Below are 144,179 nucleotides of genomic sequence, written 5' to 3' on the forward strand. Positions count from 1 at the left end.
AAGAGATAGATTAATGTGAGATTCAAAACAAAGGGATATATGCTTTTTAAATGTTGAGTTGTTGAGTACATTTCCATTTCATCGGTAAGATCTAATCAGAAGAGATGGCATTCAAAGGATGGATGAAGGGATTGACTTTAGGATGAGAGACATCATTTAATGTAATGGAGGGAAAGAAGAAATAGAGTGAATCTAGTAAAAGTAATTTTGCACATTTGTAAACCAGGGTGTGGAAGTTAGAGATTAACCTTTCTCCTAAGGGAAGTAGAGGAAACAAAGGGAATGAGGGCTTTGTGATTTAGAGAATGTGATAAATGCTTGGTGTATTTAAAAATTGTGATAGAGTTCATTGCACACAGATAAATAATATGTTTCCCAGGGGATCTTGAAGTTTCAATTAGTACAGAATTATATTTTTAGAGCTACTTTCCCCTTCCCTTTTGTATGATTTTTTCCAGAAGAACTCTACTGCCCAAGTTCAAGTGAAGGGAAAAAAGGGGGGGCTCTTCTGGAGTATAAGGGTTTGTACACACATGCAACAGAAGACAGAGGGATAAGATGGCTTAATGAATACACGAGCAGGAGGTGGCAATCCTGGCTACAGAATATAAACTGGGTGAGCAGAGAAGTGAGCAAAATGTTAGGGCTACCTGACAGATAATCCTAATTCCATGAATTGGAGTCTAGATCTATAAATTATAAAAACATTTGAAGTCATTGAAAAATAAAACCTGAAAGTCAGAAAGTTGTGTTTAAGAAGTAATAAGCTTTGGTTAAGTAATTAAGTGATTTTGCGTTTAGGACTCCTACTGTTGATGTCAAGTTTCCATGTGTTCCTGAGAGTTGATGGCTAGACAGTACAGTGGGAAAGAATTGAAGATGTGGCAGTCATTTTATAGACAGTTCAGGGTAATGAGTGAGTTGTCAACTAAATGGTAAAATCACAGGGTATTGGATTAAAGACAGTGAATAAAATTGCTTAAACCTTAGATGAAAAGAGCATATGGTCTGGAGGTTTCCAGATAATAAACCAAGAACAGTCAATAGAACAGTTGAATGATAGAGTCTCCTTTCTACAGTAATTTTTTTATAGTAATCAATTAATTTTTAAAAAAGTAAACCAACAGTTTGGAAGCAGCCGTGTGAAGCAAGGTGTAACCAGAGCCAATCTCGATTTAGAGGTATAGGTCAAATGGGATAACATAGCACCTTCATTTGAAAGGAATGTTAAAAGGGTACCCTTGGGAGAGCCAGGTTGTAGGTACTACAAAGCAGAGTTTAATAATTTGGGATAATTTTCTGGTAATTTACCAGGAGGAGAAAGTGGAAAAATTTGAGAAGTAAGAGAGAAGTAACAGATGGAATAAAATGCAAGTCAATACTTATCACTGTGAAGTTGATGATAATGTAGAGTAGAGTTTGGCAAACTACAGCCCTCAGAACAAGTGCAGTCTGGAATCTGATTTGTAAATATAGTTTTACTGGGAGACTATGATGCTCATTCATTTGTAAGTTATCTATGGCTGCTTTCCCATTATAATATCAGAGCTGAGTAGTTATGACTTGCACTGTATGACCTATAAGGCCTAAAGTAGTTCCCATATGACCCTTTTTGTTTTGTTTTGTTTTGTTTTAAGACTTTATTTATTTATGAGAGACAGAGGGGGTGGGGCAGAGATACAGGCAGAGGGAGAAGCAGGCTCCATGCAGGGAAACTGATGTGGGACTCGATCCCCAGTCTCCAGGATCACACCCTGGGCTGAAGGGGGCGCTAAACCACTGAGCAATCTAGGCTGCCCCTATATGACCCTTTGTAGTAAAGTTTGCAAAACTCTGATGATTAATAAACTATGGAGTTAAATTTGAGAGGATTTTTTAACTGATAAAGCAGTTATGAGTTAACAATATCTTTAAATGGAGTGTACTATTGGTATGAGGTGATTTTCTTCCTCAGCTGTAATCACTGCCCACTTGATGGGTGTGCCTACCTGTGTCTACCCTGGCCATGTAACAAAAGTGATGATGATTTTAAGGCCTACAAATACTACATTTGAAGGAACTGGAGGAAAGTTTATTTCTGAGACTGTATATGTTACCTAAGAGCCTAGGGAAGAGGTGATACTAAAAGTGTCAAGCTTAATATAATTGCCCTATGATAGTGGTGAATTTTCTTGCTGAACACTATTATTTGTTCAATATGTTATGCTGATGATGTATTCATATTAAATAGCAGAGAGATCTAGATGGGAATATTCTGTATCTTCCATTCCATCATATCTTTTCTCTGTGTTCCTTTTCAGTTCTTTTGCTTTTATTGGACATTTTGAGAAAACAAATTGTTGTACATTAAGACTTGAGAAACTAGAATAACGTGAACCTGTATTTCTCATTTTATTCATTTATTCATCTAACTTTTATTAAGCATATGCCATATGTAAGGCACTGTTTTAAGCAACAAGGATTCAGTAAGAAGTTACACAAACTTTCAACCTTCTGAAGTCAATAGTCTCATGAAACAGACAATACAGTGTTAACAAATAATATATATTTATATTATATAAATATGCTTAATGAAGATAAAAGCAATAAGAGATATAGACATGGTAATGAACTGCTGAGCTCTTTTATATAGTCCTAGAAGTCTACTTTGACAGGGTAGTATTTTATCCAGGACATGGATGAAGAAAGCAAGAAAACTATGTAAGGAGATGGGAAAATATTGTTCTGAGCAGAAGGGTGTAAAGACATTTAGATGGATGTGAGTTTGGTATGTCTGTGGAACACACTGAAGGCCACCATCACTAGAGTGGGGTGATGAAATCTGAGAGCTAAGCAAGGACCTTACAGAACCTATATGTTAGAAGGTGTTTGGATTATGACATAATCACATTTACAATATCTCTCTGGCTGCTTTTGGGAAAATGCATTGTAGAGGTAAAGAGTGTAAACAAGGTCAGTTAGCAGGCTGAAAAGTCTGGCTTCAGGTGACAACTCTACATGTGATCTTTTAGGCTTGACCATAGGCAGTTTCAAAGCTTTGCATGCCATGCTTCACTGGTGGAAACTGCTTTCCCCTCAGCAAACCTGCTGCATAAGTAGTACATTGTAGTTTTCTGGAGGGATTTTCACTGAAGGCCTCTGGTTCCCTCTCTTCTAACAGGGTCAATCGTGCTCATGTGTATATCTGCATTCTTAGCCCATGTACTTCCTTTCAGAGGCCTCCTAATCATGGACCCTCCCTAAAGCACTTCCCAAGTTCTTCTGCCAAAAGCTCCTTATCAGAACCTTGACTGATGTACTTTTTTTTTTTAATTTAATTTAACTCAGTGTTTTTTCACTTATAGCCTTTCCAACCATTCACTCCATATTTTACAAAATTGCCTTAAAAATATATGGAAATTATGACATTCTCAGATAAACAAAGTTGAGAAAATAAGCAGATCTACTTCCATGGAATACTAAAGACTCTTGCAAGCTAAAATAAAAGGATACTAGAGAGAAACTCAGATACACATTGAAGAAATGAAGAACTCTGAATGTAACAGCACAGGTAAGTATAAAAGAATAAATATATTTTTGTTTGTAACTCTTCCTTATTTTACTTGAATAAAAAGATTGAGTAAAGCAATAATTAAAAGTTGTACAGAAAGGATAATATCGTGTTAGGATATGAAATGTATGACAAAAATGGCACAATGAAGGGGAAAGTAATGGGCCTATATTGGCGAAAATCTTAGTAACTATTGAAATTATGTAGTATTAATCTGATCTAGTATTTTCCAAGCTAAAATGTTTCCTTTAATACCAATCAAGATCAACCACTAAGAATATAGGTCCAAAAATAGAGTAAAATAATCAGTAATAAATAAAATGGTGCAACAGATAATATGTATTTAACACAAAAGAAGTTGGTAATATATGAGTCTTAGCTATGCTTGCAAGTAAAAAAAAGACTCATATTTCTAAAATCAGGTATAAAAGAGGAGCATTACAACTGACCATGAAAAAGTAAAATACTATGAACATCTCTATGCCAAAAATTAGATAACAGAAGAAATGAAAATTCCCAGGAAAACACAAACTATGGAAACTGACCCATGAAGAAATACCTTATTAGAACCATAACAAATAAAGAAATTAAGTAATTTTAAAACTTCCCATAAAGTAAAAACAAGGTCTAATGTCTTGAACCTCAGAATTCTATCAAATATTTAAAGAATTATTATCCAATCTTTCACAAATTCTTTCAAAAAAATAGAGGACAGAAAAACCACAATTCCCCACTCATTCTAGAAGACTATTACCTTATTGCCAAACCAGAAGAAAATATCAGAGAAAAAAAACACAACTAGACAAGCATATCACTTATAAATGTTATAAATGTAGAAACAAATATTGTCAATAAAGTACAATAAACTGAATCAAGTAACACATAGCAAGAATTACACACATGACCAGGAATGCAAAGTTGCTTGAACATTGCAAAATCTATTAACGTAAACAAATAAAGAACAAAAAACATGTGAACATCACAACAGAAAAAGTATTTGATACAATCCAACATAATTTCATTATAAAAAAAAACTAAGAATAAAAGATAATATACCAAATACTAGGAATAAATAGTAGGAATAAAAGACCATATAACAAAAAATCCAGTTAGCTTCATACTTACTGTTATGTGACTGAATGCTTTACCACTAAGATCAGGAGCAAGGCAGTGTTTTTGCCTATCCAACACTGTACTGGAGGTTTTATCTAGTAAGATAAATTAGGCCAGTAATAGTAACATAAAATCATTAAAAATATACTATTTGGCAATAAAATGGAATGATAGTAAAGAACATGCAGCAGTCTGGCTTCGCCCTCCACCGCCGCTGCTGCCGCCTTTGGGGCTTGTTAGTTCTTCATACAAGGAACCTCTGGTTACATCAGGCCTACCTGGATAATCCAGGATAATCTTCCCATATCAAGATCCTTAACTTGGTCAGGTCTGCAAAGTCCCTTTTGTCAGAGGTGTCAGCACACTGGGCTGGAGCTGCTGGTAACCCCTCGCCACTACTGGTGAGAGCCAAGTGGCAAGGAAAGATCCAACTCTGAGGAAGGCAGAGCTGCATGTTGGATGCTATTTTTTTGAGACAACCCACTGCCACATATTTTTAAGCCCCTAGATCCAGGAGTTCTTGAAGCTAACATATCTGTGTACTTTTCAGTTACAGGAATGTATGTATGTATGATAAAATGTAGGTAAAATTTAATTCAGATGATTGATTCCAATACTGTTCTTACTCTTTTGACAATTGTGTAACTATAATTATTGAAAGCTATAAATAATTTTGGCTCTTAAATTATCACTCTTTAATACTTAAGTAAACTCTTCAGTTTCAATTTCTCACCAACATTTAAGCAGGATTAACTATTATCTAGAATATTAACATCATATAGTAAAGGTGTTCTTAATGCAACAATTTTAAATATATATTGTAAAATACAAGGCCCTCTTGTTTTAAAGCATATTTTATGAAAAATAATTTATTGTTTGAACAAGATTTATATCAATTACAAATCTTAATGGTCTCTAAGTTTGAGTTCTTTTTGTAAAAAACCGTATACAGTTCTAAACTCTAAAATTTGGTAACACAGTCCAAGTAATTATTAATTATGGTTTTATTATAATTATAAGCCATTTTCACAGGAAAAATTATGGCAATTTGTACAGTTAATTTCAGGGGAAAAACACGTTTTACTATATTTTTATTATTTTTGTTAAAGTATTCAACCTGATAAATTGAAGTACATATGACATCCTATTAGCATCAAGATAATCTGTTTATACTTTTTGTTTCCATAAAATAAGACTTTTTATTTTTTTATTTTGATTTTTTAAGATTTTATTTATTCATTCATGAGAGAGAGAGAGAGAGAGAGGCAGAACAGAGGCAGAGAGAGAAGCAGGCTCCATGCAGGGAGCCTGACATGGGACTGGATCCCAGGTCTCCAGGACCATATCCTGGGCTGAAGGTGGCGCTAAATCACTGAGCCACCTGGGCTGCCCAAGACTGACTTTTTAAATTGAATTGTGAGTAACTGAAAACTTAGTGATATTAATGATATTTCAGAAGTAATCAGTAGATGAGTATGCAAGGAGTCATGCCTCTGCCAAACTGTCAGTTTATTTAACTGCCTTGTGGCAAAACCAATATTAATAGTTGAGAGTTTTTAATGCCCTAGGGCTCTCTTCATTTGCTAAGACATAATAATCAGTTATGCCAGGCTATCTGGCTGTACCTCTGCCAACTCATGAATACATCATTCAAATGAGTACCATAAACAGATAGAAGTGTAAGTTGCTTCTGTCTCAGAGTCTTTTGTCAAGAATTAGATGCTGGCTTGTAGGGACACTGGAAGTTAAATAGAAGACTTACTGAAAATGCAATGAATTAATGATTATGTTTATTGTAAAAATAACTAGTAGACCACTAATCAACTCCATGTAGTCCTAACATATTTTTTTTTAAATCACAAACTTTAATCCAAAATATCTTAAGACCTAAACCACTTCTAAGTGAGGCACATTCTTTTAAGCTCACTGAATTCCAAGAGAAAGTAATATCTATTGTTCTGGTATTATGAAATGATAGCATAAATAGATTATTTCCTAATTATTTTACTTTATGCTCTTTCACATTGTAACCCATATTTCTTATAATTAATACTTAAGTTTTATATATAAAAATACATTTATGTTTCAGTACCATAGGCAGAAAGACATTTTATTTTTGCTACAGCAAAATCATTACCAATATTAGAATATAGATATACAGATTCATGAAACATTAACTTCCAGACTTAAAGTCATGAAATAATTTTACATGTGTTTTAACTGGTGCACCTGGATGGCTCAGTTGGTTAAGCTTCTGATTCTTGATTTTGGTTCAGGTCATGATCTCAGGATTGTGAGATCAAAGCCCTGAATGGGGCCCTGCACTGGGAGTAAGGCCTCCTTAAGATTCTCTCTCCTTCTCCTTCTTTCCCCTCCTTCCTTCTTCATCCCCCCCAAAAAGGAAGAACTAAACCTTAAATGTATTTTAACTAATTAAGGCAGTCTACACCCTATACTGTTAAACATACTTTGGGTTTACTTACATTTCAGAATTTCATCCCTTTTCTAGCAAGGTTTAACTCACCACACATTACAAAAATGACAAGCATATCACTGCAGGAAATACTAGGTTGCGCTCACATGTTTTGTAAAAATATATAATGTTAATGTAATTCTTAGTTTATGCTAATCACACTGTATTTTGCTTGTTTTTTAGTTCATGGGCAAAAGAGTCATTCATTTTTAAGAATTTTTCACCAATTAAAATATAGATTTTTTAATAATAAGCAAGGAAAATATAAGACTACCTGATATCTTCAATTTGGAAATAGCATGCTCGCTTTATAACCTTCAGTTAGTGACATTCAACCATAAACAATTGCATTTAGATAGCCAAATCTATATAGTTATTAAAAGAAAGTCTCAATATGCCAACAAGTACTAACTTTGCTTCATTCTCTTAGAGAATCTTCAATAGGAAGCTGAAACTATTGCTTAATTTTCAGCCTCTCTACCTGCCAGCAACAGCTGGGCAATCATTCATAACTATCTTCAGTGAGTAGCAAGTTTGTGGCCAAGTCAATAATTATAGAATCAAATGGAACATCAATTTCTATCCAAGATTTAATTTGGCAGTATAGTGCTGTGAAAAATAAGACTCTCATATATTATTGCTGCAACCTCTGAATTTACTATCTTACTAATATTTCTACCCAAGTTATTTGAAATGATCATGTTTCCATTAGCATAGTAATATAATCATTTAAAAATTGAATTTTAATAGCAACCCCCTCACTTAAAAAGAACTATGTATTGCTCAGTTGCTTATGGTAATCTTCAAAAGGTAATATTTAAATCTAACCACCTAAATAATTCTGTATAATTGTGTTATAAATTTCTACTAATTTATTTGTTTATTTAAAATTTATTTTTAGGGGATCCCTGGGTGGCGCAGTGGTTTAGCGCCTGCCTTTGGCCCACGGCGCAATCCTGGAGCCCCGGGATCGAATCCCACGTCGGGCTCCCGGTGCATGGAGCCTGCTTCTCCCTCTGCCTGTGTCTCTGCCTCTCTCTCTCTCTCTGTGAGACTATCATAAATAAATAAAAATTTAAAAAAAATAAAATTTATTTTTCTTTTTGGAGTTGGGTCTGTTTCTTTATGCTTTCTACATTTAAAAGTTTTTTTTTCCTCAGTTCTGGATTAATACAAAAACAGTTTTCTGGGGGGCCCAATATCTGCACATGTTAAAAATGCTGGACTTGTCTCATTTTATGAATCTGTAAAACAAAAGAACTGATGTTCACATGGCTTAATTTCAAGAATTTCGTGCTTTCTTTTGCCTCTGCTATGATTGTTGGTAATTCTCCCAAAATGTGGATTTCTGAAGGATATCTGAAGGACAGATAACTTTTGATATATCTGAATTATGTTGGTGACGATAGCCTCCTCCAATCTGAATAGGCTTTTCAATTAATGCAGGTTTCTCATGCTAATATTTGCATCTTACTGTTTGGTACTCTAAATTCTTGGTCAAAGATAAAAAAATTTTAACCAGATCATAAGAGTAATGACTTACAGATACATATATATAATATATACATATATATACAATATATATATTTTAAAAGATATTAAAATATTGTAAGGTATCATGCTGTCCATTATGTAATATATTTTTAAAAACATGCAAATGATATGCCATTTTCAGAGAAAAAGATTGTAATATTTTTCTATGTCTTAAAAATGGGTAATAGTTTCTTTGGAGGAGATAACCCTCTGGTAAATATTTTTTTTGAAAGCCTACAATATTATTATGAAATAACAGATGCTGAGTAACATTTTTAATACTGTTTTTAAGAGAAATGATGAAAATTCAGGGAAAAGTGAATAACTGATTATATCAAGCTATAATAGATTGTAAAGTAGCTGAAGTCATTATTCCGTTAAGGAATGGAAAAGATGGGGGCAGATTTCTTATAATCTTTCCCAATTTTAAGTATCATGAATTGGTTCATTATCTTTCCTAGTCCCCTCATCAATTTTGTCTTCATACTACCAAAAATATCTTACAGTATCTTTTGTTGAGTATGTGAGGGTGAAGAGGCAGTCTCTCACAAGGCATTTTCAGATTTGATTATTAATAGCACCTTTCCAATATACAAAACGACACTGAAGTTTGAAAGAGTTGATTTTTAAATTAACTATATGTGAAAAAACTTCTTATAATAGACTTTTTCTATTTTAAGTTGAATTAATTTAGTTTGGCTAACTTGTTATTCATATAAAATTTGAGAATTTTACTCAAAATACTTCCCTAATATAATTTAAAGCCAAGCATAGCCAAATTATTTATTTGACATTATTAAATAATTTTTCAAATTACATTAATTCATTCTGAGGAAGTTTAACAATTTACATATATTTAATATATTAATCTTTTAAATATGTTTTAACAATATTATCAGCATATTTCCTGAAGAGTTTGAAAAAATATAGTGGATTATCCCAATGAATATATATAGGTAAGATTAGTGTAGCCTCAAAGGGCTTCCTTTTAGAATTTTGTTGAGTTAAAAGAGTATTAATACAGGAAATTAAAATGAAATGAAAGAAATATGTTGTTGTGGATGTGTCTCTAATATATTCTAGAAAAAAAAATTATTTTGATTTTTATAAGCAAAATTTATAGTTCACAAGTTGGACCACTTATGAAACAAATTGTTTTATATGCAATTAGTTAGTATATATATATCTTTGTTAAAATATTTAGTTTAGTTTATATTTTAGGATAAAATTTGTTAGATAACTAAAACAGGAAAAATAAACCTACACAGTAATCATCCATTTCTTCATATTCTTGTTTTCCTGAATTTTAACTTTGTATCTGAATTATTTTTCTGAATCTATAAATTTCCCAAGTGTGCCAGTTATTGCACATTTAAAAATAGTGGTTGGCTTGGTGATATTTCAATAATTCCACCCACAAAGCAATTACAAAATAAATATATTTAATAAAAAATGTTCATCTCTAAAAAAATGAAAAATTTAGAATGTGTTAATTAAACATCCCAAAGATAAAGTTACTTAAAATTTAATTATGAATCTTTTTCATTATTTTGGTAAAGGCATTGTATTTGTAAAGTGGTGACTCAATTAGTTCTAAGGTTTTTATGACACTGAATATATTGTGAGATAGGTATATTTTAATCATAATTGTGTATATTAAGAAGCTAATTCCCATATGAAATGTTTCTCTACATAACCATAAGTTCTCATCCTTCTACTACTTCTGTTTTAATTTCTATATTTATATCTTCTCCTTTTCCTTCCCTTGTTCTTCCTTTATCTTCTCGTTTCTCTTCTTCTCCCCTTTTCCTTCTGTTTCTTTTGTTCCTCCTTCTTTTATTCTTCTTTATTCTCCTTTGTCCTATTTCTCCTCAAGAGAAATATGTATATTTTTTAGAAGATTGCTACCTTGTCGATAGGAAGGAAGTTAACAATACACTGAGAGCAAGCTAAATGTTTTGCACAAATCAAATAAGAATAGGTGAATAAAGATGATATTCTGATAAAAAACATAAATGAAATAAATAAAAGCCAACTAAAGATGGACATTTAAAAAAATAAAAAGATATCTCAGTGATGGCTAGTAGATTGAATCAGAAGTTTCAATGACAGCCAAGATACAGGCCACAAAACATTGAGCTATTTTGTAGTTTTTTTTTTTTTTTTTTTTTTAATTTTTATTTATTTATGATAGTCACACACAGAGAGAGAGAGAGAGGCAGAGACATAGGCAGAGGGAGAAGCAGGCTCCATGCACCGGGAGCCTGACGTGGGATTCGATCCCGGGTCCCCAGGATCGCGCCCTGGGCCAAAGGCAGGCGCTAAACCGCTGCGCCACCCAGGGATCCCCTATTTTGTAGTTTTTGATTAAAGTTATCAAACATTTTTAAAAAAAGCTATCAAAAATTTCTTTTTGAGACATAGGCAATATATAGCATTTCAAATAAACATTTCATATCATTTCAAAAGTAATAGACAATTGTTTATTTGAACAAAGCATCAATCAAATATGAAAAGCTAATATATAGTTGAAGTAAGCAGAAAGAAAGATGATATATAGGGAAGAATAAAAGTGACACTCAAGGGACACGTGGGTGGCTCAATGATTGAGCATCTGCCTAGGCTCAGGTCATGATCCTGGGGTCCTGGGATTGAGTCCCACACCAAGCTCCCTGCTGGGAGCCTGCTTTTCCCTATGTCTCTGCCTCTCTCTGTGTGTCTCTCATGAATTAATAAATAAAATCTTTGCAAAAAAAAGTGACACTAAAATAATAATTAATACTTATAGAATAAAAAGATATTGCATTTGCACAGAGGTGATGTATATATGAAGATAATAGATGCTTTGAGATAGATAAAACACATATTTTACCAAATAAATAAAAAGAGTGAAGATTATAAACATAGCAAATAATTCTAGAAGTTACAATAATAGACTAATAGAAGTTCCATTATTCCAGAAATATAAAGCAGGTAAAAATAAATGAGGAAATAATTTTAACGTGTGAAGGAAAATACATGAAGTTTCCATAATTGATGAAATTCAGCTTTCAGAATCTAAAGGAGACTTAAAAAAAGGAATATAAAATATCCTCTATCAGGTACAATAATGCAGAATTTTGAAAGACTTAGAATAACAGAATATTAAAATCATGTTCATCGAAAAAAGTAAAAAGGTAACCACAGATCTGGGGAAAATATTTGCTGAACACATATATTTTTATGTACTTGTAACTGAAATACATAAAGAACACTTAAAATTCAATAATAAGAACTCAAACAATTCAATTAAAAGTGGGCAAAAAGGGCAGCCCGGGTGGCTCAGCGGTTTAGCGCTATCTTCCCCAGGGCGTGATTCTGGAGACTCCGGATCGAGTCCCACATCGGGCTCCCTGCAGGGAGCCTGTTTCTCCCTCTGCCTGTGTCTCAGCCTCTTTCTCTCTCTATATATATATATCTCTCATGAATAAATAAATAAAACCTTTAAAAAAAATCTTTTAAAAAGTGGGCAAAAAATCTGGACACTTCAAAAAGAAGATACAGAAATGGTAAATAAACATATGAAAATATAATTAAAAAGGAGATTACAAATTAAAACAACAATGAGATACCCTCTACACACCTATTAAAATGGCTAACCAACAACAAAAATAATGGATAAACAAACAAAACCAAAAAACTGTACTACCAATTGCTGGCAAGGATGTGGAGCAGCAGGAGCTCTCATTCATTGTCAAGGGAATGCAAAACGGTACAGCCATTTTGGAAGACCATTTGATAGTTTCTTGCAAAACTAAACATAGTCCCACCATTAATTATACCTCTAGGTATTATGTAACTGAATTGAAAACTTACATCAACACAAATAATTGCATGTAGATGTTTATGTTAATTTTATATATATAATCACCCCAAACTGGAAGAAATCAAGATATCCTTGAATAAATGAATATATAAAGACAAAAACTATTACATTCATACATGGGGATACTACTCAGTGATAAAAAATATGAGCTATCAAATTTTGCAGAAACATAGATGTATCTTTAATGAGTATTGCTAAATTAAACAAAATAATCCTAAAAAGACTTGTATTATATTATCCTATTTATATAACATTCTAGAAAAAGCCCACCTATAGAAATAGTAAAAAGATGAATGGTTGCCATCCCACCAGTGGGAAGAGAAAAGGGAGGTTGAATAGATTAAGCACAGGATATTTTTAGTTGAAACTATTCTGGGTAATATAGTAATTATGGATACATGACATTAAGCATATGTCAATACCCATGGAAACTTACATCACACTGAGTGAACTTTAATGTATGTAAATGAAAAGAAATCATTTTGTAGGTTAGGAAATTACAGGATGGAATACACAATAAGAAAAAATAATTTAACTTTATTATGCATGTATGAAACCACCTCACTGAAGATGATGGAAGAAAAAATGCTGACCTAAGTAACCTTGGAAAAAAACAGAATCTGTAAAGGTAGAGGCAAACTAAACTGCACATAATCACTGTACAGTTGATATACTTATGTGCAAAGGAGGTACTTGCTAACAATTTTGACAATGCTGTCTATACATGTATGCTGCAATTGAAAAATAAAGTGAATAGATGATAGATAATGAGAGCTAAATCTCTCACTTTTGGAGGGGGAGTTTATATGAGTTCGAGAAAGAGTAAAGTAGTTGATGATTACTAATATAAAAATTACTGTTACCTTTCATATGATTTTGACTGAGATGGTGCATAAAGGAAGTTTCTGAGGGTTACATATGCTAAATATCTTTATTAGGTGGTGGCTGCACAGATTCTTACATATGTAAAAATGTGTCATGCTCTATATATTTAAAAGTATTTCATTTGGTGTTATACTTCAAAGTATAAGATATGCCAAAAGAAAAGAAAAGATATGCCAAAAAAAAAAAAAAAAAAAGGTGGAGGGGGAAGAGCTAGTCAAGGAAATAATTAACTGGAAGATATAGCTGAAAATAAATAAAACCTATATGTTTTAAAGATTTTATTTATTTATTCATGAGAGACACACACAGAGAGAGAGAGAGAGAGAGGCAGAGACACAGACAGAGGGAGAAGCAGGCTCCATCCAGGAAGCCTGACATATGGGACTCGATCCTGAGTCTCCAGGATCACACCCTGGGCTGAAGGCGGCGCTAAACTGCTGGGCCACCAGGGCGGCCCAATAAAACCTAATCTAAATTATGAAAATATAAAAGGGTATAAAATGCATAGTTACAGTTTCAAAAAGCCTTAAAATACTAAGCAGCAAATACTCATTTATTAGGAAAAACTTATGAAAATCAAGACAATGTGGAAATTTAAATATTAGTACCAGGAAGTTTGATTCCTTTCAAATAACCATTGCCTTGAAATTGGATTTCTTAGGAACAATGGGAGCCAGAGTCAATATAATGATATTTTTCTTAGCAAAATAAAAATACCAGCTAGTTTAGATTCTCTACCAAAGAAAATATTTTTCAAACAGAATAAAAAGAAGCTTTTCAGACAAAGTGAGATAATTCATCAATAGTATATCTTTGGTTATGGAAATACAAATATCTTTGCAGAGAGAAAATTCTTCCAGGTGGTCATGAGAAACTTTAAATGAAAAGAGAAACACCTGGGGATCCCTGGGTGGCTCAGCGGTTTAAGGGCCTGCCTTCTGCCCAGGGCGTGATGCTGGAGACCTGGGATTGAGTCCCACGTCGGGCTCTCGGCTTGGAGCTTGCTGCGCGCTCTCTCTCTCTCTCTCTCTCATGAATAAACAAATAAAGCCTTTTAAAAATAAACAAAATATTTTAAAAATAAATAAAGATTTTATTTATTTATTCATGAGAGACACAGAGAGAGAGAGAGAGAGAGGCAGAGACATCGGCAGAGGGAGAAGCAGGCTCCATGCAGGGAGCTCGATGTGGGACTCGATCCCGGGTCTCCAGGATCACGCCCTGGGGAAGACGGCGCTAAACCGCTGAGCCACACAAGGATCCCCCTAAATAAAATCTTAAAAATAAAAGAGAGAGAAACACTTAAAATAGAAACTATACTGATATAGTATATCAGTAAATATACATGATTATGACTACATAAATAGCAATCAAGTCTTGTGTTCTATATCTAATAATATAGATGATTATTTTATCATATTAATAGGAAGAAAAAAGTACAGTATTCCAGTCTACTTTCATTATCTGAGAAAGGTCTAAAAATGCCAGTAATGTTGTATTTTCTTATGTCAAGAACATAAGCATATACACTTTTGCTCCAGGTCATGATAGTTTAAAACAGACTAACTCTCCCACTACCAGGAAGCTAAGGATAATTCATAAAGTGATGACAATGTTTTGCTTTTGTTTTTATTTTTAAAAGTCAAGGAGTAGCAGAGATATTAAAGAGGAAGAGGAAGACACTTTTTTTCCTCAATTTGCCAATCCTCACACAGGGTAACAGACTGAAAAGAAAGCAGTAGTTTGGGGATTGTAGAAGACTCACTTGGCTGGGGTGACAAAGATAGGAATTCTGGGCTATAAAGGAGACTAGAAAAAGAGAGGAGAGACAACTCTTAGAATAAAATCTCACTGCACGTGCACTTTCCCTTATGTATATTTTCCCAACTGCACATTTTTAGGGTGAAACACCAAAAATACAAATAGAAAGCAGTAGCTGAAAGGCTACCCATGCCTGCCTATGATCTTCCACCTCCTGAAAATGACAGTCTGATTTAATAGTACCTGGAAAACCTCTAGCCTGGTAGCCACCGTAGAAAGCCTGGGCCTTTGGGGAACTTCTGCAATGTTTTAGGATGGTGTCAACTGGCCATGATTCTTGTCTATCCACTATTGCCAGTGGATTTCAAAGTGCCTTTCCTCCTTTGCACCCTCTCATTTTTGCTCTCCTGACCAAACTTCTGTCCATCTAGTCCTCAACTAGTCACTTTGAGTCGTGCAATAATCTTTATAAAACTAATTCTCAAAAAGAAAAAAAAAAAGTGGTTCTCTAGCCAGATTGCACTTTCAAATCACCTGGGGACCTACTGTTAGCTAGATCTCATATTCCATGGGCAGTTTACTCAAAGTAGTGACCCCAAAAGATATTCACATTATAACTCTCAGGATTGTATATGTCAACTTACATCTCAAAAGTGACTTTGCAGATATGATTGATCTTAAATACCAATACCTAAAGATAGGATATTCTCATGGACATTCCACATGAGCTTGGTTTATCACAAGTTTTTAAAAAGTAAGAAAACTTTTCTGTTTGCAAAGAAACAGAGATATGATAACATGAGAAAGACTCCACCTGCCATTGCTGATTTTGAAGATAGATGAAAGATAGACAAGGAGTTCAGGTAACCTCTAGAAGCTGGAAATAGTCTCTAAGGTTGTGGTAATTCATTACATGCATGCATGCTTGCAAGTACATGTATGTATAAATATTCATATAATTAACCATATTTTTACATAGATTGTGTTATACTTACTCAAAGATCATATCATAGTGCCCCTAATTTCTCTACACCTTTTGAGTAAGGAATTATGAATTCTGATTACAGAATCGGTTTTAATATTTTCCAAAAATTTGATGTGTAATATTTGCAGAATAAAAATGGTGGTTGTGACTGGGTTTTTTTGTGTGTGATGTTTCATTGAACCCCACATGATTTTAGATAGTATGCATCCTGGAATAATAAGCTAAAACATGAACATTGTAAAATGTTCTGAAAAGTATTCAAAGTAATTTAGGATGCTGTGGTAATGGCAAGTGAGAACAGATGGCTGATAGAGGATCATCATCAATCTCAGTTACTTAGACTGAAATAAACTTCCAAAATAAAGAAGAGTAATTCATCAGGATGGAGAAATATTCGTTAAAGCACTGTGATTGTCCAGTCAGAAGCGTACTGCTGACCTACAGTTGTGCCTATTGTGTGAAACTGCTCCCAAACTAGAGAATATCATATTGGTCCTGATTTTTCAGACAAATATAAAATTTAGTTCAACTATTTCAGTCTATGCTATGCTGTTATTAAAATATATGCATAGTCCAAGAACTCAAATTTGTAAATTTATGCAGCTCTACTTCTTATAAAATGTCATGCAATTATATTAAAAAGCTATTGGTTTATAAAAATAATTTGAAACAAAACTTCAAAAATATTTAGATTAACAGAGATTTATATGTATTATGTGGATTTAGCAAAACTAGACAGTCAACTAACATACTGATATTTATTAAATTTATATTACAGATCATGGAACACACACATGCACACACACCCTTTCATATGTTAGTGTAAATATATATACAAATTTATATGCTGAAGAATACCACAAATGGAATTCTGATATCAATTATCATGTCTCTATTCTCTTAGCATCTCTTAAACATTCAGCATTATCTGAAGACCAAAAGAAGTGCCACAGCTTTGACTGACCTGATTCCAACTTGTCTCACATGACATATATTCTTAGTAATATAATATATCTCATTATCTTGCCCCACACTATTTGACTAAGATGGTCTTTCTTTGTTAGGGACTATTCCCTGAAAACTCATTAGTCTGTGCATTTCCAATTAAATTAGTTAAATGTTCATTTCAGTTCAACTCTAACTATTGTTTTTATGGAAGATTTATTTTTCCTCCATTTAATTCTGCAAATGCTTTAAAACTACCTTACCACAGTGTTACATTTCCTTTCTTGCCAATTGAGTTGGAAGAATTTATAAAATCTCCATAGTTTTTTTTTTTTCTTCACTCCTGGTTACAATCATTGGGAAACAGTATATTGTAACTGTATTATAATAACTTACAATGGTTTTAAAAATACCTTAGTCCTCTTTTTTCATTTTAAAACTTATATTATCAAAGTTGTGCAATTGTGTGACCACACATTAAATATGTTAAGATTTTTAGACAAAGGAATTATAATCTATAATTTTAAAATAAAAATGTATTAAATATTTAACACATATTAAATAAAAAAAAACAGGAACTTAATGAATTATTATTAAAAATCTATAAAAATATATACCAGATTAATAAACTGAGCATTAACAGCAATGCTAAAACCCTGTTGTGCCCATGTGTATGATCTATCCAGATAAATGCAATATTTCTAGAGTTAACTCGTATAAACAATAAATAGCCATGAGTCCAAATAAGTGGTCCTGAGTGCAAATTTCTGTCACTTCTTTTTTAAAAAAATATTTTATTTATCTATTTGGCAGATAGAGAGCAAGAGAGCAGAAGCAGGGGGAGGGATGGAGGAAGAAGGAGATGCAGTCCCCCCACTGAGCAGGGAGCTGATGCAGGCTGCAGGGCTCCATCCCAGGATTCTGGGATCATGACCTGAGCTGAAGGCAGCCACTTAACCGACTGAGTCACCCAAGAGCCCCCCTAATTCTTATTTCTACATTAATTTTATTTTGAACATTTTATTTTATTTTATAAACACTATAATTTTCTTTCTGCAATTAAGACGCGTGGATATCTTCAGAGACTATTGTTATGAAGGAAAAAAATTAGAAAAATATGCAAAAGGCTCTACTGATTTGTTATTGTGTCTGTAGATACACAGCTGATAAAATAAAAATTATGGAAAGAAATAAAAATTCAGACTTATGAAAATGCTTAAGCAAAATCAAATGTAGTGATTTGAAGAAAAAAAAATGTTGACATTATGAAGCTTTATGAAGCTAATTTTACAATTACAGAAAGCATCAAGTAAATCCATCTGGCCCTTAAGTACAATAGTTCCTAGAAGCAAGGGCCTCTTAGGTTACATGTCCCAGTCCCAAACTTCTGGCAATTAGTAACCATAGTATACTCTTAAATTTTCATCACCCAATGTGTTTAAACCACTTAGAATCATATGACTCCTCATTTATTTATTTATTTATTTATTTATGATTTATTTATTTACTTAAGATAGAGAGAGAGGTAGAGACACAGGCAGAGGGAGGAGCAGGCTCCATGCCAGGAGCCCGATAAGGGACTCGATTCCGGGTCTTCAGGATTGCGCCCTGTGCCAAGGCAGGCGCTAAACTGCTGAGCCACCCAGGGATCCCCTCGCCTTTATTTAAGTGGAGTTATTTTTCCCCAAATTTTTGAAACTGCATATGCTAATGAAAAAAAAATTCTACATTACCAATATTCTTGATTCATTATGTTTCAAATATAAATTATTTGTAATAGATATTAATTCTGAGGAGGTAAAAATTACAACAGATATGAATAAATTTAACCAATTATTTTCATATATATAATTTACTACTTCATAAGGGAATTTTAAGTTATTTAGACAGTTTTTGTTCTTAGGGGTACACATTTGCCCTGTCAGATGTATGGGAGGATAGTACAAATCATGGGAGAGGGAGATCATACTGTGGTAAGTTTATTACGTTTTATGTAACATGGTATAATATTACTTAAAGTAATATTACTTAATAAATCAATATTAGATATTGAATAAAAAATTGTCAATGAATCAAAACATAGATGGAAAACTTGGAGGAGAAAACATAGTGTATTAACTTCAAACAAAATGTTATAATTTAATATAATCATGAGGAATTGCATTTAATATATTTTATCTCAACATGCCAATTAAATGATTGCATAGATTGCAGACTCAATTATGTGCCATCTCATAGGAACACAGCTTAAATAGAAACACATTGATAGGGAACCCTGGGTGGCGCAGCAGTTTAGCGCCTGCCTTTGGCCCAGGGTGCGATCCTGGAGACCCCGGATTGAATCCCACGTCGGGCTCCCGGTGCATGGAGCCTGCTTCTCCCTCTGCCTGTGTCTCTGCCTCTCTCTCTCTCTCTCTCTTTCTCTCTCTCTCTGTGACTATCATAAATAAATAAAAAATTTAAAAATTTTTTAAAAAAAGAAACACATTGATATATAAAATTTAAGATGAAAAAGGTAGACTTTTCAAAAAAACAACTTCAAAAACTATTCAAAAGAACACATGAGCAGCTCTATTCATATTAGTAATAATAGACAATACAAGGAACTATTATCAGAGATAAAAGAGACATTACATCATGGAATGAATAAGTCATAGGGATAAAAAGCACAGCATAGAAAATATAGTCAGTGGTATTGTCATAGCATTATTTGGTGACAGATGGCAGCTACACTTGTAGTGAGCACTGCATAATATATAGACTTGTCAAATCACTATGTTGTACACTTGTAACTAATGTAACATTGTGTGTCAACTATATGTCAATCAAAAAGAAATATAATGACAAAGTAATCATTTCACCAAAAATACATAATAAAGCTTAATATTTATACATTTAGCAAAATAGCTTCAAAGTACATGAAGCAAAAAAGAAATAACTGAGCCACAATATAGATAAATTCAAACTTATAGTTGGGAATTTTAACACTTATATCTGCAGTTGATGGAATGAGTAGGCAAGATCATCGGTAAGGATAAAAAAAACTCTGAAAAAGGCTCTCAACCAATTTTATATAATGACATTTGCAGAAAGCTACAAATGACAGCAGAATGTGTTTTCATTCACAGAGACCACATACTGGTCCGTTAAATAAACCAACAACCATGTTGAGGTGGAATTAGAGATTGAGCTTTTTGAGAATAGAAGTAACCATAAAGAAAGTCTAAAGATCTGTTCACAAAGAGGTAAAATTTAGCAGTAGGAGAGAAAGATGGAGAAAGGCCATTGAGACAATATCACATAATCACTTGTAAGACAGATATTTAATTTGGATATTTATGTGAGACGTGAGTAAAGAGAATAGAAACCTCATGTGAGTGATGATTTAAATTAGTAATTTGGCTATGTTTGTTATTTTGAAAGATTATGGGGGCCAGTTAAACAGTTTTGAGATCTGCAACTATGATAGGCAGAATAATGGCCCCCAAATCTCCACACTCTTTTATAGGCTCCTGTATGTAAAATAATATGTAAAATATTATGTAATATATGTAATATATATGTAATATAATGTATGTAATGTAATGTATGTAATATATGTAATATAATATGTAAAATAATATGGTAAAAGAGAATTAAGGTTGTGAACATAATTAAGTTTGCTAATCAGTTGACTTTAAAATGGGCAGATTAGGATGATCCAGGTGGTCTGATTGTAATTACAAATGTCCTCAAAGTAGAAAAGGGAAGTAGAAGAGTCAGAATCAGAAGATATATGATGATGGAAGCAAGAGCAGAGTGACACAGTGTGAAAAGATTTGATCCACTCTTGCTGGCTTTGAAAATGGAGGGAGGGGGCAGTCCTGGTGGCCCAGCAGTTTAGCGCCGCCGTCAGCCCAGGGCCTGATCCTGGAGACCTGGGATCGAGTCCCACATCGGTCTCCCTGCATGGAGCCTGCTTCCCCCTCTGCCTGTGTCTCTGCCTCTCTTTCTCTCTCTGTGTCTCTCATGAATCAATAAATAAAATCTTAAAAAAAAAAAAAAATGGAGGGAGGGAGTCTGGGAATGCAAGTGGTCTCCAGAGGCTTGAAAGACAAACAGATTATCTCCAAATCTTTTCAAAAGGAACACAAGTCAGCTGAATTTTTGATCTTAGGACAGTAAAATCAACTTTGTACTTCAGATGTACAGAAACATAACTGAAGAGTCTGGCACTTGACTAAAAGTCTACGTATAATTTTTCAGGACTGATTATAGGCAGTTACAAAAGTTTTACTGGGCAGGTTTCATGAAGAAAGTGGCCTTCCTACAACAAACACTGGGCACAGCCAGTGCATTTCAGTGTCTGAAGGGAAATGCAGTTAAGGACTCAAGTAATCTTGGCTGGTTATGCTCTTCTACATATATGTTCCTAGTTTAAATGCCTTCATTCTCAGGTGTCTTTAATTGAGACCTTCAGTAAAGATCCTCTTCAGGAACTTCTTATGTGGGGGGAGGAGGGAGAAATCTTGAAGATCTTTTCTCTCACTGTAACGCAGTACTCGGTACTTTTGCATTCCTAGTCCTCTCTCTCAAGGGACAGATTCCAGGGTCCATAAAACTGCTGAACCCTTTTCTAGAGAGTTCCTCAATAGTGAGATGACACCCACATCTGCATCAATTCTTCTGACTCTAGACAGGTGCAAAACTCCACAGGGAAAAAGACAGGGGATCCATATTTTCCCAAGTTGCAGCCTCTTACATCATCATAATAAGAGATTAAAGACTTATCTCTTTCCTTCTTGGCTTGTTGCTTGAATCAGCTACTCCAACACCTGGCAGCTCAGCTCTCTTCCAATTTAGCTGAGATCCTGATAATAAGGTAATACATTTGTGTTATTTTAAGCCACAAAGTTTGTGGTAATTTGTTACAGTGGCAATAGAATTCTAATACAGCAATAAAATACAACTTTATCATTATTCAATTAGAAATTATACCATTTAAAATATTTGACTTGTTTTTAAGAGACTATATATATATTTAAGATTTTATTTATTTATTCATGACACACACACAGAGGCAGAGACATAGGCAGAGGGAGAAGCGGGCTCCATGCAGGGAGCCTGACGTGGGACTTGATCCCAGGTTCCTAGGATCAAGCCCAGGGCTGAAGGCAGTGCTAAACCACTGAGCCACCCGGGCTGCTCCTTAAGGAAATATATTAAATAATCTCTATTGCTTAAACACATTTGGATATATTCTTGATCAGGTATCATGTTTTTTTCCAGTATCAGAAGTCTTTCAAGATAACTAAAATAAGAAATTTTAGGACAAATTCCTTACCAGCAGTATGAGTAACTATGTGGAGTGTCTCTCAAGTAACATAATCATAATTATTAAAAAGTATGTAAGACGAGCTATTTAAAGTATCTGGGAGTAAGGATGAAATCTTACTACTTAACAATGGCATAGATGGAGTTAAAGAGTATTAGGTTAAACAAATCAAAATAAGTCAGAGAAAGACAAACACCATAGGATTTCACTCATATGTGGAATTTAAGAAACAAAAAAAAAATGAGCAAAGGAGAAAAAGAGGAAAAAGACTCTCAACTATAGAGAACAAATTGATGGTTACCAGAAGGGAGGTGGGTGGGGTGATGGGTGGAATAGGTGATGGGGATTAGGAGTACACTTGCTCTGATGAGCACCAAGTGTTGTAAGAAAGTATTAAATCACATATTGTACACTTAAAACTAATATTACACTATATTTTAACTAACAAATTGAAATAAAAACTTGTAAAAAAGAAGAAAGTATCTGGAAACTATCTGAAGGTGATATAGCAAAGGAAGAAATATTTAATCAAGAAAATGTATTAAATCTTATTAAGAACAGTGATGGTCTATGCATTTGAGTCGTGGTGGGCTTTTCACTCCACCATTTCAGCATAACCAACTCTGGGCAGTGGTGTCCAAGAAGACAGGACTTTCTTTTCTTCCAGCTACTAGTCCAAAGCTGATGACTCTCCTGTAGAGGCAGGCCACCAGCATTTCTCATTGCCATCAGCCTCATGTTTCAAAAACTCTAATCCAGGCAAGAGTAGCTGAAAGTTTGCCTCCTCCACAGAGCACCTGATCATAAGACAAAAGCTCTGCCTTGGGCAGAGAATAGTGAATCTTCGCTGCCTTTGTTTTAGACTGTTTACAAGGTAGAGGGTGCATGTTGGGTAAGACTACCTAAGAAAACCAGAGGCTGATGTTCCAGCATAATTCTCTACTTTTAAAGCTAGAGTGTCAGTCAGAGAGAGAACCAGGGAAAGAGACAACTAAAAAAAAAGCTCCCCTAGGGTCTAAATAACATTTTTTAAATGTTAAAAGACAAAGACAAAAGGAAATCTTAAAGCAGAAAGAGAAATACCTTCATTACATATAAGAAAACTTTGATGAAAGTAATACCTGATTTATCACTAGAAATGATAGAGGCCAAAGATTGTAGCATAACATTCATAGTGCACAGAGAAGGAAAACTATTGGTACAGAGTACAATATTCAGCAAAATTATCTTTCAAAACAGAAGGCAAAACTCTGGGAAACAATATGGAGTTCCCTCCAAAAGTTAAAATAGAACTACCCTACATTCTAGAAATCACACTAGTGGGTACTTACCCAAAGAATACAAAAATACAGATTCAAAGGGATATAAGCACCCCAATGTTTATAGCAGCATTATCAACAATAGCCAAACTATGGAAAGAGTCCAAATGTCCATAGACTGATGAATGGATAAAGAAGAGGTGGTATTAGGGGCACCTATGTGTCTCAGGCAGTTAAGCCTCTGACTATTGGTTTCCATTCAGTTCATGATCTCAGGATCCTGGGAGCAAGCCCTGCATCAGGATCTGGGCTTGGCAGGGAGTCTGCTTCTCTGCTTCTCTCTCCCTCTGCTCCTCCCCCCACTCACTCTTTCCCTCAATCTCTCTCTCTCTTTCTCTCTCACTCTCAAATAAATAAATACATTGTTTTTAAAAAGAAGAATATATGTATATACTACTATATGTATATATATGTATATGTATATATGTATATATATATAGGGATATTTTTCAGCCATCACAAAGAATGAAATCTTGCCATTTGCAACTATGTGGATGGAGCTAAAGTATATTATGCTAAGCAAATAAGTCAGAGAAAGACAAATACCATGTGATTTCCCTTGTATGTGGAATTTAAGAAACAAAACAGATGAATATAGGGGAAAGGGAAAAAAATGAAATAGGGAGGAAAATCATAAGAGACTTTTAATTATAGAGGAAAACTGGGTTACTGAAGGGAGGTGGGCAGGAGAATGAGCTAAATGGGTGATGGTTATTAAGGAGGGCACTTGTGATGAGTACTGGATGTTGTACAGTTGTGCAGAAGAGATGAAACAGTAAATTCTACTCCTGAAACTAACATTACACTACATGTTAACTGATAAATATTTAAATAAAAACTTGAAAAAATGGAAAATAAAAAATAAATACTTAAATGTCAAAAAAATGGCAAGGCAACCCATCAGGAAGATTAACAATTATAAAAATATATGCACATAAAACCAAAGCCTCTAAATATATGAAGATTGAGGGATATACAAAATACATGGCAAAATTGAGGGAGATGGATGACCCAATAATAGTTGATTTCATCATCCAATTTTAAATTGGTAATTGGACAATAGACAAGATCAACAAAGAAATAGAAGACCTAACAAGCCTTTAAATTATAACTATAAACTACAAAGTAGAAGAGACATCAATAAAAAATATTGAATAGAGATTGGTCTCAAGTATACATGGAGCATAGTACAGAATAGACCAAATCCTAGTCCATGAAACAAGTTTCAATTAATTTAAAATTTCAATTAATTTAAAGGACAATACGATGTATATTCTCACACCACAAGACTATGGAGTTAAAAATGCACAGCAAATAAAAACAAAAATTCAAAACTATGTGATTATTACATAACACATTTCTAAATAACCAATGGTTGATGAGGAAATCATAAGAAAAAATTAGAATATACTTTGAGATGAAAAGGGATACATACATACCAAAACTTGAGTTGCAACTAAATGAACGCTCATAGATAAAATTATAGCTGTATGTCCATATATTAAAAAGATCTAACCCCCCCACACACATTATAGCAGGATATCGCAAATTGAACTATTGAAATGATTTAGAAAATATGTAAGCATTTGAATTAGATATGAAAATGCAGGACACCATTATTATCAACAATACGCAAAGTTATCTATTTGATGTGATTTTAAAGATTGTTTAAGGTAATCACTCTTTTCCCCCCAATATATTTTACCCAATGTAACAATAAGAATTGCTAAAGTGAAACTCAACATATAATTTAATTCTTGTAAATACCTAATAAGAAAAACTTATCTGAAACACCAAAGTGTAGCCAAAGATATTTTCCACTTGTTATTATAAGCATGTGAAATAAGTTGCATTTTATAAATATATATTTCTGAAATCTCACAACTCCTTTTATAAATAAGCTAAGAACAGAAACATCTCAAAAATTATTTTGATTTTTGGAGGGGACAGATCTGTTGGTTCACAGCCTGGGGAGTTTGGATGAAATTCAAAAGTAGCCCCTTTATGCTGAGGGCAAGAAGAAACTGACGAAAGAATCCATTCCAGAATGTGACATGGCAGTTTTAATAAGAAAGGGAATTTACTTAAGAGATGTGTTCTCTGTGGCCACAAGACAAGAAGATCTCTGAGCCTTCCTGATAGAATCTTGAGATCTTATGTAGAGACCTTAATGGGGTTCAGTCACATATCCAGACCAGGCGGTTTCAATTACACATTTTGCTCTCTCAAAGCTGCATTCATGAAACGGCTCACTTATGGAATGAAGGGTGGATTTCATGTTCCTAGGAAGGGGGAGAACAGTAAGTAGACTTTGATTGACCATGTCCAATGCATGAGTCAACTGGACGGAAGTCATGTCCTCTTGATAATTTCTTCCAACAAGATTTGCGTGACTATATACTGTTCTACTTTCATCATTCTATGTTTATAAGAAACATGTTTATTTTGAAACTGAGCTAAAAAAACCACTCTGTGGTTTCCATGTTTCCTTCGGGGAGAAATAGAATGTCTTTGCTGGATTCTTCTAATATTTTAATAGACCACTGAATAATGAAAACATATTTTCAAACTTGAAAATTGTATTATGCTCAAGAACATGTGGGTAGCTCCTTAATTAATACTTTATCAGTAAAAACATTTTGCAAATACATATTCAGATTTAATAATCATTATAGACATGGCTTTCTTTAATGATATAGAAACAAAAGGTTTATTTTATTTTTCCCTAAGGTTATTGGATCACTCCATCATCATATTTTTTTAAATGACTGTTTTTTTTCCTTGTCTGTTAAAAAAAACAAAATTGATATATATATACATGTAAATCTATTTCTGAACAACCTCTTTGGTTCCAGTGATCTATTTTGTATTGATGACAAAATGACACCACTTTAATAGAGTGTAATAGTAAGTTTTGAAATCTGGTAGAATAAATCTTCCAACTTGAATTTTCCTCCAGATTGTCTAGGCTCTTCTAGATCAATTTTATTTATATATAAATTTAGAATCATTTTATAAATTTTCACAAAAATGAAGCCGTTTTAAGCTGAGATTGTGTTGACTCAGTATAACAATGCGAGGAGAACTGACATCTAGCAATAGTCATTAATAAATATACATGATATACAACTGCATTTGTCTATTAATTTGTCAGCAACATAATCTGAATATATTTGACTCTTCTTTGATAATTAATAGTGCACATTTGACTTCTTCCTTGCCAATCTTGATGCCTTATATTTCTTCTTGACTGGTTGCTGAAGATAGGACTTCTTCCTGACCTTAGGGGTCTTTACTAATATATTCACTTACTTTTACTTTTGAGAGCTATTTAGATAGGTACAGAATACTAGGTTGGTAATATGCAGACATGGTTGTTGTTGTTGTTGTTGTCATTTTCAGTACTTTAAATACATCATTCCAGTGTCTACACTCCTAAGATTTTCTGTAAAGAAAAACTATCAATATTTCTTTTTTTTCCCATCAATATTTCTATTGTCACTTTGAAATTACTGTGTCTTATAACTCTGGCTGCTTATAAGTTTGCTTGTGTATTTGATTTTCAGTATTCTGCTTTGATATGTCTAGATGTGAATTACTTTGTGTTTACCTTTTTTGATATTCAAGATTCTTGAATTTGTTGGCCATGATATTTATCATTCCTTAAACAGTTCCATACTTAATCGTTCAAATATGGCTTCTGTCTCATTCTTTTCATCATCTCCTTTTTATTTATTTGTTTGTTTTTTAAACAGCTGGTGGTTTGCTTGTTTACTGTGAGGTTCCTTTACTTCCTGCCCTTGCTTATGCCCGTGGCTTTCTTTTTTTTATATATATAAATTTATTTTTTATTGGTGTTCAATTTGCCAACATATAGAATAACACCCAGTGCTCATCCCCTCAAGTGCCCCCCTCAGTGCCCGTCACCCAGTCACCCCCACCCACTGCCCACCTCCCTTTCCACCACCCCTAGTTTGTTTCCCAGAGTTAGGAGTCTCTCAAGTTCTGTCTCCCTTTCTGATATTTCCCACTCATTTTTTCTCCTTTCCCCTTTATTCCCTTTCACTATTTTTTATATTCCCCAAATGAATGAGACCATATAATGTTTGTCCTTCTCTGATTGACTCATTTCACTCAGCATAATACCCTCTAGTTCCATCCACATCGAAGCAAATGGTGGGAATTTGTCGTTCCTAATGGCTGAGGAATATTCCATTGTATACATAAACCACATCTTCTTTATCCATTCATCTTTCGATGGACACCGAGGCTCCTTCCACAGTTTGGCTATTGTGGACATAGCTGCTAGAAACATCGGGGTGCAGGTATCCCGGCGTTTCATTGCATCTGTATCTTTGGGGTAAATCCCCAGCAGTGCAATTGCTGGGTCGTAGGGCAGGTCTATTTTTAACTCTTTGAGGAACCTCCACACAGTTTTTCAGAGTGGCTGCACCAGTTCACATTTCCACCGACAGTGTAAGAGGGTTCCCTTTTCTCCGCATCCTCTCCAACATTTGTGGTTTCCTGCCTTGTTAATTTGCCCCATTCTCACTGGTGTGAGGTGGGATCTCATTGTGGTTTTGATTTGTATTTCCCTGATGGCAAGTGATGCAGAGCACTTCCTCATGTGCATGTTGGCCATGTCTATGTCTTCATCGGTGAGATTTCTCTTCATGTCTTTTGCCCATTTCATGATTGGATTGTTTGTTTCTTTGCTGTTGAGTTTAATAAGTTCTTTATAGATCTTGGATACTAGCCCTTTATCTGATATGTCATTTGCAAATATCTTCTCCCATTCTGTAGGTTGTCTTTGAGTTTTGTTGACGGTATCTTTTGCTGTGCAAAAGCTTCTTATCTTGATGAAGTCCCAATAGTTCATTTTTGCTTTTGTTTCCCTTGCCTTCGTGGATGTATCTTGCAAGAAGTTACTGGCTGTCCACAGAGGGGTTTCATTTGGGGCTGCACAACATTGAAAATAGCTTTTTAATTAGTTGCCACATTTAAGCTTCGGGTGATTTTCATGTTAAAAAAAACTCAACAACAACAACAACAACAACAACAACAACAACAAAAAACTCAACAACAAACCAAACCACTTAACCTCAGTGGAAAAATCAGAACATCTTGTGACCACTAGGTATTTTTGCATAGCGTTCAGCTGTAGCCAGTGGTGGCTACTGGTTGCCTAATAGCAGTCCCTCCTAGTCCCACCTGCCAGCTTTGCTCAAGTGTGCTTCCTGCCTGGCCCCCTGGCAGGTGCAAGTCCGATTCCTTAACAGAAGCAGGTTTCTCTCTCAACAGGGGGCCTTATCCAAATTTGGGAGGCCAGCTACTCACCCTTCCAGCCTTTGTGCGAGCATTTCCCTCTAAGGAAGCACTTAATGGCCCTCCCACCCAACAGACTTGGCATACACATTTTACATCATTTAATTTTACAGTTACGTACATCTTAACAAGATATGCCAGAAACAAAAATAAACTCTTAACGAACAGGCACGAACCAGGGGACTGGCTGCAGTGGAGAAAACCTTTAGAAAATGTGTACAAAATATTCCAGAGTAATAGTAAGATTACATTCATGAAACTGAGCTGCAAAAGAATGTCTAGGAGAAACACTGGACAAAAAGTAACAGGAAATGTAAAAACAGAGAAGCAAAGAACATTTTATATTTAAGTATTTAAAATCTAGGTTGCCAGACATATGGGAATCTCAAAGTTACAGTGCTGCTACACTATTAGTTTTAAATTATAAAAGTTAAAAAAAATCAGGAGATTGGAATAAATATTTAATATAAGAGAACAGAGTCAAAGCATCTCATATAAGCATACAAAAATGACCACATTTTAGATATGGTCAATATGGTCTTGAAAATTTCCCATTGGGTCAGATAAAGTGGCTATGATTTTTCAGTGTAGCAAACCAATGTGGGAGCAGGACAATGGGTTTGCATATCATAGAGTTATGAGAAGAAAATAACTGCAGATTGTGATAACTCAAGTACCCTTTTAACAATTTATCACAGTGCTAATGATATGGAAGAGGGAAAGTTTAGGTAAGTAGAGGAATTAAAATTGAGAATATTCCCCCTTTTTAGTGATACATTGGATACTTTTGATATAATACAGGTTTTTGTTTTGTTTTGTTTTTTAAGTGGGTTCCATGTTGACCTGAGCTGAGATCAAGAGGCAGATGCTTAGCCAACTTAGCCACCCAGGCACACCGATATAATCTAGTTTTTTAAAAGAAAAAATTCTTAATAGCTTAGAAACTATTTTTTACTTTTTGTGTATATTCAATTAAATGGTTCATACTACACAGTTTAAAAACAGCTTTAAGGAATACATAATATATTTAATGATTATTAAGCCTTTGAACAAAAGGCGACATTTTAAGTCAATTCATGCATTATTTCAAGATCAATTACCTTATTGTGTCATTATTTAATGCACTTTTCCATGTATGTTTGTTATTCTGTTACTGACACCAAAGACATTAACCAAAGTGTCTTAGTCACTTTGAGAAATTACTTTGTCCTAATTTTTATCTAGTTCATATAGTGTTAGATGAGGCATATGGTAGGCTACTAACAGAGGAGAGTTTCTTACTCTGACTTATCCATAATTGTTGCTTGTCAACACTAGCATCTGTAGCTTTCACTGATTGAACATATTTTTTCCAAAGAAAAGTGAAGTAACAAATCCCACAAGATCAACCATGTCTAATGAGAATATCACCCTTTTACATTAAGATTTACCTCCAATACAATTATCTTATGTGATTGTGGCTTACTGCAATATGTTATAAATATCTTGTTATTGAAAAGACATAGCATTTTTCTAATTATATTTTAAATGAATTAATAGTGTCTATAAAATCACGTCTTCTTTTTTTTTATTGGTGTTCAATTTGCCAACATATAGCATAACACCCAGTGCTCATCCCATCAAGTGCCCCCCTCAGTGCCCATCACCCAGTCACCCCCACCCCCTGCCCACCTCCCTTTCCACCACCCCTTGTTCGTTTCCCAGATTTAGGAGTCTCTCATGTTCTGTCTCCCTTTCTGATATTTCCCACTCATTTTTTCTCCTTTCCCCTTTATTCCCTTCCACTAAAAATTATGTCTTCTTTTATTAAGTTAGCATTCAGATTCATTACAACCTGTATTGTGTCCTCATACAACCTATTTTATTACCAAACAGATTTTCAACAGGGAATAGAATACAGTGTTGCAGTTTAATATCTGTGTAAACTTGTGCATGAGATTTAATTTCTCAAGTCTATTTCATCAAACTTAAAAAGAGGATAATATCAGTCTTGTAAGACTATCCATCTTTATGTATTAAATAAACCCTTCATTGCTTATAGAAATCTATATTTTTGCCTCTAAAATGCCTTTTCTTGTACCAGTTTGTGTACCTGTAATAACTTTTACCTCTAGTATTTCTGCATATTTTTCTAAATCAAGACCAACAACAACCAAAAATGCTTTTTTTTTTCTTTTTTGAGGGGGATTCACAGGAATAAGTCCCCTTTCACTCATATTACTTTACACTGATGTCATTAAGCAATATAGAGTTCCCAGTTTGCTTGGGTCAGCAATGATAGGGTAACGACAGGGTTTCCCATTTTGTATGACTCCAAATCTGCCTGCTAAGCTGTACTTTGGATAAGAGTTATCATGCATTAATTTTGACTTCTCTAATTAAATTGAGTTCTGATACTATGTCTTCCTATTGGTACATTATCCTCCATAAGTCTCTACGTATTTCCTAGAATGTTAATGTGACAAATAGATATTTCTTGAACTAATTTTTTTTTAAGCTTGTATTTCTGTATTCATGAGACACACAGAGAGAAGCAGAGACATTGGCACAGGGAGAAGCAGGCTCCCTCGGGGCAGGGCAGGGCAGGAGGGGAGCCTGATGCAGGACTCAATCCCAAAACCCTGGGATTACGACCTGAACCAAAGGCAGACACTCAACCACTGAGTAACCCTGGTGCCCCTGAATATTTTTTATTTTGGTATCATAATTGACTTTATTTGGCATCATTAAACATGTTAAAAACCTTTTTGTCATTCTTCCAAAATATGGGGTTGGAATCTCCATATCAGAAAGCCCTCTTCCCATACTTAAATTAAGTTTAAGTAGTTTGTATGAATGAGTGCTATAATAAAAAAGATTGTAAATTAAGAGATAAAATAATATCTAATTCCATATCAAAAGAACTCTTCTAAATTCAGCAGATACAGAAGTTAGCTAACTAACCAGGCAAGCAAGTGAGCTTGTTTCCTTGATCTTATAGTAAAGTGAAGTAGTTTGGTATTTAAGAAGTTAAATACCAACACAGAAAAATGGTAAATTTAATTAAATTGAGAGGAGGGGCAGGATGGCGGAAGAGTAGGGTCCCCAAATCACTTGTCCCCACCAAATTACCTAGATAACCTTCAAATCATCCTGAAAATCTACGAATTCGGCCTGAGATTTAAAGAGACCAGCTGGAATGCTAGAGTGAGAAGAGTTCGCGCTTCTATCCAGGTAGGAAGACGGGGAAAAAGAAATAAAGAAACAAAGGCCTCCAAGGGGGAGGGGCCCCGCGAGGAGCCGGGCTGAGGCCGGGGCGAGTGTCCCCAGGACAGGAGAGCCCCGTCCCGGAGGAGCAGGAGCTGCACCGACCTTCCCGGGGGAAAGGGGCTCGCGGGGAGGTGGAGCAGGACCCAGGAGGGCGGGGATGCCCTCGGGCTCCCGGGGACACTAACAGGCACCTGCGCCCCGGGAGAGTGCGCCGAGCTCCCTAAGGGCTGCAGCGCGCACGGCGGGACCCGGAGCAGCTCGGGGGGCTCGGGGGCGGCTCCACGGAGGGGGCTGCGGGGCGGGAGCAGCTCGGGGAGCTCGGGGGCAGCTCCGAGGAGGGGGCTGCGGGGCGGGAGCAGCTCGGGGGCTCGGGGGCGGCTCCGCGGAGGGGGCTGCGGGGCGGGAGCAGCTCGGGGGGCTCGGGCGGCGGCTCCACGGAGGCGGCTGCGGGGCGGGAGCAGCTCGGGGGGGCTCGGGGGCGGCTCCGCGGAGGGGGCTGCGGGGCGGGAGCAGCTCGGGGGGGCTCGGGGGGGGCTCGGGGGCGGCTCCGCGGTGGGGGCTGCGCGGCCCGGGAGCGCGAATCCAGCAGCGCAGGCTCCGGAGCACAGGGCGCGGGGACACAGCCCAGGATCCCGCCTCCCCCGGGACAGACAGAGGCCGGGAGGGCCCAGGACAGCGAGGACGCTCCTGCCCCAGCTGAGCAGAGCAGCGGCCCCGCCCCGGAGCCTCCAGGCCCTGCAGACGGAGAGCTCTGTAGCTACTGCGGGGGCTGACTCCAGGGCTCCAGAGCTGGCCCCGCCACTGCGGTTGTTCCTCCTGGGGCCTCACGGGGTAAACACCCCCCACTGAGCCCTGCACCAGGAGGGGGCAGAGCAGCTCCCCCAAGTGCTAACACCTGAAAATCAGCACGACAGGCCCCTCCCCCAGAAGACCAGCTGGACGGACAAGTTCCAGGAGAAGTCAAAGGACTTAAAGTATACAGAGTCAGAAGATACTCCCCCTTGGTTTTTTTTTTTTTTTTTTTCTTTTTGATTTGTTTGCTTCCCCCACGCCCTTTTTTCCTTTCTTTCCTTTTCTTTCTCTTTTTCTTCTCTTTTTTCCTTTTTTCCTTCCTTTGTTCTTTTTTCTTTTTCTCTTTTCTTTCCTTTTTTCTCTCTCTCTTTTTCTCCTTTTCCCAATACAACTTATTTTTGGCCACTCTGCACTGAGCAAAATGACTAGAAGGAAAACCTCACCTCAAAAGAAAGAATCAGAAACAGTCCTCTCTCCCACAGAGTTACAAAATCTGGATTACAATTCAATGTCAGAAAGCCAATTAGAAGCTCTATTATACAGCTACTGGTGGCTCTAGAAAAAAGCATAAAAGACTCAAGAGACTTCATGACTGCAGAATTTAGATCCATTTAGGCAGAAATTAAAAAGCACTTGAATGAGATGCAATCTAAACTAGAAGTCCTAACGATGAGGGTTAACGAGGTGGAAGAAGGAGTGAGTGACATAGAAGACAAGTTGATGGCAAAGAGGGAAACTGAGGAAAAAAGAGACAAACAATTAAAAGACCATGAAGATAGAATAAGGGAAATAAGCGACAGCCTGAGGAAGAAAAACTTATATTTAATTGGTGTTCCCGAGGGCGCCGAAAGGGCCAGAGGGCCAGAATATGTATTTGAACAAATCCTAGCTGAAAACTTTCCTAATCTGGGAAGGGAAACAGGCATTCAGATCGAGGAAATAGAGAGATCCCCCCCTAAAATCAATAAAAACCGTTCAACACCTCGACATTTAATAGTGAAGCTTGCAAATTCCAAAGATAAAGAGAAGATCCTTAAAGCAGCAAGAGACAAGAAATCCCTGACTTTTATGGGGAGGAGTATTAGGATAACAGCAGACCTCTCCACAGAGACCTGGCAGGCCAGAAAGGGCTGGCAGGATATATTCAGGGTCCTAAAGGAGAAGAACATGCAAGCCAAGAATACTTTATCCAGCAAGGCTCTCATTCAAAATGGAAGGAGAGATAAAGAGCTTCCAAGACAGGCAGCAACTGAAAGAATACGTGACCTCCAAACCAGCTCTGCAAGAAATTTTAAGGGGGACTCTTAAAATTCCCCTTTAAGAAGAAGTTCAGTGGAACAATCCACAAAAACAAGGACTGAATAGATATCATGATGACACTAAACTCATATCTCTCAAGAGTAACTCTGAACGTGAACGGGCTTAATGACCCCATCAAAAGGCGCAGGGTTTCAGACTGGATAAAAAAGCAAGACCCATCTATTTGCTGTCTACAAGAGACTCATTTTAGAGAGAGGGACACCTACAGCCTGAAAATAAAAGGTTGGAGAACCATGTACCATTCAAATGGTCCTCAAAAGAGAGCATGGGTAGCCATCCTTATGTCAGATAAACTAAAATTTACTCCGAAGACTGTATTGAGAGATGAAGAGGGACACTATATCATACTTAAAGGATCTATCCAACAAGAGGACTTAACAATCCTCAATATATATGCCCCGAATGTGGAAGCTGCCAAATATATAAATCAATTAATAACCAAAGTGAAGAAATACTTAGATAATAATACACTTATACTTGGTGACTTCAATCTAGCTCTTTCTACCCTCGATAGGTCTTCTAAGCACAACATCTCCAAAGAAACGAGAGCTTTAAATGATACACTGGACCAGATGGATTTCACAGATATCTAAAGAACGTTACATCCAAACTCAACTGAATACACATTCTTCTCAAGTGCACATGGAACTTTCTCCAGAATAGACCACATATTGGGTCACAAATCAGGTCTGAACTTATACCAAAATATTGGGATCGTCCCCTGCATATTCTCAGACCATAATGCCTTGAAATCAGAACTAAATCACAACAAGAAGTTTGGAAGGACCTCAAACACGTAGAGGTTAAGGACCATCGTGCTAAAAGATGAAAGGGTCAACCAGGAAATTAAGGAAGAATTAAAAAGATTCATGGAAACTAATGAGAATGAAGATACAACCATCCAAAATCTTTGGGATGCAGCAAAAGCAGTCCTGAGGGGGAAATACATCGCAATACAAGCATCCATTCAAAAACTGGAAAGAACTCAAATACAAAAGCTAACCTTACACCTAAAGGAGCTAGAGAAAAAACAGCAGATGGATCCTACACCCAGCAGAAGAAGAGAGTTAATAAAGATTCGAGCAGAACTCAACGAAATCGAGACCAGAAGAACTGTGGAACAGATCAAAGGAACCAGGAGTTGGTTCTTTGAAAGAATTAATAAGATAGATAAACCATTAGCCAGCCTTATTAAAAAGAAGAGAGAGAAGACTCAAATTAATAAAATCATGAATGAGAAAGGAGAGATCACTACCAACACCAAGGAAATACAAATGATTTTAAAAACATATGATGAACAGCTATACGCCAATAAATTAGGCAATCTAGAAGAAATGGACGCATTCCTGGAAAGCCACTAACTACCAAAACTGGAACAGGAAGAAATAGAAAACCTGAACAGGCCAATAACCAGGGAAGAAATTGAAGTAGTCATCAAAAACCTCCCAAGACACAAGAGTCCAGGGCCAGATGGCTTCCCAGGGGAATTCTATCAAACGTTTAAAGAAGAAACCATACCTATTCTCCTAAAGCTGTTTGGAAAGATAGAAAGAGATGGAGTCCTTCCAAATTCGTTCTGTGAGGCCAGCATCACCTTAATTCCAAAACCAGACAAAGACCCCACCAAAAAGGAGAATTACAGACCAATATCCCTGATGAACATGGATGCAAAAATTCTCAACAAGATACTAGCCAATAAGATCCACAGTACATTAAGAAAATTATTCACCATGACCAAGTAGCATTTATCCCCGGGACACAAGGCTGGTTCAACACTCGTAAAACAATCAATGTGATTCATCATATCAGCAAGAGAAAAACCAAGAACCATATGATCCTCTCATTAGATGCAGAGAAAGCATTTGACAAAATACAGCATCCATTCCTGATCAAAACTCTTCAGAGTGTAGGGATAGAGGCAACATTCCTCGACATCCTAAAAGCCATCTACATGAAGCCCACAGCAAATGTAATTCTCAATGGGGAAGCACTGGGAGCCTTTCCCCTAAGATCAGGAACAAGACAGGGATGTCCACTCTCACCACTGCTATTCAACATAGTACTGGAAGTCCTAGCCTCAGCAATCAGATAACAAAAAGACACTAAAGGCATTCAAATTGGCAAAGAAGAAGTCAAATTCTCCCTCTTCGCCGATGACATGATACTCTACATAGAAAACCCAAAAGCCTCCACCCCAAGATTGCTAGAACTCGTACAGCAATTTGGTAGCGTGGCAGGATACAAAATCAATGCCCACAAATCAGTGGCATTTCTATACACTAACAGTAAGACCTAAGAAAGAGAAATTAAAGAGTCAATCCCATTTACAATTGCCCCCAAAAGCATAAGATACCTAGGAATAAACCTAACCAAAGAGGTAAAGGATCTATACCCTAAAGACTATAGAACACTTCTGAAAGAAATTGAGGAAGACACAAAGAGATGGAAAAATATTCCATGCTCATGGATTGGCAGAATTAATATTGTGAAAATATCAATGTTACCCAGGGCAATTTACACGGTTAATGCAATCCCTATCAAAATACCATGGACTTTCTCAGAGAGTTAGAACAAATTATTTTAAGATTTGTGTGGAATCAGAAAAGACCCCGAATAGCCAGGGGAATTCTAAAAAAGAAAACCATAGCTGGGGGCATCACAATGCCAGATTTCAGGTTGTACTACAAAGCTATGGTCATCAAGACAGTGTGGTACTGGCACAAAAACAGACACATAGATCAATGGAACAGAATAGAGAACCCAGAAGTGGACCCTCAACTTTATGGTCAACTAATATTCGATAAAGGAGGAAAGACTATCCATTGGAAAAAGACAGTCTCTTCAATAAATGGTGCTGGGAACATTGGACATCCACATGCAGAAGAATGAAACTAGACCACTCTCTTTCACCATACACAAAGATAAACTCAAAATGGATGAAAGATCTAAATGTGAGACAAGATTCCATCAAAATCCTAGAGGAGAACACAGGCAACACCCTTTTTGAACTCGGCCACAGTAACTTCTTGCAAGATACATCCACGATGGCAAAAGAAAGAAAAGCAAAAATGAACTATTGGGACTTCATCAAGATAAGAAGCTTTTGCACAGCAAAGGATACAGTCAACAAAACTCAAAGACAACCTACAGAATGGGAGAAGATATTTGCAAATGACATATCAGATAAAGGGCTAGTTTCCAAGATCTATAAAGAACTTATTAAACTCAACAGCAAAGAAACAAACAATCCAATCATGAAATGGGCAAAAGACATGAAGAGAAATCTCACAGAGGAAGACATAGACATGGCCAACATACACATGAGAAAATGCTCTGCATCACTTGCCATCAGGGAAATACAAATTAAAACCACAATGAGATACCACCTCACACCAGTGAGAATGGGGCAAATTAACAAGGCAGGAAACAACAAATGTTGGAGGGGATGCGGAGAAAAGGGAACCCTCATACACTGTTGGTGGGAATGTGAACTGGTGCAGCCACTCTGGAAAACTGTGTGGCGGTTCCTCAACGAGTTAAAAATAGACCTGCCCTACGACCCAGCAATTGCACTGCTCAGGATTTACCCCAAAGATACAGATGCAATGAAACGCCGGGACACCTGCACCCCGATGTTTCTAGCAGCAATGGCCACAATAGCCGAACTGTGGAAGGAGCCTCGGTGTCCATCGAAAGATGAATGGATAAAGAAGATGTGGTCTATGTATGCAATGGAATATTCCTCAGCCATTAGAAATGACAAATACCCACCATTTGCTTCGAAGTGGATGGAACTGGAGGGTATTATGCTGAGTGAAGTAAGTCAATCGGAGAAGGAAAAACATTATATGGTCTCATTCATTTGGTGAATATAAATAATAGTGAAAGGGAATATAAGGGAAGGGAGAATAAATGTGTGGGAAATATCAGAAAGGGAGACAGAACATAAAGATTCCTAACTCTGGGAAACCAACTAGGGGTGGTGGAAGGGGAGGAGGGAGGGGGGTGGGGGTGAATGTGTGACGGGTATTGAGAGGGGTGCTTGATGGGGTGAGCACTGGGTGTTATTCTGTATGTTGGTAAATTGAACACCAATAAAAATAAATTTATTAAAAAAATAAAACAGGAGAATAAAAATTAACATTAAAAATTTTTTTGATTAAATTTAAATGATAGTAACTGCAAGTTATTTAGTTAAATTTAAATAATTAGTACACTGGAATAGAATATCAGGTAGTAAAACTTGGGAAGGTTTCCCTGAATTAGGAATTATTTGCTAAAATCTGAAGGAATGGACTTCTACTTCCATTAACATGGAAGTTAATGATGATTAACATGATTTGCTATGTTAACAAAGTTAATGATAAGTTAACATAATTTATATGTGTTGGAAAATTCTGCCAGTAAAAAAGCCAATGTCTGTTTAAAATACAAATATAAGAGCTTATTGAAAATATATCGCTTCTTGGCAAGATAATAAGGACTAATCAGAAGCTAAATAAATAGAGTATGGGAATAAAAGGGCTTAGTATGTTAGAATCAGCTAACTGCTTTACCAAACCCCAAATCTCAAAGACAATACATTAGAAAATTTTTATTTTTGTTTTTTTCCCCTCCATAAAACTTTTCAGTGCGAGAGTTTGGTGATTATTCCATGTTATGATTCTTAAAAGGCATGTTTCTTACACATTGTGGACACTCACTAAAAACTTGGAGTCCACGACTTACAATTTTGGTTTATAATCAATTAGTTTTTGCAGCTCTGCTGGCACAAGATTATTGAACTTTATTCCATTTCATTTTAGCTTATAAAATGACCAAATCCTCTGGATCTCAACAATTTTTATCTAATATGTTGCTAAATCCAGCTATTTGCAACCAATATCCTTCTAACCCACTATTTTCAAGTTTCTCCAGAGTTTTAGATTGGTAGGTATTTGGTTTACTTTCCAACTTCTAAGTTTCCACAGATAACAGGTGTTTTCTCACACATGTGTTTTACCATTGTTTAGCATGAATACACTGCAGATAACTGTGTAGAACCAAAATATAAAAAAAAAAAGAACCAAAATATACAGTTAATTCTGTAGAACCAAACAACTTCATACCACAATGGAAGACCAAAAAAATTTCTATTTTACTGATAGCATATGTGAAATGACTGTGTGGTTTTTAAGTCCTGCTCTGCTTTTCCATCTAGTCTGGGATCAAAGCTGATAATATTACTATTACCAGAAATATTGCCAGTCATTGTGGCAGAAATAGAAAGAGCATTTTGAATGATCCAAAACCAGCTCATTAATGGTCTGGTCTCAAAGTGTTATGTCACTTTCACTTGTAACTCATTTGAAAGGATTAATTCCATGACATCATCCAACCACAAAAGGATCAGAAAGTGTAACATATTTATGTAGAAGGGGGTGAACCAGAAATACTGGGAAACAACAATAATGACTAATACATAGATGTCTATGTGTGTGTTCTAATTTTATAATCTGCACGTTCTATGAAGTCTCACCCAACATGTTCTGTGATTCTTAGCAGTTGTCACCTGCCATTAAGGAATTGCCACATTTACTATTTTAAAAATGCAAATTATAATTTTATGGATTAGATAAAGTAATATTAAGATTCTAAGAGTTAAATATAAAATATCAGTGACTTAACACAAGAAAGTTTACTTCTTGTTCATGAAGAGTTACATCAGTAGTATGGGGGCTCCATTTCAGGTGATGATCAGGGAACAAGGATCCTAAAATCTTCTGGCGCTCCCATTGTCAATTCATGAACATTGATCCAGGAGACAGAAGAGAATGGTTAAATGTCTGTGTGGGAGACTTTCAAGCTCTAGGTCTAAAATTCTCACATGTCACTTTTGCACATGTTCCTTTGTCCTGAACTGAGTCACACAGCCACACCTACATAAACATACAAGATCCAAGATAATATGACTCCTGGTTGATCAATGGTATCTCCATAACATTTTTATGCTATATGAAGTAAACAGAATATTTGGTATAGTATTATCTATCTCTATTCTAGCCAGCTTTTAACCTTAGGATATCAGCTAAACCAAGGTAGATTTACATATTTTTTTTAAAGTCTGTGCTGGAAAATAACCCAGAAGATAATCCCTGTTCATGGATCTAATAGGCGAAGCCTGTAAAAAGGCAAGATCACAAAAAGAAACATCTTCATTGTAAAGCTGAAGAGAAAAATAAACCCATTGTGAAAAAAGTGTCTTAAAAAATCTTTCCGGGTGGCCCAGCGGTTTGTTTGTTTATTTATTTATTTATTTATTTATTTATTATTTTTTTTTAATGTTTTACTTATTTATTCGAGAGAGAGAGAGGCAGAGACACAGGCAGAGGGAGAAGCAGGCTCCATGCACCGGGAGCCCGACGTGGAATTCGATCCTGGGTCTCCAGGATCGCGCCCTGGGCCAAAGGCAGGCGCCAAACCGCTGCGCCACCCAGGGATCCCTGGCTCAGCGGTTTAGCGCTGCCTTCAGCGCAGGCCCTGATCCTGGAGACCCGGGCTCGAGTCCTACCTCAGGCTCCCTGCATGCAGCCTGCTTCTCCTTCTGCCTGTGTCTCTGCCTCTCTCTCTTTGTGTCTCTCATGAATAAATAAAATCTTTAAAAAAATTTTTTCCTCTCCTAATTTTTGTATCAAATAGAAGGAGAGACAACCTGTATTTAATCTGTGGAGAAGCCAACTCATAAAATATGATGGCTCAAATTAACTTTTATTAGCTATTAAAAAAAATTCCTAGAGACATTTTTATTTAAAATTGTCTGATTCTCAGGTACACTTAGCCAACTTGAGGAAGCACTTTCAATCCTCTCTGGAAAAGCATACATTCAAACCAGACTCAAAGTTAATTCAGGTTAATTTCCTGAGCATTTGAGTTTATGTCAAAAATACACATTATGCATTTTTAAAAAAACATGAATGAAGGACAATAGGAAAACTAAACAGAACTTGTTTGCTTTTGGAAGTTTTACAGAGAATACAATAGGGGTGAATCTGTATAATTTAAATAAAAATTAAAAATTCTTGAGATTAACTAAAAACAAGCATTATAAAAAAGTCTAAGACTATTTTAAAAATAAATAATTATAGAAGTAAAAAAATATAATACAAGCTATTAAAGAGATTATTTTAAAAAAGACTTAGCCTCTTTCACAATTGCCAAGACATGTACAACTTAAATACAAAATTTGCAATGAAACAAAGAAAAACATAAAAACACCAACATAAAGGATAAAATAGCAGTCAGAAAAACAAAAGATCACCTAAAAGTAAAAAAAAAAAAAAATTAAAAAGACTGCTCTTTTCAATTATATCCATAGGAATAATGAAAACACACACACACACACACACACACACACACACACACACACATTTGAAAGGAAATACCACCAGATTAAAAGTTTAAGATCCAAAGGGTGGCTCAGCGATTGAGTGTCGGCCTTTGGCTCAGGGTGTGATCCTGCAGTCCTGGGTGGGATCCAGTCCTGCATCAGGCTTCCTGCGGGGAGCCTGCTTCTCCCTCTGCCTATGTCTCTGCCTCTCTCTCTCTCTGTGTCTCTCATGAATAAATAAATAAAAGTTTTTAAAAAAGAAAAAGTTTAGCCCAAAGAGTGAGTTTTTAAAGAGCAAGGGCAAAATTATTTCTGGTTAACAAAATATGAGGGCATTTATCAGTATTATACTTTCATTTCATAAGAGAAAAGTATTTCAGAAGAGGTATGATATTCAATAAGAAATTTGATGGTAATAAGGTTAAAACTAAATACACATTGACTAAGTAATAATAATAATACCTAATTTGTTGGTTTAAAAATTAATTTAAAAATTAAAACAATAGTTTGAGTGGCAGGTGATCACATTTAAAGCATACAGATTTTTGCATCATTTAGCACAGTATAAGGATATTAATAACATTACAAATGGCAAAATGTTATTTTAATTTATATACCATTAAAATAATAGACATATACCATTTACTTTTTAGACAAGTACAGGGAACAAATTGAATAAGTATTAAAAAAGTATAACTTACTGGATGAGGTGGTAGGAAGAACTCAAATGGGAGGAGACTATTTCATGGAAACAGAAGAGTTTATATAATGGTCAAATGGTAAAAGATAGGTTATCCTTTATGAATAACCAAAAAATGTGTCAATCTTTCAGAAAGCCTTGTGATTATTAATTTTATGTGTCAATTTAACTGGGCTAAGGAATGAACAGAGGAAAAAAAAAGGAATGAACAGAGAGCTGGTAAAACATTATTTCTGGGTTCATGCTATCAGTGATAGTGTAACTGATGGAAATTAGCATTTGAATCAATAGATTAAGTATAGCTCATCTTCCCAATGCAAGTGGGCATCATCTAATCCAGTTAAGAAAAGCTGGAGAAAACATACTTATACTCATGTGCCAGCACTTGCATGCACAGGCGCATGCGCGCGCGCACACACACACAATGTGAATGTGTTAGAGAATAGGATTCTGGAGAAAAGAGACATACATTGACATAAACATTGCCAGTTTTGGAGATCTATCCCTTCACATATTTGTTGATTCTTAATCACTCTGAGTCCCAAAAGATAAAAAGCAATAGAAATCTAAAGCTAGTGGAATTTGAGGGGTTCACATGTGGTTTGGGGGGTTTTTTACACTGTGGCCATAAAACTTGGGGTTGAGGAATATCAAAGTAGCTAGGATATGAGGGGGTTAGTTTCTGGTAATAAGGACACTGAAGGAAACCCAGTGTTCTACATCAGTATTTAGTAACCAGGGCCAAAGGATTAAAAACCATGCAGAAAAGGCTAGCTAAGACCAGTAAACAGCTAGAATTCAAGGTTTGCCAAGTAGTAGAAATACTGGTAAACACCACACCTCAGACTTCCTTTTAAGGTGGAACAAGCTATAAGTCAATCGTCACAAAATCTGAAATGGAGCTTCAAATGAACCCAAATTAGGGCAGCCCAGTCTGCTCAGCGGTTTAGTGCCGCCTTCAGCCCAGGGCATGATCCTGGAGACCCCGGATTGAGTCCCGTGTAGGGCTCCCTGCATGGAGCCTGCTTTTCTCTCTGCCTCTCATGAATAAATAGATGAATGAATGAATGAATGAATGAATGAACGAACAAATGAATAAATAAATAAATAAATAAATAGATTCAAATGGACCCAAATTATAACAGATGTGCATATACTTTAATGTCATGCTACAGAGCAAAATTAAATCTTTGGAAGAAAATAATATTGGAAACACTAAATTACCTCTACACAATTTACCATGCGAAGTATCTAGCTTTTAATAAACAAAAACAAAACCAAAAATTCTTAAGAAAATAGATGTTAAAGGATGGAGAATTTTGTCAAATATCAAATATTTGGGATCAGAAAATGGGAATACAGAGGGTTGGTGGATGTTTTAACCTCTATCACCAAAAAAGAAAAGAAAAAGGGAAAAAATAATGAAAAGTTAATTCAGGAAAGTAAAATAATTGAAATAAAAAATTCAATAGATGGTGGAATTATTGAGATGATTTGTGACCAGCAAGATATATCAACAAAAAACATGAAAGTCACCATGTGAAGAGAGAAAAAATAAATGGAAAAGAGCACATGAGACATGATGACTCCAGAATAACCTTAATTCTAAAACCTGCTGAAAATACTACCCCCCCAAAAAAATGTTTCAGGCCAATTGCTCTCATAAACATAAATGTAGAAATCATAAGCAAAATATTGGCATATTGAATCCAAACTTGTATTAAGAAACTCTGAATGGCTTTGACTTCTGAAAGTCAAATATAATTCATCACATCAATAAAACAAAGAAGAAGCACCACACAATCACTCCTAATAGATGCTGGAAAAGCACTTTATAAGCTTCCTACCCATCATGACCAAAACTCTTAGCAAATCAGAAATAAAAGTTAACTTCCCTAACTGCATTAGCCATTTATAAAAGAAAATATGCAAATTATCAATAATCATATAACTGCCAATATACATATTAATCAAGGGAGTGTAAATTAAAACTACACTAAGATATATTCATGCACTCATCAGGATGGCTAAAATTAAATAGACTAAAAATACTAAAAATTGGAAAGATTATAGAACAGAAGCTATCATATACTTAAAATAGGAAGGAAAATTAGTAAAATCACTTTGGAAACAGCTTGTCAACATGAGTGAAGGTGACTGTATAAATATACTACATCCTCAAAAGTTCACTCCTATTTGTATAAATAAAGCAAACTAATGGATATGTGCATTAAAGGACATGTACAAGAATGTTAGTTTTAATATTTGTGATAATATCAAAGGAACCCTAATAAACCATCAATAATTTACAAAGAAAATAAACTTTTGTTTCATGTGACATACATGAATCTCATCTTGAGTGAAATGTGCCAGAGACAAAATATGGTATAATATGTCATTTACATGTATTTGAAACATGTAGGGATGACTGGCTGGCTCACCCGTTTAGCACCTGCCTTTAGCTCAGGGCACGATCCTGGAGTCCTGGGATTGAGTCCCATGTTGGGCTCCCTGCATGGAGCCTGCTTCTCCCTCTGCCTGTGTCTCTCATGAATAAAAAAATAAAAAGTTTTAAAAAATGCAGAAAACTAACCGTTTATCACGTTTTTAATAAGATAGTTACTCTGAAGGACAGGGTCAGATGGTGACTGGAGAAAGCATGAGAAAGTTTTTAGATTGGGGCGCCTGGGTGGCTCAGTGGTTGAGCATCTGCCTTTGGCTCAGGTCATGATCCTGGGGTCCTGGGATCGAGTCCTACATCAAGCTCCCATAGGGAGCCTGTTTCTCCCTCTGCCTTTGTCTTTCTCTGTGTGTCTCTCATGAATAAATAAATAAATCTTTAAAAAAAAGGACAGTTTTTGATTGCACTTAATGTTTGGCTTCTCAAAATTATTTTGGCTGTTGTATAATTACATTGTGACAAATTATATAAATATACATTTATGAATTATCCATTTTTCTAAATGTATTCAATACATGATCAAATAAATTTAAAGTGTGTGTTGATCATGGTATCAAATCATGAGAGGATTCTGGAGGCAAATAGAGGTCTGGCTACACAGTACCTCAAGACAAATATTAACAATTTTTTTGTCAGGTTAAGCATCTGCGTTTGGATTGGGTCATGATCCCAGGATCCTGGGATTAAGCTATACCTTGGGCTCCCTGCTCAGTGGACAGACTGACTCTCCTTCTCCCATTGCCCCTCCCCCTAGCTTGTGCTCTCACTTTCTCTCTCTCTCTCAAATAAATAAAATCTTTAAAAAAATTTTAGAGTGTCTAAGAGCATTAAAGAGTCAATGAAGGGCTTAGTCTCATGGTCACACTTGCACTTTAGAATTCTGAATGCAGAAATAACTTGGAAGAAGGAAAATTGGATTATAACTAATATTCCAGAAGATGCATGAGGACGACTTGGACTGCTGTGTATGTGTATGTGTTTGCGAGAGACTGCTGTGTGTGTGTGTGTGTGTGTGTGTGTGTGTGAGAGAGAGAGAGAGAGAGAGAACTGTCAAGAGAAACGGGTAGATTTAATAGATGTATGTTGATCATGATGTCATTAGGGTTTGATGTTGGGTTGGATTTTGGCAGGAGTTGGGAGGAAGAGAAAGTTTCTGATATAACTCCTAAGACTCCTGTGTAATAGAATAGTTGGAGATATCTTTTATTAATAGGTAACACTGGAAGATGTTTATATAAGGAAATGTAAATTTTTTTCATGCTTTAGAATGTCGAGTATGAAGTGTTTTTAAGATATCCAAACAGAGATGCCAAACAAGCATGTTCCATCATGGTTCTGAGAAGAGATCAGAACTGATGATATACATCTGTAAGTTTCCTGTCTGTAGTGCATTTTAAAACCAAGGATATGAGTAAAATTGTTATGGCAGAAAACAGATTGAGAAGAGAAATCTTCCTAGTGCTAAACCTGCAGTTGCTTAATTCACAATAGCATTTAGAATTAAAAATAAGTCTGCAAAAGAGAATGTGACTGAGTGTTCAGTGAAGTAGAAAGAAAAATCGTAAAAAATTTGTCAAAGAGAAGACAAATGAGAATTCAAGGAGCTACAGGTCAGGGTAGAATGAAGATTAGATTTAGTGACACTGTGGCTATGGTTTGATTTAATAATGAGAATCGTTTTGGTCATTGAAACAGAAAACACTTGTAGTCATTGCAAGATATGTATATGACAGAATAAAACCAGTAAAAACAGGTAAATGCTTTGAGAACATTGGTTCTAAAGGAAGACGTAGGCTGGTAATGGGAGGGAGTGGTATTCAGAACGTTTTGTTGTCATTGCTGCTGCTGCTGTTGCGACTGATTTTTGGATGACATAATTTGAGGACATGTTTGTAAAAATGAGAAAAATCCCAATGTGAGATCTGATTGCATATTGAAGAGAAAGAATAGATACTAAGCAGTGGGAGAGAAGACAGCTGAAAAGAGATCCAAAGCAGATTGAGGCATTCTCCTTTCAAAGAGAAAGAGGTGCTCATCTGGTATAGCAGGTGGTTGGATTCCAAATCAATGGGTTTCACAACTGAAAAAAAAAATGCTGCTATCGAACCTGTGATTTTGCGAATGAATTTTAAATATACCATTTTTAATAAAAAATTTATTTCCAAAGTTTATATTCTAGAAAAGCCCTGAGAAGAAAGCATATAAATTCAAAAATATTCAAACAGTATTAAATGAATAAATTATTTAAAAAGCATGTTTTGCCATATTTAGTTAGTACAAGTTATATTACTTATATATATAGGTTTTCATATGTACTCTTTCATTTAAAGATGTTCTCAATATTCACATTTACATACAACTTAGTCATTTCATTTTTTAAGGGTGAAATTCCTGGTAATTAAACAGTTACAATCTCTAGATTTATAATTCTTATTGGAAATATATGATGTAAATATTTTGTTTTTCATAAATGTAATAACACAAAGTGTATCCTTTAACTAAAAGAATATTAGGATTATATTTTATGATAATAGGTATTAATTCACATAAAAGTAAATGTAATTAAACAAACAGTTCTGTTTGTATATACATAACTCAACTTGTTTCTAATATTCCTTTAGCTAATTTCATGTTTTGGAAATAACAAAACATTTTAATTGTCTGAATTCTATATTGGGAAGGCATGACACCAAGCTAGGAGTTATGCAATCTTGCTTCTGCAAAGTTCAAGTTGTTAAAACAATGTAAGCACTACATTCTGATTTTATTTATTTTATTTTTAAAAAAATATTTTATTTACTTATTCATGAGAGACAGTGAGAGAGGGGCAGATACACAGGCAGAGGGAGATGCAGGCTCCATGCAGGGAGCCCGACGTGGGACTCGATCCCAAGTCTCCAGGATCATGCCCTGGGCTGAAGGCGGTGCTAAATCCCTGACCCACCTGGGCTGCCCTACATTCTGACTTTAAAATACATCCCTTTGTCTTTATTAAATTGAGATATTTTAATATTTCAACAATCAGGATGCATCTTGAAGTCAATATCATCAGAAGCTTTACAGCTACCAGTTTGAAAACAAAAAATATTATTTTAGCCCAGTTTTTCTTAATAACTGATATGTTTTTGAAGTCTAGAACAAACAAGTGTGATGTATTTATTCTTCCAAACGATCACCAGAATCTTGCAAGAGTATGTGATAAAATATGTAAATACAAAGGAAGAGAAAAGACTCTACGAGTTTATACAAATTTAAAGAGAAAAGACTCTACAAGTTTATACAAATTTAAAGAGCAATACACATGGATCTAATACATCCTTAATATCCATGACAATTTCAGTATCAATCTCAAAGTTATACTAAATTCAAAGATTGCAAATACAGGCTTTGGAAGGCAACATGTTACTATGATACTATGATGTAAAGCTGCTAATGGACCAATGCCATACAAAAGAATCACTTTCTCAGTTAAGAAAGTTGTGAATTATTTTTCATTGTAATCTGAAAAAATAAATTGTAAATAAATGCTATCATCAATTAACTTTAACCTTCTAAAACTCCTATTAAATTTAACAGATAATATCTAGAATATGAAATTTAATATTTGATTTTCTTCTTTCAAAATATGTGATTTATTAGCACTTTCAAGGAATTTATGGACTAACCAAGAGAATTAAATTTTTTAAAAGATTTTTATATGTATAAACTTAACCACTATAAAAAACAGTGAGTGGAAAATTTTTAGATTTTCACCTCCACCTGTGGTAAGCCTCCTAAATTACAGAGTTTGTTGGGGAGATGTTATCACTTTCCATTATACGATAATGTAAAAAAGTTGGCTTTTAGCTACAAATGACAAATTTTTTCTATGTAAATTAAAAAAATGTAAATAGACTAGAAAAATTGTGTATTGACTCAATAACTTAATAGTCTATGTACTGGGTCAACTTTTTATTGATCTAGATTAGAAAACATCAAAAAAGGACTCTTCTGTAACTTAATCATCTTGTAATATATGTTCTATATTCTAAGGTTAACTTTCCTTATAGTGGCTAAATGAGTGATAGCAGCCTCTTGTGCTATGCCTTGCCATCTAGCTTCTATAGAATATCAACAAATATTCATCCCCAGGGGCCACAGTAAATTTCCCTTCATGTCTCATTCAAAAAACCCAAAAAACAAAAAATGAAACAAAATAGGCGATTGCCTCTGGGTAAGGATACTTAATCAGATGAAGAAAATGATGATTCTCAAGTAATTTTCAGGGACTGAGGTTTCCAAGTCACTAAAAAACACCTAGGGTGGTGGTTCTTCTTCTCCTTCTTCTCCTTCTTCTCCTCCTTCTCCTCCTTCTTTCTCCTTCTTTCTCCTTCTTTCTCCTTCTTTCTCCTTCTTCTCCTTCTCCTTCTCCTTCTCCTTCTCCTTCTTCTTCTTTTAAAGATTGTATTTATTTATTTGAGAGAGTGAGTGTGAGCATGAACAGATGGGTGGAGGAGAGCAGAGGCAGAGGGAGAAGCAGGTTCCCAGCTGTGCAGGAAGTCTGACATGGGGCTTGCCCCCAGGATCCCAAGACCATGAACTGAGCCCAAGGCAGATCCTTAACTGACTGAGCCATCAGGTGCCCCCAAAACAGATAGCTTTCTTGGAGGAAGGATGGCTATCCAATCTAAAATTGTGGAACTGTTTTGTTACAAATGGAATAGAAGAATATAACTGAATCCTAACTGGCAAGTATGGTATATTTATACATGCGGGCAATCACATTTTAATGTTTGTCTGTATTGCAGATGAAAATAGAAAATACAAATGAAACTAAGAAATATTTTTTCTTTTTTCCCAACTTTAAAAGAGATCTCAAAAAAGATCATGGTTTATCTACATACACACACAAATTTCTTATTGACAGTAACTAAGTGGTGGAAAGACTATGAAAATAATATATGTTAAAAAACTTTTCAAGTGTTGGGACAATATAGCTGAACTCTGTTCAACACGCATCATTTTTATCAAAATTACATGAAAACTAAAATTTCAGTCTCTTTAAATCAGTTAAGTTTGTTTTTATAGGATTAAATATGAAGGGAAAATGTTCTAAATGGAAAAAAAAGGATCAAATTTTAATTAGCATCATACATTAGTGTAAACTGTCAGTTTTCCTTTTCCTACTGTGGTATTGGCTTTCATGTATATTGTGTATCTTACAAAAATAAAAGTCTAAACATAGTAAATCTTTCAATGGTTTGCTTAACTTCTTCAGCATAGTTTTGCATGTGTATAGCAGGAAATTCTACATTTCTAAATATAAACTCATCTTTCTGTGATAGGAAAAAATATGCTTGGTATTTAAAATAATTTAGTCAGTTACACTCACATATTTAAGTATTTATTTTAAATGTCACCATGAAATGTTAATTTTGATATTTCCCTTATTATATTTAATCTCTTGGGATGTATATATTTTTTAGTACTGGAAGATGAACACTTTACAAATAAGATCAATGTATTTCAATTTTAAAGTTATCATCAGTGGTAACTACCAAGTAGGGATTCTTTACAACCCAAAATAAAGATATTCGACACTACGTAGTAATCTGAGGATAGTGCTTGTAATGATATTCCTGCCCTTCTAATTTATACAAATTTTACTTGCAAAACATTATGACCTAGTTTTCCAGCAAATTAAAGTACAATAAGGAAGGGTTCAGTGTTTTACACTAAGCCTTACATCCAATGACAAATGTTTATCTGAAACTCGAAGGAAAGCTTTTCTCAAATTTTACAGCAGTTTTTTTTTGAAAGCAATTTTTTAAACACTAATTCAAGCAAAAATCACATTCCATATACCTGCTCTTTCCATGTACACTTCATAGTCTTAATGTGTCTTTCTCCAATATTATACATAAACTCTTTATTGAAATCCCAGTTTTTTATACAACCATTTTAGGGACACAATATTTTTAACTTTAATTTCCCTTTCCTCAGTGAAGGTTTCTTGGTTCATATCTTGGATTCTAAAATCAGAGAAGTTAATTCAGTTGTGTTATGAAGTAAGACTTGCAGAATACTATATCTCTCTTTTTCATTAAGTTAATATTTCAGGAATATATTCAAGATAATTTTCTTACTCTTGTTTTCTGATCTAACAGAATGAATTTAATGAATGGGGTTTGGGGACAAAGAAAGAATGACAACATTTCCACAGAATAGTGAAAGCTAACTTTGACAAAGTCTAATTTGATGATATTCCATTAAAATATTCCCAGTGGTTGTATATTTCGTGTCCATCCATATAAATCTTGATCTGACTAAACACTAGGATTATGTAGGCATTAATATGATTTAGAATGCTTCTATAAATTGTTAGAATTATTGATTAAAAGTTAATTTTAGTGGGAGAAAACTAGCTCTCATTTGACTCTAAGTTCATATTCACTGGAATCTACAAATTAAATTCTATATTTTCTACCTTAGTTACTTACCTATAAAACATCTCACTCTCAAAAAAAAAAAATCTCACTCTCATTATGAGGTCTTCTGGAATATTTCAATTTCCTCAGCAACAAAATTATAACTCCCAAATGGGTCGCATCTGCAAATGGCTCATTACTTTATTTTGAGGTATCTCTATCCTCCTGAAAAAATGCATTGGATCCAGCACCAGATTGCCAGGACCTAAACCCTGTTCTTGCAGCTTGCTAGCTCTATAATTTAGGGCAAAAGAATTAATATTTTTGTGGCTCAGTGTCCTCATAGTAAAAGTGAAAATTGTATAGCATACTAACTCCATAGAGTTGTTGCTTAGGATTAAATTATTATATAAAGCACTTGGAATAATGCCATAATTGTTAATACTATTGCTTCTATGTCAGAGTACATTTTCCTTCTTTTCCCCTGCTCTATCTTCAGAAAGTATATTCTAGAAGATCTTGGTCTCTTGTGGTTGAGATTCATTTAGTTTGTCACCTTGTGAAAAGTAGAAATTGAGTTAAATTTTGACTAGGCTTATCCTCTTTGTAATTTACTATATTTCAATGAGATTTGATTCATGTGTGGAAATAAAAGAGAACACATGTCATTACACGGAGTGTCTTTACATGTTTAGTTTTACAAACTAAAGCTAAGTACTTTAACCATTCATGGATTTTTAATCGATGAAATTAATAGACATTTGAGAAAAAAGCTTACAAGATAGTTATCATGTGAACAAATATTCTTATTTGAATAACGATACCTTAAGTCCCTCTTATTGAGAATTATTATGCTACTTCCTAACTCAGAGAAGGTTATTCTGGTAGTAATACTAATTCTAGCATAGCTTTTATTTATTTATTTTTAATAATAAATTTATTTTTTATTGGTGTTCAATTTGCCAACATACAGAATAACACCCAGTGCTCATCCTGTCAAGTGCCCCCCTCAGTGCCCATCACCCATTCACCCCCACCCCCGCCCTCCTCCCCTTCCACCACCCCTAGTTCGTTTCCCAGAGTTAGGAGTCTTCATGTTCTCTCTCCCTTTCTGATATTTCCTACCCATTTCTTCTCCCTTCCCCTCTATTCCCTTTCACTATTATTTATATTCCCCAAATGAATGAGACCATATAATGTTTTTCCTTCTCCGATTGACTTATTTCACTCAGCATAATACCCTCCAGTTCCATCCACATCGAAGCAAATGGTGGGTATTTGTCGTTTCTAATGGCTCAGGAATATTCCATTGTATACATAGACCACATCTTCTTTATCCACTCATCTTTCGATGAACACCGAGGCTCCTTCCACAGTGTGGCTATTGTGGCCATTGCTGCTAGAAACATCGGGGTGCAGGTGTCCCGGCGTTTCATTGCATCTGTATCTTTGGGGTAAATCTCCAACAGTGCAATTGCTGGGTCATAGGGCAGGTCTATTTTTAACCCTTTGAGGAACCTCCACACAGTTTTCCAGAGTGGCTGCACCAGTTCACATTCCCACCAACAGTGCAGGAGGGTTCCCTTTTCTCCGCATCCTCTCCAACATTTGTTGTCTCCTGCCTTGTTAATTTTCCCCCATTCTCACTGGTGTGAGGTGGGATCTCATTGTGGTTTTGATTTGTATTTCCCTGATGGCAAGTGATGCAGAGCATTTTCTCATGTGCATGTTGGCCATGTCTATGTCTTCCTCTGTGAGATTTCTGTTCATGTCTTTTGCCCATTTCATGATTGGATTGTTTGTTTCTTTGGTGTTGAGTTTAATAAGTTCTTTATAGATCTTGGAAACTAACCCTTTATCTGATATGTCATTTGCAAATATCTTCTCCCATTCTGTAGGTTGTCTTTGAGTTTTGTTGACTGTATCCTTTGCTGTGTAAAAGCTTCTTATCTTGATGAAGTCCCAATAGTTCATTTTTGCTTTTGTTTCTTTTGCCATCGTGGATGTATCTTGCAAGAAGTTGCTGTGGCCGAGTTCAAAAAGGGTGTTGCCTGTGTTCTGCTCTAGGATTTTGATGGAATCTTGTCTCACATTTAGATCTTTCATCCATTTTGAGTTTATCTTTGTGTATGGTGCTAGAGAGTGGTCTAGTTTCATTCTTCTGCATGTGGATGTCCAATTTTCCCAGCACCATTTATTGAAGAGACTGTCTTCCAGTGGATAGTCTTTCCTCCTTTATTGAATATTAGTTGACCATAAAGTTGAGGGTCCACTTCTGGGTTCTTTATTCTGTTCCATTGATCTATGTGTCTGTTTTTGTGCCAGTACCACACTGTCTTGATGACCATAGCTTTGTAGTACAACCTGAAATCTGGCATTGTGATGCCCCCAGCTATGGTTTTCTTTTTTAGAATTCCCCTGGCTATTCGGGGTCTTTTCTGATTCCACACAAATCTTAAAATAATTTGTTCTAACTCTCTGAAGAAAGTCTATGGTATTTTGATAGGGATTGCATTAGAAGTGTAAATTGCCCTGGGTAACATTGACATTTTCACAATATTAATTCTGCCAATCCATGAGTACTAGCATAGCTCTTAAACATTATGACTATTTATACTGTGATTAGAACTATAATAATTAATCACATTTTATTGTTTATTTTGAAGATCACAATGAATTTTATCAACATACAAATTAGTAACATAATTGATATTTAATGGATCAAATATTTATGCTAAGCATACAATAAATAAAAACTTTCATTTGTCCTTTTATTTCCTCTGCTGGAGAACAAACTACAATTTGTAACCATCAAAGAAGAATGAAATTCAACACCTTATCTTTCAATACTATTTATTCATAGATTCTACTCTCCCCTCAATAATATAGACTCCAGAGATTTAAGGATGTGCCATAATCTCTCTTAAGCTGACATATGTTCAAGGTGTGTATTAAGATACTAGAATGCCAAGTAGATTCAATAAAATACAGGCATTACATTCATATTTTGTTTATTCTTTGTTTTGCCAATTTCAAAGAAAGAGGGAAGAAAAATGAAAACACATTTTTAAACAAACATGGCTTTGTTCCAGCACAGCACAAGTACAGCCTTACCTATAAAATGGTTTTAAAATGCACTTGAAGAGAAGGTTTATTATGTCATTAATGTGCTGCCAGATTGGATTTATTTTTGCAGTTGGCAATTGCCATAGCAACTTTGGAGGATAAGAACTTCTTGGGGCTTCCTTTCTGTACAGAGGTAAATATAATTTGTCTTCAAATTTATACATGAGTCAAGAGTAAATCTAAAAATATATGATAGATCCAGAGTAGAAGAGCACTTGTTTCAAGGGATTAATTTAGGTAAAGTGAAGAAGTATTAAATGGACGGTCCCTTTCTTCTTTTTTTTTTTTAATTAATTCAGGAAAATATCTGAAAATCTAAGTGAGAATTATGCTGAGCTTGGGGAAAGAGAAAGTTGAGTTTAAAGTGATCAATAGATGGAGGTGGTAAAAATAATTGTTCAAGTTTCTACATCACTTAATTCTGTTCATCAGGATGGGTGATATGGATGAAATTTTAATTTAGGCAGAATCATTTGTACTTTGTTCAGTTGTTTACAGAGTTCTTTCTTCTATGTTGTATGTAATGAATGACAAAGTGAAGGAAGGAAGAAATTAATACAGAAAGGAATGAAGGAAAGACAGAAACAGCAATATTCACCTTATCACGTTTTTTCTGCTGGCCCTAGTAAACTACTCATAATGTTCTAACGCTTGGTTTCCTAAAGAAAAACTCTATAAAAGCTATCAATCAGCAGGTGGTATAAATAAATTTTGGAATGATTCAAGGTTTTTCAGAAACTTTTCCAGAAACCTTTTGCAGGTGTTTTTAATAGAGAAAATGTGCCCATCTGTGAATGTTTACACACAAAGATTGTATCAACACATCCATAGATTCATAACAGCCTAACATTCAGCAGGCTCCTATTATGTGCATAAGCATATGTGATTAATTTTATTTACAGTAGTTTATTACTGTGTGTATTTATTCATGAATGAAACAATGAGGAAGATATGGACACAGCTGTCTGTGATTTAGCATTCAAGTTATTTGGACAGAGCGACTAAGCTATTACATATTTCTTCAAAAAGCATTTATGAAAGTTATCGACCACCTAAAGCTCTCAATGCTGTTACTGATTGCCTTTTGTACAGAGTTTCCCATTCATGAGAAGCCTTACAGCATGCTGTGCTGCATGCAGCCATCTACTTACTAAAGTACTCTAGAGATCAATCTGTTCATATACAATGTGTAGAGGAGGAGGGAGTACACAGTGAACTTTCATAAGATATGACATTTGCATGGTCCTCATCTCAAATTTCATATTAAAACCATTGAAGGAGATTTTTATATTTTCCCAGTACTGAGTCAATCAATTAAAATACTGTCTGGGATGGGAACAGAGCATCAGTGCTTTCAGTTACTTATTTTCACATTTCTTCAAATAATTCTAATGTGCAATCAGCGTTGAGAGGTCCTGCTCTATGTAGAAAGTGTACAGGCTATTTTGAAAGAAATATAAAGTACATTAAATACTAAACATAAGAATTTTAAGAAGAGTAAATGATAAGAATTCAGATTTGGTATAAAACATAGGAAAATCAATAATATTATAGGAAGGTAAGATATGTTTTAACTAAAATATAGGTTATGACAAGAAGAAAATCTTTGCCTAAGGAGTATAAAATAAATATGTTTGAATCGCATAGCAGTTCAAGATCAATGGACAAGTTATTTTAAAGAAGACAGAAAGGGCCGCCTGGGTGGCTCAGCAGTTAAGCATCTGCCATTGGCTCAGGTAGTTATCCTGGAGCGCTGGGATCGAGTCCCACAACCCGCTCCCTATGGGAGCCTGCTTCTCCCTCTGCCTGTCTCTGCCTTTCTTTCTGCATGCCTCTCATAAATAAATAAATAAAATCTTTAAAAAAATAAAAAGAAGACAGAAAAAAATGAAAAAATATCGTATTTTTAAGTTATATTGCAAACCTGGTTGATCACGATTAGGAAAATCAAAGAGTCAGTACTGTTGACAGCTCTTTTAGGGTACTTAACCTACCTATAAAATATAATCCATAGCTCCATTCAAAATACCCTTTCTTATCTTCTTATTTATTTTATTTTATTTATTTATTTTTTATTTTATTTTATTTTATTTTTAAATTTTTATTTATTTATGATAGGCACACAGTGAGAGAGAGAGAGGCAGAGACACAGGCAGAGGGAGAAGCAGGCTCCATGCACCGGGAGCCCGACGTGGGATTCGATCCCGGGTCTCCAGGATCGCGCCCTGGGCCAAAGGCAGGCGCCAAACCGCTGCACCACCCACGGATCCCCTCTTCTTATTTTTTTATAAATTTTTAAAAAGTTTTTTTATTTTTTTATTTTTTTATTTTTTTATTATTCATGAGAAACACACTGAGAGAAAGAGGCACAGACAGAGGCAGAGGGAGAAACAGGCTCCATCATGCCCTGGGCCCAAGGCGGCGCTAAACTGCTGAGCCATCCAGAATGCCCCATTTCTTATCTTCTAATCAAGCCTATTCGCTCTCCTCTGAGCCATTAATGGAAATGTTCAGCAGTGTAATCCCCTCAACATCCACATGGTGGTACTATTTTCCTCCTTTTCTACTTAACTCCCTGTAGTAATCTGACAGTGAGACTCCCCAAATTAATGAAAGTATTCTCAAATTTTGTTATCTGTGTTCTCTAGAAATCCCACCGGTTCCTCACAAGGATATAGACTTTTGTTACTCAAAGTGTGGTCCAGGGGCCAGAAGCATTGGCATCACTTAGAACCTTGTTGGACCTTTAGTATCATGAGTTGTATTCTTGATCTACTGAATGGGGATCATTAAATAAGGTTTAAGGTTCTTTGTAGGCAAATTTGAATTAGTAGGCATTTATATAGAGCATTTGTGCTGAGTCTTGTAAAACCAAATTCACTTTTATATTAAATCATCAAACATTAAATCACTAAACAATTAGGGTCTATGTACTCTTCTCAAAAACAAAAACAAAAGAAGGTTTTTTTTTGTTTTTTTTGTTTTTTTGTTTTTTTTTTTAATGAATGGCTCTTCTGCCATTCATTCATGTTTCTGACATGACTGCTCCTACTTGTTTGTCCTCCAAACCCAAAGATTTATGTTCACATCTCAGAGATCTTAGTTCCAATCTCTCACATCCACCTGTCATCATCAGTGCCTGCCACAGTGGAGAGAGTGGAAAGGAACACCTAATCCGACAAAACAAGATCACCCTTATAGGCCTTATTTTTATATAAAGCATAAATATTCACCAGTCTAAGAGAAAAAGTGACTCTAAGTCTACCATGCTTCAGTATCCTATTTTATTTTGTTCTTTTTTTTATTTTTTTATTTTTATTTATGATAGTCACACACAGAGAGAGAGAGAGAGAGAGAGGCAGAGACATAGGCAGAGGGAGAAGCAGGCTCCATGCACCGGGAGCCCGACGTGGGATTCGATCCCAGGTCTCCAGGATCGCGCCCTGGGCCAAAGGCAGGCGCTAAACCTCTGCGCCACCCAGGGATCCCTTGTTCTTATTTTTAAAATATTTTTATTTATTTATTCATGAGACACACAAAGAGAGAGGCAGAGACATAGGCAGAGAGAGAAGCAGGCTCCTTCTGGGGAGGCTGAAGCGGAACTCAATTCCAGGACCCTAGGATCAGATGTGAGCCAAAGGCAGACACTCAACCACTGAGCCACCCAGGTGTCCCCAGTTTGCTATTTTAATCTATTACTTACCACTCTGCTAAATCGTCTTTGGTACTTTTATCTCCATTCTGCTTTGTGCTTCTTCTTTTATCTAACACTCTTCCTTTCTCTCTCCAAATCATGGACTTCCCTCCTTTTACTATGCTACATAATTATAAGACTTTTCTTTACCCTCAATTCCTCTATGAGTGTTCTTTCTGAGTGGATACTTTTACTGAAATAAGACCCATCACTCTGGACTTTCTTTCCCTTGCAGTATTCTCAATATGAGAAGGGTTATTTCCCAGTATCTCACATGCATCAGGGTCAGGAGACATATTCCTTTTCCTCTTCACTGAAAATGTCAGACCACTATTACTCTATCTTCTTGAAATGAACACTGCTTCCTTGAGATAGGCGCAATTTTGTTTGCATCACTAGGTGTCCTTACTATTACTGACCCATTTCTTTAGAATTTACCTGTCTTCAGTGAAATGTTTAGAACTTGACCTAATCTTTCTTTCCAATCCTATGACCTATTGTCATGTAGAGCGACTTAACAGAATAGACAATCTATCTGATATCAAAGCCACTTAATTTTTTGTGTTCCTGAAATCCAAGAACCTTCTCCAATGGCAGTCCCTACAGACTTCTTTGTTCATATACAAATTTGGATACCCGCTCTGGAACTTGATATCTGCACTCTCCACCTTAGTGTTTTTTATCTTTTTTTAGATTTCTAACCCACTAGCAAAAAAAACTATTCTTTGCCTTCAGCAAAACTTTAATCCAAGTCATAATCCAACTTGTGTATGTTCATCCTTTTTCCTCTCCTTACTCCCTTTTTTCCAGCTATTTTGCATGTGCCATCTTTAAACACCCTCTCTCACTGATATTTGGTGTTTCTAGGTTCAGAAGAAATTTAGGCATTATTTGTATATAGATCATAGGTGACATTGTAGAAGTGGGTGAAAAGAGAAACGGATTGAGACTCTCTTGGGTTACCTTCTAGTTATCTCACTCAGCATGACTTACAAGAGTACTACATGCTTGCCGCTGTTCAAGTGAATATAAAAAGTTTTGTATACAGGTCTATCCAGGTTTTAAAATAGTCTGAACAAGTTTATGCAAATTTTATTTTTCTGGCTATGGTATATACAAATCTAGTCTTTAGAATCAGGTACATCAAGAAAAAAAATAGATTAAGTTCTGAGACAGAAGAAATTGATACCTATTACTATCATCCAATCATTGTCTTCCTACCCTGGTCCCAGGGCAGCTTATTTTCACATGCTTCTGTAGGGTAAAAGTAATTGTAAACTCTTGACTAGATTGTTACAATGAGCTGTTACTAAATATCATTTTATTATAAAGTCAAGGGGAAGAGTTACTCTCAGTTCATCACTGAACTTGGAAAGATATGCCAATCACAGCAGCGAACTACCATAGCTAGAGAGGGCTTAGAATTTTAGTAAGTACTTTCATTCCACAGGGAATGTACTCCCAATAAAGAAAACCTTCAGTAATTCTCTGAAAAAAAGCATATTTGAAGTAGGAATTTATCCAACTGATACATTCTACTTAGACAAAGCTAATTCCTATCATTGATATATTGAAATGCCCAAAACTCCATGAAGAGTAAAACATTATCTCTGACTTATTTAACTCAAAGCAATCTATGTAAAAAAAAAAAAAATGTATTACATATAAATTTCAGCTTACCATTTGTTAATGAACTGGAAGACATTTTTCAGTTCAAGAATGGTAGTTTTCAATTATATGAAAAATATGACATATAAGAGTGCATGTTCTCTCATTTAAATTATACTATTGGCATTTATTCACATAAACATGAACATCTAGAAAACATACACAAAAAAGGGCTAAGTCATTTAATCCAAAAGAAACAAAAGGGATAATCTTTTATTTAAAAAAATCCAATAGAAATAAATACAGATTAAAATTGACACAATAGCTTCCCACTGACGAAAACTATAGGTAGCACTGTAGTTCCGAGAGAGGTTTGGATATTTTCCTTAAGCCCGAACTCAGTTATAGACTGGTGTATTGAATAAATATTACCTAGCTTTATAAAACTTATGGAATAAAGGACTAAGAAAGATGATTTACACATAATGCTTACCATTCCCTAGAGTCTTATTTATGGTCTCTTTTTCATGAGAATTAATTCAGAAAAAATGTACCTGTCATTACCAATTTATCTACATCATCATGCCTCTCATCATTTTGCTTTGGCTAACAAAATCTCCCTAAAGGAATATATACTGGAATATGTATTTTATGCAATTAGGAATACAGTGAAGTGCTAAAACTATATTTAAAATATAACAGGGTAGTTTGCAAATACTGTATTGAAATTGTGTAGACAAATTTTGTTTTGCCAAACATTGTATGGACTGGGAGTGACTTTGGGATCAGAGAAACAAAAATATTTGAACTTCTTTTAATTGCAGAAAAAAAATAGATAAAAAAATATATAACAAGGTAAAAAAATTGTAGCCTATAAGTGACATGTCTAATTTAATAAACCTTTTCTTTGAAATAATATTTTAATATGTGAGTAATAGTTATTATAGGAGTTAAGTTATATTCCAATATATAAAATAGATCTTTATATTAAGGAAAATTATTAGAATTTTTGTGTTTCTCTTTTGTATACCTTTAATACATTTACCCTAATATACAAAAATCAGTGTAAAAGTAAAATAAAACACAAGTTAGTTATTCAAGATGACTGACTCTGTTTTATGAACAGAGTGAATTAATTAGTATTAAAAATTGTCCTTGAATATTATCATTTTAATGCACTAAATATTCCTGATTTACTCTCTCCACTTTAAATTGACAATGAGCGGATCCCTGGGTGGCACAGTGGTTTAGCACCTGCCTTCAACCCAGGATGTGATCTTGAGTCCTGGGATCAAGTCCCACATTGGGCTCCCTGCATGGGGCCTGCTTCTCCCTCTGCCTGTGTCTCTGCCTCTCTCTCTGTATCTCTCATGAATAAATAAATAAAATCTTTTAAAAAAATTAAAAAATAAATTGACAATGAATACAAGAATAATCATGATAATAATAAGATAAATCTTTGGCAGTATAAGTTCTGTCTTAAAAATGACCATATGCCAAAGCTTTCTATCACTAAATTATTAATTTATCTGGATTGAGAAACACATCTCTGGACTGATACTTATACTCAACTTATTAAAATTACACCTACCTATCCTCAAGGAAAAAAAAAAGAATAGAAAAGAAAAAAAAGATGGGCAGTTCCAAGGGATAGAGTTGAAAGCTTTATCTTATTGACAGTCTCAGCCAGCATCCATTACAGTTGATCTTTGAGCAACACAGAGGTTAGGGGCACTGACCACCTTGCATGGTCAAAAATCCACATATAACTCTTAGCTTTCCCCCAAATTTACTAATGGCCTACAGTTGACCAAAAGCCTTACTGATAACATATATAGTCAATTAATGCATATTTTGAATGTTATATGTATTACATACTGTGTTCTTATAGGAAAATAAGCTGCAGAAAAGAAAATGTTGTTAAGAAAATCATAAAGAAAAGAAAAGAAATAATCTTTTCATTATTATACTGTAAAAAATCTGCATATGTGGACCTACACAGTTCAAATCCCTGTGGTTCAAAGGTGGACTATATATCTCTAAAGTGTAAAATTGCAAAAATTGTTAGAGTCAGAAACTAGTACTCACCTAGGTTACCATCGGATTTATACCTCTATTTGTTCATCTAAAAACATATCTCTCAAAATGTACAGCTGGAAAAAGGATTTAAAAATATCTTCAAATATGCCCAATTCTCTTTGATAAAACTTTAAAAATACTTTTGGAGAAATAACAGAGTAACACATGCTGAAAAATATGACCTTCATGAATTACCTAAAACAAAAACTAAACTTCTATGAGGATCAGCTGAGGAGAGTACAGATCATCAGTCATTGATCTAGAATCAATTCAGAAGACTGCAACAGATGAGATTGCATCAGCTGTGGAAAACTGAGGTAAAAACCACGTATATGTCTGAATATAGGACAATATTCTAGATAAGCCTTAGTTTGGAAAAGGGAAGAAATGTGGAAGACAAATTGAAGTAAGATGAGAGTGATGGTAATGGGCTCATTTATCAAGATCGTTTTGGCAATCTCCATAGTCAAAGTAAGATGTGAAAGTGAGAGGGGAGTATTTATGGAAGTGTATACAGAAATGCTCTACACAATAATTACATAGGCTAAAAAAGAAGCAAAGAGGAAAAGATAAAAAATACTTTAAAAATAGTAGTATACTATTTCCTTGAGTTTCCAAACAAAATACCATAAACCTGGTGGCTTAATAGAAATATATTGCCCTCAGTAGTTTATAAAGTATTACAGAGGCTAAATATGTATTACAGAGGCTAAAAATGTGAGATCAAGGTGCCAGCAAGGCTGGTTCTGTCTGAGGACTGTTTGAAGGATCTGTTCCATTCCTCTTTCCTAGCTTCTGGTAGTTTGCTAAAAATTTTTGATATTGGTTGGTTTATAGAAGCATCACCTTGATTTCTGTCTTTATTTTCACACTGTGTTCTTCCTGTGTGCATGTCTGCTCAAAAATGTCCCTTTCTATAAGGACTTGAGCCATTGTGGATTAGGGATCCAATTTGCTTCAGGATGACCTCAAAATAATTATATATAATGACCCTATTTTCAAACGAGGTTACATTCTGAGGTTCTGAGGCTTAGGACTTAAATATATCAGTTTTGGGGATAGACAATTCAATTCATAGTAAGTGTACTCAAGTACAAGTGTACTACTCAAGTGTAATTTGACATAAGTATTTTTCATAGCTTTATAAAATGAACAAGGATATGGAACAAACACTTAGGTTAACCCCAAAGCAGGAAGTTCAGGCCATAGAAGAAGAAAATGTGATACACTTCTTATCAAACTCAAATGCAAATATATGTATTTTTGTGGAATAAATTTTTCTGAGTTTGCAGTGAATGTCATGTTAACATGCACAAATTTCAGACTGTTAGAATATGGGATGGGTACTGAAAGGAAGTTTATAGATCACTCCAGAAATAAAATAAAAAAGGGAATATTATAAATAACTAAAATGTATATAATGTTTTAATTGTTTAAATCCTTCTGTAAAAAGCAGAGGAAACTGAAAGATGCCTGAGTTGCTCATTTGGTTAAGCATCCGTTGATTTTGGCTCAGGTCATGATCTCAGGGTAATGAGATTGAGTGCCCCCTTGGGCTCTCTGCCATTTCCCTGCTCATGTGCTCTCTTTCTCTCTCTAAAAAAATAACAAAAAAATTAAAAGCAGAGGAAATTTAGTTAAACAAAAATCATTTTTTGTTAGTTTGGGTGACATCTAAAAGAACAAGAATTGAAAATTAATGAATGAAAAATGATATATAAAGCAAATGAGGTTATCAAGAAAACAGGTGAATCAATATTAATATCAGACAGAACAGAGTTAAAATTAAAGATCTTACAATATTACCAATGGCAATATTTCATGTTGATTAAATATACAATTTAACAAGAATCATTTGTAAATACTTATATATCAAAATTCATAGCATCAAAATATGTAGAATTAAAAGGTAAGAAATGACAAGATAAATGGAATAAAAGAAAATTCAATAATTAACTTTTCAGTGGAAAAACACTTAAGGAGGGCACCTGGGTGACTCAAGTGATCATCTCAAGGTCATGGGATTGAGCCCTGCATCTCCCTGCTGGCTGGGGAGTCTGCTTGGAATTCTTTCCCATTCTCTCACTCTGCTCCTTCCCTCCATGCTCTCTCTCTCTCTCTCTCTCAAATAAATAAATAAATCTTTAAAAAACATTTAATTATATAGCATGTTTGAATAATAAAACTTTCAAGCTTGATCAAAAAATCTATTGAAATTTACCAACAACCAGAGAATACATAAAATTTCTGGGAGTATAGGCTGCCTTGCATGAGCAATCCTCCAAAGAAAAAAGATGCACTAGTTATCAAAATGAGGGAATGAGTCAGTTGTCTAGGTTCATGATGTCCAAGGGACTCTGGAGATTCAAGATTTCCAGGCATATCAATCCAGTAATTATCATCTCATGTCTTAGTCTTTAATAATCAAAACCCAGACCTTGATAGATCAAGCTATTCTCATTGAGAATTTACCTTCTTTGAACTTGGATACTTACCATTCAGTCCTTAGTCTGATCTCCATCTTTCTCTTGATTCAACATCTGTGGAAGTTACATTAAAAAAAAAAAAAAATCAGGATTGGGCAGAAAGAGAAAATGCAATTCCAGTGAAGTCCTCAGCTATCCCAAGGGGAGGCTCTGGAAATGAAATGACCCATCAAAATTATCCAGAAATGAGAAAATTCCTACATGAATCATCATTGGCTTCAAGCCAACCTGGGAAAGTAGGTGTAAACAGGTGTCATGAGGAAGCACTGTGGGTTATTTTAAAATTTTATAATTCTCCTGTGCATTCCTGGTCTTAAAAAAGGTGGGTATCTTTTCACGATATATTTTGTGATAGAAAAAAATATCTACTTATGTGTATAAAACATGCCCAGGGGATCCCTGGGTGGCGCAGCGGTTTAGCGCCTGCCTTTGGCCCAGGGCGCAATCACTGGAGACCCAGGATCGAATCCCACGTAGGGCTCCCGGTGCCTGGAGCCTGCTTCTCCCTCTGCCTGTGTCTCTGCCTCTCTCTCTCTCTGTCTGTGACTATCATAAATAAATAAAAATTTTAAAAAATGCCCAGAATTTCAAAAAGGGTCTTAAACATATATATTATAACTGAAGAGTTGTCATGTTTTTGATTTAGCAATAAGTGCTATAATTAGCCAGCAGAATATTTTTGAGATTTGTTCTTCTTAAAAAAAAAATTCCATGCACTAAAATTTATAATTCTCTGATTTAATGACAATTCTATTTTGGAGATTAGACAATTAAAATATTCTGTTAAATATTTTAACATATGCTACAGTAAAATTCTGATAATTTTACCTAACAAGATATTCTGAAATGTTTAATAAGCTAAAGGAGTAACAAAATCATTAATGTCTAAAACTTTTAGAATAAAGTCATTTATGATTTCAGAACATTTTTAAAATAGATCAATACAGTTTTGACCATTTCCTACGGTGTCACTTAGAAAAGTGATGTCAAATTCTGGAGTGGAAGAGAATTAATTTTTCCTCATCTCAATTAACACACAACCAGTTCCCCAACTTTACTTTGCTTTCCTGATTCAGCAAAGATCAAATTTAAGGCTATTTTAAGTACTGTTATTACTGGAGTGATAGAAAATAGGATGAAAAGGCTAACTAACTAGTGATACATAGCCAGCAAAGGTACAACTTTAAATCGATGATTTTCTAGAAGAGAAAAAAGAAAAATAAAATGATAGGTCCATTCCAGCTTTTACTTTTTGTAGAACTAAAATCACTAGTTTCAAGTATCTTAAGCACAGTTAATTTAAAAGTGAAAAAAAAGTCAAGTAAGCATAAAAATAAAGGTTGTTCAATTGATTTCAACTTATTTTTGTGTAATACTTTTTCAATAAACTATCTTAAATTTTATACAGATATGATTTTAATAGCATTTTATTTTTAATTCACATGGTCATATAACTGTCTTATTTTATTATTTTATTTTATTTTATTTATTTTATTTATATTTAAATTCAATTACATATAGTGTATTATTAGTTTCAGAAGTAGAGTTCAGTGAATCATCAGTCTAACACCCAGTGATCATTACATCATGTGCCTCCCTTAATGCCCACCACCAGTTACCCCATCCCTCCACCCACCTCCCCTTCAGCAACTCTCAGTTTGTTTCCCAGAGTTAAGAAAGAGTTTCTTTCTTGTCTTCCTCTCTAATTTTTCCCCATTAGGTTTTCTGTCCTTCGCTTATGGTCCCTTGCACTATTTCTTATATTCTTCTATGAGTGAAATCACATGATTATCATCTTTCTCTGACTGACTTATTTTGCTTAGCATATACCATCCAGCTCCATCCACGTTGATGTAAATGGTAGGTATTCATCCTTTGTGATGGCTGAGGAATATTCCATTGTATATATACCGCATCTTTTCTTTATCCATTCATCTGTTGAAGGACATCTCAGGTTCTTCCACAGTTTGGCCATTGTGGACATTGTTGCTATGAACATTGGGGTGCAGGTGCCCCTTCATTTCACTCATATAATGGTTTTAAATAGAAGTATTTATAAATTGCATAACACATTTATTACATTTTATTCATCTAAATCCAATTTATCTATATATTTTTTAAACCACTTTATTGTTTTTCTGTGTCCATTTAATTATAGTATGTACTAATTTTCACAAAAAGAGATTGCTTAGCTGTGAAATCTTGTCTTTTTTAACATTTGGAAAATATTCATATAAAAGGATATGTATCCCAAACTTATATTTGTGATTTCTTTTATATTCAATTATTATTATATTCAATAATTATATTCAGGTATGTTTTCTTCACAGACTTTAGTATAAAATGAATGTATTTGTTTTAATGCTAATTGAATTCTTAAGAAATCCATAATCATTTTTGTCAGAGAAGGTGTATTATTTAAAAGATATTCCATATTTTTACTGTTTCTCAATTGTTTTATATTTCTTATTTTATTTAAGTTAGTGTTTATTTTAACATGTTTTTCTCATTTTTAGAGTTAATTCCTAGTTTTAGATTTAAAAAAAAAAACCTCACAGTATTTACCTAAGTAATCCAACTTTGACTATCTTCCCAACTTTTAGAACATCATACTTGTATCCAAATAGAAATATAATTTTCCACAATTGCTAATTCAAAAAATGATTTATCTTTTTTTTTACTCCCAGAACACTCTAAAGAAAAGTCTTTCCTTGGTATTAGATTTAACGTAAGAAGTTCTTGTTTTAATAATATTGTTTATTTGGCCTAGTTTTTTAATATTCTTAAATTTTTCAATACAGTTTTTTTTACCTCACATTTCACCATACTCTTTAATCCCTACACTTATATGAAATATGCATCCTTAAACATTTCTTTCTCCCCAATATTTTTCTTTAACCTGTATGATTTTATCTGAAGGTTACTACCTTCTCTTTGTTCCAATTACCCTTTGAAAAATCACTATAGATAAAATACTAATTTGTTTCATTATCTTACTATTTTCTCATCAATTTGTCTTTAGTTATAATAACATTTTTCTTATTCACTTTGCTCATGCTATATTACCTTTTAAAAAAAAAACACATCTTTCAGTAGGTAATTCTTTAGCTTTGTATATGAGAGCATATTTTTTAAATATGGAAAAGTATATAACTACTTACAAAGAAATAGTGCATAGGGGAATAAAAAGACATGCATTAGAATGTTTATTGCCATATCATGTCTAGTAGCACAAAGTTGAGGTTAACCTACCTGCTTGTTGTGGATAATGATGAAGCAATTTATATCTATGCTTTGACAGGATATTATGTAGTAATCAGAAGGAAAGAACATTTGTTCATATCAAAATAAAAGCAGATAATAAAAATAAAATTTGGAAAAAATAAACAGGAAATTACTTTATGTCAAATTATTATTTACACAACAAATTATTATTCACACTGTAAATACACAGATTGATTTTTTTGAAAATATAAGTGTGTATGTGTGTATGTAAAGATATCTGAGAAGGGATGTGTGTGTATATGCATTTGCACATGAGCAAAGCTAAATTATCATTACACACAAAAGATAGGATACTGGTGGTGATTAAGGATTGGGATTAGAAGTAAAAGTAAAACATTTTTTAAGACAATAATAATAGCCCCAGGTGTTTCTTCAACTCAATCTTTCTTTTTCAGAATACTAAAACAAGTACATAAAAATTCAAAATATATTTCATTTTGTCTTTATGCTTTGCTTGGGAATCTATCTTTGTTTTTTTTTTTTAATTTTTATTTATTTATGATAGTCACAGAGAGAGAGGCAGAGACACAGGCAGAGGGAGAAGCAGGCTCCATGCACCGGGAGCCCGACGTAGGATTCGATCCCGGGTCTCCAGGATCGCGCCCTGGGCCAAAGGCAGGCGCTAAACCGCTGCGCCACCCAGGGATCCCGGGAATCTACCTTTGATAGCATGCTGGTGTCTTATATATATCATAACTCCTTTTAAAATCTCCCTCTTCCTTCTCCTTTTTACATTTTTAATTTTTTTTCTTCCTTCTCATATAGGCACTAGTCCAAATTTAAAAAAAAATTGTGTCCACATCTTTTGTTCCCTATATCCTCTTCATTGTGAATGTTTGCATATTTGGCCAAAATATGTGCCAAATATTGACATGTTCTTGAAAACTTTACATAGTTTTTTTAAACTAAATTTTATTTTTATGATGATTATAGATTCACATGTAGTTATAAGAAATAGCATACCCTTTACCTGGTTTCCCCTAAGAAAGTATCACATCTAGAATATTGACATTGACACAATTTAGGTGTAGAATATTTCCTTTACCAAAAGGATCCCTCCTGCTACCCTTTTCCTTTTGTTTGTTTGTTTGTTTGTTTGTTTTAGAGAAAAAATTTGGTAGGGGGAGAGGGAGAGAGAGAATCCCAAGCAGTCTCCACACTCAGCCCAAAGATGGACCTAGGGTTCAATCTCACAACTGTGAGGATATGACATGAGCTGAAATCACAAGTAGGACACTTAACTGACGGAGCCATCCAGGCGCACCCCTTCCTGTTAATATTTTATAGTCATACCCAGTTTCTACCTATACCCTTTCTTTAATTTCTGACAACCACCAATCTGTTCTTCATTGTTGTAATTTTTTCCTTTCAGGAATATTTTATAAATGAGATCATGCACAATTGCCTTTTTCTTCTCTTGGCAAAGCGCTCTAGAAATTCATCTGAGTTATTCTGTATATCAGTAGCTCATTCTCTTCCATTGCTCAGCAATATTCCATGGTGGAGATGTACCACACTCAGTTTAGCCATTCACTGACAGACATTTTTGTTGTTTCCAGCCTTTGGCTATTACCAAAATTGAAAAATCATCTCCCAAGCAGATGAAAAATCTGTACAGAAGTGGCTATAAATGTTTATGTGCAGGTTTTGTACAAACATACAACTTCATTTTAGAATAAAGACATGCTTAAGAGTGCTAAGAACAACTTTTAAAAATTGGAAGTGCTCTCTCCATTGTCTTCACCCCACTTTTAGGTAATTTTACTATATATACAGTGTCTGAGCAAATAGCTCTTACTCTGCCCTCTCCACTTATCTATCATTTCTTAAAACATTAAGTTCTTTTTCTATTTTGGGGGAAGCACAAGTATGCCCTTAGGCTTCAAAACTAAAACACTTGTATGGCAGCATTTTTAATTATGTTCTGCCTGTGGCTTATCTGAGGATCCATTGTTTATTTGAATGAAAGTTCCTCAGTGGAGAGTTCTCTTATTCCTCCATAACCAAATTCCATTTGGCAAAAGCATTCCATTTTTATACCAAATTTGTCTGATACTGAGGAGGAGGGGCAGGATGGCGGAAGAGTAGGGTCTCCAAATCACCAGTCCCCACCAAATTACCTAGAAAACCTTCAAATTATCCTGAAAATCTATGAATTCGGCCTGAGAATTAAAGAGAGACCAGCTGGAACGCTACAGTGAGAAGAGTTCGCGCTTCTATCAAGGTAGGAAGACGGGGAAAAAGAAGTAAAGAAACAAAGTCCTCCAAGGGGGAGGGGCCCCGCGAGGAGCCGGGCTGAGGCCGGGGCGAGTGTCCCCAGGACAGGAGAGCCCCGACCCGGAGGAGCAGGAGCTGCACCGACCTTCCCGGGGGAAAGGGGCTCGTGGGGAGTGGGAGCAGGAACCAGGAGGGCGGGGATGCCCTCGGGCTCCCGGGGACACTAACAGACACCTGTGCCCCGGGAGAGTGCGCCGAGCTCCCTAAGGGCTGCAGCGCGCACGGCGGGACCGGCGGGACCCGGAGCAGCTGAAGGGGCTCGGGCAGCGGCTCCGCGGAGGGGGCTGCGCGGCCCCGGGAGCAGCTCGGAGGGGCTCGGGCAGAGGAAGAGGCTCCGTGCGGAGGGGGCTGCGCGGTTCCAGGAGCAGCTCGGAGGGGCTCGGGCGGCGGCTCCGCGGAGGGGGCTGCGCGGCCCGGGAGCGCGAATCCACCAGCGCAGGCTCCGGAGCACAGGGCGCCGGGACACAGCCCAGGATCCGGCCTCCCCCGGGACAGGCAGAGGCCGGGAGGGCCCAGGACAGCGAGGACGCTCCTGCCCCAGCTGAGCAGATCAGCGGCCCCGCCCCGGAGCCTCCAGGCCCTGCAGACGGAGAGCTCCGGAGCTACTGCGGGGGCTGACTCCAGGGCTGGGGTTGTTCCTCCTGCGGCCTCTCGGGGTGAACAACCCCCACTGAGCCCTGCACCAGGCAGGGGGCTGAGCAGCTCCCCCAAGTGCTAACACCTGAGAATCAGCACAACAGGCCCCTCCCCCAGAAGACCAGCTGGACGGACAAGTTCCAGGGGAAGTCAAGGGACTTAAAGGATACAGAATCAGAAGATACTAGCCGTGTTTTGTTTTTGGTTTTTTTTTTCTGTTTGCTTCCCCACCCTTTTTTCCTTTCTTTCTTTTTCTTCTCTTTTTTTTTTCTTTTTTTCTTCCTTCTTTTTTCTTTTTCTCCTTTCTTTCCTTCTTTCTCTCCTCTCTTTTTCTCCTTTTCCCAATACAACTTGTTTTTGGCCACTCTGCACTGAGCAAAATGACTAGAAGGAAAACCTCACCTCAAAAGAAAGAATCAGAAACAGTCCTCTCTCCCACAGAGTTACAAAATCTGGATTACAATTCAATGTCAGAAAGCCAATTCAGAAGCACTATTATACAGCTACTGGTGGCTCTAGAAAAAAGCATAAAGGACTCAAGACACTTCATGACTGCAGAATTTGGAGCTAATCAGGCAGAAATTAAAAATCACTTGAATGAGATGCAATCCAAACTAGAAGTCCTAACGATGAGGGTTAACGAGGTGGAAGAACGAGTGAGTGACATAGAAAACAAGTTGATGGCAAAGAGGGAAACTGAGGAAAAAAGAGACAAACAAAAGACCATGAAGATAGATTAAGGGAAATAAACGACAGCCTGAGGAAGAAAAACCTACGTTTAATTGGTGTTCCCGAGGGTGCCGAAAGGGCCAGAGGGCCAGAATATGTATTTGAACAAATTCTAGCTGAAAACTTTCCTAATCTGGGAAGGGAAACAGGCATTCAGATCCAGGAAATAGAGAGATCCCCCCCTAAAATCAATAAAAACCGTTCAACACCTCGACATTTAATAGTGAAGCTTGCAAATTCAAAAGATAAAGAGAAGATCCTTAAAGCAGCAAGAGACAAGAAATCCCTGACTTTTATGGGGAGGAGTATTAGGGTAACAGCAGACCTCTCCACAGAGACCTGGCAGGCCAGAAAGGGCTGGCAGGATATATTCAGGGTCCTAAATGAGAAGAACATGCAACCAAGAATACTTTATCCAGCAAGGCTCTCATTCAAAATGGAAGAAAAGAAGAAACCATACCTATTCTCCTAAAGCTGTTTGGAAAGATAGAAAGAGATGGAGTACTTCCAAATTCGTTCTATGAGGCCAGCATCACCTTAATTCCAAAACCAGACAAAGACCCCACCAAAAAGGAGAATTACAGACCAATATGCCTGATGAACATGGATGCAAAAATTCTCAACAAGATAGTAGCCAATAGGATCCAACAGCACATTAAGAAAATTATTCACCACGACCAAGTAGGATATATCCCCGGGACACAAGGCTGGTTCAACACTCGTAAAACAATCAATGTGATTCATCATATCAGCAAGAGAAAAACCAAGAACCATATGATCCTCTCATTAGATGCAGAGAAAGCATTTGACAAAATACAGCATCCATTCCTGATCAAAACTCTTCAGAGTGTAGGGATAGAGGGAACATTCCTCAACATCTTAAAAGCCATCTACGAAAAGCCCACAGCAAATATCATTCTCTATGGGGAACCACTGGGAGCCTTTCCCCTAAGATCAGGAACAAGACAGGGATGTCCACTCTCACCACTACTATTCAACATAGTACTGGAAGTCCTAGCCTCAGCAATCAGACAACAAAAAGACATTAAAAGCATTCAAATTGGCAAAGAAGAAGTCAAACTCTCCCTCTTCGCCGATGACATGATACTCTACATAGAAAACCCAAAACCCAAAAGTCTCCACCCCAAGATTGCTACTCATACCACCTCACACCAGTGAGAATGGGGAAAATTAACAAGGCAGGAAACCACAAATGTTGGAGAGGATGCGGAGAATAGGGAACCCTATTACACTGTTGGTGGGAATGTGAACTGGTGCAGCCACTCTGGAAAACTGTGTGGAGGTTCCTCAAAGAGTTAAAAATAGACCTGCCCTACGACCCAGCAATTGCACTGCTGGGGATTTACCCCAAGGATACAGATGCAATGAAACGCAGGGACACCTGCACCCCGATGTTTCTAGCAGCAATGGCCACAATAGCCAAGCTGTGGAAGGAGCCTCGGTGTCCATCGCATGATGAGTGGTTAAAAAAGATGTGGTCTATGTATACAATGGAATATTACTCAGCTATTAGAAATGACAAATACCCACCATTTGCTTCAACGTGGATGGAACTGGAGGGTATTATGCTGAGGGAAGTATGTCAATCGGAGAAGGACAAACATTATATGTTCTCATTCATTTGGGGAATATAAATAATAGTGAAAGGGAATATAAGGGAAGGGAGAAGAAATGTGTGGGAAATATCAGAAAGGGAGACAGAACGTAAAGACTGCTAACTCTGGGAAACGAACTAGGGGTGGTAGAAGGGGAGGAGGGCGGGGGGTGGGAGTGAATGGGTGACGGGCACTGGGGGTTATTCTGTATGTTGGTAAATTGAACACCAATAAAAAATAAATTTAAAAAAATTTGTCTGATACTTTCATTGAACTTCTTTAAGTATATTTCAACAAGAAAACACATGGCAAATTATTTTTTCTTTACCTGAGGGGAAAAAATGAGATATCTTTCAGTCTCACCATATAATTCATTTTTTCAAAAGGTCCTCAAATAAACTTGACTTTATTCTGATATTGTTTTAACCATGATTTAAATCACAGTATCCTGTAGTTATCTATATAATATTGTATATTATCTATATTATCTAAGTATCTAACTATATAATCTCTTCTTGAACAGAAACTCTCAGTGTTTGTCAACTGGACCCCTACAAAATCTTACCTTGTGATGGCATTGTTTTCCTCCCTGCTATAAATGAGAAATACAGATTTGCTTATTTTGTTTTGCTTCAATCTTCATGTTATATAAGAGCAAAGAGAAACAATATTGGTAGACATTTCCTTTGTTTTTATTCATTCTCCCAGTATATTTTCCTTTCATTGTTCCAGAATTATTTAACATATTTAGATCCTCTATTCTCTTAATTATTCTATTTTGCGTTTGACCACTGTCATTTCTTAACACAGTGTTTGAGGGAAAGGGATGAATTTGTTTCATACTTTCATATTTCTGTTTCTCAAAGATTTTATTCTCATTTTGCACTATATAGGTTTTATCATGCTGTAGGATGATTCTCCTCTTCACTACTTTTACACTTTAATGGGGGAGCATCAGTAGCAACCCATGGGTAATAGGGCTGGTGTTTCCTAAAATACATCTGTCACAACTGAAGTTGGTTTGAGTCCCATAATAATCTTTGGAGATTCCTAGTTGAAATCACACCACTGTGTTTGACCAGTGAGAAAAGTAAAATACATGAGGGAAAATACTTTTATTTAGTACTAAAATATATTAGACTTCTGTTAACTGTTTTTTGGATATATTATTTCAATGAATTCTCATTAAAGTCCTTAATATAACCAGTTAAAACCCTTAATATAACCAATACACAAAAAATGGAGATATTTCTGAGTATCTCAAATTTTGATTGTTTAAATTTAGAACCTTTCTTCAATCTGATTTACAAAGATCTACTTCAATGTTAAGGTTTAACTTTAAAACCATAGTCAAGAAAAAATAGCCAAAAATACATTATTATTTTAAAATAACTTAGAAAAGTATACTGCTAAATATAGAGTACCATAATCATTTCAGGTTTTGAAAATCAATAATAAGAAGCAAATAGAGAAATGTAGGTAAAAGGAGATGTAACCTACTTCATGAAGAGTATCCCAGGTTTCTTAACAAGAGTAAGAAATTTACAGATATTAGTTATACATTACTGAACATACAACTTACTTAATGGATATTATTTGTCATAATGTATATTACTTCATAATGGACATTATATGACATTTATATACATAAATGTATGCACATGAATATGTGTTTAACACAGTAATATGTCTTAATACGTTATCACAGAATTGCCAGTGCTATCATTCTTTTGTGAAATGCATTACAGGTCAGTAAACAGCAAAATTTCCATTGAGAAGCCATATAATTTTCTTGTTTTCATTCCTCAATTTCACTTCCAGATGACCTTACTTACTTAGGTTAAGCTAAAAGCTTAGTGAATTATGTTCATTTTACTTGAAAATATGGAAGTAGTAGATGTTAAGTTATTCTGATGTTTATGTAAGTTTATTAATAATGATTTCCATTACCCTACCAAAATAGACTATTCATGGAATATGTAGAATGATCTGGAATTTAGACTAAAAAATAGCACAAGTTATTAGTCCTCATTGATCAAGAATGAAATTATTGAACTAAATTTAGCAATACTTCTTATGGACATCACAGATATGAAATTTTGAAATTTTAGTTAGGTGAGAATCAGCATAAGCAGTAAAAAGCTGAGCTCCTGGAATTAGCCAGTCTATATTATACTTTGGTCTTTTACTGTATTATAAAACTGACAAGCTCTTTTACTGCTTTCAATACCCAGAACAACCTTATTCTCACAACATGTTGACATGCACAGGTGGAAGATATAGGGACCTTGCTTGAAAAAGCAAGATTCTCTGAGTGACATACGCAAGCGAAACATATTGGCTTTAGTGCACCAGGGTTTTGCAAGAACAAGCAATTAAGCATTCGTAGACTGTGCACCTGTGGCAATGCCAGTTCCAAATTCATTAAGCAGGCATCTGTGTTCAGAATAAGGTCTGTTGATTTTGTATTTGCTAACATGAAAACCAAAGCTAATTTATACATTGCTACAGTAAATTATAGAAGAAGAGATTACCACTTAAAGCAGCTTTAATTGCCAATGTTTTATCGTTATTATTATGTTGTTTTTATTTTTCCATGGTCCATAGAGAACTTTGTACATTTAAGTGATCTATTTGTGAGAGGATTTCATCCTCCCAATATAATATTCAAAGTGTTTTTAGCAAGAATAACTAATCATATTGGGACCTTTGAAAATCAGATTAAAGTTATAAAATCTCTCCTCAGAAAGTCCATGTAAACTCAATATTTTTCATATATTTCAACAAGTATTAGCTAATAGCCTTTTTTTTTTTTAAGTCACTGGGTGGAGAAGGCTTAAATAAGGTAGAAGCTTATTTGTCTCTCACACAGTAGTCTAATCTAAGAGGAGTAGATGGGCTGTGCATAAGATTCCATTATTTTGCTTCATCACTTTAAGCTAGTTTTTATAGCATATGGTCAAAATACAGCCACTGCCATGTATGTATTTCAAATAGAAAGAAGAGAAGGAAGATTTCATTATTTTTATGGCTTTTTATTTTTTATTTTTATTTTTATGGTTCCATTGTGTATATATATAACAACTTCTTTATACATTCGTCTATCAGTGGACTCTTGGGCTGCTTCCATATTTTGGCTAATGTAAATACTGCTACAATGAACATAGGGGTGCATGTATCTTTTCAAATTAGTGTTTTTATTTTCTTTGGCTAAATACTAAATAATGGAATTACTGGATCATATATTATTTTTATTTTTAATTTTTCTAGAAACTTAGAGGGCAATAGGCTAAGTGAAATAAATCAGACAGAAAAAGGCAAATAATATGATTTCATTTCTATGAAGAATCTAAAAAACAAAAAAAATGAGCAAAAAATAAAAACAGAAATATTCATAAATACAGAGAACAAACTGCCAGAGGTGAAGAGGGTAGGAATTATTGAATTAGGTAAAGGGCATTAAGAGGTATAAATGCTTCCAGTTATAAAATAAGTCACAGAGCTGGGAAAAAAAGCAGGGAGAAAACATGGTGCATGAGCAAATGCGATTGCATTTGAATAGTTTTTTAATCAGTAGGGCCTATGTAATTTTCATTACAACACAATTGATCGGTACCTATGGCAGACTTGCCCCTAACTGTAGGAGTAGCTAAGAAATAAAATCCATGGCTGAGCAACCATTTATACAGCCAAACACAGAAAAGAGGAGCACATTATTAATAACTACATGCCATAATTGTATTCATTGAACTCTGGTTCAATGGGCAGTTTTCAAGGACATAAATACCTTAATGTTTCCTGAAAATATGTACAGATATGTGTGAAAAGTTTAATCTGAGTCTTAAAGGAGCTTCCTGCCCTCCAAATTTTTAAGAAGACACTCCTTCCATTGTACCTTTATCATCTGGTTGTTAATATCAAAATATTGGAAATAATTCTTGATATTTCTCGCTCATACAATCCCTATCTCCAGTTCACATATTCTCATAAAAGTTCTTCCACCACATACATTCTTAATTTAGTCACTTTCATGAGTTTCCAGTGTTGTCAACCTAATCAAAGCCATCCAGGTAAAGATACCCTTTCTCATGCCTAGATTATTTCATTTTAACTGGTCCCTGGTTGTTCTTTTTTGTTCTCATCTCTTCCAAAGATAAGGACAATTTATGTTTTTAATATAAAAAATAGGAGTATCTGACTTCCAAACTTAAATGTTTATTGATTTACTTTTCGTTTTTTAGATCATATTTTAAATGTATCAGTGTGATGTGAAAGATCACGCATTCATGGCCATTGCATCTCTAACATAACTTTGTACAAAACCTCTCTGTTCTTCATCCTTCAGGCTGTGCAATCTGTTCTTTAAACACATAACCCACTTCCCAACTGAGAGCTGTTGAAAATGCATTTGCTTTTACCTTGCATGTTTTCCTCTCACTGCTGAATCTTTTAAAATACTTTAATGAAAATTACTTTTAAAATATTTCAATTAATAATTAGCATGTGTATTCAGACTCCTAAAAAGGACATTATAGCACTGGGTGTTATTCTGTATGTTGGCAAATTGAACACCAATAAAAAATAAATTTATAAAAAAATAAAAATAAAAATAAATAAAAGAAAAAAAATAAAATAAAAAGGATATTATATATTTCTCTGCTTAAATTAATTTATTTGAATTTGTATTTATCTAGGTTTTTAATTTTTTTTTTTTTTTTTTTTTTTTTTTTTTTTTTTTTTTTTTTTTTTTTTTTTTTTTTTTATTCATGATAGTCACAGAGAGAGAGAGAGCGGCAGAGACACAGGCAGAGGGAGAAGCAGGCTCCATGCACCGGGAGCCCGACGTGGGATTCGATCCCTGGTCTCCAGAATCGCGCCCTGGGCCAAAGGCAGGCGCCAAACCGCTGCGCCACCCAGGGATCCCTTATCTAGGTTTTATCTTTTATTTATACATAATATCTATATTGCCTAGCTAATAAAAAATAAGGAAATGACCTAATTTTTATTACCTAGATTCTAATGGGTTAAGTCTCTGCTATAAAAATTATAGACAAAGTAATGTAATATCATAATTTCTCTTATTTTAAGTCTAAATAAAGGAAGACATTCAAGTTCCAAATCTGTATATACTCTAAAAATATTAAATTCATATAAAGCAAAACTTGATAAAACTAAAAGATTATAAGAAATACACAAACATAAGTCACAAAATTTCATCCTTCTTTCCTTAGAAACTGAAAAAGACCTAAAAGATATAAATGAGCTAATCAGACCCAAATTAATAAGATGAAAATAAAATGGGAAATTAAATAAATGAAATATGAAAATATCTTGATATATTCTCAAAAATATCTTGAGAGATTCCTATGTATGGAATCAACTTACCTATGGTATAATCAGTATAGCTATAATAAGAAAATTATGTCTTCTCAGTAATAAGTGTTGAAGCAATTGGATCCTTCAGGGAAAAAATTGGATTCCTAAATCACAACACTTACAAATAAGAATTTATTTGGATTGTGACTATAAAAGTAACAGATAGAGCAATAAACTTTAAGAAACAAACATAAAATAGAATCATTATGACAGATGGTAAGCAAAAATTTCTCAAATAGAACACAAAAACACTTACCCTAAAAGGAAAAATTATAACATTGATTGTATTACTGATTAGATCTGCTGGTCATCAAATGTTCCATTGATATAGTAAAAAAACAAAACAAAAAAAAAAACAACCAACCAACAAACAAACAAACAAAAACCTCAGAGATGATGCTGGTATCTGGCAAAGGACTTATTACCATAATAATAATACACAAAGAATTCCTAAACATTAATAAGACAAAGCAACAGTAGTAAAAAAAAAAAAAAAAAAAAAAAAAAAAAGGCTGAAAAACTTAGTAGGTGATTCACATTAGAGAGGATATCTAAATAGCTAAATAATGCATAAAAAGACATTTCATTAGTCAACAGGGAGATGCAAATTAAAGTCACAATGATATACAACTACACATTTGTCAGAATGGTAAATAATAATACCAAGTATTACTGAGAATGTATAACAACTTTAAATCTCTTATATGCTGGTTGGAGAGTAAAGAGATAAAAACATGAACTAATTATGCTATGATCCAGCAATTCTATCTCTAGTCATATATTTTGTGTGCAGAAATACACATATTCACTAAAATCAATTATAAGAATGTTCATAGTGGAATATTCAGAATTGACAAAACAATGAGAATGAACAAACTAGAACTCCATACAGTGATAACAGTTATTACCTACAAATATAATGCTGAAGAAAAGAAATAAAACACAAAGCACATCAAATGTTCAAAAATCACTCAACTAAAGTCCTAAAACAGTTCTATAATGTTAAAAATCAGAAATAGTGGTTACCTTGGGAGACATAGTGATCGGAAGAGGTACAAGGGCATTTCTGAAGTTCTGGTGATGTTGATTTATTAATTTGAGTGCTCATGACTTGTGTTCAGTTTGTAAAAATGCATCCAGTTGTATGTTTATGATTTCTGTATTTTTAATTTGTTAGAAATTTTACAAAGAACATATTGCAATATGTTAAAAGTGACCAAATGATAAAATGGTGTTATTAGTTGGCTTCAACATATGCGATTTAGATATAACTGCTATATTTAAAACTGTGACTAAAATAATCTATCTTTCAATTCAAAGAAAGGAATCCAGAAAATATTTTTAGATTTCAATCTAGATATTGTATAGCTGATACTATTATATCACCAATCTGTTCATGATATGATGTTAATACATTTTCCATAGTAGATTCAATTTGTTCTGCCAAGCTACAAAATAAGCTAATCAATGTCAAATAACCAGCAGCCAAATGGGATTATCTTTGAATGAGTTTTGCCAAAAAAAAAAAAAAATGTTTCAATTGAGCCAAAAATAATATTATTACTAAATCAGAGATCCAAATTTATGCCACAGTAGACTGCAAATTAGCTCTGTCTCAGTAAGACATGAGAGAAACACAGCATTGTTAAACTGACATGAAAAAAAGAATAAGTTTAAGAAATCTCCTAATTCAATTTAATTGCTGTTGATTACTTCAGAAATTGAAGTTCAAGAAAGAAAAATAGCTAGAAGGAGAGATGTTACAAAGTAAAATTATAAAAATGAAATCCTGGACTTAGTCATATGCCTAAAATTCTACGGGGTACAAATTCCCTAAGTATAACTTGAAGCATGTGCAAAATGTGCAGATTAATATATATTCTGTGAACAAATTTCAAAGTAAACCAAAAACCTATATCAGAAGGAACAAATTACAATATTATAGAACTAAAAAAAATTAGAGAATTTCTCATAAAGTAGAAACACTAAGGCTTTAGAAAAGAGAGTATATCAAAATGTGGCATACTGAATATGAGGGATAAAGGTAAGAAGATAATCACAAAAAATATGGAAATCTAGTTGAGATAAAATCATAGATATGTCATCGAATATGCCAAGTAAAATGAAAATATCAGTGAAACGAAAAGCCTACAAAGAAGGCTTTACTAGCAATAGCTAATTGTCACATCTGCCAGCTTGAATCAGACAAAAGATGGATATGTTTGAAACATCTTCTGAATAAAAATACTACTCAAATAGTGATATGTATATATATATATATATATATATATATATCATAATTTTTGGTTAAAATGAAAGTAAGAAATGACAATAAGAACAGAGATGAACATACTTCCTTGCTTGGAGTATATTTATATCAATAAACAGTTGGACTTATAAATTCACTAATTATTGAAAGATTGTGTTTAAAATCTATTGAGCTACTGATTTAATAACCATATTTCTATTTATTCATATGGAACTTTTCAAATGGAATCTAAAAGAGATTTTCATTGAATTTAAGGTAATATTCTAATATTAGAGATTTTATTGTATCCAATTTATGCAAAATAAAATGACAATGTAGAGGAAAAAGGAATTTTATTATATTTTATAGATCTGGGGAGTAGACACATTTTATCTCTGAAATCAGAAACATTAAATACCACTCAATGCACATTTGTACTGTGAGTGTGTTAAACAGATTTTTTAATATATTAATGAGAGTATTAGGAAAGAACCTTCATAAAACACAGTTAAATTCCATTTGAACATATTTATATTTTAACAGAGATATTAGTCTTTTACAAAACATATCAATTAGAAAAATAATTTTAATGCAATATAACATAACATAAAATATAATATCCATTACTTTGCTATAAATTTTTTTTAAATTTTTTTCTTAAATTTTTATTTATTTGTGATAGTCACAGAGAGAGAGAGAGAATGAGGCAGAGACACAGGCAGAGGGAGAAGCAGGCTCCATGCACCGGGAACCCGACATGGGATTCGATCCCGGGTCTCTAGGATCGCGCCCTGGGCCAAAGGCAGGCGCCAAACCGCGGCGCCACCCAGGGATCCCTTTGCTATAAAATTATATGCATATGTGCACATACACATACACACAAACTATGCATTTGAAGTGGGAGAAAAAGAGAAAACTTACACTGAGAAAAATAAAGTCTTATAAAAAAATTTTCTTTCACTTTTGTCTTTTTGCATATATATAATGTTTAGTTAATAAGTTAATAAATGCAAAACTTTTATAAATTCAGTAAATATTAAAATCAGCCTATCAGTAAAGAAAGAACTTTCTTCTTTCTTTTAAATAAAAGGGAATATGGGGAAAGCAGGAAGAAAACGAAGTTAACCAATTTATAGAAAACTGAAAAATAATACATGATATAAAATAGGCTATAGGGATATAGGGAGGTGGGGTTTTTCTTATATTAAGGCTCTCAAATAATTGGCTGAAGTCTAGCCCTGTTAAGGAGGGAAATGTGTTTACTCAAAGCCTACAGATATAAATTTGAATTTCATCGCAAAAATTTTTCACAAAGAGATCCAGAACAATGTTTGATCAAGTATCTGGGGACCATGGCCCAGCCAGGTTGCACATAAAATTAGCCATCACACTGATGGAGAACCAGAGGTCAGTGAGTCCAAGTACTGAAAGACAAGGGGTCAGAGAGTGATATAGACTGTTGGGTGGGCAGCCAATGAAGAATTTTGGAGATGGTAAATATCTAATCTAGGCCTTTTGGTTTTGGATTTTTTTTTTCTTGAATACCTTCTACTTCTACTATGTAGTCATGAGAAAAAGCAACTTTTTCCACTAATATATTTAGTGAATGGTGAAGAATCTAATTAGGGAAGCCTACCTTTGTCAGTCCGTGGTAAAATGTGTGATAGATATAGCTTTCCACTAAAATAATAATAAGTTTGCAGGTGAACTTGGTTGTTCAGCTACAATATCTATCTTAGATTCTCACTGATGGTTGTGGTCATGCATTTAAGGTCTTTCCAAAGGATGCAAACCATTCATAACTACCATCTTTAAGAGAAAATGTATGTTTACTTCATGTTTTCTTTCCCCTTCCTGACAATAGTAATCATATACATGTAAGTCATGTTCAGTCACACAAATGACACCAATACTTTCAAACTTTTTGGTTCCTTTCACACTTAAAAATCGAGGGCTTCAAGAGCTCGTATTTATGTGGGTAATATCTTCTGCATTTTTAGAAATAAAAACTGAGAAACTTAAAACATGGGTATATTCATTCATTTGAAATAAAAATGAATCCATTATGTGTTACAGTAAATAGCACATTATTATGAAGAAAAATTATATTCTCAAAAAATTGGGAAAAAGAATAGCACTGTTTTCCATTTTTCAAATCTCATTAATGCTTGGCTTAATAGGAGGAAGCTGAATTCTCATAGCTAATTCTTTTTTAAAAATTATTTTATTTATTTATGTTGGGGGGTGCACACATGCGAGCTCGAGCACAAGTGAGGAGGGGGCAGACGGGGTGAGAGAATCCCAAGCAGGCTCCATGCAGAGTGTGGAGCCCTACTTGGGGCTTGACTTTAGGACCAAAGATCATGACCTGAGCCAAAATCAACAGCAAGATGCCCAACCAATTGAGCCACTCAGGAACTCCTATTTCTTTCTTAGGAGGAGGGAGGGAGGGAGGGCGGGGGGTATGTGAGAGAGGGAGGGAGGGAGAGAGGAGGGGAGGTAGCTGGAGGGAGGATGGAAGGGGGCGAGGGAGGGCGAGGCTAGGGGAGGGAGTGTTGGAGGGGGAGGGAGGGAGGGAGAGGAGGGAGTGGGAGGTAGAGAGGGAGGAGGAGAGAGGGAGGGAGGAGGGAGGATGGAGGGAGTGGAGTAGAGGAGGGGGAGGGATTTATTCTTTGTGATGTCTTTCGGTCGCTTTCTCTTTCTTTTCTTTCGTCTCTTTCTTTCTTGATATTTCTTTATTGCGTTCTTTTTCGTCTTTCTGCTTCTCGTCGTCTTCTTTCGTGTATTTCTCTTTCTTCTTTCTTTCATTTACTTATTTATTCCAGAGAGAGAGAGAGAAGGAGCAAGTAGGAGCAAGAGCAGAGGGAGAGAAAGAGAGAATTTTTCAAGCAAGCTGTCTAATTTCCACCACTCATGGGATCATGACCTGATCCAAAACCAATAATTGGATGCTCAACTGACTAAGCCATCAAGGTGCCCTTCATTTCTAATCCTTTATTCAACTTGTTATCACATATATTGTTTTGATCAAATAATTTGAAGAAAATTTGATTTCATACAGACATGCAGTCGGAAAGAGATAAATATTTTAATAGCCTATCAGATAGTTGTGATTATTTTTGATAATCTTTTAACACTTGACAAGTGCTAGTTTCCTAAAAATTATTTATGATATGGACTTAGAAACCACATTAAAGATATCTTCCCACCTTATTACATTATGTTTTAAGTATCTATGATTTTGATACAATTATGCATTATTCTTTTGGAAATTTTGTCTTAGTAGGTTATGCAGTTCTAACATTGACACATTTCCTTAATAATTGTTAAGATAATAACAATTATTCATATTTTTAAATATTTCTACCAATCTCATCAGAAAAGTCTTTAAGTATTGCAAAGTTGTTAAGCTCACAGAGGCAGACATGAGTTTTTTAAAAGCTCCAATTTTATTATTAGCAACAAAAAAATGTCATTTCTCCTTGCGAAAAGTTAATATCAAAAACTACATATCAAATCACTTAGGCTGTATTTAAGTTGTCGATTACTTTTCAAGTAAAAATGGTGTTCCATGCATATATATACATAGAAAATATCAACACAGGCAAATAATGTTTAATACTATCATGAGGGATGCCTGGGTGGCTTAGTGATTGCACATCTGCCTTTGGCTCAGGGCGTGATCCCAGAGTCCTGGGATCAAGTCCTACATTGGGCTCCTTCTCCCTGTCTCTGCCTCTCTCTTTGTGTCTCTCATGAATAAATAAATGAAAATCTTTAAAAAATAAAATAAAAATTGAAAAATAATACAATCATGAAATCATTTTGACCTTAGGTTCTGTAAATGTCTCTGAAAGCCCCTGGATTCTGTGGGCCACATGTTGTGAGCCCCTACTCTAAAAGAGTGTTGGCAACCTCAAATGAAAGAAATCTGGTTTCCTGAAACCAGGACCATTGGATGAGAAAGAAATAAAATTTTATTCATTCAGATACTAACATGCAGTCCTCTTCTTTTGGTAGTTATCCCTTCACTCTAATGGAGAAATTCAACCTAGAAGCCAGGTGATATGAAAAAAATAAATATTTGAAATTGGCTGAAAGTTGCTGACACAAAGGAGACATATTGAAAACTAGAATTGGACTTCTGGACTTGATTAGAATTCTTATGTCGTGGCAAAAATATCTTACTGGTTATGAATCAGTGGGTACCATGTGTTTAGTGAGCATGTAGCTATAGGGAAAGTATATAGAAAGAACTAGAATATTAGCAGTAATTGTTTTTTTCCTTGCTACTTTAGCAAAGAAGCAAAATAAAGAAATGAGTCAGGCAAAAAGGTGCCAGTTATTAAACAGTAATAGAAGGAAATTGAATTTAGAGATCTGGTGCCCAGAGTTTCAGAAAACCTAATGTGCCTATTTTCAAAAGAGATATTTTTAAGTGCTTATATAGACTATTAAACCAAACACACATACACACAAGGGAGGAACCTCTGTGGCAAACGTCAAATTAAGAATATGCCTTCCCCATTTAATCTAGTGTTTTTGATGGCATAAGGTAGCTTCCCCTGAAGTGAGAGAGAAAAATATGATTACAGAGTAGAACAACAACAAATAAGTAAACTTAAATATTATATCCACTACTAACATATAGTGCTGACTTAAAGCAAATGGAGAAGTTGGCTAAGTTTTGTAAACTGTATGCTACAGAAATAATAAGCCTGGCATGCATAGCCCACCCTAAAGATCATAAAGCAAGGCATGTTTTCCAACACCTACTTCAAAAGAGGTCATAGAGTACAAAAGACAAATATTATTATATATTATTTATTCTCACAAAAGGCAAAAGCAAAATATTCAATATATAAAAGATGTTTGGGTACCCCCCAAATTCATATGTTGTAATGCTAACCCTCAATGTGATAGTACTATAAGCATTAGGATTAAATTAAATTATTAAATTAATAATAGTTTCCCAGTCTTCTTATTTTTAATTCACTGCTTCTTAAGGTTATCTGTACACTACATACTGAGAGGAATAACTAGTTTTGGGTTACTATATATTAAAAGCGGGTTAAATTTGGGGGGTCATGAGAAGCCACATCTAAACTAATAGATTTGCATATCATCCAGATCATTAGAATTTGAAGTGGATAGAATAACTATATGGGATTTTGTTCTTCTCATTTCAGAAGAAAGAAAATATACTCTAAGCATGGGAAAAAAAATATACTCTATACCCACTGATTCAGAGGAGAAAACTATGGTGAGACCATTATCATCACACACACACACACACACAATTTGTTTCCCTTTTCCTCTTTTGAATTTTAATTGTTGGGGTACAAAGCTTTCCAGGAACACTTTATTACCAGCTCTCCTTTTCTGTAATAAAAAGTAATGTATAGTACTAGTGATACCCCAGAATCTTAAGTCATTGATATACTTCCCTCTGTTTCTTGATCCAAGAAGCAGAAATCTACATAGAATGATGTCATTTTTTTTTTTTTTTTTTTTTGAACAGCCTGACAAGGATAATGCCTTAGAATGCCTTAGAAGGTGGAGCTAAGTATGGAAGAAACTTGAGTCCTTAAGAGTTCATACAATGTAGAGATGCATGCAGACCTGGACCATTCACATCAAATCAGTTACATATCAATTAAAAAAATTATCTTCAATAATCAATGAGTTTGCATGAGTCTTTAGTATAGTGGCTTAGCTTTTGTTCTAACTACTGCAAGGTGGTATAAATATAACATTTGATATTGCAGAAGCCAAAGTTGAAGAAATATAAAATTCAAGATTCAGGGAATTTGCAGAAATCTCTGAAAAGCTTACCACTTGAAAACACTATAAAATCTGAGGCTAATATTGGATTATGTTCAATATAAAGAATGAGAGTTCCTTGGTGATAAATGTGTCTTGCAGGTAAAACAGCAGGCTATCTTTTATCTCCCTACTTCATGGGATAGAATTAGATGAGAAATAGCTTGGGTTAGGTTTAACAACAGATTGAAAATCCAGGAATGAAGTGAAAGTTCAGTGATACTTACAGTGCTGATTATCTGGTAAAACCATGGATATACATTTTTAAATACCTCTTAAATTATTATTAAAATTCAGTGCTAAATTAAAATGTTCAGCTTACTGACACCTCCATTTCTATCATATATACATATCACTCTCACCTTGGCTTTTAAAACATAGGGGGAAAATTATGCTACTGCTAAAGATGTTATTGGTTCAGGGCTTCTGAGTGTTAAGGATTTCAATAGAAAATTTTGAGCTGAAGATTATATTGAAACAAACCATAAGAAACTGATTTTTTCCATGTCCTGCTAAATGTTAAATGTTAAAAACAAAACACAAAACAAAACAGAAACACTAAAATAAAACTGAGATCCATACTCTACTGTTAGTAAGTTGTCATCATAATTCTAGTGATAGTTATTTTTCTTTATATGCTCACAATTAACATAAAATTATGTTTTAATCTTGATCAAGAGAAAAAAATATATACGGAAATAATGACAAATGATTATAATGTTACACAGGACGTGTTTAAAGAGTTTATTATTGAGTAGCAAGGTCCTATCTGAATTTATGCTAAATGCGGATCTGGATCTGATTTCCACCAGGTACTAAGACTATGATTGCTAGAATGGTCGTAGTTTTTTGTTTTTGTTTTTCTTTAAAGAGAAGGCAATATTAATAAAATATACTAGAGGAGTTGAGTAGGATGTATAAAGCAAAAGAAAGTGTGAAATTGGGAGGTATTCAGAAAGAATACAGAAGGCTTTTGGACCATTAGTGTTCTTACTACTTGATATCAGGAAGGAGACAAAGGCAACTTAAATCATAGTACGAGTTCTATAAAAAAAAGAAAAAAAGAAAGAAAAAAGAAAAGAAAAGAAAAAAAGAAAAGAAAGAAAAGAAAAGAAAAGAAAAGAAAAAAGAAAGAAAAGAAAAGAAGAAAGAAAAGAAAAGAAAGGAAAGGAAAGAAAAGAAAAGGAAATGGAATCTTCTGGCTGTCACATGAACAAATTCCTTCTCAAGTAAAACTGTCTGTAAAATATATTGTGATAGAAAACTTTGGTATATAGTGTTGTGGCAACTCTGTAAATCCTAGAAAACACAAACACAAAAACATTATTTTTATTCAATATATAGAACACATTTGGGGTATCTTACTGTGCACGATATATGTGAAAGTGTTACAAATCTTTTTTCTTAAGGTTTTTTTGGTTGCTTAGTAATAGTAATGGAAGGAGTGGTAAAAATAGGTCACCATTAAGTGAAGGATTTTCTTGTTTTTGTATCAGGAAATATTTTTTGAGGATAATAATATATATAAATCATGGATATGTTGTGCATTTGCCCTGAGACAGCACAAACTCTGTGAGCATTCCTATTTTTTTCTATCATTTGTCAACTTTTTTTTTTTTTTTTTAACCATTCTGGGGAGATGTTAAACATAAAGTAAGACATTTCTCTTGCTTCCATAAATGTTAACAATTTTTCTTAATAGCCTATGAGTACTTCCAATTATATAAGAAATGAAATAACACTCATTGCACAGTTAGAGATACTGCCAATGTTTATCACAACAATGATAACTATTTTGGGACTTCCAAATTCAAATCAGTCATTCCTTTCCTGCAAACAAAATAAAATATAAGATGTATTACTTCATTAAGTTTTGATTTTACGTTAATGGTAAATGTAAGTATCTAGGACATTTAATTTAAACTGATTTAAGTAATCACTTTGCAGGTGTGCTACATTAATTATAATCACATTAGTTTAGTGATATTCTAATTATGTGTTTGTTTACATAACACAGTTTAGGCTGATTTCTTTTCTTAGATCTGAGAAGAGACAACAGCACTGCAATGATTTATTTTCCAAAATAAAAAAGAGATGACTTTGGATTCTGCTTCCAGATATTCAATGTGAATGATGTAGATTTAAAAAAAAAACAAAAAACAAAAACAAAAACAAAAAAACCACCAAATATCTGAAGGAACTGGAGAACAACCAAAAGGAAAACAAAACAAAACAAATGGCTAGAAAAGAATAGATGCTTAAATGGAAGCTATACAATGGAATATTTGCATTGGTATGAGTTTCCACATGAAAACATAGCCTCCCTTGCTGCATACTAGAGGGTAAATAGAAATCCAGCACAAAGCTATAGTGTTGCTGGTTGAAACTGAAAGCTGGATGAAACAAATTGAAGAGCTTCTGGAGCTGTTGTGAAATGAGGGAAAAGAATCTAGTAAGGGAAGGATCATAAAAGGCAAAAGCCCCACATAAATGGGAGAGATACCAAGAATCTAAAGGGAAAAATAGAAGACCAAAAAGACTAAACAAAGATCTAAGCAGTTGCCTATCACAGGAAAAGCAATGTTTGAAATTTAAGTCCAGTCAAGGTAAATATCAAGTAGACCAAAAAAAAAAAAAAAAATCATTAATATATGTTAAGAAAATAACAGAATGAAATCTTTCTAAAAATCAAATGTTCATAATGCTTAGTCTACAAGGAGAAAATAAACAAGCAAATATACTAGGCACTACGAGAAACATTAAGCTATAGTTATGATAAAAGGCAGTCAATAAAAACTGACCTAGAATTGGAGAATGGATTAGGATAAGCACTAAAGAAGTTAAAGCAAAATATATTTACAATGGATTTACACATTAGTAACTGCAGTAGAGAAATGGAAACTATAACAACAAAAATGTAAATTGTAGAAAAAAAATCATGAAGTACCCGAAAAGGAAAATCCAGTGGATAGAAAGAACAATAGATTGGAGACAGCAGAAAAATGGGTAATTGAAACTGATGATAATTTATAGATTTCCAATGTAAAGGACAGATTTTATATTTTTTTTAAAAAATATTTTATTTATTTTAGAGAGAGAGTACGTGTGTGAGCAGGGGGAGGGGAGAGGAGGAGAGAGAGGGAGAGAGAATTCAAGTGGACTTCACCTGCTGAATGGGGAGCTTGATGGGAGATGCTAATCTCATGACCCTGAGATCATGCTTTGAGTCAAAACCAAGACTGAGGTGCTCAACCAACTGAGCACCCAGGTACCTCACCAAAAGACTGTTTTTTTTTTTTTTTTTTTTTTAAAGATTAAATCATCACTAAGATGTGGAATATCAAACATCTAATATTTAACATACATGCTATTAGAGTTCTAGAACAAGGGAGAAGAAAACAAAATATATTTAAAAATAAAGGCTGGAAAGTTCCCAAATTTTGTGGAAAACATAAGCTTTCATATACAACAAGTGCAGCAAACCCAAAGTAAGAATAACAGAAAAAAATACCTAGGTAAATTGGTGTAACATATCACACTGATAAAAATAAAGAGAACATTTTGAAAGCAGTTAGACAAAAAACACTACAGTATATATTAAGGAAAAGTGATACAGAGAGTTACTCATTTTCATATATAAAAACAACTTAAAGAACACAATGGAATGGAATCATTAAAATTCTTAAGAAAAAATATGTAAACATATAATTCCATTTTCATTTTAAAATTTTCAAAACAGAATAAAATGATAAAAATTTTTAATGTCTGCTATCTGAAAGAATTCATCATCATCAAAACAGATTTACATGAAATTTGAAAGCAAAATCTCCAGGGTGAGCTAAAATAACAAAGTATAGACAATTAGTTTTATCAGAAATAAAGAAGAATACAAAGAATAATAAATAAGAATAACACACAATAGGCTATAAAGTTTGCTTTTCATTATTTAAAATATATTTTTTAAAGATTTATTTACTTGTTCATGAGAGACACAGAGAGAGAGAGGCAGAGACACAGGCAGAGGGAGAAGCAGGCTCCATGCAGGGAGCCTGATGCCGGACTCAATCTGGGGTCTCTCAGATCACACCCTGGGCTGAAGGCAGCGCTAAACCACTGAGCCACCCAGGCTACCCTGTTTTATTCTTTAAATGAAATAATACTACCCTATGTTGAGGAATTTATAAAGTATGTAGATACTATAGATATATGATTCATGACAGCTATAGAACAATCCATGGGTCTAAGTAGAACTGTATTGAATCAGGCTTCTCACATTTACAGTGAAGCTGAAAAATATTTACTCTAAATTGACTTCAATAAAGAATTTTTTCCCTAAAACCACTGTAAGAAATAGTGTAAGAATAATTAAAAAACTAATAGAATAACTAAAATGCCATACTAACTGCATTCACTTTAAATAGAAAAGACAGGAAAAGAAGAAGGAACAAAGGGAAAAGGACAATATATCTGCTTCTTTTTTTTTTCAATATATCTGCTTCTGATTCAGATGGATTAATATGTACTCAGTTTATTTTCTCACCTGAAACAACTTAAAGACCCCCCCAAAATTATATGATACACAGTTTTCAAGACTTTGAACATCAAACAAAAATGTACAGCCATCTCTAAAAGACAGGAAACAAATGAAGTAAACCCAATCATTGTCCCATTTTACTGCCATGAGAGAATTTCCAGGTTCTGTTGCACCAAGGGGGAATCCAGACTTGGCCCAATGATTCCCGGAGTAGAGAGGATGGAGGTGAAAATCTAGGAAGACCAGGTGTCTAGAGCATTCATAACAGAGTACTAGGGAAAAAATACTATGAGAAAAACAATTTTAGAGATCCGCAGAGGGTCCTCCTGAAATATTCTATAGAGTAGTGATAATTGCATGCCTGTGAAGAAAGTAACTGAGGCTGGAGATAGAACCACCTGGAAGCATGAGAGGAAATAGATTGGATTTATTTAAAAAAAAAACAGCTAATTATTTGTACAGAAAAATTATATGATGGTAACACTACTCAAGATAAAGCTTGCTTGGCTCTCTCAATATAAAAAAAAAATAGATTTCAGAGCAAATATATTACCAGGGATAGGGAACTATATTTGATGATGAAAAAGGTGCTGACTTATCAAGAATATATAACAGGATCAAATGTTTATGTATCTAATAACAGAGTTAAATAATACAAGAAGCAAAATATCATAGAATTTCAAGGAGAAATAAATAAAAATCCACACACTTTGAGCATTATTTCAATAACTCTTCCCTAGTAAAAGAGAGACAAAGTGAACAATTAGCAAGGATACAGAAGAACAACACTGCCAATAATACTGCTAACCAAAATGATGTAAGTATCATTTATAGAAAATTTTACCCAATAATTGCAAAATACACATTTTTAAATGAAAATCAAGCATTTATCAAGATAGACCATATTCTGAGACATAAAATAAATCTCAATAAGTTTGAACACATTCAAGTCATAAGAAGTATGCTTGTCAAACACCATGGAATTAAGTTGAAAGCAATACCAGAAATCTCTGGAAAAATCCCTATAGCAGGTTTCTTCAGAGAAACAGAACCAATAGTGCTGAGAAAGACAGAGAAAGAGAGAGAGAAATTATTATGAGGTTTGTTATAAAATTTATTATAATAAATGGGCTTACATTATTATAAGTCCAAACAGTCTGTCATCTGGAAGCTTGAGACCCAGGTGAGCCTGTGACATAGTTCCAGTCGGAGTCTGAGAGCCCGTGAATCAGGAAAGCCAAGGGTGTAATTCAAGTCTGAGAGCAAAAGAAGGCCAATATTCCAGCTCAACAGTCAGAAAGCAAAAATGAATTATCTCTTCTTCCACCTATTCATTCTTCCAGATCTTCAATGAATTAAATGATGCCCACAAACATTGAGGAGGGCAATCTCCTTTACTCAGTCTACCAAATCAAATGCTAATCTCATCCAGGAAAATCTTCACTGACACTGAAATAATGTTTAACCAAATACCTAGGTATCTGGTGGCCCAGTCAAATTGATACATAAAACTCACCATAACAATTTTGAAGTATTGAAAACTTCAGAATGGGAGAAGATATTTGCAAATGACATATCTGATAACAGATTAGTATCCAAAATCTGTGAAGAGCTTATTAAAGTGGACAACCAAAAAAACATAATCCAGTTAAAAATGAGTAGAAGACATAATAGACATTTTTCCAAAGATATACAGATGACTAAGAGACTTATGAAAACTGCTCAACATCACTAATTATCAGGGAAATACAAACCAAAACTACAATGAAATATCACCTCATACGTGTCATAATGACTAAAATTAGCTACACAGGAAAAGTAGGTATTGGCAAGGATGCAGAGAAAGGGGAGCCCTCTTACCCTGTTGGTGGGAATGCAAAGTGGTGCAGCCACTCTCGAAAACAGTATGGAGATTCCTAACAAGGTTAAAAATAGAACTACCCTATGACTCAGTAATTTTATTACTAGGTATTTACCCAAAGGATACAAAAAATAGTGATTTGAGGGGCACATGCATCCCGATGTTTATAGCAGCATTATCAACAACAGCCGAATTATGAAAAAAGCCCAAATGTCCATCCACTAATGACAAATAAAGACACACAAAGGGCAAGATTTCAATCTTGCCCTTTGTAATGATGTGGATGGAACCAGACAGTATTATGTTAAGCGAACAAAGTCAGTGAGAGAAAGACGAATGCCATTTGATTTCATTCATGTGTGGAATTTAAGAAACAAATGAACATGGGGGAAAAAAGAAGGGCAAACCATAAAACAGGCTCTTAACTATAGAGAACAAACTGGGGGTTGATGGAGGGGAGGTGCACAAGGAATGGGCTAAGTGAGTGATGGGTATTAAGGAGGGCACTTGTAATGAGCACTGTGTGCTGTATACAAGTGATGAATCACTAAATTCTACACCTGAAACTAATATTACACTGGATATTAACTAACTAGAATTTAAATACAAATTTGAAACTTAAAAAAAATCCATTACATTTATAAAAGAGGATATCATTTCTAAAACAAAATACATAATTGAACTATTATTAGCCTATAAAAGCATATATATTTATAAAGTCATATAAACATTCATTTATCTAAATATTTACTCGTGTCTACTACATGTCACCAACTGTGTTAGATTTGGGGATTTTCAAATGAATCAAATGAACATGAAATTTTTACCTTGAGAAGGCACTGGAACATTCCAATTCAGGTTTATGATTTCTTTAATAAAATTGTTACAGTGATAACTGAGACATGATCATGATGTATGTCTATGTAGAAAATTGGATCTTTAGTAAAACCACGTGCCCAAGAAAAGGAAATGAGATGGATTATCTAAAACATTTTCTTTCTGTGTTGACAAGAGGTTTAATTAAAGGTTCTTCATTTAATAAAACCCAATCATAAGTAGGAAAAATAACCCTAAATAACATGCTTCTAAATAACCCTTGAGTAAAAGAAGAAGAAGAAGAAAAAAAACACAACTAAGTAACACGCTTCTAAATAACCCATGGGTAAAATGGAAATTATATTTAAGCATTTTGAATAGAATGCAAGTGAAAATACAATATATTAAAATTCAGAAATGGTACTAAAGCACTACTTTAATGACAATTTACAACACCGAGTGCCCATATGGTAAAAGAAAGTCCCAAAACCATTACCTCATTTTCCACCTTAAAAAACTAAAATAAAAATAACTAATGAAATCCAAAGTAAGCAAAAAGAAGGAATTAATAACAAACAGAGAGTAATCAATAAAATGGAAATAAGTACAAATCAATATAGAAAAATAATGAAATAAACAGAAACAAGTGGTAAACCGTTAGCCAGACTGATCAGGAAAAATGCATAAGATACATGTAACAAATAACAGGAATAAGAAAGATGATGTCATTGCAGATTGTAGAGGTATTAAAAGGATAGAAGGGGTATTTATGCTGATTCGTCTGTATTTTGTGCTAATTTAGATGAGATGATACATTTATGAAAAGACCTAAATTACAAAAGTTCATTCTAGAAGAAACAGATAAACTGAATGGCCTTGTATCTATTGTAAGATTAATTTTCACTGAGATGCTTTTCCAGAAAGGTCCAGATAGCCTTGATAGTAAATTCTACCAAACATCTGGGGGAGAAATAATGTCAATTCTACACAAAACTCTTGTAGAAAATTAAAGAAAGAATAATTCCAAAGAAGGAATAATTCCAAAAATTCATTTCACAGGTCTATTATTCTGAAAATATTAAACTACAGACAAAATTTTTCTAAGAACTTAGAGGTGATAGTTTAAAAGAAAGTTTAATAAATCAAATCCAGCAATATATTATAACGGCAATGCATTGTAAGCAAGTGGGGTTTATCCAGAGAAGAGATTAGTTTAATATTTGAAACTCAATCATTGCAACTCATCATATTAAAATATTTAGAAGTAAAAATGGTATGATCACATCAATAGATATAGAAATAGAAAAAACATTTGGGAAAATCCAACATATTTTTCTTGTAAAATGTTTCTTTTTCTTATAAAAAGTTTTAGCAAGTTAGGGATGGATGGAAATATACTCAGACCAAAGTAGGGCATTATGAAAAACAAGTACAACTAGTCATATAGTTAATGATAAAGATTGAAAGCTTTTCCCCTAAGCTCAAGAAGGATATTTATTTTCACTGGTTCTACTAAACATTTTAATGGAGATTCTAATCAATGCAACAAGGCAAGAAAAATAAACCAGCAACCAGCTTGCAAAGAAAGGAGTAAAGCTCTCTTAATTTATTGATGACATATGGTCTATGTAGAACTTCTGAAAAAATCTCCCAAAAATCTAATAGAACTAATAAGACAGTTTAGCAAGATTGTCGAATATGAGCTTAAAATATAAAGATTGATTGTATTATCAACATTAAAGACAAACAAAAATTGAGGACAAAATGGCATTGACAATAGTTTCAAAATATAGCATATAAACCTTCGTCCAGGCGTAACTTGACAAAAGATATATTAGACCTACACACTGAAAACATATTCCTAGACTCATGGGAAACACAAATTTTTGAATAAGAGACAAAAACTGTTTATTACTCATTAGGGGAGCTTCAGGGGTGGAGTGGGAAGCAGCCAGAGCAATATCTTGTATTTGATGAATACACAAATAATCTATCTATCTATCTCTCCCCATAGGGGCCAAATAGCATGGGCATCTGTAGTGGGGTGCAGTACAGGCAAAAATATCAGAATTTAGAGCACTTATCTTATATAGGGCTGTTGGTTTTGTCTCCAAAAGACATAAAGAGTAGGTGGAGTTGGGGAGACAGCGTCTTGGCCAAATTTCACTTCACAGTGTCCCCAGGATTGGGGGGCAAGTCTGCAAATACACCAGTTACTATTGTCCCATTTCCTGCAAGGTTAGTAAGAATTGATAGCTCAGCAATTAGCAAAAATGCTCACAAGAGGTTTCTATCTCATGAAGAAAAAGGCTATCACGGTAAGAACCGTAAAGTGGAAGATACTAGTGCCACCATACCAACAAAAGTAGCCAATCGATACCAATACAACATGTTCAAAGAACTTGCAAAGTTTAGTTCTACCAGAAAACCATTACAGATGCAGAGGTTTCGATTTCAATCAGAAGTCTCTTCAATTCTTAAGTTTAGCAAGGACAAAAACAAGTTTTGAAGAATTATGTGGATAATAAACTGTTTCATGGGGTAAATCCAGTTGTATCTCCTGCACTAGATGTGGTGTCTTTTGTGGAGAAAAATCAATACAGATCCTGAATGCTGATTGATCAGGTGATTTTTTTTTTTTACCTCTTCTGATAAAGACTATAAAGATATAATTACTAAGCATCTTTATTATGTTAAATGCAATAAAGCATGTGTAAAACTATTCATTGGTAATATACAATAAAATGAACAGAGAATTATCTAGAATATAACATTTTCATATTGCTGAGATATAAGATACACAAAATTCAATAGTCTCCAGAAGTCCCAGATCCACCAACTCAATCCTCATTTCCCAAGTTTTTTTTTTTTTTTTTTTGGTCATTTCCCAAGTTTTAACCCTATAATTCTTCATACATATTCTTTGCTTTCCATTCCAATATTCTTTCCATTCCAGTATTCTTTAACTCTTGAACTTCTCACAATCCATTACTTGAAAGATTTACATTTTCCACCACTACTCTGGATATTTCCTTCAAGTTCCTGCTCTGGAAATCTATTTCTTTCCTGAAAACACTTCTCATAAAGCCCTCTCAAAAATTTTTTCCTACTTCCCCCCTTAATTCTTGTGCCATTGAACGTGGATGCAGCTAAGAGGTCCCTCTTGCTTCTCATGGTCACTTTCCAATCAATCTTTCTCCTAATCCTCAGTGGTGTAGTAGGATCCCTTAGTTTTTAGTGTTATGTTGTCAGGTTGTGTGACACATGAACCCTATTATTTGTGGTATGATGCACCAATCAGCAGGATATTGTCTTCATTTTTAATGTATTTAGTTCTAGGCTCAATATATGATCAGGTCCTCCTCCTTACCTCAGCTTTTCACTCCCAGAGTGCATACAATTAAACTTGCTATAATCATAAATTCATGTATGCTAACCTGGGAACCATTATATTTTCACTTGCTTTTTTGAATTCAGCTCCAATAATTGTTCTCCTACTCCCTTACACTGTTCCTCACTTCCTTCAATCTTCTTACTATACTCTGCTCAAATTAAACTTAATGATAAATCACCATAATCACTCTCTTGTACATACAGAATTTTGTGATCTTATATCTCAGCAATATGAAAATGTTATATTCTAGATAATTCTCTGTTCATTTTATTGTATATTACCAAGAAATAGTTTTATACATGCTTTATTGCATTAACATAATAATGATGCCTGTACTGCACCCCACTACAGATGCCCATGCTATTTGGCCCCTTCTGGGTCACTCTGATGGGATGGGGACTCAGGGGAGAGCTACAAAAGAAATACAAGATATAAAGCTAGATTTATTGATTCTAATCAAGGGAGAACTGCATTTGTGGAACACAATGTATGTGAATGAAGCAAATTATATTACTTATGTAGAATTTGGAATTTCAAAAGGAGAGATATTTAGGAATGGTGAATTTCAACAGATAAACTATAGTTAAAGAAGTGTGGCTGATGCTGATTGATGGTGAAGTTACAGAAGTGAGAGAATGCCACTAATTGTATGGAATTCAGAATATTGGCAATTGATGTAGATTTGCCAATGATCATATAGAATGGGCTTAAACTTAGCTCTGGTGTTATTTTTATTTGTTTTTGTTTACTTGTTGCAAAAGAATCATCAATCTTTTCCTTTCTTGAGTTTGGAGCCCAGGGACATTTTTATCTTTCTTTTTTCTTATTTTCTTAGTTTGAAAACAAAAAAAATATGATTAAGTTCAATTCTTTCTCTGATATATGCTTGGAGCTCTATGTGGCTGAATATTCCTGGAGAAAGCTGCAAGACTATAATGATGAGCTTCATTCTTGATTCATAGTTTGGATGTCAGATGTTACTTTAATGACAACAGAAGATATTATTTACATCCTTACTCCACATGTTCTTCCACTCTACAAAACCACTATTCCACATCTTCTCCTTCCTTCTTACATGCCTAAGACTTTTTCTCCATCCTCAAAAAATATGTTTTCTATTTCATTGAGAAAATTCAATTCATCAGAAGAGAATACCTATAGCAACCTCTCTCACATTTATAAATTTATCGAGACTTCCCCAACTATTTTGCCTCACTGCTTGTTACACACTAGGTTTTCTAAAACTGATACTTTTTAAAACTGTTCAGTCTCAAAACTATATTCTACTATTTTTTGTTAAGAACAGTGATTTAGAATTCTCTATTCTCTCTCGTATTATCAGTTATTTGCTTTGTACTAAATGATTCTATTCACTTAACAGTCTTCCTGTTATTTCTCAAATCAGAAAAAAATACTATGGCTACACTTTCTTTTTCTTTTAATGGCTACACTTTCTATGCCAGCTATTGCTCTATGTTTTTTTTTATTCATTTTTGAAGCCAACATCCCTAATCCTTTTATTTCTTTATACTTAACTGTCTCTGAATCCCCCCAGGGTGCAAGAAAAAAACATCAGAGGTTTATTTCTTACTTCATAATGGCATCTTAGAAATATTCTATCTCTCTAGGTCTAGATTAGCCCAAGGAATATAAAACCTGATAATACCATAGTCTGAGGTTCAGAGTCACACTCTTTTCAACAAAGCCATTTTCACAAAGAAGAATCTTGGTACTAATGTACCAGTCATTTCCTGACCCAATTACAACTTCCCTCTAAATACTCAACATGTCATGCAGTCATTTCTCTTGGAAAACTTTCCTTGCTGCATCTAACTGGGCCAGCCTGAGCATGACTATAAGATAATGGGAGATCAAAGGAACACACTGAACTTTTCTATGTCTCTACTTCTGCTTTTATTTTATGATAAAAAGTACATTATGCTTTTATTATGAAATAAAGGCATAATGGTGTATGTCTATGTTCCTTTATGAAACCAAATTTCCTTCCATATATTATGTGTTTGTGGGTCAGTGTCCATATACATACATATATATGACATCCTGTTAATCCAGTCCAAATCCGAAAATCTGATAGAGTTTTAGAAGTATTAATATTTGAGTATTTTTATGACTATTAAATTTTTTTAATTAAGAAGTATGGAGCTGAGATGTCCATCAACAGATGAATGAATAATATGTGATATATATTTATATATATATATGTGATAATATGTGATATATATTTATATATAATATATATTTATATATAAATTGATTATTATATATCATATATATATTTATATATATATAAATTGATTATTACTCAGCCATCACACACAAAAAAAGAAATCTAACCATTTGCAACAACATGGATGGAACTAGAGGGCATATGCTAAGTGAAAGAAGTCAATCAGAGAAAGATGATTATCATATGATTTCACTCATATGTGTAGAATCTAAGAAATAAAACAAAGGATCATAAGAGAAGGGAGAGAAGAATAAAATAAGATGGAATCAGAGAGGGAGACAAACCATAAGAGATTCTTAACCATAGGAGACAAACTGAGGGTTGATGGAGGGGAGATGTGTGGGTGGATGATGGACATAAAGGAGGGCACATGATGTTATGAGCACTGGGTATTTATAAGACTATAGAGGAATCACTGAACTCCTGAAACTAATAATACACTATGTTAATTAATTAAATTTAAATTAAAAAAATACAGTCCTACTTCAAGATGTACATATTTTTATGAGGAGTGGTGATATATCTGTGATATATCTGTGAAAACAGTAATGTTAGTCCATCTTGGGTAGACTATACAATGTGGTTCACAAATCCAATTTCATCTTAGGTCATATTGTTAATGCATTTATCAGCTCTAATAATAAGCACCTCTTTTCCCTTATGCAATATAGGAAATGGCCTTAAATGCAATATCTTTCATGTATTTAAGTTTCTTAGATGTGTTGATTTGTTCCTTAGGCCTCAGGTTTATTACATTGTCTGATTTGATACTGATACATCTATATGCAATATCTTAACTACTAATATATTTTGCTAGGATATATATTCTGTCGGGACAAGTTATCCCTCCCTGATCATCTTCCTTAGGTACTTAGCTACTTTTTTTTCTTGGCTCTTGATGCTCTCATGTAAAATTTAAAACCATATTTTATAGCTCCATAAGAACCTTACTGAAAATTTTACTATATTATTGGATCTAAAGTTTGATTTGGGAATAATGGACATCTTTGTGTTATTGCTTTTCAACCTGAAAAACTACATGAACTTTCATATAATGTTTTAAAATTAATATATCAATACATAGTAATAACACAGAATATATATTAGTATAATAATATGTTATTATATAGATATTTGTATATACATGCATATATAATCAGGCTTATTTAGGCTTTTAAGAAAATCTCGAAATTCTTAGATAATTTTTCCTCTAAGAGGCCTTCACATATTTGTTAGATTAATTCCTAGGAAATTATTATACTCAAGTACTACAGTAAACCATATGAAATCTATAAGTAAGTTATTTAATTGTTCACTTTAAATGTAAACAAAATACAACTGACCTTCTATTTGTATATTCAATGGAGTTATTAAACTCTCCCGCTGTTTTTAAAGTGTCTGTAGAGGGTTCCTGGGTGGCACTGTTGGTTAATTGTCCACCTCAGTTCAGTTCATGATCTCAGGGTCCTGGAATAGAGCTCTGCATTAGACTCAACTGTGAGTCTCCTTCTCCCTCTTCCTCTGTGATCTCCCTCGCTCTCATTCTCTCTCAATAAATAAATAAAATCTTGAAAAAATATAAAGTGTGGATTTTGGGAGTTCACAAATAATATCTAAGTCCATGAAACTATATAATGTCTTTAGTTTTGTAAGTAAAAAATTACAGTTTCACAAAGGTGTATTTTTAATTACTGGTTTAGACTTCTGTTTAACTTCAACTTCATAATTTTCCTGTTCATACACCAAATAAAAGGAAAGAAGATCACTCTAATGAACCATAATTTTAATCAGGTTTCAGATGAATAATAGTGTGATCATCTTATCCAATTGGTAACATCAATATACTGTAAAGTTTAACTAAATTCATTCAATTTTCACATTAAAAGTCTAACTTGAAGCATTTAAAAATCATCTAACTTTAAAATGTTGAAAATGTACATTAGTGGTTAATCTCAAATTAATGATTGCTTATCATTATTTATATTAAAGAGAAGTAAATGAGATAGTTCCTTACCACTGTTGATTGAAATTGCTCTTATTTCCACCTTCTAGGAAAGTTCAGAAAATGTAATCCCAATTAACTTGCCCTATTATGAGTAATACTGATTTTAAAATAAATTTAAGCTTTTTATAGTCTTTTTAATTATAAAATTAAATCACACAGAGCAGTAAACTTGAATCATACATAAGGCAATTAAAATAATAATATTAAGAATTTGATTATCCTTTTATAATTAAACAAAAATATGAGAAAATGGATATAATGACATAAGGAGCTTTTAAAACTTACACTAAAAGAGAATGGTAAAATAGCAAACTTGAAAATAATGATTAAAGTTAAAATTTCTCACAAGCAATTTATATTACTAAAATAGGGTCAAATAACAAACGGAAAATTCCAGTTTCATATGGTACTTAATGCATCCCCTATCAATTTACATTTACACTGACTATGATTACATATAATAAAGGAAAATCCAAATAAATGCAAGTGAAGATAAAGTGAAAAATCCTGAGGAAAATTTCTACTAACCACATCAATAATTGGAATTCAATGACAAGATTCACACTCTCATTTATAATTAGGTAAGAGACACCAGTGTAAGTAAAGGTGACTCTGATTTATTCCCATAGTTTCTTACTAACTTGAGATTGTAAGAGATATAATAACCTAGAATACAAAAAAACCATACCTAATGTATGTTGGAGCTATCTTGCAAACCAGCTAGAGACAAATATCAACTCCCAGTTTATGGGTTCAACTCTACATTATCAGGATTCATTCTTATAATTTGGCAACCATTTAGAGGCATTTATTTTTATAATAAAAAAATGGAAAGGAATTTTATAATATGTGTTGTATTTTAGCACTCACAGCAACATAAAGGAAAATAGTTGCATGAAAATGAAAAGATGAAAACAAGAGGTGATTTTTAAATTGTTATATTAGGAAGAGAAAGTTTATTAAGCTCTATCTATTCTCTAGATACTAGAGACTAGAGACTAGCCTAGATACTAGGACTGGAGACTAGATTGGCCCAGTCTCCAAATGGCCAATCTACATCATTATATAGATACCTGGAGACTCCTCGGTGGATCAATGGTTAAGCGTCTGCCTTTAACTCAGATCATGATCCTGGGGTCCTGGACCAAGTCCCACATCAGGTTCCTGCAGGGAGCCTGCTTCTCCCTCTGCCAATGTCTCTGCCTCTCTCTCTCTCTGTGTCTCTCATGAATAAATAAATAAAATATTTAATATATATAAAGAGATATAGATTAGATATCGATATAGATAAAGATATAGATGTCTGGTACTTATAGCAAATAATTAGAATTGAGGATTGTATTTGAGAGATCAATGCTCAAAACATGTAAGCTGAAGATAAAGAGAGCTAAGGACACCCTATGAGTATTGCCTATTGAGAATCACCAGGCCTGAAAGAAAACATTCACAAAATATAATTGTGGCAAGCAGATGTGGGAGGGTTCTGTGCCTTAACTAAGGCAGTGTTGATGTGATGTCATTCTCATGTTTATGCTATACTGTTGTATGCTCTTTCGCATTAGTATGGATGAGACCAGTGACTCTTCTTTGCTGGCTTTGAAAAATGAGCTGCCATGTTGTGAGTGGGCCAAAGGAAAGGGAAATATTCCACGGAAATATAAAAATCCTCTAGGACCTGAGTGGTCCCTTGCCAAGAGCTAGGAATAAAATGGGAGTTTATTCCTCCAGATATAAGGAGATAAATTCTGGCAGCAATTTGAGGAAGCTTGGAAGCTGATCTACACCCAAAAAGTTCCTTATGTGATGACAGCCCTGGTCAATACCTTGATTGCTGTTTTTGAGATATTGAAGCAGAGAAGCCAGCTAACCTGTGCGTCTGGAACTCTGACCTATAGAAACTATGAGATAATAACTACAGGTTGTTTTAAGGTACTGTTTTGGGAATTTTGTCTCACAGCAAGAGAAAACCATTAAAATGAAAAACCTTTATAAAATAAGATATAAATGAAGGGGAAAGATTCCTTTATAATTAAGTAATAATAGGATATAGATGAAAATTATTTCTACAAGAAATAAGGTAACATTTTAAAACATATGTAGCTGATTTTCTCCAAATATGAGAGGAGATGTTGCTTTTATGAAACAGAGGAAACTACTGCAGTTTGACAAAAAGTTGAACAGTTCAATAAAAAGAAGATATGTAAAAGCCTGCTTAAAATTTTAAAAATATGAGAAAAATAAAATTCAGTATATTTTCAAATATATCAAATGTTAAATAAAAACTGGAGACTCTATAGACATATAATCAATCTATCAGCATAAATGCAAGGATATCTCCTACTAGGCAACAGTTTCTGGGCTTAAATGTGACCTGATAAGCCTCTCTTTTAAAATTTCATTCATCTCCCACTTTCTTCATCCTTCCTACTCTGTTTTATTTTGTCACTAGAAATTGTCATCTTCAGATTTATTATATATTTTACTTATTCATTATGTTTTTTTAACTTTCTATTTCTACTGGAATAAAAGGACAATGGTGCAGAATTTTGGTTTGTGCATTGTATATCCCAAATATTTAAAGCAGGGCATAACTCATCATAAGTGCCCAAGAAATATTTATTCAATGAATGGAAAGGAAATAAATATGGAGAGAAAATAATGGTCAGGAAAAAAGAAACCAGAAGAGATAGGGACAGAAAAGAAAGAAAAATGCATAATAGAAAAACATCCATGACTTTTCAAGATCTGTTATTCTATAGATCATCAAAACCCATTAATCTCCTATAAGCACTCATAATGAGTGCTTAAAAATAAAAGAATTTATAAGTATATGATAAGGTATGGAAGTTACTTTTCCTTTTACTTTTAAATGTTCAATTTGACTTTAATAAGCTTCAACTCATTATTAGTTAAAACTGTATCCATTACTGTTTATAATATAATAATTGCTACTACTGGAAATATATATTAAGTTCAGTATGTTTAAAATGCAGTCTGCATTTTTTATTTTGTTTTAGTGACAGATATAAAACTTCAATCAAATGGCAACATCTCGTCCTTTTTCATGGCTGCATAATATTCTGTGGTATATACATTCCACAGCTTCCTTATTTATTTATCTATTCATAGACACTTAAGTTGCTTCTAGATATTGGCTATTGTAATAATGCTTCCATAAGCATAGGGGTGCATTTTTTTTCAAATTAATGTTTTCATTTTCTTTGGGTAAATACACAATAGTAGAATTATTGGATCATACCTAGAGAGTATTATGCTAAATGAAATAAATCAGACTGAGAAAGACAAATACCATATGATTTCATTCATATGTGGAATTTAAAAACAGAACAAATGAATAAACAAAAGCAGAGCCAAACCTATAAACACAGAGAACAAACTGATGGTTGTAAAGGAAAGGGTAGGGTTGTGGGTAAAATCGGTGAAGGAGAGTGAGTGATACAGGCTTCCAATTATTAAAAGAATAAGTTACAAGAATAAAAGGCAAGCATATAGTCAATTATATTGTAATAGAGTTGGTATGCTGACAGAAGGTAGCTATACCTATAGTGAGCATAATGTATAGAGAAGTTGAATTACTATGTTGTACACCTGAAACAAATGTAACATTGTTTGTCAACTATACTAAATACAAAAATTTTATTTTATTTTATTTTACGATTTTATTTATTTATTCATGAGAGGCACAGAGAGAGAGAGAGAGAGAGAGAGGCAGAGACATAGGCAGAGGGAGAAGCAGTCTCTATGCAGGGAGCCCAATGTGGAACTGGATTCCGGAACCCCAGGATCACGGCCTGAGCCAAAGACAGATACTCAACTGCTGAGCTACCCAGGTGTCCCATATACAAAACAAAACTTCATTTGTTTTTTTAATGTCACAAATAATGCATATAATTTTCTTAAATACTGCTTAATTTTCTCATGTCTCAATGGATACAGATGGCTTTACTCTTAATTTGACTTGTATTCATCAATGTAAATAATTATAGGAATAAACATATTCTTTAATTAATCAATATACAGGTAGTTTTGGAGTATCTATGATACTCAACACAAAGCATTAGATTTATGTAGAATAGAAAATAAATAAGACTGACTTCTACCATCAGTGATATTCTGATCTGAAGACAACACATATCTAGAATTCAATTGGTCATGAATTCCAAAAACATTTAGAGAATAGAGAAACAAATCATTCAGTAGATATTTGAGGACGTCATAGAGAATGAGGGACACCCTTAGATTTTGAAAGCTAGATCATACTAAAATATGAAATGAAAAAAATGAAAGCAGGGAGCATATGTCTGTCCATAGTGAGTTAAAATTGTTGATTTACCCTCCCAATGAAAATGTCCAACTTGGAACTGGTGCCTGGTTAGTGACTACGTTATGGAGAAAAATATGTTAAATGTATACTATTGTGATATAGAAGAGAATTTCATATGATACCAAATTACTAAAAGAAACCTAATTTATTTTGTAAATTTATTCAATTGTCACTACTTTCCCCTGCTTTCTTCCCCCTAATTTTTGAAATAAAATTATGATACAGTTAGAAAATTAAAATTTTATTTTATTTTATTTTTTTAATATTTATTTATTTATGATAGACATAGAGAGAGAGAGAGAGAGAGAGAGAGAGGCAGAGACACAAGCAGAGGGAGAAGCAGACTCCATGCCAAGAGCCCGACGCAGGACTCGATCCTGGGACTCCAAGATCGCGCCCTGGGCCAAAGGCAGGCGCTAAACCGCTGAGCCACCCAGGTATCCCCCAGAAAATTAAAATTTTAAATGAAATTTATAATTAACTTCATTTGTAAGAAAAAAAATATACACATTGAATCACTATTATTTATATAGGTTTGCAAGTTTATATTTATCTTTGGAAAGTTAACATTAATTATACAATCAATATTGATATTTATATACTTCCTATTATGCTTACTGCATATAGAGGGGTTTTAAGATTTTAAGAATATTTTAAAACATTTTTTTAAGAAAGGAAACATATTTCTATTGTTTTCCTACTAATCCCCAAAAGACCAATGATGCCGTTAAGTACTTTAAACACTAAAATTTTATATTTATTTACTTATCACCATAGTTGACACAGTATTTTAATGTTGGAAAATCATAGGATTCACCAGAGAACATCTTTTAAAACTTAAGTCAAGATTTTGGAAATGTAGTTAATATCTAACATATGATTTTATATGTCCTGATAATTTTTCTCTTCCTCAGACTTCATTTAAATAGAAAACTTATTGAATAAAGAAGTAAAGCCATTTTTGTCATACATAAAGTATTGATGCATCATATTGGCTTTTGGTTTATGTATTGCATTACATGGACTTATTTTCTACCTCTTTATCAATGCCAGATTGTCCTACATCACATTAATATATAAACTTGACATCTGGTGGAACAAATCTTGCCACTATGCTCTTCTCCAAGGCTATCATGGATATTCTTTGATCTTTTGTTTGAGATTGTAATGAATCTACCTAGCAATTTGGAAAGAATTATATTTTTTCAGTTACATTTATAAATATGACATATACATATTTAAGTTATTAATATATCTTAGTAAGTTATATATATATGTTAATATAAAACTTGTGATAAAACCCTACCATATTTACACCCCAGTATTATTTTAAATGATATGTAATTTTCAATTACCTGTTGCTGACATAAAAGAAAATAAATGCATTGTACGTATTGTTATCTGGATACCAAGCTAAATTCTCTTATTTTTCTCCTGTTTATGAAGATTCTATTGACATCTCAAGATGCCATTCTTATATTTTCATTTATAGTTATTTGCATATTTAAGCTTTTTAACAGATTACATCAGATAATGCATAGCTCTTGGACCCAAACTGTCTCATTTTCCTTCAGATGAGTACATTGAGTCATAGAGAGGTTTAATAGTTTATGGTGCAGCAGTGTAACTCTGGGATCCACACTTGCATGACTACTCAACTGAAAAACAACATACACACACTTAAATCAAAAACTTTAGGGAAAAATACTAAGATGATCCATGGACTAAAGGAGCTATAGTATTACAAAATACTGACAACAAATTAACAATAATATCATTACATTTATTAAAGTGTGGGGCACAGGCGGTCATTAGTAGAGAGAAATTCAGAGTTCATACTTGTATTTACTCACTCATTATCAAGTGTTTATTGAGCAAATACTATATGCCAAGCGATGTTAACCTTGCCAAAATGAAAACTGAAATATGATCATGCTTAGAATGAAACTAAAGGAGATAGAAAAAAAACATCAACATAAATAATAATTAAGGAAATAATAGGGTTAAGGTCAGAAAGAGTATGAGAACAGCATAAAACTATTAGAGTGGATTAAAATTATAAAATTGTTCTTTGAAAAATAGCCACACTCCAGAGACACAAGGGAGATAACAGAAACTTAAAACCTTATTATACATGAAAACATGATTAACTTGACATGCCAGATACTATTCTGGGAAATATATGTAACAGGTGAATAAAATACAATTTATCTTGTATTGGATTTTCAATTAAGTTCCAAAACTGACAGCAATAAGTGGTAAGTGCACCACAAATTTTAAAGAAAAGTTGTTCAGCTTAAGTATGTGGGACTTAATAAAGAATGGGTAAACTTCTCATCCACTGCTAGTCAAGAAGCTAGAAATTCAAAGAATGATGAAATATTAAAATAATGAGACAGCTAAGCAAGCTTGTATATCCTAAAGTTTAGGGCATGTAATAACATGGAATCTTATCTGGCTCCCAGCTTGTGAATTCTAAATAAGGAATACTGTTAGGAGGATTCATAGGTATCAAGATGAATGGAGAAGCCAGAGATCAGCAGACTGAGCTAACCATGTCTGGCATATATTTTACAACATGGCATATACTGTACATTTCTTGTGTGCCAACTAGATCCCGAAGAAGATGAAAGACTTGGTCAGTCACTATTATTACCCACCAAAAAGTGACAGGCTGCCTGTGGTGACAAGACCACAGAAATGTGGTCTGTAAAAAGAAATTAAAGAAAAAAAAAAAGTATATTCCTCAAGACAGCAGTGCAATGTTCCTTGGTAACTTCTGAAGAACTCAAATCTACAACCCAAAAGGGAGTCAGCATTTAGTGGATGAAAGTGGACTGTGAAACATGAAAGATGTATATAATAACCCTAAAGTAACAATTGAATTTTATAGAAAAAGAAGTACTAATAAACCAATAGCAGAGATAAAATAGAATCCTAAAAAATTCTCATCCAACAATGGCAGAAAAAGAGGGACAATGGAAATATCAAATAGAAAAAATAGAAAAAAAGCTAGATTTAGCTACAAAATATACAAAAATCAAATATTTTTACAGTACTTTGTTTTCATGAGAACAATTGGGAAGAGTGCATGATGGGTGTGCTACATTAGGCACTTGCTCACTGAAAGCTGAGCTGCTATATTAACTTACGCAAATTACTCTTTAAGGCATTATTAGATTCCAAAAATTCACCACTAGTATGTAAAATTAACAAATAGAGAAATTTAGAAAATAGTGAGGATCTAGATTTGAAAAGTAAAATTAACATATTTAATTTAATGAATGTGTACACAGGCACACACACACACATACACACACATATACACAATCCTGCATTCAATAATCAGAGAATACCCTTATCATCTTAGTTAGCATAGCTACAACACAATTTATTCTTCAGAAGAGAATTTAATTTTTAATGCAAATATGATTGTGTCTTCTTGACATTTAAAAACTTTTAAATCACCTGTTTCCTTGGGAAAAAAAATCAAAATTGATGTGAATGGATGCAATGGGTTGAATGTACATGCTGGGTCTAGTCTCTTACTATATATTCACCCTCTGCTCTTGCTTTTGTTTGTTTCTTTCTTTGTTTAGTTATACTTTTAATAGATGTAGACTTTGATTTCTTAAGGATAAAGCTTCTCTTTAGATCTATTATTACAAATTTATTTATTTTTTAATATTTAATTTAAATTCAATTTGCCAACACATAGTATAACACCCAGTGCTCATCCCATCAAGTGCCCTCCTTAGTGCCTGTCACCCAGTTGCCCCATTCCCCACTGACTCCCCTTCTGCAACCCTCTGTTTCCCAGAGTTAGGAGTCTCTCATAGTTTGTCTTCCTAATTTTTTCCACTCAGTTTCCCTCCTTTCCTTTATAGACCCTTTCACTTATTTCTTATATTCCACATATGAGTGAAACCATATGATTTCTCCAATTGACTTATTTAACTCAGCATAAAATCCTCCAGTTCCATCCTTGTTTACTCTCCCCTCTATCTGGAAAATTCCTCGCAGTTCTAACCCTGATCATCTCTTCATGCTTTATAGTTCTTAGATACTATTTTTACGGGGAGACTCTCTGATTTCTAGCTAAGGTCAAATATCTTACTATATGTCGTCCCAGCACATCCTACTTCTAATTTTGTATTAATGCATACTCTAAAATTAGTTTAATATCTTTTTTCACACACAAGACTTTTTTTTAAAGAGATTTATTTATTTTTCAGAGAGAGAATGCAGGGGCTAGGCAGAGGGAAATGGAGAGAGAAAATCTTGGGCAGACTCTCTGATAAGTGTGGAGCCCCACACAGGGTGCGATTTCACAACCCTGAGATCATGACCTGATCCAAAACCAAGAGTCGAATGCTCAACTGACTGAGCTACTCAGCTACCATTACACAAGGCTTCTTAAAAGTTAATACCATATTTTCTAAATTTGGCATTATATCCTTTGTTTCTAATGATGTAGGAACGACTTAGGGGCAGACGGGACTAGGCAGGGAAAGATAAGGGAAAGGCCCCAGAGTCAGGCTCCTACCCACTCCAAGAAAACAGAAATAAGACAGTAAAAACAGAAAAAATAAACCTGGCTCCCTAGCTCCAAAATGTCAAGGAGTATCCCCCTTTTAATGGCTACTAAGTAATCACAGAAATATGTCTTTAAGGTGTTATCAATAGTCCCTGCTCAAACCAAGATGGCACAAGAATCTCAAGGCCATGAGCCACCTGACTAGGCTCACAGAAATCCTAGATGTAGAGAAATGTTATGGAGGAGATATTAACCAGAGAGAAGAGAACACCTTGTTTGGGGTCATGATATCTACAAAAACATCTTGTTTGTTATTATGATAGTTATAAGTCCACCCTGTTTGTTCTAAACATCTACCCTGATATTGGCAAGAAATTTACCAAGTTCCCTGGTCAGTTTCCTGTAAAAGACCATAAAAGCCCTCAGTGGCAACCGGTTGGGACCCCTCTCACTTTTGAGACCTTTCTCTGTATCTCTGCTTAATAATTGCTTTGCTCACTCTCTGTTGTCCGCGAGATTCATTCATCCACTCCAGTGAGACAAGAACCAAGCTCTCCTGTATCACTAACAAAAGCACATAAGAGAACCTCAGAAATGTTTTGAACTGATAAATGATCACATTGGTACTAGGTAAACCATACATTACATAGAAGATAAATATTGTTAGCATTTCTAAACTTACCGTTTCATAAATCTGTTATGAAACTGTTTTGTTAAACCAACCTTGCACATAACATTTTTAGATAATTCGAACACGAATGTCTCACTTCAGAAACTATCCAAGTTCCAATCCAATCTCTACTCCTCAATGCAAGTAATATTTCCTTTCTCTTATTTTCATTATCAGCATCTGTATTACAACAAATAATAAAACCTACTTTGCTCAGTAGCTATTTTCATGTACATCTTTATTTCTTATTACTAAATCTCCAGAAGAGACTGAAAGGGATTTTCATCATTGCCTAACATGGAGCTAGCTATTGCTCATTCATTATTTGTAGACTACAAACTGAATGAGGGCAGTTATTATGTAAGTATTTCCAAATTATTATGTAGGTACTCCAAGTGCCTAACAGAGCACTTGATATATATGTACCAAGTAGATATATAACTTGATATATATGTATTAAGATAGATATATAACAAATCTTAATTAGTTAAATGGATTAATTAAATAAAATAACAAAAGTGATACAGTATTTGAACATTCCCAAATACCTTGGTATGATTGATACTCACTCCTTCCTCTAAATCTAAATAGAGCTCTGGCTGCTGGCTGCTTCATTGTCTGCCAGATGATCAACTGCGACACTTCATATATGTGGCTCCCTGAAGTCCAGCCCAGTGTGCTACTGATTCTTGCCTCCTCTCCATCCAAGTTAAATTACTGGTTCTCAATCAGAGAAGCAATCTCACCTATTAAAAAGGTTATGTTATTTGAGATAGTAGTGCAAATCCTAGCAGTGTAGAACTTTTGGCAAATTGTCAAAATGGTACAAATACCAAATGGTGGCAAATACTACAAAAATGGTGCTGAAAAACTGTATACATGCTGCACACTTGTGAAAATTATAGATGAATCATATCCAGTTATTGGCAGATACTAGGAGTTACTGTGACTATTCATCCATGTAGCACTCTCTAGTTCAGTTCTTTGCCTTGCATCTATTTCCAACACATTGCTTATGTCTGATCCAAGAGGATGCTTTATATTTCCTTCTCAAATTCCTTCTTCTTAAAATCAATGAAAAGTAATACAATTTTGATATGTTAATAATATAAGGTCTATTGTAATTATGAGTGAAGAAAACATGGAAGTCACAACAATATTGAGAGGAATTAGGAAATGAGGAATCATAGTTAATAGACTAAAAACCTTACTCAGCAGCTTTAATGGCTCTGGAAGCAATTTATTTTTGCCCAAAGACATTTTAACTTATAATAACCTATTTTAACATTACCTTAGCATATCCCATGAGAAATCATTGCAGAGTTTACTAGAGTCACAGAGTTAACAAGTACTGATTGGCTTCACTATCATTCATATCTGTCAGCTGAAGAAAAAAATATCCTCTCTGCACTGAAGCAGATGCCAAAAAAATACATGCAGAATTCTGTTAAAATGCAGCAACAGTAATAAATGCAAATCCTTTGCATTTGCCATGAATTCCATTACATGGCATACCAATGTTTGGTAGTTTTGCCCTCCTCAAGATTACCACAAAAGGGCTGCCTTTTTTTGATTGTGGATATCAAGGATGAATGCATCCCTTTAGACCACAGCAACGTGCTTGGCAATGTAAATAAAATACACAGAAATTATTATAAAAACTAATGTTCTTTTCTGAACTTCTGTGTAACTACAATTACAAACTGTATCAGTGAATATTGATACATACAAACATTCTATCACAAAGTGACATTTTGAACTGCCCATGATTGCAACAATATTTGATTGCTTTCAGTTAATTTATCTTTGCAGTTATGAATTATTAAGTGTTATCTTCCAGAATTACTGATTCAAGTATTCAAAGACTTCTTTAGTATAAGAAAAAAAAGGTTAGCTCTTATTACCAGCATTTATTTTGAAAGCTATCAGATAGTGAGAAAAAACAAATTATTGTTTTTTAAATCCTTGTTTTCTGCTACTGTCCTATTGATTTTATATATATCAATGGGGTACAAGCATGGGGTACAATCCACAAATTTAGAGGCTAAGTATCCTTAAACAAATTCCAGAATGAAAACCAAATAAAATGTATAATCTAGTTAATTTGATTCTTATTGATATGTGTGACTCAATGGCTAAAGAGTAATAAGGTACACCTGACAAAAATGTGTTATAAACGACTGAAATTAATATTTACTTTTCCAAAAACAAAGTTTTATGTTGCTGTTATTGTTATTTGGAAAAGAGTGTGGTCATGGAGGGAAAAGTTAAAGATGCTTCTTTCCCCAGTTAATTAAACTAGAAGAATTACTCTTTTTTTTTTTTTTTTTTTTTTTTTTTAACCCTACACCAATTTCTGTTTGGGGTTTGAAGCCAGACTTTTGTGTCTTTTTTGTTTTTGTATTTTGGATTTTAGGTGAAAAGGCCATGTTCATCTAAGTTGGTCCATGGATAATAGTGATTTGTCTGCTGTATATCTCAAGAATGGGATAAACAGACCTGTGAGCAGAGGGCTCCTGAACACCTTCTGGTAGTGGGCTTTCAGCTACCACAGTGTATCTGGTATTCATGGAAACAGTCTCAGAGTAGTTTCCTACTCTACATAGATTCCACATCTATCTCCCTTCATCATTTTTCCACTAAAAAGAAAACTGCTTAAGAGTTTTTATTCAACAAATTACTTTGTTCCCAAAATATATCTCACCGAGTTTTCTGAAAAATGTGCCAATTAGATTTGATAAGATTTGGTGTCACAAGCTAAAAAACTTTAATTTAAAGAGAAATCTAATTATTTGGTAACTTCTGGTGCTCTTAACACCACAATTGTTTCTGGTATATAATCTCATAAGACCATCAAGGAGTTAAAATAGTCATAATGGCACAAATAAATTATCCTTTTTAAAGATGAAGAATATCTGGTAAGGCTAAATTCTCCTATTTAATAATTAATTATGTAACAATGAAAAAATATTATGCAATAAATATGAAAAAAATGAATAGGCAAGGATAAAAAGTTACTTTGGCTTACAAAGATCAGGAACGTAGGAAGTAATTTAGTGCAGTATGACAGCTATTTGATTCTTCGGGGTGAAAATACAGCTGTCCCCAGATAGTTTTCAAAAACTCATTAGGAAGCAGAGGTGACAGGTGATGCTTTCTTATTATTAGCTAAGACACTTCGAGAGAATTCATCTGCAGAAAAAATGGAATCCCTATGAGTCCCTGGATCTGGCATTTGGATTAGCTCAAAGCACAAAGCCATTCATGCATGCCCATAGTTTTTGAAATCATAATATTATATATGGGACTCCACTTTGCTTTGCCTAATAGTGTCTGGATGTACAGTGAAATAGCATCCCTATAATAATTGGAGGAAAAATGATTCTTTACTTACATGTTTCAAAATAAACTCCAAGTCTCAGAATTGTGAAGCAATCCTATCATACATATTTCTTCCCTCTAGCATTTAAGGAAATAAAAAAGTGGATGAAGAGAGGGGAAGAGTGAGAATAAATTTTAAAATGTGGAAATCACAGAGCATAGATTAAAAGTGGTGACATCTGCCCTTTTAAGACCTTGCTACTCAAAGTGTGGTCAAAACCATCAGCATCAGCATTAGCTGGGACTTTATTAAAAATGCAGAAGGCGTGTTGCCAATAAACACTCCTCTAGATGAAAATTAAGCATACTGAGAAAGCAGAGATTAATAAAAGGGAGAGTCTGAGAGAGATGGAGAGCAGAAAAGAAATTTCACCTATTGATTTTAGACATCTGCCTTAAGCTAATACTATGCTTGCCTTCATCATAAAAATGTAAGTACTGCCTTCACCTCTACCTTACATCTTGCCTAATGTTATATCCCCTCCACCTTGTGTCTCGTTAAATGCCTTTCTTTTTTCACTAATTCTTCTTTTTTCAGTCCAATCAATAGGTATTCCAAAAATCTCAGAACCTTAGTTCACAATTCTTTTTGAATTCTCTTTCCTGAGTAATTCTTGCAGTTCTTCATATAACCTGTAAGACCATCATTCTTAGTTCTGTTTCTCTTTACCTGAAAATTGATCACTGAAATATCATCTTCCTGCATAGTGTATTTCTACTTGGATATTATACTCAGATTTCAGAGAAATGTCTAAATCCATTCATTGTAAGACAAAACTAGTTTTTCTACTTCTTCTTCTTCTTTTTTTTTTTAATAGTTTTTCTTCTTAAAACAGTACTTCCTTCACTCACTCATGCCGGTCAACCAGACCAAATTTGAACAATTTCACCTCCAGAGTTTTCTATATGTATCACAGCCTTGATATAAAGTAAATTATATGTAAGATAAAATTTAAGATAAATTATATAATGTAACAACATATTGCATGGATTCATGATTCATAATTTTTATCCATGCTCATTCTAACAAATCTAATTTTGATGCCATTAGCTCACTCCTAGAATATTCTAAACATATATTATTTTTTAAAATTTTTTATTTGAGTTCAATTTGCCAACATATAGCATAACACCGAGTGCTCATCCCACCGAGTGCTCATCCCATCAAGTGCTCATCCCATCAAGTGCCCCCCTCAGTGCCCATCACCCAGTCACCCCCAGCCTCCTGCCCACCTCCCTTTCTACCACTCCTTGTTCGTTTCCCAGAGTTAGGAGTCTCTCATGTTCTGTCTCTCTTTCTGATATTTCCCACTCATTTTTTTCTCCTTTCCCTTTTATTCCCTTTCACTATTTTTTATATTCTCCAAATGAATGAAACCATATAATGTTTGTCCTTCTCCGATTGACTTACTTCACTCAGCATAATACCCTCCAGTTCCATCCACATTGAAGCAAATGTGGGTATTTGTTGTTTCTAATGGCTGAGTAATATTCCATTGTATACATAAACCACATCTTCTGTATCCATTCATCTTTCGATGGACACCGAGGCTCCTTCCACAGTTTGGCTATTGTGGACATTGCTGCTAGTAACATCGGGGTGCAGGTGTCCCGGCGTTTCATTGCATCTGTATCTTTGGGGTAAATCCCCAGCAGTGCAATTGTTGGGTCATAGGACAGGTCTATTTTTAACTCTTTGAGGAACCTCCACACAGTTTTCCAGAGTGGCTGCACCAGTTCACATTCCCACCAACAGTGTAAGAGGGTTCCCTTTCTCCACATCCTCTCCAACATTTCTAAACAATATATTAAACATATGTAGAGGCCTATAGGTAATACAAATATGTGAAGCATTTCAACCTATTCTAATTCTCAGTACTCTGATTTTGAAGAGCCCTTTTAAAAAAATTTTCCACCTGGAAGCCTCAGTAATTCTTTAGGTAATATTAATAATTCCTACTCTTGATTATCATTATAGGCTTAAGTATCAACTGGCATGGTATATGGGATTTTTTTAAAATTAATAAACTATTTTAGAAAAATCTTAGGTTTACAGAAACGTTAAGCAGAATGCAGAGAATTCCCATATACTCTCTCCTCCCAACCAAACCACATATGGTATTTCTCTTATTATTAACACCTCATTAGTGTGGCATATTTATTATAAATGATGGACTAATATTGATACATTATTATTAGCTAATGTCCATAGTTTACATTAGAGTTCAGTTTTTAGGTTGTACAGTTCTATCTGCTTTGACAAATGTATGATGACTTGTATCTACCATCAGACTATCAGAATAGATTTATTGCCCTCAATATGCACTCAACCTATTCATTCTCTGACCCCCAGGCAATCACTAATTACTTTATCATTACTAAGTTTTGTCTTCTCTAGCATGTCGAATAATTGGGATCAAACAGTATGTAGACTTTCCAGATTGCTTCTTTTACTAAGAAATAAGTGTTTAGAGTTTTCTATGTAATAGTGTAGCTTGGTAATTCATTCCTTTTTATAGCTGAGTAATATTTATTGTATGACTGTACCACAATTTGTTTACCCATTCACTTATTGAAGCAAAACTTGATTGCTTCCAAGTTTTGGCAACTATGAACAACGTTAACTCCCAACATTTGTGTCCAAGTTTCTGTGTGGATTCTTTCAAGCTTCTCTCTGATTCTCTTCTATCTGAATATGATATGTCTAAGTGTAAATGTTTTCAGTACTTATTATGCTTAGTGTTTTCTGAGCTTCCTGGATCTGCCATTTGATATCTGTCATTAACTTCAGAAAATTCTCTCATAATTACTTCAAGTATTTTGTGGTTAATTCTTCTTCTGTTATTCTTATTACACATGAATCATATCTTTTGTAACTGCTCCACTAGTTTTGCATATTCTATTGTTTTCGTCTTCTTTGATTTTCAATTTATTTCGGTTGACATATATTTAAACTCACTGATTCTTAGCTCAGCTATGTTCAGTCTACTGATGATGCCATCAAAGGCATTCTTCATTTGTTTTACAGTGTTTTTTATTTTTATTTCTAGCATTTCCTTTTGATTCTTCTTTAGAATTTACATCACTTTGTTTATGTTATCCATTTGCTCTCACATGTTTTCCACTTTTTCCATTAAACTCCTTATAATCTTAATCATGGTTAGTTTCAATTCTCACTCTGATGATTCCAAAATCTCTGCCACATGAGAGTCTGGTTTTGATGATTACTTTGTATCTTCAGACTGTGTTCGCCTTTTAGCATGACTTATAATTTTTGTTTAAAGTCGGACAAGATACATTGGGTTGAAGAAACTGAGATAAACAGGCTTTCCTGTAAAATTTTGTGTTTATCTAGCTAGGGGTATAGGTGTGTTTTCTGTTTGATATAGCTGTAGTGTCGGAACCTGAAATGTCCTCCTTTGCTCCTTTTGTTTCTTCTGTCATCTTTGGGTTTCCACAGACATTTTTTCTTAATTGAAGTCTTGCAGTTTTTTCAGCTGTAATCTCATGTTATGATATTGAAGACCTATTGATATTTTGGTATGGGGTGTCTGGAGGAGAAAGTCTGAGCTCCTATAATTAGATCTTAGTCTTTCAGTAAGCTTGTGACTCAGGGCTGAGACTCACAGGGGCTTCTCAGGTCTCCCATATACGTAAGACAAGAAGTCTAGAAGAGCCTGGATTTGGGTATTTCTCTTCTTCAAGCCCATTGGTTTCTGGTAAAACCAAAGTTGTTTATACTCTGATAAATTAGTGTCCCTTGAGGGAAGGCTATTACTAGGAAAACATATCACTCTTGGCAGTTTTTCCTGTGACAGCAGTCTCTGATGGGTCTAAGAATTTGAATTTCAGTTTGCACAGTAGTTTTTCTTGTGGCATCTTCAAAGTTCTTTGCATGTTGGACTGAAAACAAATGTTTCCATTTTTAACTCATATTTTATTTAACCCAATACACACAAATATGGATAATTATTAAAGGCTACTTAATGTGAAAGTTTATAATAAAAAAAAATTGGTCTCTCTTTTTTTTTTTATTGATCCTCCAACTCTCCTATTCTTCAGAAACAACACATTTCAACTACTTCAGGAGGTTTTTTTTTTTTTTTCCCTTATTTTTATCTCTGCCTTATATATCACTGGCTTATACAAAAATTTCTTTATTAAGTTTCTTATGTATCGGCTTTTCTTATGGAAAATTAGGATACAACATTTATATGTCCTTTTCACTATCTCTTTCTACCAGGCACTTTTCATTTTCCCCTATTCTCATGGTTTAGTTACAGCATTTGGTTAACATAATGCATATTGCTTATACTATTATGTTAGAAGTACTTACTGATATTTATATGATTTTGACATATCATAGTTTTAACATTATCTTTATTCTTCATTTGTTTACTTTTCCATGTACTAAATATTAATCCAAATTTAAGCTCTTTGTCATCAATAAAAATGTCAATACAATGAAAAACCCCAGAGAATCTAGTAATATTACTTTCTATTTATGGTGAAATTACTCTGGGATGAATTCATTCTCTGCTTCATTCTAGAATAATTTTCTCTATATCTGCTGCTGGATTTTGACTTCCAAGCCCCTATTTTTTAACGCATGTGTTTTTGCTTGCTTGCTTCCAAGCCCCTATTTTTTAACGCATGTGTTTTTGCTTGCTTGCTTATTGTTTCTTTTATAGTTCCAGAATAATTTTTGATAAATATAATATTTCATCTTGTCTCTTTGAGAATGCAAATTATAGTTTTGATATGTTCTTAGTTTCCTTATTCTCTGTGTAACTATCCTTAATTCCTAATAACATCTATGTTTAGTTTAATACATTAGATACTGACTACTAAGAAAGTTTTTTATTACCGACTAGGCTTGAGCCAGAATCAAAGTATGGATATACTTAACAAGAAGACAAATATAGTGTGATTCATGCAACTAAATACAAGAAAATATTGAATTTATATAAAAGAACATGTTCATAAGCATTTCAACAGTGTCAATTTGCTTATAGAATTAGTATCAAGTTATCAATCATTCAATTAAAAACACTAAGTATTACTATATTATTTAATTTAATAAATTATTAAAATTATAATTTTATGTGCATGTGTCTACAAATGAACAAAAATATAGGACTGATATGATTTTGTTGTAAATTGATGGTTCCTGATCTGAATCTGGTCACCTGGCTTATTTTACATGGCCAGCAGGATTTTCAGTTTGTTTTTTATTCTTTTTAATAAGATGAATACCTTCCTGGGGCTGACATGCTCTCTAGTTCATCAGAACAACAGCTATTTATTTCTCATACCCAGATGCTTCACACATTTATATTACCTATAGCCCTCTGAAGTCATTGTGATCCCTAAGTTGAGATCTGCAAATAAACTTCCCTCCTGGGTACACTTGAATTCCATACCTTTATATTTTCTATTCCATCACTCTCAGTTCTTGCAAATAAATTTAATTCCCAATTGTCTAGTTCTAAGTCCTAATGTAAGTTCTTGAGATACCAAAATTATTTTTGGAGCAAAGCACATTATGCATAATAAAAATCTCTTGATCATTTACCAAAAAATGACAAACAAAAATTAATTCTAAAACATATAAACAAAACACCAGCTTTTATTTGTAACTTTAATCATTAACTCCAACATAAATATAAGTACTACCTTATATAAAAACTGATATTGCATGCTAAGCTTATTCTAGCATAATATAATGCTTACAATTTGCGAATTAGAAATGTGCTTCAACCCACTCTGTTCTTTTCCATGTTTTATGTATTTTCAATGTAGCTGAATTAATTATAATGGAAAGCTATTCAATGTTGTAAACTAGCCTCTAGCAATACTATATCCTTGATGGCACTGAGTGGGATTTCTGGCCAGTGACAGTTTCTCGATGGATAGAACTAGTGCTTGTAGCCATAAGGCACTGGATGCATTTAATGTCCTGTAGACTTTGGTTTCATACTGTGTAAGTTGTAATTGCAATTTCTGCTTCCAAAGGTTGACAAATTTTCTAATTTGTATTTTTATTTACAAATGAAACACAATTAAACTATGTCAGTCTTGCAATTGACTGAATTGATTTCTATCAATTAATTCTGAGGGTGTGTTTATATATATTTTTTAAACAAATATACAAATATATGAGAATCTTAAAATATAAATAGGATAAAAGTTAAATGGAAATGCATAAGAAATAAGAATGAAAGAGGGAAAAAAGTAGGGAAATAAGGACACTTCTAAGGGATAAATTAGCACAAAAATGATTACTAAAAGTTACATAACACTTCTAGAAACATCAATTATTTTAATACTAGAATATTGAAAGCAAACTAAAATAAATAAGATCAATTATGTAGTTTACATTACTAAAGAATTCATTTTACCCATGACTTAGGATCTGATTGTTCAGTAAATTGTATTGTTTATCCTTCCTATGCACAATCCCATTATAAACATAGAGATATGTATATTGCCCTTACTAACTGACCTGGAAATCATACAGGGCTTATGCCCAGTAAATATAGATTAAGTTAGCTAATAATATTTGATTTCAGTTTTTTTGCCTTCTATGACATATTTCTGCATTCACGCACACAGACACACAGACACAATTATTATCATTTCAGGCTTTTTCATCTTAAGAGAGAAAAAAGGACAACAAAGGGTAAAACTTTGTTGATACCATCTTTCTGTACTGAGAGATAGATAAAACCTTACTAGCTGTTTTTAAAATTGTAGATCAAGTAAACTAGAATAAAGGAAATATAAATCAGAAATAGATCTTAATAAACTTAGATACCTGGTTAAAGGATGGTTTTATTGCTAAATAGTATGAATTTGCTCTCTTTAAATAACCTACATCTATTGATATCACATTTGGAGATCCCTTGTAACTGCCTTTGAATTTTAGGAATAAATGAGTAAATATGAGATAATGTCTCAATTATAATATAAAATATTTGAAGAGAAGGACAAATGAGAAATGGGTCTGATTCCAAAACAAACAAATAATAAATAAATAACAACAACAGCAAAAACAGGATATGGAGCAAAATTTTAGAAAGTCTGAATCTTATTACTAATTCTCAGACTATGTGACCAAAATTCAATTATTTGAACCACTCTCTATTCTAAAAAATAAAAAGGTCTAATGAAGTATATTATTGTCATGACTCACCATGAACCATTCTGACAAATTTATGAAAATATCCAAATGCCTTAGTGTTTGGGCATCCCACATGCCCAGCACTCTACCTGTCCTTGACCCTTATCTGATTATTTTCTCTCCCGCCTCATATGATCTCATCTTTGGGAAGTCCCAGTCTCATTCCTTTTCTACTTCCTGGTCTATACTTGCAATTTTATTTTCATGGCTCACTGGACAAACTGGTTCTCTTTTATAGTTCAGAAATTCATATCATTTTCCTTTTAAAAAATTACAGACTTTTGTCTATCATAAATAAATAATTGCCTTTGTCCTTTTCACTAGAAGGTATGTTCTATGAAACCAGAGTATACATTATTTTTTTAATCCTTTTTACGGTTTTAATCCTAATACCCTGGATGAGGCCTGTCTTATAATAGGTAACACATTTATGTTTTGTGAATAGAAATAAACTGCTCATTTAGTGAATAGATATAGGAAAAGTTCAAGAAAATCAAAAGAGAATATCTTTTAATTGGCTTACTTAGAAGTGATTCTGCATTTTTTTTGTTTTTGTTTTTTGTGATTCTGCATTTTGTTAGAATTACCTGGGTATAATCTGTGAGATGTAAAAATATTTCATTCAGGTTTAGTATTAACAACCACAGTCTGACTCATTACTTAAGTGTTTCCTCTCAATGCCACATGGTTTCCCATACCTATTTTAATCTCAATTTTTCTGACTTTATTTTATAATAGTTTTAATATTGTAAATGGCCTCAAGTCCTTGCTGGATAAAACCTTAACATGAAGGAATACTTTTATAATATTCATCTTCTTCCTTTTTCAGAATACTGTCAATTTCCACGGGAACTCTTTCAACTCAGAATCTAAGACTAAATGTTAAAAAATCAACAGGGCATGTCTACAACAACACAGAATGTTATATATAGATGTATCTATCTATCTATATATAACGGTATATATATATGGTATGTAATTATATATATATCAAGATGGCAGGAAATTTGTTTCAAATTTTGCATGAAAATAATTTGATTCATTGCTGGTGTTAACATTTGAAAAGCCAGTGTTATGTATTTACTTTAGTTATACAAACAGCTAAACCACCTATAAAAAATGTAATAGAATTATTTTTGGTGGAACATTTAACATAGTTTGAAAATTGTTCTTATAATAGAAATATTACATAATATTGCTAATAAATATGCTAATTATTTATAATTATCTATAATATAATAGAAATATTATATAATATTGCTAATTAATATGCTAATAAATTATAATATAATAATATAATAGAAATATTATATAATATTGCTAATTAATATGATAATTAATATGATAATAAATAGCATAATATTTAGAGTAAGAGACCTGGACTCCAATCCCAAAAAAGTCTCATGGTAAGAATATTATCTTGGAAAATCTGAACTTGCAAACCAAGTGAGAGGTTGAAAAACTTTGGTAGACAAAAACTGATTATTACTGAATTTTTAGTAATAAAAATTCAGTAATAATCAGTAGTAAACTACTTTCTTCACTATGAATTTTTCTTCAATATCTTAGGGAAAAATATGACATTACTGGGACTTTTCAAAGAGTAGTGTATTCCCCTTATCTTTGGGCCGGTTGCTAAGAAAAAATATGTAACTTTCTCAAACTTTGTTTCCTAATAAAAAAAGGAAAGGGAAATGTTATATATTTAATGGTGTTAATAATAAAAGTAACTGAAAAGGCCACCTAAGATGACTGGCACATAATTTTTCAATCCTTTTTGGTGAAACATTCAACTACCTTTCATAATGAAGTCATCATGAATGACTGTTAAATAAAATAATAAAATTCTACAACTAGAAATCACCAAGTGATTTATTTATCACTTCCTACTGGAACTGTAGCATACAGAAAGTGCAATGATGTAAATAATGTGAAAGCTATTGATGGGCTTGGGCCTTGATCTAGCATGGTGTATATACTCAATGAATGTTCTTCTACCCTTTTATCCAATTATCTCCCTTTTTTTCTTTTTATTTCCTTGATTTACTTGCATTTTTTCCATATGTGATAAAGGAAAAATTTATATTAACTAAAATAGTTGCAAATTGCTTCAGGAAAAGTGGATATACGAAGTACAAACATGCACAGGACCATACACATGCCCAGATAGGTTTACAAGATGATTTAATGGAAGTTTACATTTTGTATTCACCACAGCTCAAAGTCAATTACTCTATTGCTCTGAGATTTATAGTATTCAGAACCACCTTATCTCACTTTCTTCCTTTCTTCCTTCTCTTCTCCTCCCCTTCTCCTCCTCTTTCATTCTCTTCCTCATTGCTGTTTGAATCAAAAATGATGAGCCAAGGCCACATCCTTGTCAGTGCATTTCTCATTTCACTAAAAGCAAAGTGTATTTCAAGCAATCAGTATTGTATAGACATATTCTATTAGGATAGTAATTAGTGGCAATGGACTTCAGTTATATTAAAAGACTTCCTAATTAGCAATAAAGAACACAACTTCACTGGCATTTTAATGACAACATCAATACTTGTCAATGTCAAGTCACCTTGTTAAGGAAGAAAAGAATGGCTAATAATAATGTAAATAAGTCACTCCACATATTTAGAATGCATATGTATCCTATAATATCTTTGTCCTGAATGCAAAAATATTATGAATGCCATTGTACTTTCTACTAATCAATTACTTTGGAGTCAATAAATTGTATGCCGGAAAAACTTGGAAAATAGATACAAGCAGGTTCTTTTCAGTCTTTTCTGAAATTGAGGACTGTTGCAAATGAATATATTCAGTATCACATTAATTTTATCTTGGTATACCATAAAGAACCATGGTATGCAATAGACATTGGCTTTAGAAAACTTTAGCAGTTTATTCTAGTCCCCTTCCTTAATATATAATGGGCACTATAATAGTTATTAACATCTTGAACACTAATTTCAACATTCTATTTTAAAAACTGAATAAGAAAATGAATGTTAAGCTGCTTACAGATTTGTCATCAAAAATAGTTCTCTTGCCCCTTTCTCTCTATTAATAAGAGGATTTTTTATCGGGTAGTAGATATTTTCAAAACATATAAAAGCTGCTAACATATTCTTGAAATGGTTTTGAATGCAATACATCATAAAAGACAATCACTATAAAAATTCATGTCTATTCACGCTTACAAGGTAGAATAAAAGAAAAATTTAGAGACACAAAATAAGTATGTAACATCAGGGAATATGTCTCAGTAGTCTATACTCCTGTGTCGTTTACTAATTTATTGTCTCAGCTCCAGATTCACTCTACAGTGAATGCTTTGATAATAGATTTCTTTTAAGCATTTCTCCATTGAGCGAGCCCTGTGCTAAGCTTCTCAATGGCGGGTGCTGGAGGGACATTGCAGGAAGAAGGAATTCTCTTGCAGTTTCTGGCTGCTGTGAACTATATGAATGTAAGAACAGACCATTAAGCCTAGCCCCAGCCATGTGTGCAAACATGGTCCCTGGATGACCCTTCAGCCTTGACTTGGTGATTACTTTCTCAATGACCCTTTCAACCCAAAAATTAGTGCCTCAAAGACTTCCTAACTGCACAGACTTCCTGATGGCCCTCTCTAAGCATTTGTGCAGGCTGTCTGCAGCCCAGAGAGTCCCCATCTAACCACCCTCACTACCCCTGCAAGCCCAGGTATGTTTTGCCTTTTCCCCATGGGTTCTATCTAACATAGCCAGCTCCCTCTGCAGCTCCCCATACCCAACCTCCACCACAGGACATGTGAAGAGTTCCTGATTGCTTCCTGGTTGCCTTCGGAGGGTTTGCTTCCTGCTTGTTTAGTTACTGTGGACCAACTCTTGCTTGGACAAATGAGCAAACTTTACCTCTCCAGTACAGTGTACTGTACCTTTTCCATTGAGGTCTGAACTCCAGCCTTGGGAGGAGAACTCTTCCAAGTTTTGTTCTTTGAGTACTTTCCCTCAGCCATAGGATACCATAAAGACTTTGATTATACCTTATAGTTATTCTTCTACTATAGTTTAATGATTTTTGTTATTAATTTTTTTCTGTTTAAACTACTGTATAGTTTGTATCTCCTGACTGGCCCCAGAACGATAAATCTATACCATTTTTTTTTTATGCTTGACCCAGGGCTATGGAAAATACTATTTAAACCTTTGCTTTAAGTCACAAATCGACATTCATCTTCTTAAATGTTCTTTCTTAAACTGGTCAACTTTGACCTCTCTCCCACTAACAGATTTTTTTTGTGTGTGTGTGTTTAGTCATGTACTCTGTTATGTTGGTCTTAAAATGTCGTAGACTATAAGATACATAATAGACATACAGTAAGTGATTGAGTGCAGGAACCAGGTTCACAAAAATAAATATTGTAATATATGAAGATGGTGACATGACATTTAGCAAATTTGAAAGCATTCATGTGACTTTCAAGACATAAAAGAGGTGCAAATGATAATAAACATTTAAATATTTGTGTGCAAGTAAGAAACTGAAGCTCAGAGAGAAAAACTAACATATAAAGTCAATAATGCTATAACACTGATCAAGGATTTTACCTCAATAGGTCCAACTGTGCAATTCATGTTTACCTATAAAGTGAACTATGTGTGCCCAGCTTATTGGCTTTAAATTATACAGAAGGGCAGGGCAGGGAAGACGAGAGGAGAGGAAAGAGGAGGAGAGGAGAGAAAACAATTCAGGAAAAAAGAAGAGACTGAAGGAACAGTGTAATTAAAAAGGTTTGGGGTAAAGTGGATTAAAAGATTTTTAGGGGGGCCCAGATGGCTCACTCAGTTAAGCATCTGCGGTTCTGCTCAGGTCATGATCCCAGGGTCCTAGAATCAAGCCCCACATTGGGCTCCCTGCTCACTGGGAGCCTGCTTATCCCTTTCCCACTCCCCCTGCTTGTGCTCTCTCTCTCTCTCTCTCTGTCAGATAAATAAATAAAATATTTTTAAAAAGTGTTTTTAGGACATATTAAAATTTTAGTATGGTATTGTATATACTGGAGGAAACAGAGTTGTTTAATCCTAGGACTCATTCATCTTCAGCCACACCGGTTACAAACTTCAGCACTTTTGTAAGGAAATGTTGGAAAGAAATATATTCATATTATTATAATTTTTCATTGAGTTTGAATCATAGCCCCAAATAGAGGAAAAGATGTATGTATTTTACAGTAAAACTAGTTAAATTGACAAATGTTCCTAGAAGTTAATATAGTATGCCAGAAAATTGGTCTCATAATTTGCAATGAATTGTCAGTTTTAAAATTTATATCTGATGATTCTGACAAAAAGATATCATTTAGGAAGTAAATAATGTATTGATGTTTATCAGAAAATTAAGAAAATCATATAAATGAAGTTATTTGCAATTAAAATATTCATAATGCTGGTATAAAATAGACATACTTTGCCCTCTACTGTAATAAACTCATTAATTATGAGAAATAAGATACCAATTTATGTTAGAGACAATGCTAAAATTAAAAAGGATGCAAAAAAGATTCAATATCATATCAGCTTCAGAATACAGTCTTTGCTGGGAGCCAAGTGTATTTATCATAGGGGGGAATGTTTCACATTAAGGTATGTAGTTACTGTAACAAATTGAAAGCAGGAAAGGGAAGTTATACAATTTTTTTAAAAACCTCATAAAAATCAACTTGTTATAGCATCCAGACTTAGGTTAGCATTAATTTGATTATCTTCTTTAGCTATTACAATCAACAATAAAATATTTAGTACAATCCTGACAGCACGAATTGGAGGGTGTATCCAATTTTAACCCAGAATAGAAAAGCATCTGCAGTGACTTTCACATCTGTTCATATATCAGGGCTGGTGTTAGCAATTTGACATCATTTACTGCATGCTGTAGTCAGACTAGAAGGGTAAAAGCTGTTACAGGCTGTGTAGTTAAATAAACAAAGAAATCAACAACAAATTTATTAAGCATGGATAGATCTTGAAGCATTCTCTGAAGACAGAACTATGTTTCTTTTAAGTATGTACCTTATTTTAATTTTTAAAAACAACACATGCTGCATTTTGTCAAATATATATATAGTAATTTTCTTTGGAAAATATTTGCATATTAATCATGAATATAATATGTAACAAAAATGAATGCCACCTGTAGCAAAATCTATGCAAAATATTACCATAAAGCAAACAGCAGGAATTCTCTAAATGGAAAAGATAAATCACACTTAATAAATTATAAACAGGGAAAAATGCATGCCAAAATTTTCCTTGAGGCTCATAACCTCAGTACCTAAATATAATTATTTTAAATACTGAAGTTGCTTTTCCTGATATCTCTGATGGATTGTTCCTGGCAACCTTTCTACTTCCTAATACAAGTTTTGTGAATATTGAAACCAAATACAGCAAGGTATGGTTGTACTGCTGAAAGTCACTGAAAAGAATATGGAATTCACATTGAGGGAAACAGGTCACTTTTACTTAACATTTTAAATTAGATTCAATAAATTTTCAGTTTGGCAAACATGTTGGTCATTGGGAATTACTTTCAAAATATATTATCACATTCTCATTTTCTTAGGCTTTGTCACGTATGCAGCTGAGAAAAGATTTGGAATATTTTTATCTTTTAAATGCAGTTTATTTAGGAATGTCTGTTGCATCAGAAATAGTCCTAGAGTTGTGGTAGGGATTCTGAGTAGTAGATAATGGAAAAGGGAAATTTGATGAAATAATTAGTAACTAAAAAAATTATATATACATGTAACATGGTAAAATAAAAGAAAGCATAAAACTAATTGTCTTGATCTGATAGCTTAGAGGCCATGAGCTCTTACTCCACAATGCCTTGATTTGATCTTGATTTTTCCATTAACTGGTTTTATAATTGTGGGATAATTATCTAATCCTTCATAGCTGCAATTTCATGATCTGTAAGATGGAGATTAATATGAGCAACACTAATCATAGATTTATTGGGAATATTAGTTCACATATGTAAATTCATACACATGAATATTAGTTAATATGTATTTAATATATTGGTTAATTCTATGGTCTGAACATCTGTCTCCCCAAAATTCATGTTGTAATGGTATTAGGATATTAGGGTTTTTTTTTAAAGATTTTATTTATTTATTTATTTATTTATTTATTTATTTATTTAACATTTTATTTATTTATTCATGAGAGACACAGAGAGAGAGAGGCAGAGACACACACAGAGAGAAGCAGGTTCCATGCAGAGACCCCGATGTGGGACTTGATCCCGGGATTCCAGAACCATGCCCTGGGCCAAAGGCAGGAACTAAACCGCTGAGCCACCCAGGGATCCCCCAAGATTTTATTTATTTATTTATTCATGAAAGACACAGAGGGAGAGGCAGAGACATAGGCAGAGGGAGGAGAGCCTGATGCAGTACTCAATCCCAGGAACCCAGGATCCTGATCTGAGCCAAAGGCAGTCGCTCAACCACTGAGCCACCCAGGCGTCCCAGGATATTAGGTTTTTTAGCAAGTGATTAAGTCATGAAGACAGAACCATCATGGATAGGATTAGTGTCCTAATTTAAAAAGAGGTTTTGAAAAGTTCCTCTGTATCTTGTGCCATGTGAAGTTATAGCTGTCCATCTGTGAACAGTGGACTGATCAGACGCAGAACCACAGGTGCCTTTAGGTTGGACTTCCCAGATTCCACAATTGTGAGAATTAAATTTGTTTTATTTATAAGTCACCCAGTCTATGGCATTTTGTTAGCAGTCTGAAGGGACTAAAACAGTTAATATTTGTTAATATGTATTAGTTAATATATATTAAAGTGCTTAAAGGTGTATTTGACTTACAATATGCATTTAGTAAAAAAAAAATTGGTTGTTATTATCAAGTCTTTCTTGTTAGGGGCTTATAATGTATTCTAGAAATAAAGTATTATTTACATCCAAAATCATTTAATATATTAATGTAAACCAATTAAAATGCAGGATTAATTTACATTTGCTTTACATTAGAATCATATGTGAATCAATCTACCCTTTGGCATGTGAAAAATGAAGACCTCAAAATAAAAGAAAATGATATAGGAAAGCTGAAGGACCCCATAAAAATCTCCTTTTCCTGCTATTCTCTCCAGGACCTACACCCCCACCTTATACTTGGTTCAAAGTATAAATACTGTATGTCTTCCTTGTGAGGGTCATGGAGTTCATGATTTCTTTCAAGTCTTCCAGCACAACTGATAACATCTAAGGTAAGACTGGGCAAAAATGAGCAGGTGAGGCCATCCCATGTGTATTCCAGACCACCAGTGCTAGACATCTTGAGGCTGAGACCCGTTGGCTCCAAGGATAAGTGACTTACAGAGGATACCTGGACGCTTGTTCTTGTTCTGAATGGTTTCTGGATGCCTGAGGAGACACATACACCAGATCACAATCCTCAATAAAAACCCCAGGCCCCAAGCAAAGATGAGATTTTTTTTCCTGTCTGAGTTTCCTAGTCTCTCTGTCTGCATCTGCACTCTATAACTTTAATAAACCTTGCTCACACTTCTTGTGAACTTGTGTTTGATTTCCATCCTGTAAAAAGCCAAGGACTTTCTTGCCTGGTTCTATGGGGCTCCCTCTGTGTCCTTGGACCTGGCCTGCCTACATCAAAACTGCTAAAATTCAAATCCACATAGTTAATGTGCATATTTTGCAACATTTTTAATGACACATTATGACATATGTTTTAGTCATTCATTCTGGTCAACAAAATATGTTAAGGATCTATAAATGAAGAAAAACATTGCTTTAAAACTAGGCTTCAAAATGCTTATAAACATAGAGTTTTATTAGAAGCCATGCTTCCTCACTTATAGCTGGTGGGAGGTGGGGGGTCAGAATGGTAGGGAAGGGTGGCATAGCTTTGTTCCAAAGGGTAGTAATAAGGTCCTGATGGGATGGCTCTGTCCAGGCTCTGGCTCAGACTAGTGCTTGGTTAAATATCATAGAAAGGTCTGCACAGAGGGGTCCTGGCAAACAGCCTGGGGGCACAGGGGACATTAAGTCAAGAAAGAGTCATTACTGGGAAGGAGGCAGTGAAAGAGGGGAAGAGGAAAAAGGGACCTACCGATCTACTGAGGAAGTCCCCATATAGGAGACTCCACCCTTCATCCTCAAGTTTTGGGCAGGCCCAGAAGGACCCTTTTTTTTTTTTTTTTAAGATGTTATTTTATTTAATCATGAGAGATACAGAGCAGGAGAGAGTTAGGCAGAGATACAGGCAGAGGGAGAAGCAGGCTCCATGCAGGGAGCCCGAAGTGGGACTCGATCCCGGATCTCCAGGATCACGCCCTGGGCTGCAGGCGGCGCTAAACCGCTGTGCCACCCGGGCTGCCCCCCAGAAGGACCTTTCTTCCAGTTTACCCTTGCCACTGGAACTCAGCATGCTCTTGCCAAGCTCCTGCCTCAGCTCCAGCCTACTCCTATCCCTACTACAAATCAAGACCACCTTCCTTCATAGTCACAATTTATTATTTATCCCTTTTTCTTTTGTAAGAAACAGTCACAAAAGACAAAAACAAAACAAACAGCATCAAAACAACCATAAAAAAAGTTAAAAAAAAAAGTTTAGTCAAGAAAATGATGGGAAAGTTTAAATTGGTATTTTTTTAATTGGTATTAATGACATGTTTATTGCATTAGTTTTTGGAGTGTAAATATACTTGAATTCATTCATTTATATTTATATCAAGTAACCTGAGTTCAGTATTATTCAGTTTAGGGACTTTAGCAGCAGTGAACAAGACCTATAAAGTCTCTATCCAAAAACAAAAGAAGGGAAACAAAATGTTAAGGAAACAAATAAGTGAAAATCAGTAAGTATTGCTATGTGGTAAATAAAACTATGATGCTCAGAGTAGCTGGGATATGAAGGTAATTTAGAAAAGTTAATTAAATCATGCTTCTTGAAGGTGAAATCTGAAGGCAAAATAGAACCAGCCATTTGAGGATGTAGTGACCACTTACAGTGCAAAGGCTTTAAGGTTGTAACCAATATGGTGTGTTTTTTCAAGGAACAAGAAGAACTGTCACACTTAGAACACCAAACTAGGGGAGAAAGGAATTCAAGATTAAGGGTCTGTAATCTGTTGTGGTGTGTGTGTGTGTGTGTGTGTGCGTTGAGGAGGGTGTTCCCCCATAATAAGAAAGCAATTCTGCAATACAAGCTAGGTGTCCTACAATTCAACTCAATTCTGATACCATTTACTCAGAGATAGCATCAGATTTCACAGGTGAAGGGCTAAGTTCCACAAAACTGCCCTCCTCGCCCAACTTCAGATGACCAGTCAGAACTCAGACAGTTACCTGTGCTTCTGACCAACCGGCTATACAAATCAGAAGTTTCCACAACTCCATACTTAGTTTGGTTAATTTGCTCGAGTGGCTCACAGGGCTCAGGAAACCAGTTTACTCAGTAGATTACCAATGTATTACAAGGATATTAAAGATGAAGTATTACATAGGGTGAGGTGTTGAACAAAGGAACTTCTTTCCTCCTGATGGAGTCTGGGACCAAACAGTAATGCATGGAAATGTTCCTATTCATTAACCTGGAAGCTCTCTGAATCCCATTCTTTTTTGGGTTTTTATGGAGGCTTCAGTATATAGGTATGATTGACTGTATTGTTTTTTATTGATGATTGATTCCAACTCTGTGAAAGTTCCAACCCTCTAGTCTAAGTTTGTTCCCATGACAATCAACTCCCCTCCTTAAAGTCAGTCCAAAAGCCACCTCATTAACATAACAAAAGACATCTTTGGGTGTCATTATTAGGAAATTTCTGGGGTTTGGGGGGCTTTGCCAGAAATTGCAGTAAAGGCCAAATATATATTTCTTCTTCTAAGTCACAGTAAGTCACAGAGATGCATTCTGAAATATAGGTGGTAGCACATCGTCTAAGTTTAGACTTAAAATACTCTTCTTAATGTAGAAAAACATAAGATCAAACCTGAATTTGTCTAACACATTTGGGTTCTGTGAGAAATATGTTATAGAGAGGACAGAGTATAAATAGGGAATTGAGTTAGTAGGCTATCCTAATAATCGAAATAAAAAATAAGAATCGCAGACAACAGTGATAACAGTGAAGATAGGGAAAAAATGAATACTTTGGGCATTTATCCTGAAGTCCAGTCTCAAAGCCCTTTGAAGGAAGAATTAATTGCAAAGGGTAAGGAATGAGTGGAATCAAGATGGCTCCTGGATTTTCAGAGTAGGCAACTAAGTGGAGAACGGTTCAATTGCTACTTACAAACATAGGAAAGGTGAAGTGAAGGGATAGCTTGTGGAGATTGAGGCCAAGCAAGAATCCTATTTGAGCATGTTATGTTCAAGATGCTAACTGGACACACAGATGGGAATGTGACAGGTAGTTTTATATGTGGTTCTGTGGTTCAAGAAAGAAGTAAGGATTAGAACTTAAATCTTTAAGTAACCATTATATAGTTGGCTTTTATGGTTAGAGTATGTGGATAAAGAAGTTAGGGTAAGATTAAATCCAAGGGAACATATAACTTGAACAAAATGGGAGGAATTAAAAAAAAATTCAAAGAGCTAAGCAAAGAGATTTGACTAGAAATTTAAGTTGTATAGAATAAAATCAAGGCAGACAACAAACAAGATATAAAAGCTCCATTTCATAATGAAAATGTTATTATCATAAGCATAGAAATAATGATAGATGAAATTATTTACATTATGTTTATATTCCATATAACATTTGCCAGACAACGTTCCAGGCTTTTCATAAATGTCAGCTCATTCAAACCTCATAGCAACCCTTTTAGGCATTTGACAATAAGACAAATGGACGAAGAAAGATTCAATATAGTCCTAAAGATCACCCACATGATAAGTGCCAGCCATCTGCTTTGAACCACATCTAAACCTACGTGAATAATGTTTCCCTAAGTTACTTTAGAAAAAAAAAAATTAACTATATGATTTGAATTAAATTAAAACAAAAAAATTGAAATAGCATGCAGTGTACAGTTTGTGACTAAATACAATTAAATATAAAGCAAAACATAATGCACAACATTGATAATAGTTTGAAAGCTATGAAATGAATCAAAATGTATAAATGTTTTAAAAAATTACCAATCTGATTAAAGTAATGTTTGTTTTTATAATTTAACCTTTCATTAAATTCATAAAACTTGTGAAATTCCTTTCATAATTTTTAATAATTAAAATATAATTGATGTGTTTTAGAAATACAATAATGTGTGATTTATTCAGCTTCCTGACACATCACTGATTAAATGGCTAATTTTGTTGATCTTATTGACTATTAAATCACATTTCTTCCTTCCATATTTACTAGTCTATGTGCACAGTATCTGAGATTTAAGACTGGGTCAGAGAAGCATGGTAAAGAGAGGTATAGTTCTTCAAAACATTGTGTTCAGATAGCTGCAGCTCTCAGCCAAAGAGTTTAGTTGGATCATTCCAGCTAAAGCTCTCTATTCCAAATATGTTATAACAGAATTTCTATTAAGTATCACAAAAGATTTTATACAAATAACAAACTGGAAATACTAATCAACAGGATTTTCTTTTTGTTCAAGTAAAGCATGCCATACAATTTCCATCCTGGAGGGTTTGTTTGTTTGTTTGTTTTTGCTAAAACATATTTAATAAGCCTTTTAAAATTATTTTAGAGGGATGGATAATAGCAATCAAGGGCATGCAAAAGGGATTTTTATCTCTCTATGAGATGGTGAAGGTAAATTTAAAATCATTCCAGGTAGTTTTTCTCTATATTTATAAATATAATTTGCTGTTTTTGTCCATAACTTCATTTTTCTCAAGTTTTATTTTTCTCTAATGTAAACTACTTTTGGTATTGCTCAGTGACACATTTTTCTTTGCAATGAGCTCAGTACTTTCTAGTTGGAAAGATATAGTATGTGGCATTCCTATATTTAATTAAATGAAATACAATTTATATATGAACCACAATATTGAAATAGAAGAAAAGAGCTCAACTAATTTTAACTTCTAGAGAAAACACAAAGCAGTGATTCCATTCACACCGACTGCCACATGACTACCATAAATAGAAAATTTAAGAACCATGTCAAAATTTATTCAGAGACACATTATGAAAATATTGAGAAAGAGCACAGATCGGACAACATCTTAAAAGCTATCAGAGGATAGGTCAGAAACCACATAAAAATAAAATCAAGGATATAATATAAGAACTCTACTAACAATGTGATACAATGTAGCCTTTTTGATATCTAGCAAAGACCACACTCAATCATAGGGTGTTTGTATGATCCTGCAGACATATTTTATATTTCATAATGAAACACTATCAGAATCTTCAGAGTGGGCAAAGCTCTGGTAGTAAATTTGTCACAGTGTGATCAATCTAAGGAGAGTGAATCAAGATATAAATATAAAACTTTGAAGTTTTCATCCAGTTTGTCTCTTAGGAAGACTTGACTGGACTGACAATGTCGATGTAATGGACTGCAGTGAAGGGCTTATAGAGTTTTTCTCGGGAAAAAAAAAATATTGTAGGAAAAGCAAGGTCATTCTCTTGTTATAAAAATTTGAGTATCAAAGTTGGAAATAAAGCATTTATATAGTGTATAATAAAACGGAGCATTTAACTTTCACTCTTGATCTTTTTTAGTTTAAAAAATCTAAGTATAAACACTGCATCACCAATATGTGTAATACTAAAAGTTCTTGAAATGAATTGGGTTCAAACTGAAGATTAGGAACTGAGTTGCAGGATTCCCAGTTTTATCTATTTTTCTTCAACTAAAGTCTTGCACACTTATCTCTGTGTATGACTAAAGTGACATTCCCTAAATGCTAAGACATGTCACAGAAGTTCAACAAGACGTGTGAAAATTGAATTGATCACCTGTTTAAGAACTCATTTCAGATTTAAGAAACTCTGAAGATAGAACATAGGGGTAGAAAGGAAAAAAAAAGAAAATGTTTATTGTTAATTTAAGCTACTAATATACTTTCGTACTTGTATATTTCTTCTAGAATTATTCAACACATATAGAACATGATACTTCAACAAGTATTTCAACTGGTTGCTCTAAAGAATTTGTTAACAAAGTGTTAAAGTTATATATTAGTAGCCAGCAGAGTAATAATATTAAGAGAATTATATTTTAATTCTGTGGGAATTAAAAGACTATGCTTATATGCTGATGGGAGTAATTCACAAAGGACAGAGGAGTTGGGAGCTAGAATGGAGACATAGGGCTACCAGGGGGACAAATAAATATCCCTAACCTCTCTCTCTCTTCATTCTGAACTCTAGCTGACCACTAGCTGGACCCACCTCCCCCAAAAGGGAAACATGCATGAATTAATCAGTAGAATTTTGGTCCCTGGGCACAACTTGAGAAGGGAGAAACAAATAATGAGTATGGCTAGGGAAGAAAGAAGGGCAGGTGGAGAATAATCAGCATATTTCCTCTTTTTCCCAAATAAAGGATTCTATAAGATATCTTACTCAATATAACAGATAATGAAAGAATGAGACAGTGTTGTGTGAACTAACACTTCAGAAATAAGGTTCCTAATTAAGAAAATAAGATATTGGTTTTCGATTACTAAATAATCATATTTAGTACTCAATATTAGATAATATTATTAAAATGAGTAATCAATATTTCTATCCTTTAATAGTAACATTGTTATGTTCATGCGTCTTGTGAAAAATGATATCTTTTCGTTTGATATATCCGAATATATTTTATGGAGTCCCAATAAATATAATTGTGACTGTTTTCATTTTTTCAATCTTACCAATTCTTAGGATTTATACTAAGATTTCTTTTAAATGCATTCCTACTGGTTTTGTTTTTCTTTTTTTTTAAAGATTTTATTTATTTATTCATGTGAGACAGAGAGAGAGAGAGGCAGATACAGACCGAGGGAGAAGCAGGCTCCATGCAAGGACCCTGATATGGGATTCAATCCTGGGACTCCAGGATCATGCACTGGGCCAAAGGGAGGTACTCAACCACTGAGCCACCCAGGTGTTGCCCGAGTGGTTTTTTGAAGCACAATATTATTTTTTGTGTGTTTTCTGTATATCTTAAACACAAAGGAAAGGACTGTACAGATGAAAACTCATTTTTTATATTATAAAATTGACCTTAAATATATTTTGTCTAGCTCTCTTTTTAGTTTCAAAGCAATACAAATTCTCAAAATTATTTAAAATCCTTTGTCTATGGTAATGTTTCTAAATATTTTACAGAAAAGATCAAGGAACAATTGATTTATTATTCTATAAAATACAAAAAAATGCAAAGCAAACAGATATACTAATGAAAAGATACAACGATCTTTAAAAACAATAAAATTTTAGTATCATTTAGCAAATGAAAGATATGCATTCCTCAAGAGCCTCTATTTTTGGTGATTTTACAATATGCAATATCTAGTTTACTTATTCTTTAAAGTATATGTAAGGAGTTTTAATTATTTGAATAATTTCTGATGTTAGTATGATAGCAAAAAATTGGTAAGAGTGGATTACAATTATCTCTAATTTTGCTAAATTAGCAATGTATAAATGCAAAACAAATTTTTCTAAACAAATTTCACTTCAGAAGAATGTTACCAATTGAAGAGAAGGTGACAAATTATTATCAATATTAGTAGTAACTTGTGCATATTATGATTTGACAGTCTGATATTGCATTGAAACCTCATTAAACAAGGTAATTTAATTTCTGAATTTAAAAAAAGGTTATATAGGTCTTATAAGAAGTTCACCTGAGCTGAGGCAGGTGCATAATCCACTGAGCCATCCAGGTGCCCTAGCACAGATTTGTTCTTAAGTGTTCAGATGATGGGTGTTTCTTTTATTGTATTGTTTCATAATTTATGTATGTGTTTCATATTGTTATGTATAAAATAATACATAGAAGGTTACAGTATAAAGTGAGAGTCAAGAATATGACGTGAGAGGCCTCTTAGGAGGTAATTGCATTTATCCCGGGAAGAAAAAAAAAATGGTGCTTCGAACTAGAGATATAAAGAAAGAAATGGTGAGAAATATGTTTAGATTTCAGATAAATTATGAAGATAGGGATGATGGTATATATAATCTTTGGGGGGGAGAGGAAGAAGGAGAAAGAGAATCTTAAGCAGGCTGCATGCCCATCACCCAGTGGAGCTCAACCTGGGGCGTGATCTCAAGACCCTAAGATCATGACCTGAGCTGAAATCAAGAGTTGGTCACTTAGATAATAAACTAGATATTGCATATTGTAAAATCACCAAAAATAGAGGCTCCTGAGGAATGCATATCTTTCATTTGCTAAATGCATCCCCAGAGATGATAGTATATAAAGAAACATGGGGAAACCAGTGTGAGAGAAAGAGAAGCTTTAAAAAAGATTCCAATTATTTGGCTGAACTGGGTGAAGTTTCCTAACACATGGAAGATTCCTAACACATAGATTTTCAATGTGTAAATATTACACATTGAAATATTACAATGTAATACTACATTCTAAAAAAATTTCCAGTTATATATTTAATTTTATTAGAAACAAGATAACACTGTGCTATGATATTAAAATTCTTAAATTCTCAATTGAATATAGAGTTTTGATTTCATATTCCTGAACTCTTTGGTCTTTGAAAAAGAGAAAGTGATATCAAAAATATAAATTGTAATGATCAAATCAACAACTATTTTGTATAAACCTATATTTCAGCTAAATAGGTACAATTGCTTATTGGATTAATTTCCAAATTCTTTTTTTTTTTTTTTTAATTTTATTTATTTACATGAGAGACACAGAGAGAGAGAGTCAGAGACACAGGCACCTCCAGGGCTGAAGGCGGCACTAAACCGCTGAGCCACCCGGGCTGCTCTCCAAATTCTTTTTAAGACCAATACTAGAAATTATTCATTCCTTTAACTAAAATGTGGTGGCAAATACATTAACAAAATGTTCAAGTTATGGAAATTACGATCTGTTCCAACAAGGTTTACTTGGACAGTGAAATACAAAATTAATGCTTTTATTATCACTTTGCTGTTTCTCTAGTCCATTGGAACTTCCTTTTTTTTTTCCTTCTTGCTTTTCTGCCTGCCTTCCTCCCATTGTTTTTAGTGGTTTTCCTCACATTATAAGGACAATAAGCAATTAAATATCATCTTCTTGGGACTCCTGGGTGGCTCAGTGGTTGAGCGTCTGGGCCCAGGGCAGAGTGCCGGGATCAAATCCCACATCAGGCTCCTGCATGGAGCCGCTTCTCCCTCTGCCTATGTCTCTGCCTCTCTCTCTCTCTCTCTCTCTCTCTCTCTCTGTCTCTCATGAATAAATTAAAAAAAAATACTGTGTTCTACACTGAGACAATACTATCTCCTATCATACGGTAATGTAAAAAATAGTGTAATTAAAACCCTAATAGAAGACAATTCATAAAATGATATAGCTGTAGCTAATTAAAAGCATCTAGGCTTCTTAATTTTGCACCTAAATATATTATAAATATTTTTCCTAATTCAGTTAGGACCCAGATATTATAAAATAAATAGCAATCCAAGCAGCCATTTATTCACATGTATATCTGTCTGCATGTATGCACATAAACACACATCTCATATTAATAAAACATTCCCATTTTCTTTTTTTGTCTTTTTTGTATCATAAGCAGAAAATATTATATAATATGTTACCTGGATTTATATGTGTCATTAAATATGAAAACAGTGTGCTGATACATTAAACTCAATGTTATGCAGAAAGTCAAGGTTTGTATATTTTTGATTATTAGAAAAACAAACCTTTTAGCATTTGATATTCGTCATTGTTTTTAGTAAAACTGAAAACAGCTCTAACAAAATTAAGCAGAAATGTGATTTATAAAGAATATCTAAAAATTGAGAGAATTAATACCCACCTTGTAGAGTGGCTTTAGGAGTAGAAATAATACATTTAAAATGCCCTATTGATAGAAGATAGGTAATAGTATTTATTAGTTTAAGTAGAATGTTAAAGAAATAAATTATGGCTTGCAAATGAATTTTCTGACAGTTCTAAAATATAGCATGCTAAAATAATTTCATGTGTTTATTTATCAAGTGAAATCCTCCCACTTACATGGTATATAGACAAGTCGATCTATATGGTCTTTATTCTTGACCTTCGAAAACAAATATCATTTTCTATGATTATTACAAAAAAGCCATTTCATCTTTATTTTTTGAGTAGCTCAACACTATAGAAAACTAATTATGCTAATAAGCAAAAACTCTAAAAAATCACTGTTGTATATATGTACTAATTCATGCACAATATTCTTAAATCTTCTATCTTCTATAATAATATATCAAGAGACATAGTAACTTGATAAGGAGTAACATGTCATTTATACATATTTAAGAAAGATAAAATGTGGGTGAGGACTGTAATGTTTCAGAGTTGAATATCCTCTTGAGAACTGAATCCAATTTTGTTCTCTTAGGATTTATGTTTATTATCTTATTAGGAATGCCCTGAGTGATAGCTACAAAAGGTAAAAGTGAATAGACAAATTCAACCTTGAAGCAAGGGAACAGAAATGAAGATGACTAACTCTAGCATTCTAGATTCCAGAGGTTATGGAGTACAAGGGGAATAAATTCCATATGACACGCATCTCAAAACAGTTAGATTCTGAGGTTTACAACTAGGTGATTTGGCAGGTTAACTCTTGAAAAGGATTACTACAACAAACATACTCTAATTCTCTAAAGTGCAGATTATATAAATCTGTGTTATGATAGATTATGACTATAGAAACACTAAAAGGAGATTAAAATCCTTTCATAAATATTTCAACCTTAGTAGTGCAAAACCCATCAAGATTTTGATTGAGTTAAGGATGTCTGTAATGCTGTTAAGAGAAGGATAATAGCTTGCATTACTATCGAATGGACGTCTGTGTCCTAGAACTAACATAGTATTGATCTGGAGAAGTCATAATGCAGTCAACTCAAGTGATTTTCTGTGAAGATTTTTTCTTCTGGAAGTTGCACAATTATTATTAAATGAAAGCCATATGGAATTGGGATACTCATATTCTAATTTCAATGGTAGTGCTCTATTCCTAATACAACTTTTAAATTTGCCTCAATTCCCATTTCAGGTTCTGTGTACTCCTTAAAAACTAAGAATAACTGTGTTGTTCTTAACATTTCTGAGGCATTTATTCTCTATATAATCTAGATTATCTCGGGGATCCCTGGGTGGCTCAGCGGTTTAGCGCCTGCCTTTGGCCCAGGGCGGGATCCTGGAGTCCTGGGATCCCCCCAGGGAGCCTACTTCTCCCTCCTCCTGTGTCTCTGCCTCTCTCTCTCTATCATAAATAACTAAATCTTCTAAAAAATAATATAGATTATCTCATATACATACTATTTTTTCAATTAGATTTAAAATCTTTAGATAAGTTATTTCACTTTCTTCTTTAGTGAACTTTTTTTTTTTTTAAAGATTTTATTTATTTATTCATGAGAGACACAGAGAGGAGAGATAGAGGCAGAGACACAAGGCCCGGGGAGAAAAAGGCTCCACGCAGGGAGCCTGATGTGGGACTCGATCCTGGGACTCCAGGATCATGCCCTGGGTCAAAGTCAGGCGTTAAACCACTGAACTACCCAGGGATTCCCTAAAATTTGTTTTTTAATGTGAATTTTTTATATAGTTGTATCTAATGTATATATTTCTCAAATATATATCTTGTTGGATTTTAATATTCGTTTTATTAACTTTATCCTCCAAGTGCACATGGGATATTTTGGATAAGATGCATCATACAGTAAATAATAAGCATTATATCCCTCTTTATCTAAGTCCTTACCACTGGAGCAATGTGATAAAAGCCAGATGGAAAAAATATGACAGGAGAATCCATAAGTGAGGTGCGGGGGAAAAATAGATCATCTCTGCTTTGTATAGATGAGAAAAACAAGGGAGAAAAACCACTGCTTCTTGAAGAAGGCACAGAAAGTTTTCTAGGTTCTCACTGTAACCCACTGAAATTAAGTACACCTCTTCAAGGGTCTGATAAGCCCTGGTGTCACTAGCTTTTACAAACTAGAGGTATCTCAAAAGCCCAAGTATCATTTTCTCCTGAAATGTAAAAACATGTTTCTGGAGTTAGGCAAATTTCTCTGAAGTTCTCTCACTATTCAGTTATAAATTAACTCCCCAAGGCTTGCTCTTAGCCAAGGATCCCAAGTGTGCAGCAAAATATATTCAGAAAGCCCCACCTCTGCAGAAATACAAAAATATTTTCTCTTCAACCTACACATCCTAAAATAATAACTTTAGGGTTTTTTCTATATTTCTATTCATTTTTGAAGAAAAATACACCCAATGGGGTTCAAATATTCAAATATATAAAGATATACACAGTAAAAAGAGCTCTGTTTTGTTCTTCATTTCTTGGATTCCACCTCAATACTCCATAAATAAATACTTGTTTAGTTTCTTATGTTTCCTTTTAGAGTTTCTCAAATGGAATGTTCTGCTTAATCCTTTTATATAAAAACCACAAATTTATGGCTTGAAACAGCCATTTATCTTTTTAAATCTCATAGTACTTGGTAGAGCAGTGCGAGGATGGTCTGTCCAGGCTCTATGATAGCTGTGGCTTCAAGCAGGACAGCTCAAGGCTAGAGTAATTTCAAAGCTGGTTACTGGAATCACTGAAGACTCAATCTCACAAAGTTTGCCCCTAAATTGAAATGACTGAAAGGTCCATCAGAGCACCTGCACCTGGCCCCTCTATGTAGCCTGAATTTCACAGCATATCCAAGGTTATTGGAGTTTTTTCAGGGCTTGTCAGGGCTGGTTCCAAACACAAATGGTTCAGTGAACAAAGTAAAAGCAACATTGTTTTTATGGCTCAGACTCAATGGTTACACACAGAGCACAATACAAAATGAAGATGCCAGGCCACCTTGTTCAGTAATTATCAAGAATTTTAAGACAGTGATGATTAGAGCATTAAACTAAGTATGAGAGTCACGAATGTGGAGTTCTATGTGGCTGACAGGTTGCATGTCCACAAAGCTGGCTCTTGATTACATAGCATCACCTCTGACACACTGTTCTTTACAAGTGAGTCACAAAACTACCAAGTTTCAAAGGGAAAACACATGTATGTCATCTCTTATTGAAAAGATTGTTGAAGAGTTTGAGGCCATTTATAGAAATTGTAGAATTTAAGCAAATATAATATCTGTATTGATTTTTCCTATTTCTCCACAAAATGTGACATAACATTTAAAATTCTATACCTTGATCATTTCATTCATTACTATATGTTGGATCTTTCATATAACCTTACTTCAAGTTTCCCCATTCTCCTATATACCTGGGTCATATTACATTAAATAAATAATACCAGAATTTTACAATACCTTGTATGATGGACATTTAGGTTCTTGTTGTAAGAGCAAAGGCTAAGAAGTTCATCCATACCTATATTAACATGAAAGATCTCCAAAAGCGAGAAACTAGATAAAAAAGTAAATGCTTTTTATTCAATTGAATTGGATTGAATTTCAATTCAATTTAATTGAAAACTTTATTCAATTGAATACAATGAATATATATGTATATATAATATATAATGAATATATACAATAAATAAATAAATAAATAAATAAATAAATAAATAAATAAATAAATAATCAATCCTTGGACATGATAATACTGCCTTTTTTTAAAAGATTTTATTTCTTTATTTATGAGAGACACAGAGAGAGAGAGGCAGAGGGAGAAGCAGGCTCCATGCAGGGAGCCTGATGCAGGACTCAATCCCGGGACTCCAGGATCACACCCTGGACCGAAGGCAGGCACTAAACTGCTGAGACACCCAGGGACCCCTGATAATACTGCTTTTCATAGTGATTGTTTCATTATAGACCCTTACCATTAACATATGGAAGCCCTTATTTTCCCATCTTGTTTTCTTACATCTTTGCCTTCGATGTTTATTATCCAACTTGTGATTTTTCACAGTCTAATAGGTAAATAGTATTTGTTATTTGCAAGTAACATTTTGCATTTCTCTTATTATGATATATTTTTATGTTAACTATTTACTGATAATCAATATTTATTTATTTTTATTATTAGTTCTTTTTATAGATTTAAATGATCTCCTGTGGTATTAAAAAAAAAAAACTACCTACAAGATGAGTCATTCTGGAATTACTTGTATCTATATTTCTTGAACACTATAATCATTATTTATAGAAGACTAAATAAACATATTACAGCAAATTTATCCATACAACAAAACTATGAACCAGTTAATACATGAGCAAGCCCTTTTAATATTCTTCTAAATACACTCCAACATCTTTTAAAGAAGCAAAGTGCAGAATATATTGCATTGCACATCTTCATTTTCATTTTAAAAATAATTTCTATGTGTTTTTATAGGTATAAAAAATAAATTTTGGAGGTGCCTTGGTGGCTCAGTCAGTTAAGTGTTTGACTCAATTTCTGCTCAGGTCATGATCTCAGGGTTGTGAGTGTGAGCCCTGGGTTGGGCTCTGCACTCAGCATGGAGTCTGCTTGAGACTCTCTCCTTCTGCCCCTCCCCCTGCTCATGCTCTCCTTCTCTCTCAAATGAATAAATAAAATCTCTAAAAATATAAAAAATTAAAAAAATCTTTTGAGAGTATATATAAAGGAGTAGTAACAGCAGATACCTATACAGGAAGAGTTTATTAGATAATGGAGGGAAGGCAGAAATAATAGGATGATTTTTTTTACTGTAAACTAC

At 34.1% G+C, this 144,179-nt stretch overlaps 1 long non-coding RNA gene across 1 annotated transcript; it reads right to left on the bottom strand.

Moving 5' to 3' along the window:
• Window positions 1-21,198: 21,198 nt before the first annotated feature.
• On the bottom strand, window positions 21,199-74,470 carry LOC111093695. The gene is made up of 3 exons (XR_005382513.1): window positions 74,400-74,470; window positions 64,366-64,410; window positions 21,199-21,960 (listed from the first exon to the last, which is right to left on the bottom strand). It is a non-coding gene; the product is annotated as an uncharacterized LOC111093695 (long non-coding RNA).
• Window positions 74,471-144,179: the final 69,709 nt, after the last annotated feature.

Source organism: Canis lupus, chromosome 32 (assembly GCF_011100685.1).
Source record: "Canis lupus familiaris isolate Mischka breed German Shepherd chromosome 32, alternate assembly UU_Cfam_GSD_1.0, whole genome shotgun sequence".
Taxonomy (NCBI): Eukaryota; Metazoa; Chordata; class Mammalia; order Carnivora; family Canidae; genus Canis; species Canis lupus.